Source organism: Lutjanus erythropterus, chromosome 21 (genome assembly GCF_056507025.1).
Source record: "Lutjanus erythropterus isolate fLutEry1 chromosome 21, fLutEry1.hap2, whole genome shotgun sequence".
In the NCBI taxonomy this organism is placed as follows: Eukaryota; Metazoa; Chordata; class Actinopteri; order Lutjaniformes; family Lutjanidae; genus Lutjanus; species Lutjanus erythropterus.
Genome location: NC_139337.1, coordinates 8,106,278 through 8,250,456, shown reverse-complemented (window position 1 = coordinate 8,250,456; position 144,179 = coordinate 8,106,278). Strand labels below are relative to the sequence as shown.

General features: G+C 41.0%; 1 protein-coding gene across 1 annotated transcript; it reads left to right on the top strand.

Annotated features, from left to right (window-relative positions):
• Positions 1-46,482: 46,482 nt before the first annotated feature.
• Positions 46,483-130,649, top strand: nrp1a (neuropilin 1a). The gene is made up of 18 exons (XM_084710343.1): positions 46,483-46,989; positions 48,618-49,032; positions 50,915-51,113; positions 75,070-75,251; positions 85,511-85,738; positions 89,873-90,028; positions 93,816-93,982; positions 108,828-108,983; positions 113,459-113,603; positions 118,921-119,252; positions 121,379-121,523; positions 124,161-124,271; positions 125,669-125,719; positions 127,666-127,809; positions 127,917-128,194; positions 128,310-128,406; positions 128,535-128,588; positions 129,438-130,649. Exons 2-18 carry the CDS (start codon positions 48,966-48,968, stop codon positions 129,722-129,724), a joined length of 2,799 nt encoding a protein of 932 aa, XP_084566469.1. The 5' UTR covers positions 46,483-46,989; positions 48,618-48,965; the 3' UTR covers positions 129,725-130,649.
• Positions 130,650-144,179: the final 13,530 nt, after the last annotated feature.

Sequence of the window (144,179 nt, the reverse complement as noted above, 5' to 3'; positions counted from 1 at the left end):
GTAATAAGGGTGATGCACTTTGGGCAGTAGGCTTAAAAGGTGGATGGCATCTCACTTCATCCCCCCTCAGAAGTCTTGCTGGATCTGGGGTTTAGGTACATGTGGATCCTGGTTTCAGGGGTACTATGGTGACAGTCTTTGCTGGAAATGTGACTTTATAGTACTTGGTTAAGGTTAGGGAGCAATAGTAGTCATGTTTAAAAGAAACCACTGTTGAGTGTCAGAAGAAATTGAGATACAAGATGCTTTTGCTAGACTCTGTACACCTTATCATTCACCCCTACTCTGTACCTCATCCTTAATGTGGAGCTGTAACAGGTACATTCTGAATGCACATCCAATCATGTTTAAGTACAGGTGAAAAAATCAGCATACAAACAAAAAAGGACACAGTCCAGACACTAAGTTGTCCAAGCTTCTATAAAGCTTGCAAAACATTCAGAAATGTGCAAAAAGTGCAGACTACTGCTTCTTTTTCGGAGGTCTTACGGTCTCCAAACCACAAGAGAGGAAACTGTAAACATGTCTCGTTCTATGCATTGTGACAATGTTGTTTATCTGGTGAGGACACTTGTCCTGTCACAATCATATTTTGAATATGAACATAAATAAAATCATGTTCACGCGTGGGTTCCTGCCAATGGATGATTGTGGGTGTTGCAGCAATCAGCTAAGAGTCCTCTAAGTGTTGTGTTCTTCAAAATCAGCTCGCCTGTTACTTAGAATCCCTTTTGTATGACAAACAACATCTGCAGAGAACACACTCGGCAATCAGCTTTTTATAGCTTGATCTCCTAAATAGCCAATTTGCTCTTTGTTTTGCCTCTGCTGTATATCAACTGAGACAGGAGTCAATTTGGTTTTTCCATTCTGATCATCAGCATCAGTCAAGAACACTTGATTGAGCACGGTGAATGAGCCGCTTTGAATCATGATATTATACTTTAAATTATATTCCATGAATAAACATCAGTAGTAAACACAAAGAGGGTGGTCTCTCTTCTCGCTGGGTTTTAATTCTCACCTATTAAAATGCATAATCTCCTTTACCTCTTCACAATTGCGGAGAACAATTGCAGCCTGAGAGCCGTCTATTGTATCAACAGTATGATAGCGAGTAACAAAGGCCTAATTACTACCTGCTGGATATGATGAGGAATAATTAGCTCGATCGTGGAGAGCCACTGACGACAAGCTCACAAGGAGCTCACTGGTGCCCATTAATGGAGTGAAATAAATGTATTATCTCCAATGTTTTCACATGGGTAGACAGTTGGATGTAATAACAGCAAATGTTATCAGTATAGTTTATTTATTTCTCAGGTGTTGCACTTGGAAAACAGCTTGATTCCTTCCTAAATTGTTAGTGAAACTAATTTTATTATGAAGTATGCCAAAACAGAAAAAAATGATTCAAGAACTAAAGAAAACACCTCAGATAATTGCCAGAGCTCCCTGCTAAGAGTTATGTTTAATCCTCACTGCCTCATGGCACTTTTCAGACTCAGAGGATACCCCCCACCCCCCAGTGCCCCCATGTTCAAAAAACACAGCAAAAGTGCTCTCTTGGATGCCCCTATGGTAGATAAAATGTGATGAAGTGGGCTCAAGGGTGCATTCCGGTAGACATAAGATAGTAAAGCGCACACTAAGCTGCCCTTTCATTGTACAAAACATAGTAAAGTGCCCTCCAGGTTGGTTCCAGTGGAGAAAACATGGAAAAGTACCCTCTACAGTGCCCTTCCAACTGGACAAAACACAATAAATTGCCCTCTGGGGTGCCAAAATGTGATGATGTGCCCTCTAATGTGACCTTCTAGTTGACAAAACATGATAATGTCCCCTCTATGATGCCTTTCAGTGTACAAAATGTGTGGAAATGCCCTCTAATGTGCCTTCCAATGGGCAAAACATGATAAAGTACCCTTTAAGGTGCCCTTTCAGTCAACAAAACATAGTAACCTTCCCATTAGTGTGCACAAAATATGAGTTTTATATAGGCTGCCCTACAAGCTAAAATTTGTTGCTCGTCTCTTCATGATTTTAATGACTAATAGTCCCATGGGATTGGAACTGTTTTACCATAAACGTGTTACAACTTTTAGTGTGCTGGTGCTCCACCCCATACAGCTGGTGCCCTTTTTTATTTTTCTCGCCCCTGCCCCTCAGACAGCCTGGGTCCGCCACTGCCTCATAGTAAACAACTGAGTCCAGCTGAGAGTTGACACTTGGCCCCGCCCCCTTCCCAGGCTTTACGCTGACTCATTAAACAACTATGCACTCCTCTTCAATCTGCAGCTGAGAGCTTAGAGCTCATAGAGCTTGACATCCTGGGTCAAAGATTAATCCAGTGCAGTGCTGTGTAAAAAGGTGTAGTTCCTCAGCCCCTGTGCCCCCCTCCAACCCCCCGGGCTTCTCTGCTGCTGGGGGTTAACTCCCCTTCTCCCCTCCCCTCCCCACCTCTGTTGGTCCGTGCAACATTCCTGCTCCTCAGGATGACCGAAGACTGCCGCGGACCATTAGCATTGAACAAAGGAAGGAGAGAAAAGAGGGCGACAGGGAGGGGGGGGCAGAGTGGAGGCAGGTGCATTTTAATGACTGTGTGTGTGTGCATGTTCCTGTGTACCCATGCATGTACACTCCTTGAAACACACTGTTAACGACTCGGAGACACTGGTGTAGGAGAAGCCTCCTCTCTGTCTCCCTGCACAGTTTCTCTTCCCAGATTCTGTCACACTTTCACAGGCGGCTTTGACAGATTTTATGTGGTTATATGTCAGTGTGTGGCCAACTATTTGTTTTTCCTCTGTGTGTGTGTGTGTGTGTGTGTGTGGCCACCTCTGTCTCTTCTTTGTTACCCAAAACATTACAGATAGCTCCATAATTCAGCAGGGGTTTTATCTTCTTTTTTTCCCTCCACAGTGTAATTATATTCTAAAATGCTTGCCTCTGTTCCTAATGGGAAACAGTGATTATTTCACTCGAATTACCAAAATAAGTTATTGTAACTTATAGCTTGCACATTACGGCAAGAAAAATAAGAAACGCAATTGAATTGTGAAAGGGAGAGTAGCGCGTGCAGATGAAATATGTTAATAAGCTGCCAAGGCATGAGCGCAACTTCTGGTTAATGGCACAACACTGCAATCTGGCCCTCCAGGGGAGAGAGAAATGAGCATCTTCATCACCACAAGTCCCCCGTCTGAGGGAGAGGAAAGAGTCAAGCAGGCAGACGGCATTAAAAAGCCAACGAGGAAGACGGAGGGAAGCTACCCTGCCTCACATGCACATTATCCCTTCAACCAGAGGAGAGGGAATCAGCAAAGAGAGGACAATTTCCTTGAAATATCTGCATAAAAGAGCACAAGAAAGGGGATAAAAATGGGAAATTAATTACATAAAAGTGGATAAGAAATGCAGAAGAGAAAGGATGCGAGGCAGTGAAGGGGGCTAGGGATGCGGGATGTTTCAGGGGAGCAGCAGGGGGTCGGTGTGTAAGTGAACCCAGCCGACAGATCCCATCCCTCTCAGCGTTGCGTCTTGCATTACACGCGCAAATGTGATGCCGTTTGAAACCCATCAGCCGACACCTCAAAGATTCATGGTTGCCTTTCCTCCACTCATGTCTCTGCAAGGGTCCAAACCAAAAAGATGTTTTCGTTCTTTCTCCCCTTCCCATCAAAGGAATCATTGATGCTGCAGCTATGTGAGTGGGCGTGACAGGCATCTGACATCAGCATCCCGATTCAGCACCGTCCCGGAATGATATCACACAAGTGGGTGGGCTTGATTGGGCTGCCGAAGGGTGAATCCCAGAGACGGGGCACGGCAAGGTCACGGTGACAGCTCTGAGCATGATGCAAAATAGAGGAGGCGAAGTTTCGTGGCGGAATTGCAATCAACCAGCCAGTGTTGATTAAAACGACACATTTGTTTTGCACGGGGGCTCCGGCGAATGAAATGGCCTCATTAAACTGTGGTCTGTGCCGAGCTATCAGGGGAGAGGGAGTGAGACAATTTGACTTCCGTGTTCTTTAATGAAACATCGCACAACAACACAGAAGTGGTTTGAGTGGCAGGCTGTTTGTCAATTCAAATATTCACACAATTCTACTGGGGAGAACGAATGAGCAGCAATTTCCCTTCAAATATACAGCTGCAATATTATATATTTTTCTTATTGTCAACACGTCCAATAAAAACCAGCGATGAATTGATCCAGCTATCAAGCATTCTGTGCGTATCGTCTTCCTCTGTGCCACAGAGCTCCATTGTTGTTCAGACACTAATAAAAACACATCATTGAGCCACACTGTTACACTGGATGACATGGTCCTTCATTACCATCTACACACACACACACACACACACACACTGTAGTGTAGTTTTTTTTAAATCAATCCTACATACACCTTCCAGCTGCCGGAAACACCCACTACTACACCAAATGTGGATTAATTTGCTGCTGAAAATAGTCACCAAAAATTGCAGCATTTACTTGATTGATTAAATCTACCACGCTCAGACATTTTCAGAAATTCGAGTCTTTTTAAAGAAGTGCTCCACCTGTTAAACATTTGCACCCTAAAACACTGGCTGGCCTACAGTGGACAATTAAGAACAACACAGGATCAAAATAGGATCAGAGAAGGCTGTTGTTTTTGGTTGATCAGAAACTAAAAATTGTTCTGCCAGTAATTTCTCCTTTTATCCTGTTTAGTGTGTCATAATGTAAGACCTGGCACCAGGAGTAAGTCTCATGTCTTTGCTCTCAAGACTGACAAGTTCCAGGCCAACTTACTGTTCTTTGTGCAACTTCAAATACCAAAAAACAAAGTTGAAAGTTGTTGTGTCTCCGTCTGTAAGTTTCAACTTGCATTTTTTTGCATACTGCAGTTCAGGTTTTGTTTATCATCACATGGTTTTTGTATGCGAACAAAATGAGCCACTAGTTCTTAATGGTCTTTTCCTGCAACTTGATTGCCTGCTGTTAAATTGGTTTAAACAAAGTGGATTTGGGGAATTAAATGTCCTAATGCTATTCCAGTGCATTGCATTAACATTAGTTAATTCAGGAAATGATGGGAAATTAATTGATTCGTTGATTCCACTTTTTAAAATAGCCTTTTAATCTTCGGGCTTAGGTGAAAGCATCAAGTATTTTCAAGTCCAAGTGAAGTCACAAGTCATTGGTGTTATAGTACAAAGTTGCATTGCAAGTTCAACTTGCAGGTAAAGCCATCAAATTTGTGACTGGAGTCCACACCTCTGTCTGTAACCAGATCACCTTTCTATGATATGCAAGTCTTAAAAGACAGCAAGCTACGATTGGTCAGGGTTCAACGTGTCTGCCATGTCTCATGGCCAAGTCAGAGCAAGAAGCAATGACTCTTTGATCATTTTCTGTCGCCTCCAGACTGTGAAATTACAGCAATCTTGGAAGTTTATTGCAAGCCACACTGTGCAACATGAATCTAAAAAACTTGGGTACAACATCATATTTGTTTGACGTATGTAGACTGTATGATGATCACACCTACTGATGGTAGGCTGCGACACAAGTCATTATACAAGAAAAGGCCATCAGCGTGTGTCATCTATCTCTGCAACTATAGCGGTAAACAATGAAGCTAAGCATGACCCAAGCAATAGTGGCGTTTATGTGCATGGCAAGGGATTAGGGGCCAATGCAGAATGGCAATTTCGCAAAGAGAGCTTAAGTACAGTATACAAGATCATATGTTTGTCGTTCCCATTGATGATTAGTAGACTTTTGTCCGAGTCTATCTTTGGTTGCGGGACCGTGACAGTGGCTTTCATTGAAGCTCACTCACAGTGCAACGTAGGACCAACATGTTGGAGCCAAAAATATCGCCATGTTCTTTCACAGTGGTCATCTCTTCACAGGGTCAGAGAAGGCCCCATATCCTACAATGTATACCTGGCTTTAGATGACAAAAATAATGTTTGGTCTGTAGTCTGGCATAAAGCATAGTTGGTTTTGGTCCTTTTATGGAATTTATTGACAGTATGTAAAATGAAAAATAACACCATGCCTAAAAGATGCTGTTAGCCAGGCAACGCTTAGCTCTCTGCACTTATCATCAACACTTAAAAACTTTTTTGTTGAAAGGGAACATTTTCTACATTTTTCAAACTAAATTATAGGTTAAACATAAAAAAAATACCTGTAGCTCTTTGAAACTCACTGACAGCCACACAGAGTAAGAGAAGTTGGTGCTTACATGATCTCACCCTTTAATTCTCCCTGTTTTCTTCCTCATTCTATTTACATCCTGTTCGCCCTCTTAGTCATTTGCGCACTTTGTTTATTTCACCCCACAGCAGCCCTCAGGTTGTGTGCGACTGTGTGCTTATGCGCATACATGATGGGACATCTCTGGCGTGACAAAAAAGGGTACTGTCTGTCTTTCTAATACATGTGGCTGATCATTTTGTCTTCCCTCTCCACAAGATAGAAGAGGCATACAGATGATGATACACAGCGAAGATTACAATCGCCCCGTGGATGCCTCTTCATTCCTCCCTGCTTGATTGATAAAGGGTGTCACCTGTGCGTGTGTGTGAGTGTGTGTGTGTGTGTGATAGAGAAACGGACTGTGAGCCAAGGCAGTAAAATTCTACACTCTGAGAAATAAAGGTGTCAAAAGAGTTCTTCCCAAAGGGCTGAAGTCCATGTCATTAAGAAACTTTTTCATCCAAGAAACCCTTTTTGGAAGAAAGTTCTTCAAGGATTGTTAGAAGTATGTGTGAAAAGATGTTTCACAGTTTAAACAAGGGTAATTGTAATACTGATTGTTAAAATTATTGATTATCACAGTATACAGTCTATGGAATTCTGTAAATACAATATAGGTCTTTGCAGAACCCTCAGAAGGCAAGAGGGTCATATGTGAAACCCTTATAATTTATTAGTTTTAGATCCCCCTGGATGGGTTCTTCCTGAAACACTTGGAAGACAATAAGGTTCTTGGTAGAGCCCCCCTGGTTTGTTGGTATCCTTAGAAAGTGAAAAGGTTCTGCATAGAACACCTAGAGACCATTCTAACCATTACACCATAGGTGTCAAGTCTCTCACAGAAAGTCCTTATAATGTATTATTTTTACAACACCCAGGTTTCTACACCCTTGGATTAAAAAAGTTCTTAGTAGAACCCCCTTGGTGGATTCTAAAGGAAATCCTTGGAATATAAAAAGGTTCTTGGTAGAAACCGCTTGGTGGATTCTACATAAAAACATTGGAATATAAAAGATTTATTGGCTGAAGCCCCCTTGATTGTTAGCACCCTTAGAAAGTGGAAAGGTTATAGATAGAACCCCCAGAGATGGTTCTTGGTGGAACCTTTACAGCACAGATTTCTCTGTCGAGTCTTTCACAGAAATGTATTTTTTAGAGATCACCCTAGATGGGTTCTGCATGAAACCCTTGGAATATAAAAGGGTTCTTGGTAGAACCCCTTGGTTAGGTTCTTATTAGCACTGTTAGAAAGTGGAAGAGTTCTGTATAGAACCCCCAGAGAGGCTTCTGGTGGAACCTCTACACCATAGAATCTCTCACCAAAACACTGTAATTTATTATTTTTAGATCCCCTGGATGGGTTCTACAGGAAACCTTTGGAATATAAAAGGGTTTTCTGTAGAACCTCCTGTGTGGGTTCTTTTAAGTACCTTTAGAAGGTGGAAACCTTTTAGGTAGAGCCTCCAGAGAAGATTCTGTGTAGTCCATTACACCATAGAATAAGTTATTCTTGGTGGAACCTTTCACAGATTGTTGAAGGTATAACTCTGTATGCTGGGTTCTCGGTAGACTCCTCTAAAAGGGTTCCAAGTGGACCCTTTATGAAAGGCTCTACCAGGAGCCAAAGAGGGTTCTCCTATGGGAACAAGCCGAAGAACTCTGTATGGTTCTTGTAAGCATATCTATTTCCAAGAGCGTAGGGCAAAAATGACATGGCTATTCAGCAGCTAGTTGTGCATAATTATGCTGCAAATGTGTTTTGCACACTTAAGAGTTGGCATCATAGACAATCACTTACACTTCTATTGAAGACAGACGCTAACTCACACACACACACACACACACACACACACACACACACACACACACACACTCTCTAATCATGATAATAGCATTTGTTAGCAGGCTCAGTTGAAAGCCCCACTGTTGACAAGAAAATCTTCCACGAGAGGTTTTAGAAACCAGCCTTTATTCACTTACCGTTATTAGGATTCTATGCACTGTCTACGTCCTGTTCCCTAATAACATTTCATGTACATGTTCTGCTACAAGGCACACAGTTGGGAGAGATGAAGCGACTTCTCCACCACAAACCCGCGCTGGCTAATCAAAAGCTTTAGCAGAGCCCTGGAGTTGGAGCCTCACCACTATGTTGCACTAGTTGGAATGGAGAAGTCTAATTATGTCCTGAGGGCAGCGAGGGGCTTCCCTCCTCTCCCACTCTCACATACTTTCCTCGGACCATTCCTGTTAACTATCACGCACCCACGGGCTAGAGGAGCTCCGACCCCGGCTTGTTTACCGAGCCCGGCTCCTCTGACAGCTCCGCTCTCGCCTCTTCACACGGGAGCCCGTTCCGTCCGTCGAGGCCAGGTGACAGATAAGCCGGTGGACACTCCACGTCCAGGGCTGTAACAACGCTGACCTTTGTAAACACAGATAATCGGTGACTCATTTGGCCCTGAATCCCAGGACCTCTGTTGTTTGGGAAGGTTATCTCCGCTTTAAAACAGAGTCTGGACCCTGCAGGCATGTGGACAGGATGGCGAGCTTGTGCGACCTTGTTAGCCTTTGTGTATGTAGGAACCTCAAAGCTGGCCCTGGTTAAAGGTTAACACTCGGCATAATAAAACGGCTTTTGTAGTTGTTGACCTCTGCGAACATGGATCTCATCACCCTTGTGTGTATACAAGTATGTAAAGCCGTACTTTCTGCCCCCCAGTAAATGACAGGGTGAAACAAAATGCCTGTTCTGTGCTACAGCCCAGATTGTAATCAAGTGAAAATGTGTCCAAGTCGTCCACTATCACAGAAGTTTGTGAAGTAGTCACAAAAGTTAATCTAGCCTATAGATTTGTGTACATGGAAACACATTGTCAAGCACTCATTCTGGGGCAAAACTGTATTTTGTGAGGGTTTTGATCATTATTTTTCAATTATGCTCAGTTCTGATAACGCTAATTAAAATACACATTTTTAAAGCATAATTCTTATTTAGCTTTGATTTAAAAGGGCTTCAGAGTTGACTTTTTATGGTTGAGATACATCTGATAGCAATATTATTAAATGTTTTTGTTGAAAAATAGAAACTTACTGGTGCTTGAGCAGTGTTCCTGTCTTTTTTAAGCCAGGAAGTGAGACAAGGCAGCTTAGGGTGTAGCTAAAACTTTTTATGCCTGAATAAATCATGTTTTTGTAAACATATGACTGAGTTGATGGAACACAATTTTAAAGAACCAACATTTCCATTAAATTTTTTTTTAAACAAAGATGATTGTAATAACATATTTTTATATCTATGGTATCAGTAGGTCTTGTTAGTTTTAGACTTTGAAGGCTTGGAACACATTTTTATATTGTCTAACCTTGTGATTTTTTCTCTTGAACAAAGTTGTGGTTCTGGTAAAAACAAAACACTTCATAAATTATGTATTTTTCATATATATAAATCCTCAAAGAATACATTTTTACCAAAAATATGGAATTGGAGCGTTGTTATTAATGACTTAAGGGTTTTTTTTGTAGGACATCATTTGTCCCAACTCTCCAGATACAGCGCAAGAAAGTCAGCAAAAGGAGGAGGTTGGGGTGGATGGGTGGGGAAAACAGGACTTTCAGACAGGAGAGGCCAAAGGCGGTATTTTGTTTTCCCAGGATGGTGTAAGGCATGGCCCTACTCTGCTTCTCACTGATTTAGACCAATATACTTAACCTAACCCTACCCAATCACACTCCTCATGCCTAAACCTACTCAGAACCTACCCCATCCCAAATGACCCAAACCAACTGAGGCAGTAAGAACTAGCCAATCAGAATCAGAGTAGGGATCAAATTTACAGACCAAGGACCAGTGTTGTTAGTTTTAAGGATGTACTGATTTGAACTCAAACCACAATCGTTTCCTAAACCTAACCAAGTAATTTGGTGCCTCAACCCACCAGGATCTTATTTATTAAATTGTAACTGAACTTTGCATGTCTGTTACCACATAATGAGAATGATGGTGGATAGTATCCATATTGTCATGAAAAAATTATTAGATTTATTTGTGTTGATTCAAGCTACATTCACTACCTTTGAATTATTTGTAGAAATGAGCGTACACAAGAGAAACACATTTTATTAAATTTGTGCAAAAGGTCATGAATTAGATTTCTTTGCTCCCCCTGAACTACTTTTGGACCCCAACTTAGTTAGTCTAGATACTGTGCATTGAGACAGCTATCATAATAATTCCTTCTGTCCATGCTGAAAGATGAAGTAATTACATTCGAGTGCAAACCCAAGGTATAAGATGGAGGACAAAATCTGCTCTTTTTGTTCAATGCAAAAAAAATATTTCAAGTTCAGCCCAATAATATGAGGCTTGAACAGTCTGAGTTAGACAAATCAAGTGGCCATCTTCCACTGTTTATAGTGCTGAATTGCCTCTTCATCCCAAATCCATGTAAATTCTAAGCAGGTTTTGAGTATATGGTGCCTTCACAGTGGAAAACTGACAAAATGAAGCACACTTAAACCAGATGGTGGTTGATTTTTGAGTGCACTGTCAATGGACACTACAAAGTATTGCACAGAAGAGCTGCTTACAACTGAAATTTAACTATAAAAAATATGAATGGTGGTGAGACAACTCCAAAAAGTATCTCAATATATTCTCAATATAAGTCACAGTTTCAGGGACGTCCAGTGTTGTTCATATTGTACTAACATATCCCATCAGTAAGATAAGATGAGACAAGGTGAAAATGATCAAACTTTATTGTTCTCCAGAGGGCCAGCACATAAACACTAATAAGTATAAATAGAAAAAGGTAAAATGTAAATAACGAGAGGCATATAAAACTAAAATAAGAAATAAAAATAGAAACTACAATTCTGGACAAAATTTTAAGGCAAAAGTGACAGTATAAAACTTGCATGTGGTACATACTGTATAGAGTTAGTATGTAGTATGGATTTGGGACATGCTGTTAAACTGTGGAAGATACTCCCTTTGATTTGACTAACTCAGACTGCTGAGGACTCATATTAGGCTAAGCTGATGTTTTTTTGCATAGACTGAGGTGTAAGGATTTAGTCGCCCATATCATACTGTGTAATTATGCTAGAAAATGTTTACTTAAAGGTACAATATGTAAAGATTTTACTTTAAAACATCCAAAAAATACCTTAAATTATCAACAGAATGTAAATAAATAACAGTTGTGACATCATGTCAAATGTGTTTATGTGTTGTATCTATTGAAGTTAGCATGCTCACCAGTTAGCCTGTCCAGTCTCATAATACCACTTTCACTTATGCTGTCACTCCAGGCAGTCAGTCAGCTAATAATACCACTACCTGCAAGGCTAACTGAGCTAACTAGCTAATAACAGCTAAAGTTATCAATAGCAGATTCTGGTGATATGCTTCCCCCTATATTTTCGGCAAGTGCCAAATTTTAGATATTAAAGTCCAGTATTAGAGACGGAATGATTACAGACCAACAACTCTCTCAATGTATAAACAGGAATGTGAGTGTCACAGTTTATTAAAAACCTGAACTGATCATTAAAGTGTATTAGTGATGCAGGACAGTTGTCTTTTTGTGAACGTCATATCTCAAGAACATATAGAAGGAATTTCTTCAAACTTCGCACAAATGACCACTTTAACTCAAGAGCTGATTTGATTTTGGTGTCCAGAGGTCAAAGGTCACTGTGACCTCACAAAACACATTTCTGGCCTTAACTCAAGAATTCATAAGCTCACACGGATATCTAATGGGACACTAGAATCATACAAAATCAATATGATGATAACTTTAACTATTTACTTTATCCAAAACATACACTTAAAGACTTTTTTCTTCTAAGTCCTTACTACATATAAAGTATGAGTCTGGACATAAATGGATTCAAACTGCTACTTGACTGGCTGGTGGAGACATACAACCACAAGACAGTAATTCTGGTTTTTGTTATTTCAAAATAATTTGACTGACTGCTGTCCAGACTTGTTTAGACTTCTATTCTAGAAGCTGCCTATTGTCATTTGAGCTTCAGTTTACCTCAGAAAGCCCACAGAAACCCTGGTCACTTGACTGCACGTAAACACACTGACCTGAAATTGACCCAGCTCAGTCAATGAGACCAAGTATGTGGCCTCAGACAGGTAGAAATCAGCTTTTGCACGTGTGTCTGTGACCTGCTGACTTTTCCGCATGTTGCTCAACTCCCCTGACTTACAGTTTAAGAGCAATATTTCAATATTTGCCCTGCCCCACAAAGCAGCCTAACTCTTTTTGGAGCTCTGAGTGAAATCGAGCACTCCAGATCCTATCTGTTTGATTTCTCACAGTCCTAATATAACCTCTTCCACATGAGGCTTTTTATTACCGCTCAGGGAGACAAGCTTTATTTGCAAGCTGTTTGCTGTAGCAAATCGTTATTGCTCCATGGCATTTCAATTGAATAAGATATCAAGTTATTGTGTCATTCACTGGGCCCCAGACGTGACTCCAATAGGAAAATAAGATATTGAAATAGAGATTTTAATAAAGGGGGCTGAAGATACGATTCTACCTGAAGAGGGGAGGAAATATCCAACAACAGTGTGAGAAAAATAGTATTCCCAGACTGATAGCTGTTAATCTTAAGCACTCAAAACATCCACATGCAGAGATAGAGATTTTGCTGAAAGCTCACAAGCAGTTTCATAACTTCACAGTTCTCACAGCAGTCTCACGCTGTGATGTGTGAATGTTTGGCAGTATTTCCACATACTGCTGTGCAACTTAAACTGAGGTATTTGTACATTATTTAAGGTTTCAGCTCATCCAGCTCAAACACACAATGATTTTCTCTCATGCTCCTTATGGCATTTAGCTTTGCAGTTAGTTTTGAGTACTGACACCACTCCAGTCCAATAAAGATGAAATTTCATTTGTGCTGCTCAAAGCAATGAAAAATGGTATTTGCAAAATTAAGTGGAAACAAGTCTTTCCAGAGGCATTAGGTCTCATGTAGCTCCTGTATCGCATGTATGAAAGGACTTGTTCTTAAAGGGCCAGTGTGTAAGATTTAGAGGGATTTAACAGCAGAATGTCAGAAATAGTGGTTCCTCCTTCATGGAGGCTGCCATGCTTTTTCCCAACTTTTTCCCAATGCTTGGAAGGGGAGGGTGAGACAAGCGTTTTTCAGCTGGTTGCAATGTACAGCCTCATCGCCAGATGCCACTCAATCCTACACACTGGTTTAAGAGAACTTGCATGTGCCAGTTTTTAGAATTGCACAAAGGAAATTCATGAATGATTGAGGTCTGTCAAGTCACGCACAGCTAGCCTGCCTTTTTTCCACAGACTTGATAAGAGGATGCATTATTTAATCATAATGCTTTAATCTGAATTAATTTAGAGTTTTAATATGTTACTGAAATCAGCTGAAATCTAAGAACTCCATTGATTTCCACCATCAAAGTCTGTTTACATTCATTCGGAAATAATTCTGCAGATGTGGAACAGGTTGTATAAAGCCTTTTCTGGTTTCAGAGGGAGATGTGTAAAATTTGATATATTGCCTTGAGTGATGTCACTTGAGTCAGTGTCAGTGAAAGTTTGACAATGAAAAAAATCTTTGGGTGTGGAGTTGAGGCTGCTTGAGGCCAGCTGCTAACCTTTGTGGGTAATATAGGCACCAAGTTTTGGCATCAAAGTGATTTAATCTCTGCAAAAGAAAAGCTAACGGCTGCTAGCTTGTTTCCATTTCACTGTTAGCAACCAGGTGCTAAACTCATCATTTTCAGTGTGTAGGCTGCTAGCTCAGAAGTTGTTGTTGTTTCCTGATTATAGTTCATTATCTACTCACCTTCATTCCGTTTGAAGGTTGTGTTTAGTTTTTCAGTCCAAAAAACACTGCTGAAGTTTCACAAGAAAAAGTTTAAATGGTTTTAAAAACAGACAAAAAGAAACACAAAATGCCTCCTTAATCCAAGTTTTGTAAAGCCCCAACATGCCAAGTTCACTTGAAAAGCATCATTTTCATCATGTTTTTAGCCCAAAGCTTCTCAGTGTTTTTGTTGTTGTTGTCTTTTCCGTTTAGGAGATTCTGCAATGCTGTTTTCCTGTGAAACTCCAGCAGTGTTTTGTGGACTGAAAAATTAAACCCAACCTTCCGTTGCCATGAGGGTGAGTAGATAATGACTGAATTTCCATTTTTGGGTGAACTATCCCTTTAACACCACCTACATCTCTGTGACATCACTGGATGCAGGAAGAACAGCAGATTTTGGAGCAGTAAAACTCAGCTTTCGCCATCAGTAAAGCAGCAGTGAGGAATTTATTGCTTCAATTGACTGCAGTTACCATCAGCACTGACTAGACGTCCACATGAAAAGTGCAGTTTTTCCTTTAAGGTTCTGCAGGTTGTAGTTCTCTGTTCACTCTAGGGCGTCATTTTTGTGAATCAGACTTCGCTGAGCAGAACAGCTAGCCCTGTAAAGCAATTTGGTGGAGCCAGTTATTCTAACGATTAAACCTGATGCACCTACTGATGTGGAATCATCAAGAGGAAATGAGCAATTTAGAAGCGGTTTGTGCAGTTAAGAGTGTTTGGTGAATTCAAACACTACACACAAACCCCACAGAACGAAGAGAATCAGGAACATGAACATGTTCTCGCATGAGGCCCACTGACCCATTTATTCTGGGGAGTCTACAGACCACACAATGAAGTTTTCATGGGGATTATTTTATTGTGAAATTTGCAGCAAATTTATTTTCGCCTCCTTTGCATTGGAGAGGTTGAGACTTAAAACTGAAACTGCTGTTCTGCATAGCAAGACACCAGCAGTATTGCCTGTGACCATATGTTTCTTGTGATTTGGCTGAAATGACCCTTTAAACTGACCTGGTTGACGTGATTTTGAAATTGTCAGTGAACCGCAGCGAAGTAAAGTCACACTGTAGAAAGCCTGAAGGCTCCGGAGCTTATCTTTGCAAGCCTGCCGCCTCTGCTGCCATGGAAATATTTCACCAAACCTGACCGAGATGTGTCCACACTGGTGTGTTTGCTGCTAAAATGTTTGGACACACACAGGCACTTTTCTTTATCTGCTCGCTGTCAAAATTGTTGTGGGACGCCCCAGCACGACAACGCGCACAAGCTCACATCAGGCAAGCAGAGACAAACAGACAGACTCTTATGCCATCCAACTGACAAACATGCACACACACACACACACACACACACACACACACACACACACCTGCACACACACACACACATACACCTTATCACAGCAGTGGGAGGTGGTTTTGAAGCTGTGACAAACTGTCCAGCCAGCTGAGGCTATCCATGGAGAGCTTTTCTGTTCCGTTGTTTGATGCTGTTTTAGTAATTAACTCAGACAAAAGCTCCAGCAGCTCCCCTCTGATGTGCACTCAACACACACACACACACACACACACTCAAAAACACACATTCCACATCTATCCTCGCTGATAAACAGAATCTGGGGACATGCAGAAAGTGTCAACAGCATGAACAGCTTCCCTCAGAAATAGTTTCAAAATGAGCAAGTGGGAATCTGTGGGAATCTCTGTTTGTGGATGTGATGAAGAACAGGAGGTTTTGATCGTACTTACGGTATCAAATACTAAACATTTGCCTCACATCCTTCTGCAGGCCCTGAAACATGAGACTCACACTGCAACAAGTGGAGTTCCCTGCAATATAAATATGTCAGCACATGATAATTCAGTGTAAACTGTTGGAAGCAGCACTGGTGAAGTGAAAAACTGCAAAGAATGAGATGCTGTACATGTGGAACTTTAACTTTTCCTGAAGACAAGAGTTATTCATTAGGATTCTTACTTTCTTAAGATAAATTCTCAATTTTTTGAGGGCACAAAGGCCAAAATGCCACAGAAGCAAGGTCATCAAATAAAGCAATGAAGTCCACGGAATTTACAGATTTACAGATTAACAATAGTTATATAAACTCCTGACTTCATACACACTTAAGGGCCATGACTGTAACTATAACAAATATAGTTCTAAAATAGTTTTAACTCAAGTAGATGGAGGAGTCCAGACCACAACTGTAAAGCTGCGACTCAGACTCCACCATCCACTTGAGTTAGACCAATCTTAGAATAGTTATAGTTCTTGGTGAGGATGGCCCTGTAGACCTGGACTAAACAGAGTTTGAAGACGGGGACTGGGAGTCAGTGAAGTTTCTTAACACTAATGTTACAAGCCTTAGGATATAATATGTATGTATGAGCAATGCATAACATTATATGTTGTGTGTAGTCGTAAACAGCCAGGTTTTCTAATGTTGTATAACAGGCTACAAATCAAAATCTGCATTTCACTTAATGTTGCCCAATAAGAATTCTCTATAAAAGACAGTAGTGTCTACAAACACCATGTAAATGTACTTTTGCAGTTACTGAAACGTACATGTTCAAATATCCATTTTTTTCTGAGCAACTCAGCTTTTAAAGTTGCAACTGTCCAGATTTTAGTCCTGGTTGATTTGGCGCCAAACACCAATGCTTACTGGTTGCATTAGCAAGTGTGGTTTAATACTTAAGGTCCCAGAATTCTGGGGGTAGTAAACATTCCTTGAACAACACAAAGGCAACTGGTGTATCTGTTTACAGTGCAGCCAAACAAACCCATATTGTTTTAATCAAGGACTTTGTTTAGTAATCAAGCTCCACATGGCCTGAGTAGTTTTCCGTTCAACACATTAAAATGAGTTGGTTAGCTTGCTGAGGAATCGGAGGTGCATGTGTAGCCTGTTGCCTGCTGCTCTTCATCTAACAGCTCACTGTGGCTACTGCTTCTTGTTCCTTTGAATATTCAAGGGTCCATTCATGCCAAAATCAAAAATACATATTTTCTTCTTACCTGTGGTGCCATTTATCAATCTAGATTATTCTAGTGTGGGTTGCCGAGTTTTGGAGATATTTTCCACCCTCTCTTGAATATAATGGAACTAGATGGCACTTGGCTTGTGGTGCAGTTTCATGTAGGAACTATTTTCTCTCCACCAAACTCGCCAACTAGGGCTAGGTATCTGTACTCAATACCTTTAAGGTATCAATTGAAAGAACCCAGTGCCATCAAAACTTCTCCAGACAAGCGATACCTGCATTTGGTCCTACCTAGGTCAAGAAAAAAAAGACTGATGTGTGGTTTTGCTCACAGCCAATCAACACAAGTGTTGATTTAAGGCAACGTGTGATTGGCCCACTACTGCAGCTACAGCAATACACGGTGTATTTGACATACCTGGCAGTTCAGCATGCCGAGATACCAACAAAACGAAAGAAAAGGTATCGAATGGAGAACTGTAATGATTTCACTTTAAGGGTCCTAGTATTTATACTGGTATTATTTAAATGATACCCAGCCCTACCACCAGCCATATCACCACACAGAAAGAACTGTGCATCCATTCATTAATGACACGTTACACCCTAGCCATTAAAGGAGAACACCGTTAAAGTTTACACCACAGGTATGAGCCTCTCATCCATGAGTAGATGCACACTTCCTTCTGCGGAGTGAATTGTTTAGCAGACGGTCAAAAGAAAATAGTTCCTACATGAAACTGCTCACAGCAGTCTCTGGATTATCTTTAGCCATTGGGTAATGATATCTGGAAAGAGACATTGCTGTTGAGTTTTTCAGATGTATTATTTTGGCACTTTGAGCACCATAAGTGCCACCCAGTTCCATTATATTTAAAAGAGAGCAGACATCTTCACAGCAGAACTCTCCAAAACTCGGCATCTGCTCCAAAATTGAATTTGTGGTGATGTTTTTTTTGCCAATTAGAAGTTCTTCTTCGAAGTTGCAAGCTTCTGCCATCCCTGCATCCCATAGTTATTGGTCTCTCCTCTCTGCAAACCAGCAGCGCCAATGACAGACTTTGTTGATCTCATAATGGACCGTAACTGTATTTACATTTGCCGGCATGGAGCTCAGCAGCAACACGCAAACTTGTACTTTTCAAACTTCAAACCAGAGCACAGCGCTGTATTTATTTAAGTCTGCTGCTCCCCTCTCGTCTCGAGTGTTTGGTGAAACAGGAGAGCTGTGTTTTCATGTTTGGAGAGAGGGTTTCCTTGGCAAATAACTAAACACACCTCTCATGCGGTGATACAAAGTTTGAGAAAGGTGAACCTCAATCCATGCTGTTTGGTTTAGTTTTTATAACATTTATTGTCCTCCTCTGGTTTGACATCTCACCCTCTATCTTTACAGGGGGTCTACAATGTTTATATTCAAAGGATTCTGAAAGTTTAACCTCACTCTTCCTCACAATAAACGTTACCTTTTGTGGGTAGATCGACCGTGAAATCGTGTAACCGGTCTGAATGTGGGTATCAGGAATGAACCCCTTTCAATCCAGGATTAAACAAGCAATAAAAGTGCAAGTTTCCACACACGTCTTATTGAATCAGCCAATTTCCGAGCTAAACCCTCAAAACCCACCTGGCACTCTCAGCTGAGCTTCGAGCTGACCCCTCCAAAGAAAAACCCTCACCCACATTTAAAAACCAAAATGAATTCCAAGCATTGCGTCGTGTAACCGAGCCAAGTAAAACATTCCACATGTATTGGTATCAGAGGAGCTTTGGGAGAGTTGCGGGCTCAGTGTTCGCAGACTGTCAGAGCCATTTCCAAAGCAGCATCATATCTAAGTGAGGTCATTTCGTTGAATCACCCCCCGAAGCGAATTGCCTACGAGGCCCCTAATAACTTTATTACCACATATATCAAGGCCAGGCTTTGGTCTTGCTTGGATTTGTGGGAGACTTGGAAGGCATCCGTGATCTGCTGTGCTGCTCCTCCGCTCTCTCCTCGATGGTTTGACCTACAGTCGCTGCCGGCTTCTGTTTCCCTTTTTTTCCCTCCTCTTTGTTTCCCTGCCTGTCTTCATTAAACTTGTCAAGTTCCTGCTGCAGCTATGCCAGCCCTGTATTATGCTCTGCTGTTCTCATCACCGTGCCCTTCAGTTGCCAGGAAACTGAGTATGACGAAGACATGTGAAGAGGCAGAGAACACCTTCTGACACAAAGTAAACATCAGACCTTGTTATATAAAGTATATGGAAAGTTTTAGAATGAAATTGAGGAGCAATTAGAGTGAAGTGTTGGGTACATTTTCTTCTCAGTATGCACTGGTGTGTCTGTGTCCTCTGCAGTTAAGTCTGCAGCTGATATATGACGCCAGAGGACAAAACACTGGGGACAGTTAAGGTCCTTGATGCCTGAGGCAACCAGGGATACTTGGATTGTGACTTTTTTTTAATGAAAATGAAGACGTCCAACACACATCGCATCAAACCAGTGCTGTAAACAATAATCTGCTCTACATGATAAAAGCAACAGGTCCTCTAAATTAATGACAAAATATGTCCTCTGTCCATGTCCTCTAGAACGACGCAGAAGATTTTCTGATCTGACGCCCCTATCAGCAGGCTGACATCATGTCTTTGTGCCTGTTACAAATCACTGTTAAAATAGGTTTTATGACATGACAGTGGTTAAGGTTTTGTTACAGGTTTTGGCACAATAATAACTTGGTTAGGTTTAGGGAAAGATCGTGATTTGCTTTGGGTTAAAATAAGTACTTATTAAGGCAGGAACAGGCAATTATTTTTTGTGATGGGCCACAAGAGAAATTGATCGGACTGCCGTGGGCCAGACACGAATGTGATACAAGGTCCTAATAATGGCCAAATCTCTAATAATGGAATAATCAGAAGTGTTCTAGGGCACCTGGATGTCTATGTCAGCTAATAGCTGGCTAACACAGTATTGCACTTCTACTGGGCCAATTATTTTTGTTGGCAGGGTCTAGAACTTGATGTTTTACAGTACAACATGTATCCTGCATACAGGTTGCAACAATGGTAGTAGCAACAGTAGAAAAAGGGCAAAGTAAACAACATGGACGTACAGCATCGAGTGCATAAAGTTACAGCTTACAGCACTGATCCCTTTCAGAATAAAGGCCCGATACTGGTTTAATGCCAAGGAAAATGGCATTGACTCTCTTTTCGGCTTTTAATTGCAATGTTTCCATGCGCTCATGATGGCCCTGCAGGCCACATAGAACTTTAACTTCATCTGACCCCCAGGTCATGTGTTACCAAGGTTTTGGCTTACCTTTGTTGTTAGCATGAACTTGCAACGTTGCCTCTAGAGTGAAAAATAAATAACTGCTAATGCTAACATTAGCCATTTAGTGATAGCTTATAAACATAGCTCATTGTTTAACATTACTGACAGCGATAATGTGCTTGTTTAGTTAGCTGTTTGCTGAAAAGAAGAAAGGCCTGTTGGAGTGACTGTGCATTTCTTTTTTTCTTAAATTATGGGTGGACACCCCAACTTAATGGTGCTGCTGCAGCTCCTTAAGTTGTGTGTTAAAGACCATGTGTGTTAAAGACATGGAAGGCTGCTTCTGGTTTTTGTTGACTTTATTTCATGATTCTGGCATTTTCAAGAAATCACAAAATGGTCACAGAGGCAGATAATTGTGGCTTGTGGAGCGAGGGGAGCATAAGTGTGGTAATAATAATAATGGTAATACAAATGTGTGTTTTATGAATTGTACTGGTATAAAAGACATGCTGGTGTTTTTATTGTGAGGGCCCAAACCAAAATCCAACAATAAACCATAAGCACATGTGTCTTCCAATGAGCTGAGGACTGATTATGTATTTATGCCTCACTTCAGACTGTATCAATCAAGAGCCATACATCACCGCATCCAGTTAAACAACACTGTGCAACTGTGCACACAGTCATGACCAGCAAATCACTTTCATTCATTCAGTCAGAATCTACACACAACATTTCCAAATATGCTACCAAACATAATGCAAACTGTTATGCTCACAACATAAACACAATTTGTCTTGTAGATAAATGGCCCCACATGAAGAAGCATGTTCATCCATCCTGTGTGCTGTATAACACTCCCTCTGACACCGAGCACCGGGCAGCTGAAGTAGCTGTAATGGCACAAAATGCCTAATTGACTTATTATTATCACTGGTCAAAAAGCAAAGCAATTTGGAAAACAGAATGATGGATGTGATGATGAATAATAAATGGACTCAACAAAAATACTTTATTTCAGCCGCTGATGACTAACAGTCGCTTAAAATCAATGTTTAAAGATGTGTTCTCACTAGTCACAGATGAAGGATCTGCTGGTGCTTTTGGTTCACAACAAAGCAGTCAGTCACTGTGTCAGAGTCCAGCCCAGTGGAACGACAAATTGATTTGTTTTGACAGACCGCATCTGCTGATCTTACTTAACACAGCCAAAGTTTAACCCTCCAACACAAGAGTTTTCAGCAACCAAATGTTAAAGTAACATTTTAGAGGAGTTTTTTCTACATCAAATGATAAAAATCATTTACATTTATTATAGAAATGACCTAGTTATATTCACCTTTTATTTTTAGATGTAGTTTTTCTTTAAAATTACTTTTTGTCAGTAAAATCTTCAAGACATGCTTAAGGGGAGCTTCAGAGGAAGCCTAATGCCCCATCTCCCCATGCAATATACAGAATAATCATTTCAGAATAACATAACTTATTATTTTTTCGTAAATTACTATTACTTCATTTCAAAAACAAGCTGCCAAAATAGTTTATTCCTCTCGAGGATCATTTACATTATTACATCTTGGATGTCATAATCAGATACTTTCTTCTGCTCTATAAACTGTAAACAGCCTACTTGAGATCTGAAATGTTCATTCTTGACGTTGCAGTCAGTAGCTGAAAAAACAATCTCATCACAAGGTCCATTAGTAATCGATTCAAAGCCTCCAAAGCTTTCTGTCATATCACTGGATCCTCCTCTGTACAGGGAGTTTAGTTGTCATAGACTTGGTAGTTTTAGCTTTTTACACCAACATGGATAAGAAGGCATTAAGTGTTCATAAAAATGTAAATCTGAAGATTTAAAATTCAATGCAAACTGAGAAACTTACGTATATGATGAATAGTTTATGCTGTGTTCCCACTCAAAGCAACTATGAGTCCCAGGAACTACTTTTCAAGTAGACTCACAAGTCAGCCTCAAAACACTCCCAGGTTTTGTTGCTAAAACTGGCGTGTCCTCGAAAACATGTAAGGGACATGGGTTTGTTAGCAGCCGTTCTCACTGTCGTTCAAGTAGCTATTTTGCATTTAGCAATCTCCAGATGATTGGTATGAAGCTCAGATAGTATCAATGGATTGCATCGCAAAAAAACTAAAATGTTCCTCAAGCCTGTTGTTGTTTCCATTTCCACTGTGGCCTAAAGACCCACAAAGGTCTGACAACTTTCTCCTTTTCCTGTAAAAAGGTTCACATCTTTAGAAAAAATGCTAGCTAACTAGCAAGCTAATAATTTAAGAATACTTCCTAGCTAGTTAGCTAGCATTTTGCAAACATTAGCTTACTTAAGATGTGAATATTTGTCACTCTTACAGGTCTGCTAGCAGTTTCTTATGACCATGTTCAGAATTTAGTTTTCTTTTCAGCACAGATGAAGTACAGGAAACAGAAAACGAGAAAGTTGGTCATTGGTGGACAGAGGAAAAGGGACAGGACTCAGGAAGGATCACTTTCTGCCCCTCTGTTGAGAAAGCACACATGGAAATTATTCAGTTACCAAACAGTTTAAAGTAAGAAGGGAAATGGCAACATATTTTGAGCACAGTTGGGAGACAACTAATGGACTTTGTGGTGAGACGGTTTTGTTTGCTTTAAACAGAGCAGTTGTAATTGCCACCATACAACATTCAGTCGAGCTTAAACAGTCAAGAACTGAGTCAGAGCAGAAGCAGGAGCAGTGGACAGACAGGATTTCCTGCCCTTCACATACTGAAGCAGCCCTCCATCAGTTCATCATCACAGACAGCGAGCCTGCTGTGTCGAATCTTCAAAGCAGCGGAGGAACACTGTATCAGATGCCATCAGTCCTAGCTGTTGCCCATTGTGCCTTGTCAATGTGTGACACACATTTCAATGCGACGTCCCGTCAGTTTTTTTTCAAAACCAAAACAAGGGCGGCTGATTCGTGCATCACTGCCACGCAGCGGCTGACATTAAATCGATACGGGGGGGCAAGTTTTTGTGGGTCGCTCCGTGGCCACAGAGCTAATGACAAAACAAGACAAATTAAGTGTCTGCTTAGGCGCACTTCCTCGGCTTGACAGGATGATGGGGGCGGCGTAATGGGAAAAGAGGGGACGAGCAGACAAGAAACCATATAGCTGAGAAGAACACTTCATTTTATGGACCTCGTTTGGAGAGCTGTTGGATATGCTGCTCGCAATGTGATGTGACACTGATTACCACCAGCATGTCGGGGCAAGATAACCTCTGTGCCCATGTGTCATGCTGGGCGTATATATGTGTTTGCGTGTGTGGTTTGCCTCAAGGGCCCATTGTGAGGCTGTGAAGGTGGAAGAGTTGGAAAGGCACAGACCAGGACTGATAAAACAGAAAGAGGCATATCACTACATCAGACGCTGGCAGTGAAACAAATGGGGTCAGAGAAGGTCAACAACATCACAATGTCAGTCTCAGTCTGCTGCTGGTATGACTGTTAGTCTTGCAGAAACAAGGGAGCTGATAGACCAGCAGCTGAGCTGACAGAGTATTGCAAAACAGACAGAAGAGTAGTTCATAGTCTGGCATTTGATTCATATAGGTGAAGCTGAGGCACTGGTGGACTCAGAGGGGGGCAGAGGGTTGCAAAGGGTTGTGATTGCCTCCTCTGGTGCCCCCATTTTGAAAAAAAAAAAACCTGTAAAATCGCTGTCTTGGAAGCCTTTATGGTCCAAACCCAAATTCCAAAAAGTTTGGGAAGCTGTTTTTTGTAATCATACAACCACTCTGAACATGATGCTTGCAAGATGTTCCAAAAAAGTTGGGAAAGGGTCATGATGCATCACGTTTTCTTTGTTTGTTGTTGAAGTTTTGAATGTTTTGAAATCCCATTCTAGGTTGATATTCAACTTCAAGCTCTCAACAGTTCAGGGTCTCCGTATTTTGCGCTTCATAATGCACCACACATTTTCACTGGGAAGCAGGGCTGGTAGCTGCGCTGTTGCAACACGTGCCGAATGTGTCTTGGCATTGTCTCGCTGAAATAAGCAGGGACGTCTCTGAAAAAGACATCTGGATGGCAGCATATATCAGCACATATGTCTTTCTCTTTGCATGGTAGAGTCTTAACTTGCTTTTGTAGATGCAGCAATAAACTGTGTTTACTGACTGTGGTTTTACAAAATGATGAGCCCATGTAGTATTCTTTACACAATTATGTTGGGTTTTACTTCAATTTTTAATGCAGTGCCACCTGAGGGGTCAAAGGTCACAGACACTCAATGTTTGTTTTCAGCCTTGCCCCTTACACACAGACATTTCTCTGGATTCTCAGATTCTTTTAATGATATTATGGGTTGTAGATGGCGACATCCCTACATTCCTTGCAGTTTTGTGTTGAGAAACGTTCTTAAACTGTTTGACGCAGTTTTCCACAAAGCATTGAACCTTTTGAGGACGCCCCTTTAAAACCCGATCATTATACTGTCATCTGTTACCAATTAACTTGTTTACCTATCAAATGTTCTTTGTACTGTATTCAATTGAATACAAGTCAGAAAGTATTTGTGAATCATTGTATTCTTTTTTTATTTACATTTTACACAGCATCCCAACTTTTTCGGCCTTGGAGTTTGTAGATAAAAATATGAAAGTTCCCACAAGACTTGGCTGCAGAGTCCAGTTGGCAAAATGTGGTAAAGTGCTGTCTGGGGTGCCCTTCAAGCAGAGAAACACACAGTAATGCAGTGTGATATAGGTCGCACTACATGCTTGAAAATTAGCTGGCCTCTAGGTGCCTCTTTGGTTAAATAGCTAATAGTTTCCTGTGTATTTTTATTACAGAGGTGTTGTACTTGTTGTATCAGAGATTTGAACTGTTTCACCATAAATGCATCACGATTTCCAGACAGCCTGAATCCACCGCTGAGCTGAAGTGTGTGTGTGTGTGTGTGTTAGGGGTGGGTGTGCATCAGAAAAATCAACAGAGCCTGAAATGATTGTGTCCAATTGCAAATTAAAGTAACAGTTAACAAGAATGCAAATGTGTTGGGAACAAGAGTGTGTTGTTTGTTGTCGTCGTCTTCTCGTGCCAGGCCCCGGTTTTTAAAAGCGTGTGCTGAAACCTTGTGGCGATTACACCCAGCCATATGTCTAGTGTGTGAACACTGTAGCTTCGCAGTCATCCAATCCATTTGGCCTTTTTAAAAACAGCCACTCTCATCAAACGCTTTATAATTAACCATAAAATATGACTGGAGGAACTGTGGTGAGCCGTCGCTTTTGTCCGCCGTCCAAAAACGGGCCTGGCTTCCTCTGGCGGGATGATTTCATGAGTCTTTATAGCAAATTAAAACAGAGTAGAGTGGCTGTGTGTATGGGAGTGTTTATTTTCTCTATATATCTTGTAATGAAGGGAATGTAAATAATTTAAACTTGTGAAAAGTATTAGAATTGGTACTTTGGTGTACCATCAAATCATACTTTAAACGTGGGCGTGTATTTGTGTTTTTAACCCAGACTGGCCAGCTCTCGCGCTATCTCGACAATCATATCAGAAAAAGTGAAAAGTCCATAGTGAAGCTACTTATGACTTGTTGGAGGCCTGTATCAATAAACATGAACTTCTCCAGACTTGGTGCTCAGGGAGCTCACGTTCACTGGGGAACAGGTTGGTTTTCTTTTTGATAACAGTCTTCTCTGCTAAAAAAGACACTAAATCTTTGGAAGTTTTCCTTCTATTCCCAAGTTTCTCGCTCTCTACTTTGTCGTCCTCTCTTTCTCCCTACTCCATCTCACTCCGTCTCTCTCTCTCTGTGCATACTGTACTAATACAGTCTATACATACATATAAAAGAATATATTTTGACAGAACAAATGCCAAAAGCAGCACAGAGAATGCTAAATGATGCCATGTTGTCTATGTAAATAGCAAAAAGGAAATGGAAATAACAGTAAAACGTATGCACACACTCATATTTAAGAATGAACTGAAGGAATAAATGATTATTTCTCCTTTCTGACATGCTCAAACTAACTTTTTCATTATTCATTACTGTCAGTTACACTATTTCAATACTTTACGACTTCCCCGCCCAACCCTCTCTCCTACAAATTAAGTTTATGTGCTAATTTGTTTTGCCTAATATGTTTTAAAAGAAAACATAATTGCAGCCTGTAAAAATGTTCACTGGCAGCGTTTTTTTCAGTCGAGGGAGCGCTACGTTCTTGTATGAGAGTCAAGGCAGAGGGAGATGGTCTGTGGACTGTGGACGTACACTAACACTGTGGTTAGGTTTAGCCAACAAAAGCAGGATTAGGGTTGAGGACAGATTGTTTACACAAGCCCTTTGTCACATTTTTTGTTTACATGTTTGCATTTTTTGGACAAATACCATGATCGTTCTCCAACTTTAACCAAGTGCTTTGAGTGGACGACATAGCCACAAAAACATAAATCATGCCTCAGTTGTTATGAGTGAACAGAGTTGGGAAAGTAAGCAAAATATGTTGTTAATCAAACCTTTGCAAATACAGTCTGAATGAACATTTTGTGACTTTGCGTTCATAAGTAGCTTTTAGCAATTGTTAGACAATTGTTAGTGTGGTGTAGGGCACTGAGTCCCGCCCCCACCCCTCTTGTATCTAAGGTATGCTGACCCCTCCAGCCCAAACACACCATCACATATGTATACAGGAAGTTAATTAATCATCAATCAATTATTTGCCAAAGAAGAATTTAAACATGTATTAATTAATAACAAATCAATAGTCTAGAAGTCTAACATTAATTGTGTTTCATTTGACATTGTTTTGTCAGGCAGAGCCATTCTTTGAGTAAGGAACCTTAAAATTTAAATAAGAAAAAAGAGGAAAAAAAAAACAAGTAAAAAAAGAAAATGAGTAAAAACAGAAAAAAAAAAAAAAAAACTCAGTTGTTAGCATTTTCAACTTGCACAGAATTTGCAACCCTAACTGGAAGCCAAGTCTACTTACAGACAAGTGACACATTTTTATTATGAAATTGTATTTTCTTTTAATCTGTCACCCGTTTGTAGAATTCTATCACAAAACATAATTTTGGTTGATAATAGTACAATAACATCTGATTTTACGTGCTGAAGAGGAGAAATAATCATTTTGTGTATAAATATGTCATTTACCACAGCTGTAAGTTATTGAAAAGCTTGAAAATGCTTAAAAAAGTGCTTGAATCATCTTTGGAAAAGTTGTACAAACGCTGAAATTGTGATTTTAGTTGACATATGCAAATCTGATTTCGAGGACCTCAGAGCAGAAGAAGTCTCGGGGACCCCCTGTAATTCGGGAACCAGTGGTGTAGCAGTTGTTGCTTTAGTGAGTGTTTACAGCAGTAAGATGCGTTTGTGACTAGTGTAACTAGTTATGTCTGCATCAATCATTAGCTTGCTAGTGAGCCAAAAATTTGCTAACATTAGCTAACTTAAGATGTGAATATACATCACTTTTACAAGTCCCCTGGCAACATCAACTGTCTCTAGAATTTGTTGTTCCTGTTAATGGAGACGAGCCTGGCACATTACAAATGTAATGGAAACATGAAAGGAGACGGTATGAGGCTTGGTAAAATGTTATTGGAGCACAGAGCAAAAAGGGGCGGGACGTAGGAAGGGTCAATTGAAAAAAAAATCCTGAAGACTTCTCTTCATTTTTCTTTGGTAGATGGACAAGACAGCTGGTTTTGTTTCTTCTTTGAATTTTATTGGGCTTTTTGCAAACAACCTCTACTTCTTCTACTATGTTTATTAATATAGCTCATAGCACCAACTTCTGACGAAACTATGCCTTGTGCAGCCTAGTTTATATGCAACTAATTTGCATTTGCTTTTATTTTGTTTTACTTTTTTGTAACATTTGCAAAAGTTTCCTTTTCACTTGACAGTTAGATGGAAACAGATGTGTCTTTAAAGAAATGGAAATCTGTGGCACAGCGGAATAAGATATAACAGGCCTTATGTACACACACAGTGCTTGTTAGAAGGATACATTCATTGTTGCTTTTTGTCTTTTTGTGGGATTTGTTGACAATAAGAAAAATACAGAAAATCGCCATCCTTCTCCTTTATATTTTCGGGTAAGGTTTACCTCAAATAGCGCTGAATATTCTGCAGGATAATTTGGTTGAATGGATATGTTTCTTTGATAGTTTACAAAGATGTTATTACAGTATCCTCCTCTGATACTTGACTCCCTGCTCTGGTTCTCTGTCTGCATCCAATTACATTTTTCTCTTTCCCTGTCAACTTCTATTTCTCTGTCCCTCTCTTTCTGTCTGCATTCAGCTCCAAATCTCTCTATTTCTCTCTCCCTCTCCCCCTCTTTCTATCTCTCTGTCTCTGCCGAGTGCAATTTCTCCCTCCATCCCTCCCTCTCTGCGTCCAGTTCCATTCCTCACCCTTGATGTACATACATTTCTCACTCACTGTCCCCTCGCTGTATCTGACTCCAAATATTTCCATCCCTTTCTCCTCCTCGCGCTGCCACTATTTGTCTACGCCCGTCTCTTCCTCCTCTCAACTCTCTCTGCGGCTGCATCTCTTTCACTCGCTGTCTGTCTCTATTTGTCTCAGTGGACAGGCTGGTTTCTCTGAGGGCTGCACTCTGACATGGTGAAATGGAGTTAGTTTGTTCCTGCAGTGATGGCGGCACTTTGCAGTCAGGATAACAACTCCAGATATTGACAGAGAGGAGGGAGAGGACTTCAGGGGTCACAGTGAGCAGGCAAGAAGGAGAGGTGAAGCTTCAAAGCCAGCACAAATCAGCTGTAGGTACACTGTATATACTGTACATGATCCTGAGGTGAAGCATTTTCCTTAAAGGATCATTATGGTTTATTATAAGTCGGGTCTTATTTTGTAGTTTATATTAGTTATGATCAGGGCTGGGAGGGTTTTTTTTTAAATATATTCGAATACAGTTACTAATTATCTGTTAAATAATGCAGTCATCAATATAATCCAAGTATCCCAACATTAAAATAAAGTAACCTGATTACTTCCCGTTACTTTTGGATTACCTCAGTAGCAAATATGGTGAATTTTTTTTTACGTAATATAGTGTTTTTAGGGCTGCAACTAACAATTATTTTCATCAGCTATTCATGGTTGGATTATTTTCTCAATTAATTGAGTAGTTGTTTGGTCCACACCATGTCAGAAAATAGTGAAAAATTATGATCAAAGCTCAGGAGGACGTCCTCAAATATCTTGTTTTGTCCGCAGCTCAAAAATATTCAGTTTACCTGTCAGAGAGGAGTGAACAAAACCAGAAAATATTCACATTTAAGAAGCTGAAATCAGAGAATATGGAGTTATAAATTTTAAAAAAAATAGCTCAAACCATTAGTTTATTAACAAAATAAATGCAGATCAAATCATTGCAGCTCTGAGTGTTTTATGGTCATTATTAGATTTTTTTTTTTAGCTCATCCAGCTGTTCAATCCTTTGTTGTGGTCATGATAATGAATTGGCAGTTATGTGTGCACTGTGCATGGTAGTATATCGTTCTTTATTTTAACATTGTAATCCTACTAATCATCTCCATTTTTACTAAATGTATCTGTAATCTGATAGCATCTTTTTAATCTGTAACTGTAATGGACTCTCACAAATAAAATCTATGTTAAAGCAAGTTAAATCACAAGTACAGGTGGTACAATGTAAAATACTGCCCTCAATTCCCATCGAGTTTTATAGTTTTGTTTTTCAAAATACGAACTTTTGCTATGAATCCACAATGTTGTAACACACGCAGTATGTGTCTTGTTGAAATAAGCATCTCTGAAAAAGTTGTCATCTGGATTGTTGTTCCAACATGGTAACGGTTCCTCGTTTGAACTATTAGTGAGGTGGCTTTTACATTTCATGTTGTATTTTGCATATTTTTGAGCGCTTGTCTCTAATATTGAACATTTTTAAGCGGCTAACATCACTGAGAGCTGCTTCCTGTCTCTCATTCTGAACTGTCCTCTTAAAACCACCAGAAATTATCTTGCGACCCCCAGGTTGAGAACCACTTTGCTAGAATATGGAACATGGCAACATTATGCAGTAATCAGAAGGGGAAAGAAACCGTTTATGCTTTCTCCCTAAAGGGGTAGTTCACCCAAAAATAAAAAATCAGACATTATCTGCTCACCTGACCGAAAAATGCCTCCATTTGCACATCTGGTGTAATCCAAGTCTCCTAGAGCCCCAACATGCAGTTCAGCTTGTATGCACACACCGTCACTTCACAGACACCCAGTTCAGACAGTGTGCATGGTGTTAAGGACATCTTTCAAGTCAGCTTGGCACATCAGGGTTTTGATTACACCAAATGAACAGGATGGAGGCGTTTTTATGTTTTTCTTCCAGCTGCTTTTTTACGTTTGAAAACTGGTCGCCTTTCACTTACACTGTTTGCGAGATTCTGCAATGCTGCTTTCCTGTAAAAATCCAGCAGTGTTTTGTGGACTAAAAAAAATTAAACCCAACCCTCAATCTGCATGAGGGTGAGCAGATAATAACTAAATTTTCATTATGGGGTGAACTATCCTTTTACAATTTCTGATGCCAGTAGAGATTGTTGAGAGTGGCGTCAACGTGAAGCAAGCTGAAAAATAGTTATCTTCTCCTTTTCAATAAAACACAATTAGCAAGGTCATCTTTATTGTAAACCTTCAAGTAACTCACTATCATGGCATTAGTCTCCTATTCACTAATAATACAAGGCCAAATGGAAGTTACAAGTAACCCTAGTTATGTAAGTACATGCATAGACCAACAGTCACAAACTGAATGAAAATCAATTACTGTGGGAAATACAATTAATACAGTATTGTCTGATAACATACAATACAGTGTTGTAGTGATATCGAGCTGAGCTATAATTCACACCTACACCATAGATATCTATAGCAGGACTGGTATGTCAAGTATAAATAGAGTGTTTACAGTGAGCGAAAGGTTGTCCAGTATCTCAAATATTAGTTGAGACATCTTCCAATAGCTGCACTGTCAGACAATTAAGAATTTGGATGTGACAGACATATGCATGTAAGAATATGGTGAAGAAATAAAGTGTTGTTCTTAGTGTAATGTTATGTAATTATTCTACCTTAAAGAAACAGCTTCAAAATCATTTTGATGCTATACTGACTTATAACAGGATGAATGATGCCTCAGTCATTTGTTACAAAGTAAAACCTAATTGCAGCTGCCATTAGCTAGTTAGCTTAGTTAGCCGTGCAGCTAGCTTTGACTTTACTGGAAGTTAGCAGCACCAAGGAGTGTTGGTGTGTACACCACTAACGCAGGAGCTTTATCCACTGGGAGGAGGAGTTTTTTCAAGCCCAGGCTGGTGGGGACCAAATGGGGAATGCTGGTCTGGACAGGCATTGGAACGGGCACTGGAGACAGACAAGCAGGCAGCAGCCTTTATGCATATCATGACAGAGACCAAAGTGATGGTTGACGGAGGAAGCAAAGGAAAAAAAAAGAGAGTGGCTGAGCAAGAGTCTGCCAGAAAAGAGTAAATGTCAGACTGGATTTTAGTCGCTGGCAAGAGCCTCCTGAAATAAAAGGCTGCGAGACAGATGCCGAGCTGGCCTTGTTGCTGTTGGACTGCTCAGTAATATTATCTGGCTTGCTATGCCTTGTGTTGTTCTCTTTGCTTGATGTTTGGCTGTGGTAGCAAAGTTGTCGACTTGCTAGTTTTTGATGATAACTAATGTAATCATAACAGTACAGCTGCCCCTATTTACAACAGCTGTGTATCAGTCAATTGCACACAAGAAGCTTGAGGCGTCAAATTGCAAAATATACCGAAACTTATTTCAGTACAACTTTTAGGCCCTGGGCCTTTACTTGAGTATTTACATTTGATGCTACTTTATATTTCAGAGGGAATTACTGTACTTTTCACTCCACTATATTCACTTGACAGCTGTAGTTAGTAGTTATTCTTCACATTAAGACTTTACATAAAGAAAAATAAGATAAACTGATAAAATACAGCAGGAGCACAAGAGCAACATTCTGTTCCAAAACTAAAAAAGAAAAGATTTGCATGTCACCATTTTGTTTCTTTATTTTCCCCTCATTTCATGAAGCTTTAGGTTGGGGACCACTGGACTAAACTAGTTAATTGTATATTAATATCATATAATACTGTCAAAGAACCAAAACCAGTGCTTTTACTTTGATACTTTAATTGCATTTTACTGCTAATACGTATCAGAGATGGGAAGTAACTAAGTACAAATACTTTGTTACTGTACTTAAGTTGATTTTTCTGATATCTGTACTTGAGTATTTATTTTTCTCACAACTTTTTGCTTTTACATAACATTTTGAACATTTTAACATTTTGAACACAAATATCTGTACTTTCTACTTCTGACATTTTCAAAACAGACTTGTGACTTTAGTTTAATGTAAGATGAAAACAATATGAAAAGAGGTAACAAGATAAAAATTACATAGAAAGGTGTAACAAGATGTAACAAGACGAAAACCAGACAAAAGATGTAAGATAAAAATGACTGAGCTGGTAGAAATGTCCTTTTTACTTTTATACTTGAACATGAGTACATTTCAGAGCTTTTACTTTTCCGCTTCTACTTGAGTAAAGACGTTGAATCAGTACTTCTGCTTTTACCAGAATCTTTTTTAACACAAGTATCTGTACATCTACTTGAGTACAGAATGTGTGTACTTTTGCCACCTCTGATTCTTATATATTTTTAATTGAAATAGGATTTTTCACGCACTTCTACTTGTAATGGAGTATTTTTACATGATGTATTCATACTTTTACTTAAGTAAATGATCAGAATACATCTTCCACCGCCACCTTCCACCACTCTGACAAGAGCTGATTTAGTATCACCTCTAAGTACTGGTGCAGCTCTGAAGCCAGTTTGGGGCCAGTGTTGGCACCAGGAATCAGACCGTTATACAGGGACTGATTCTGCTGCTTCATTCATCATTGGGTTTGGCAACCAGGCATGTTGGATTTCGGCTGCCACTGGCCTGAGTCATTCTGACTACTGAACTGGCACTGAAAATAAAAACTGCAGCTCTTAACCAGGAAAACCTACTGAAGCCAGAAAAGAATATGACAGTCATTTTAAAGACAAAGATACGACTCAGCCCACAGGTGAGTTCCTTTGTTGAATGTAATTACACTCAGATAGGAAGGAACGTTTTCATAACTGAACAATATATTCCTCTCTGTGACTACACCTTAAAATCCCATTTAGCTGTGCTTAGGAGAGTGGAGAGCCTATTAGCTTTTTAGGGTGAAAGCCAGATTCATTTGTAAAAAAATTAATTTCCAGAAGTGTTACCCATGCACAGCCTGAGGATGGTGATATATCCTGAGCAGCATGTGATGCAAAATGTTGGGCATCAGTTTGCTGCTGGAGGAATTTCAGTCTTATTGACTAGTGAGTCTTTTACTGGCGTATAAATATCAGGCCATTTTTAAAGTCAGTGTAATGGAAATTAAGTTATACATGTTATAAAATAATTGCTGAAAATGTGAAAAGACTGAGAACCATGTATTCCTGAACTGTGGTATTAGACAGTTAAAACATTTTTGTGTTCAGGATTTTTTGGACGGGCCTGAAATCATTGCTTGATGATGTACCGGTGCCACACGTATCCAAACACTAAATACACTAGAGAACTTTAGCATTTAGCATTAGCATTGCAAGTGATGAGAATACCAGTTCTTTTAAGTAACCTGGTTCTTTTCATACACTCATCATAAGTGAACCAACTTAGTCCAAATCAGCCAGCAATTACTGCTCACATGAGTTCCAACAACCAAACAGCAAGGTGATTCTCGGGTAGGTCACTTTCCTCTGTCCTCTTTCCTTTGACCTCAAACATGTCTGCACAAGTCCAACAAAGCCGCTAGACGCAGCATCCTTCCGGTCAGTTTCAGGTCATAGTGTTATTTGACACTTGAGACAGCGGACACACCTCCAGTGTTTCAGGGCAAATTATTCAAACTTGGCCGAGTGGTTAATAACACATTTATAAGGGCATTTTGTGTGTCATGTCTATGCGTTTTAAGCTTTTCATGTGTCATTTAACACTGTTGCAGATTCTGCATTTTATGAGTTTTGGACATGCAGGAAAACAAAATCAGATCTTTGTCAGGTGACCGTTAACAACGGTTGAATTGGTTGCAGACTTTGTCACTGCGTCACCTGACATTTTTTTTTTTTCCCTCTGTGACATTTACATGTAAAATGACACACAGTCTCTGCACAATATAACTAATTATAGACTGGCATGACACATTGCAGTGAGAACACGCAAGGTTACTTAAGACTTAATCGGCATGTTATTCATACACACATTTGGTGAGACCAGGCTGTTCAGTCTGAACATGTTTCTGTGCATTTAAATGGTGTACCTTTGTGTTTAATCTCGGGTTTTCCAACATTTTTCAGACCATGGACCACTTAGCTTACACAGAGACAAAGCAGGGACCCCTGCTACATATATTGCATTGAATATTACAAGGTCTTCTCTTGTTCGTGCTCACCTATAGCTGCTAAGTAAGCAGCACTTGTAGCATGGCTAATGTTAAGTGCATTAGCCTCACCCTCTGCACTTTAGCAGGTGGTTACTGAGGTGGAATGTAAGAGAAGCTATAAAACAGTCCATTATGGCTCACAAGAATGTCTGTCGGCTTTTGATAACAATACAGCTAATTTGCTAATATGCAGCTAACTAATTCAGTGTTATGCATAGGTGCTGCACAGTGAGCAGGTTTGCTAGCTCACATGATTGCATGAGGATTCATGGGCAGCCTTTTGTTGGTGTTGTGTAAATGAAACATTTTGAGTTTTCTTTATACAAAGAGGCTGGTTTATTCTTGCTAAAATGTGTTGGATTCATGTTAATGTATATTTTCAGATATACCCCCTGCAGTAACTCTGAGGACCCTCCTAGGGATCACGGGCCCTCTGTTGAAAACCCATGTGTTAGACTAAAAACAAATATGCAACTTTTTTTGTCACATGGTCTTCTTGTAGAAAAACACCGCACCACAAGTATTTTGATGTGAAAAGTTCCCTCAGTTGTTCTGCTTTCTGAGGAAAAAATCCTTTTTCCTGATTGTTACCATTGTGCAACCACTACTTCCTCTTCAAGTTAGGTCTGAATCAATCATCGGTTTCTTTCTGTGATCTCAGTGAATACCAGCGTGTTACAGTAAGTCACATCCTGTCTCCTGTCACATCCTGTCAGCCCTCTGTAAATAATCCAAGACTGGATCACCAGCCCCAGTCACATGATGCAGTGTTTTGTAAGCGGCCGCTTCATGACAGCAGTCAGGCCTTGTGACAAAGACACAAATACAGCGACACATGCCAAGATGTTAAAATAGCCACGTGAAAAATAAATATCTCATCATGACAGCACACAATCTGTGTGAGTGCTCCACGTTCACGCACACAGTCAGACTGATGAGACACCTCCCAACCCTGCAGCAACACACACTCGTGTACAAAGGCTGGCAGCTCATGTTCCTCAGTAGCCCATCTCACTGTTTCAGCTAATCTTTACCATCACAGGCCAGGCCGCCATTGTTGGGATTTCCTCTTCTTAATTACTAGGACACTGCGCTTTGTACCCACTGTGCTGCTGTTTCAGGCTCCATTTCTAACCCTGCTGTGTGTGTGTGTGCCTTTAATCCCCCTGTGAGGTTGGAGGCCAGAGGGCCCACAGGTTTACCACCTGTTGCGGCAATTACTGACTGAACAAAGCAGGAGGGAAGGGAGGGGCTTTAGTTCACCTATCATTGCTTTGTGTTTTGTGAAGGCAATAGTCATTATCATCAGAAGACAAACTACAACCACTGTCATCAATTCTGATTTAAGCTTTAAAGCTGCTGTAGAGTTTTATGTAAATGTCCATCTGAATGGAGAAAAAAACATTTCCATGCACAGAAATTGATGTTTGAACACACAGAGAAATAAAAGCTGCACAAACAGCACGGAGTGTGTTTTAACAAGGTGAACAATGACTCCATCCTCACCCAAGACTTTTGAGGTTAAGAAAAGGGCAGTTTAATGGCGTCCTGCTACATGATTTCTTAACAATGTGAGCAATGTGAACATTATTTTGTAAAAAAGAAAAAAATAGCTACACAGCTTGTTCATGAGACCACTGTGAAAAAACTTTCAACCTTGGTACAGTAGGTGTTCATCTGGGTTCAAAGCAGAAGAGAGCAAATAAATCAAAGAGAATAATTCATGAAGCCTTTTTTTCATGCATAATATTATAAGGGGTGACATTTGGGCTGCTAACTGCTGTTTACTATTGTTCATTGTTTCTGATGTGTTGTTTTCTGTGAGCCTGGAAACCAGACGAATCTGCCAAGCTGATGTTTTCATTTCCTCTGCCAGGTACGTCTGTGTCCCTTCCACTAAGACAGAACGCCGACAGCCGTGGATCCGGTCGGCCCGTTCACAACTGTTTATTCAGTGTGAGGTGGGTCCTAAATAATGATTGACAGAGTGGCATCCCTGGATTTGAAAAGTCAATGTCACACGTCTTGCTGCTCTGATTGGTTGTAGGTTTATCCAGTTTTGTTCTGTGAGCATGTCCGTCCAACTCGTTCAACACCCGAAGCTTCCGAAACTTTGTGGTGCTGATCAAATATGGACCAAGATTCTGTCACCACATTGCCTATTTCTGGCCTAAAATGCTTTCAGAAACAAACTTTAGTGTACTGTTTAGTTGTAATAAAAGTCATAACCAGGCAGCCGCCATTGTGTGCCTATTTGAAAATGAACCAAACACCACTATCTCAAGTTTAAATGCTCTTATTGGTTGTTGGCCTGCAACCTTTATTCTCAAACAAGCAAATTATGGTCAAAAAGTAAAAACTAAAATGTTTCTGGAGCCACAGCTATTAACCTGCACCCGTAAAATTTAAAGGAAAAGGCGCAGAGCTGTAGATATAGCCTATGACACACATTTTCCTTACATTTTTATGATTGGAGAATGTAAGAATCACTTCAGGTTTACAGTAAGGATAAATGAAAATTAAAATGTTAAAAAAAATATTGTTATTATTAATGTCTCCGTGTAATTTTTTGTCAAAGGCACAGGGAGCTCCAGAGCCGCATGTTGCAGACCTCTGGTGTATCCACTTCCGTCTAGAAACATTCTGGTCTGTGGGTGTCGATAACACCCTTTGGAATTCGAAAATGAACTGAGAGGTTCCAGTATTGGTCTGGCGATGCCTTCGCTTGAATGACACTTGTCATTGTCCACCTGCTGTCCCAATTATCCAATCATCTCCCTTGAATGAATGTATATAAAAAAGGAACAGATGCACTTTCATTTAATCAAATGTAACAACCAACACAGACTGCAAGACATGTGCAAGCAATGTGTGTGTTTTTTTTCCTGGTATGCTTAGTGAAGCGTTGTCTCCACAGACAGATGTTTAAATCACATAAATCTCCTACAGTATGTGGTGAACAGTATTAATCAAGGACTGTTCGTGTGGATTTTGATGTGGACTCCCAGGTAGACTTGAACTCACCTTTGTTCTTCCAAACAAGATTTGAATTGGACAAGACTCTTGATTCCACAAAATTCAAATGTAAAATGACCTCTTCCTGGCCCAGTCTCTGTAGGAGTCACATTTGTATTGGATGAGAATTCGCAGTAGCAAGAATTATTGTGTCTTTTATGCAGAGAATCGTCAGGGCTGCTTTTTGAGCATGCAGTGAGTCAGACGTTTATGTGGAAGATTTAAGTTTGTCTCATAACAGATGCGCTTTCTTTTATCCAGAACCACAATCTTTCCATAAGCGTGACCATACATGCCTTACACAGATATTGCAGAAAGAATCATTTTTAAAAAATGTTTGCATTAAGAGATAAAAGCATTGTCATGGAATATATTTTGGGGTTTTGGAGAACAATCCAATATCAGTGCTTTTGTCTGTCGTTTGGGTTGCTCTTACTATGATTTGCTATTAAATATACACACAGTAGTGCACCAGCCCAGTCTCTTCAATCTACACACAAATAACACAACTTTAGACTTTGAAATAGCAAGCAGTGCATACACCAGAGTCCAATTTTGAATGCAGGTGATACACCTATCCTTTCCAGTAAAAAAACAAAACAAAACAAAAAATATCAGGTAAGCTAGTTTAAAGTGTATGAAGGTTGTAGGGTGATTGGAAGGGTCAGTCACACACAGGACTTTCACCCACATGGTCAGGGATTGTGTCTCATGTAAAACTGAAAGCAAGGGTGTAGATTTCATCTCAACATTGGGGGGAACCATATTAAGAGCTGATCCTCCCCCAGGAAATTGATGTCACTTCATTCCCTGGATTGTAGTGATTTTTATGCACCAATTTAAGCCGTTTCTAGATCAATTTATAGTAAGAATGTCTTTATTTATACAAAGGAAACAAAAAAGGTGACAATTCATATAACACCACTTGATCTCAGGCAAGCAGAATAAAAGTCCTCTCCTCCTTCCATGCTATTATTGAGGGAAACAAAAGCATGTGTTCTAAACATGAAGGGAGACCCGTCACCTTTATTCTCTTGAAATATAAGTGTATGACCAAAAGTGAACAATATTTGGAAATACACTTTTTAAAGTTTAAAGTTGCATAATGTTACGTAATGTAATGTACTGAAACTTAATGTAGAATAACATAAGGTAACGTAACGTAATGTAACACTTAAATCCAACCAAACTGTGTCCATTTCCCAGTGTTAAACAAGTGTTGATTCTTGATACCATGACAGCAAAGGTCACCTGACTTTGGATCTGCTCTGCACAGAATTAATGGGAACCACATTAATTCCAGAGAAGTTAATGGGAAGGATTGGCAAAATTGGAAAATTGCACGCAAAATTGGACTTTGGCGTATGCACGGCACCCAATTTGACGGTGTAAAGTCATGTCATTAGTATGCATATTGAATAGACTGGGGTGAGTACACACAGTGTGCATCCCCAAAAGTGTGGAAAGTGAAGGATAGCTCCCTCCCTGCTACATGCCAGCTTATATCTGAAGGACACCCACCTTAATATAGAAACTGTATGACTAAGGTTTCTTTGAAGAACTTGGACAGACTTTAAGTGTATATATTAGCCAATATACTGTATAGATCTCTACGCATAGATCCCCCTGAGAGCAGAGGGTTTCCACTGCAGTCACCAAGGTGATTTTAGGGAGGGTAATCTCTCATAATTCAAGTCGGATGGATTCACCGGAAATCAAATCAGCTTCCCAGACTGTGAGCTGAGGAGGCAATATCCCAGTGCAATTCTTCATTGACCTACATAGCATTTCTCCCTGACAGTTCCCTCCCGCTCTGCTCCTCCCTCCCTCCCCTCCATTGCCCTGATCTCGGGGGCTTCTCCCTGTGCGTTTGATGATGAGCAGCACAATATTCATCATCTCAGCCTCCGAACTGAAGAAGAAAAAAAAAACGCAGAGAATAGAACATTAACCCACCCGAAAAAAGAAGGAAAGAAAATACATATCTTGCACCAAAAAATTGGAATTTGCCAGGCGGCTTGCTCCCTGGCTTTCCAGAAATGTAATTAAGCATCAGAGACAATCTGTGTGTCTCCAAAAAATGTTCGCTTGATTAGGTATCGAGGATTGGGTAATTTCCATCAGTGATGATGTGAAATTGGGGTGCTGCAAGAGTGAGTTAGATATGTGTGTTAACTGCACACCCATTTGCAGCTAAATGCTGTCACATGTGCAGACACTCACACAGACCCAGAGACAGACAGTAGGCTCCCTCATCATTAATTCAGGAGCCATCACTCTCACCCTCCTTCTGCCCCTGAGAAGCTCTCGATGCTTCCCGGCAACATTATGCATATTTATTCATACATCCCTGCTTCACTAAATGTCACTGTAAATGTTTCTACTTCTAATGAAGCCATTCCTTTATGTTTTTGTTCTACTCCTTCCTATTCCTCCTCCTTCCTCTGTGTTTCCTGTTTGAATGAGGATATCCCTGTTTCAGGTTGGTTGTACTTTCTCCATTACCATAATGTGTCTAAACTTCAGAAGCGCTTTATTCAGCCCTCTGCTAATTCCATTCACACTTAGTTTCACCTCGCTCCAAACGCCTCGGAGGAGAAATGCTGCCTTTGTAGCAATTACTCCAGACCTTGATCTGACTGAGCCCCATCCTCCAACCGCCGCCGCCACTCCGCCCCTCAAGAGTCAGCGGTGCGGGGATTTTTCAGGGTCTCCTCTCTGTTTCCCATGTCTTCACCCAGAGAGCCTTGGAAAGTGAGGAGCCAGCTCACTTTGGCTTCTGTTTGTCTCCCTCGTCTTTGTTTTCCAGTCCTTTCACCTCTCTGTTTCCACGCCTCCCGTCTCACACAAACACGCACATGTGCATTCCTGCGAACAAAAAAAGCCTTGATTTCGACACTTTCGACAGAGTTTGAAGGTGTGTCTTTTGTGGCAGCGAGCCTGTTCAAGAGTGCGTGAAACATTCCTCGGCTGGTAATTATCAACAGCTGCAGAAATTGTGAAACAGGTACCGCAGCTTCTTTACGGTGAGAGCTATACAGCCCACATTCATGTGCACCGTAACCTTTCAGCCTGTAGCTGTCTTTTACTGCGGTTGTCATGGTGGAGGAGCTGGAACACAGCATGATTAGTAGGTAACAAGGTCTTTTAAAAAGTTCATGGTCTGCACCTCTAATCCACTTTGTAATGCAGTGGAACGGGAACATGCAGTTAAATATTCCTGCTGGCGGAGGAAATACCATATCTGTCATCTCATACCAAACTTAAAAGTCCAGAGTAATGTCCCTGATGCACTCTGTGACAGACAGAGTACTTGTTGTTTTTACAGAGGGAATACTGCCAAGATGGATATGGTGCAGCTCATATCAAAGGTTGGGGTTTTTAGTGCATAAATCCAAGAGATTAAATGGTCCATATGACAGCAGCAAGCAAGCCCCACTGTCTGATGGAGATCTGTGCAACATACGTTGGATGATATGACATCAGGACTGGCATCCTGCACCCAGTCATTTTGGGGCAGCAGGGCTGAAAATATCAGGCCTCGCTGTGCAGCTGCAATCGGAAAAAGGACAAAATATCTGGTTGGGTGGCCCGGCATATTCTCCCGAGACTTCAAGCTGGTTTGATTCTCATCTTTGGGGCGTTTTCAAACCTATAGATTTTTGCCTGTGGTCCATGGATGCATTGGTAACTTGTTGGCTCTTCCCCTTGGTTTAGTGTCTTTTCACACAGAAAGAAATTCAAGCAAACCAAAATGCCATTTGAGAACGTACTAATTGGTGAGGTTAAGGTTGTTTCAATAGCGATACCATTTTTGGAAATCTCTCCAATGCTGGATCAGGTATCGGGCAGGCCAAACAATGCTGATAGCGGTAATATCAAACCCATACAGGGTTAGTAGTATACAGCTGTTAAACTGATAATAATAATGTATTTTTTAACACATCGGAATCAGATCAGAGCCTGTTACACAAAGGTCAAGTATCAGAATTCGTACAGTAAAGCAAAAAATGGTAATGAAAGAGTAGTCCAGAAGATTCTGAACAGTCTGATTGAGAAGGTTGGAATTGGATGTTAAAAGAAAAAAAAAAAAAAATGAAATAATGACCAAGTTTGAAGTTTGGATAAAGTATGATAGCTCGTGTTGGGTATAATTCTCACTGAAGCTTTGAAACCCCAGAAATGGAGTTTGGGAAAGACCTTCATTGAAAGTCATCCAGGGTTTAGCAGAACTGTCCAGTATTGACTGTCTTGTCTAGCGAGGTTGCTTTTTAAAGTGCTGGGCTATGACCTCCAGAATAGCCTCAGCGCTCCTTGACATCAATTTTACAAGCCTCCTGAACTGTTCTGTAGGGAAGGACACCATTCTTTGAAAAATATTCCCTCATTTAGTGTTTCAGTGTTGGTGGTGGACAGCACTGTCTAACATGATTTAACAAGGTGTTCAGTTGGGTTGAGCTCTGACTGCAGACCATAAGCAGACTGTCCTCACTAGAAAAATGGTGGCATAAATCGTCTTTGCAAGCAACTTATTTACCTGTCCATCTATCCATCCATTGTCCATAAACATTTATCCTGATGGGTTATGGGGGGGCTGGAGCTTATTCCAGCTGACACTGGGCAAGAGGCGGGATACACCCATGTTACGCATGTTTGTCTTTATTGCAAGATGGCAACCTCTTGTGGCCATGAATGGAGCTGTACAGCTTTAATGGACAGGTGATGTAGTCTAAAGAGCGAGCAAGTCCACATATGGAGAAGGTAGGATGGATTGATGGGTCAAACACATCCAGACTTTCAATTAGGAGACTGGGGTTTGTGTCAGTGTTGACTTACCTTAAAATTTAATTCTAATTACATTGCATCCATGAATTGCCAGACTTATGTAAGTCACGTGACATAACAGAACATACTTATTTTAACCCAAACCACATTTTTTTCCCTACCAAAACTGCAACCATTTCACACTGTTGATGTGAATTAAGCACATACTTAATGTCTGGCACTGCTGTTGCTGCCAGGACTTTCCATCAGGCATGTCGTTTTGGGAGTCATTGGCAATCAATCTATCCTGTCTTGTGAGCACAAAAGCATGTTTGAATAGCATATGATTCACTCATCAAACCATTCGGTGAGCCCTTGTGTTCTGCACGGACTCATATATCCAGGTTTTTCCTTTAAATGACACCTGTTTGTAATCTCTATCCCAAAATAGCACAGAGGTGTTAAATCATGTTCAAATTCTTGGCTGATGACTCCAGAGACAGACTTTTCAATCAGACCCTGAGGTGGAATGCTCACACTGACTTTGTGCCAAATGGTTTGAACCTGTACATTTCACTCTGACTCACTCACTGTCGTGAATAGAAAGGCCGGGCTAATGAAATCAAGTGCACTGCTCACAGGAGCCATAAAATGTCTGCCTTTGTACCGGGGCTAATTATTCATCAGGGCTGTACTAAAGATTAGTGTGGATATATATGAAGAAGCAAATCCTTTAAATGGCTCTTTTATTGTTCCTCTACAATCCCCCCCTCATTTTAGATATGGCACAAGCAGGCACCCTTGTGAAATGACTCTAAGCCATTGTTCCTGTGTTATCCGGAAGACACGAAAGGCTAGTTAGTGCTGCCTTTGATAGAGATGCCCGGCACCATTTTAACATTTGTGTTATCAGCGAGACAGAGAATTACTGAGGCTGGGATGGGAATAAAGCCACTCGATCCTCTGTCTCCCTCGCTCTCTCTAGGAATAAAATAATAATAACGTGCAGGGATTGTAGGCTTATCTTACTCCATTGTGTCACAAAACTTTTCAAACGGGGGACATCTCAATATGTTCAGAACGCATGTCAACCTCCTGAACTGACACAGTGCTGCTTGCATTCCTCACAGGGCAACACAATGATTTGTTATTTCTGAGAACAAGCAGATTATAATGCACAGTACATGAAAATCATAAGAATGAAGGTTGAGGCTGTTAATTCTCTTGCATGGGAGGTCTGCCTAAATGCATACTGAATATAGTGATTAAGTCTGCAAAAAACTTTAATCAGCACACTTGTTTATAAAGCCAGCTGTGCAATCTCAAATGCATTACAGTAAGGTGAGGCTGAGGAGCAATGGGTGGCTTTCTGTGAGCTGCTCACCAGCTCTGACGCCCCCTACAGGACAGAAAGCCTCCTAACCGCAGAGACCTGCAGCTGGAAGCCTCCAGTTATTGCAGTCACTTGAGCTAAAACAGCAGAGAACTCAAGCATCTTGAGCCAGGTTAACCCTTAAGGAACTTTGGACTTTCAGTTCTCTTTATTCTGGAGAGTTGCACAATGACAGAAAGTATGAATGGATGTTTTGACCGCAGGTTTTGCTCTCTCCACTCTGAGTTCCAAGAAGCTGTCCAGTTTTGTAATCAGCTGTATCTGACAGCAAATATTTATTGTGGCACTTCCTGAAAGCTAAGATTTTTTCAAATGAGGATTGGTGCATGCACTAATTTAGAGCAGTGATTCTCAAAATGGGGGCTTGAGTGGGGTTTGATCTGTGTTTCCCAAAGCCCAAAGTGATATCCAAAAGTTTCAGAGGAGTAAAGAAACCAGAAACTATTCACATTTAAGAAGCTGGAATCAGACAGTTGTGATTTTTTCCTTAAAACATTACTCAGACTAATTCATTGATTATCAAATGATAATAATGATAGTCGACAGCTAAGTGATTCTTTGATTAATCATTGCAGCTGTACAGTGGAATCAACAATGTGGTAAGTCAGACTGATAGTTATGAGGATGGACAGATTTTATTTTAAACTATCAGATGTGGAAGTGAATGAAAAATGAAAAACAAAACTAAGGAATCTCCACTATGGCTTTATTAAATTGGACAGGCAGCCAAAATGTCTCATATGCCTGCAGTGTCTTGCCAATGAGGCGCTGAGGCTGCCAAATTGTGTTTTATTTAGCTTATGTATGCACTCAGAGTGACACCTTCTCTTGATAATAATGTCTGAGAATCTTCTAAGAGACACTTTAAATGAACCCTCTTCTCTTGTTTTACCTTTGATGTTTTGTTTAGGTGCAGTTTTACTTGCAATTAACTGAACTGATTGTACTGACTTGTATTGGTTTATGGATATTCTATGTTGTAATGGTTGAAATATTTTTCATACATGTCTAATATCTTTCCATTATATTTCTCCTGTGTTGTTCATTCACTATAGAAACGTAAATATAGGTTAAATTATTTCAGGGGACTTCCGTGAGGGGGTTCCTGGTATATTATCTATCTTGTAAGGGGTCCTTGGATGAAAAAACAATGAGATCCTTGACTTTAAAGGGTCATTCCTGATTAAAACTTTGCCTCAAAAGATGATTATTTCCAAGATTAGCCTTGTTTTTTAGGTCCAGTTTGCTTCCCTGTCACTTCTGGTGCTCATTCAACAGTTAACACGTGTGAAGTCCAACAAACATTTTCTTTTGATTGCTATCAGCCCTGTTTGAATCATCAATAATGTCAATTACAGACCCCTTTATTTATATATTTGTTTATTTTCACATGGTTTAATGACGGGTTGGTGTCAGATCTCACACATATAATGTCACAGATGACGAGATTATGGTCAAAGTGACATATGCTGTGTGTATTTTTGGTTCGCGCTGATGTGTGTGACAGACAGGCAGACAGATTGTCCACACACCAACAGAGAACAGCTTCTTTGTTCACAGCAACAACACTGTGCACTCAGTGAGTCCCTCGGGCCCCTATAGGCTCCCAGAAAACAGAGCAACAGCCCATATAGTACCTCTATGATATCCTTATGATAGTTCTATCAGAAGCTGTAGTGTGTACGGTGCTAAATTGTGTTATTTTTCTAACCTCCTTTAAGTCGATAAGTTGTCAACTATTGTTTGCCAGCTATTTTGATAACCGATTGATTGTTTTGAGTCATTTTTTAAAGAAAAATGTCCAAATTCTCTGATTCTAGCTTCTAAAATGTGAATATTTTCTGGTTTCTTTACTCCTTTTTGACAGTAAAGTGAATACATTTGACATTTGTGACATTTTGACATTTTATGGAACAAACAACTGATCGATTAATGGAGAAAATTATCAAGAGATTAATTGATAATGAAAATATCACTCCAATGATCATGCAACATCCTTAGTGACAGATTTACTATGATGTTCCTTCTGCATCCTTATATAAGTGCTATAGTGTCTCATAAGGGCAGATAAAGCTCAGAAAGATATTCTGAGTGATCCAAAATAAAAAATTGATCCAATCCAAGATGGCTTACAGAGACGCGTTTTATGTCTAATGTGACTTTCTGATGAGTCCAATAAGGACAGAGAGGCAGCTGGGTGAAATCTGCATCTCGATTGCAGAGCAGAGACACCCCCTCCACACACACACATTCAAACACACACACAAACACACGCACGCAGAGAATCGCGCACGCCCGCGTACTCATCCCTCGTAAAGGGGCGTGTGGGGCTGGCAGGGACTCAAACCTCCTGCATTTGCATCAGTGAAGGAGCGGAGAGCGGTGGCGCACGGAGACACTGGCGGAGGAAAGAACTTGTATTAGATTATCCAGGACTTTACTGCTTCTATACATTATTCCGTCCATCCTTTTGATATATTTGGGACTGCCTATTTTTCTCCTCACACTGGTCGGATTTCTCTTGTGACAGCGCAGAAGGAGAAGGAGCGAAACAACCCGGACAGATCAGCGGGAAGGAGACGAGTCTGTACGCGGAGAGGAGAGCGAGTCTCCGGGCATCTGCTGTGCGTCTTTGCGCGGTGGGGACCAAGGACCCAACTGGACTGCGCTGTGGTTCTCCCCCGGCGTAAGAAAACGGGGGTTTGGGGGGGGGAAACATTTTTTGACTTGCTTCTGGAGAAAATCAGGTGCTATTTTGAGCAGAATCGGAGGAAGCCTATCGGATCGTACACTCTGCTCCACGCATGTTGGAAGTGGAGAGAGGAAGGCTGGATGCCTGCGGGTTCGCGAGTCCTCAAGACGCAGGTGAATGCAGCTGTTTTTATTCTTTTTTTTAATTATAACAGTAGCTATACATGGGGACCAGAAAAAAATGTTAAAGTGCACTGAAATGATCATTTCTCATATTTCTTTTCAGAATTTTTACATTACTGTTTTTCATGATTTCCAGCACATTTTTTTAAACAAATTTGGCTGATATGATCCCATTGTTGATTTGCAGCTCATTTACGTTTATGACTTTAAGATACATGTATTACAACATGCGTATTAAAACTAAATTTTCATAATCACATGTTGACGCTTATTGTATTTAAGCAGGATTTTGCTGTACAGGACTGCGCCGATACTGAATCCCAGCCTGTTCCTGCTCCGTTCGTTCCTTTTTGTGCAGTGTGACCCAGTAAGGGCAGCCTTGAGTAAATGTCTCCAGGCTGCTATAATTTACGCTTTAATTGATTTCCCCTAAATTTCAAGAGTGTCGGTTTTAATGGTGTCACTGTTGTGGGGCAGGTTTAAACAATCGGCGCATCTGGAGAGCTACTGGTGCATAAAAGAAATCCACAAGGTCTAAAGGAAAAGGAGAAAAAAAACACTTTCTATTATTTAGCTCCTGAGGGGGAAAAAAAGCTGGGCCTGTTACACTGAACGCTGCAGTACAGAAATACGCTTCAGTGTGAGCTGGAGTGTTTGGAGGGATGGATGCTAGTTGGCAGTTGTGGGTGTCACATGAAGTGATAAATCCCAGATAAAATCCTGAGGAAATACCCCTACAGTATTCCTTATAATCCAGACTTAAAGCTGCTACAAAGAACTTTCGTATTTTGTTCATTTTGGAGGCCCTTGTGGACTAAAGCGGTACGTTTCCACCATAATAACCACAACAAATTAAATTATCTATGTAAAAATCTCACCCTGCTTATTTACAACTCTTAAGCATAGGGAAAAATGTAAATACAGGCTTGTTTCATCTGATTTCAGGACTCCGACCCAGTGGCAGGCATTAAAAATAACTATACAGAAATGGCCAATCTTCTCGCGGATCGTCTCGCTTGCTTATGTAGGTCATATAGAGGCATCAACAATAAATTGAGACGGTTTCATAACCAGTTAAAACTCCTTGTAATAGCTTTAATGTTAAAATTCATTCTGTTCTATGGAAGCACTTTTTCATCAGATATATTTCCCAGATAATGTTTTTAAATGTTCCTGGAGGGAGTCCTGTTGTGTCACTACATCTCCCATTAATGTCCTGCTCCTTTTTTGTGAGAGATGAGAGAGGGAGGGAGGTGGGAGAGAGAAAGAGGAGTAAGTAAAAGAGGGAGGGAGAGAGGGAGTCATGTCACTTAACGGACTGCTGCTGCTGCTCTGTGACTCAGTGAGCAGCTCCGCTTACATATATAAAGACAGAGAGGGGGCTTTTCCCACATAGGGTGGCTATTTGTAATCAAGCCAATCATCAACCTCGCTCTGCTCCGAGCCTATAGACGCAAAAGTGGTCACAATTTGTGGGGAAGGGGTTGTGCCCGTGCCTTTATAGTCCTGTTTGTATCATTTGAAATTGAGGGAAATGTCTAGAGCGCACGACCGCAGCGCGCATTCCTCCTAACCTGCTCTGCTCACATCTCCGTCTATCTCTTCTTCTTACTCCACAGCCACACAGGATTACCTCCGCCTGCGTTATCATTTGACGGAGTAAAAAAAAAAAAATAAAGAAAGAAGGAGTGGGGGTCATTTCTTCATATATCCTGCGCTTTGGTTTCATTTTGGAGAGGATATGGCACGGTCGGCGCTGGAGAGAGGAGCGCAGCCGGCACAGGCGAGAGGAAACAGGAGCTGAATGACAGGATGCCAGCGACCTGAGCCCACACTTCGTTGAAAAAGAGACACTTCTGCTTTATTTGTCAAGAAGAGGAAAATAAGAATAAACCTGTCGGAGGAGTTTAATTTCGGAGCCTTTTTTTTTGTGTGCGTAATTTCATTTTTTTGGCGAGAAAACAAGGATGCATTGTGGATTAGCCTTTCTCCTGTTCATGGGAATCCTTTTGGTGGTCAATGCTTTCAAAAACGGTGAGTGTGACATCTGATATCTCTATAAATAAAGCTTTTCTGTCCTCTGCAAAGCTACTAATCCCGATATTTTTTTAAAAGATTAGCCAGCTCTGATCCGCGCTGATCTTTTGGCAAACTCGCGAGGCGCTCACCTGCCTGTCTTGCCAACACCTAAAGAAAATCCTTCTTATGAGATTTAGACATTATTACTCTATAGAGACTATCTTTAATTGCTTTTCCTCCTGTATTTAATATCTTTTATTTAAGATATTCCCCTTAAATCCACTGTATGATAACGGAAAATGATTTTTTGTTACCTTACTGCCGTTAAGTAAGTTTATATCCTAAATTTTATCACTAAAACATCTCTAAATATGTCTTTATTTGTATTTACGCGATTACAGTTTCTTGCGAGACCTGTAACTTAATATAAACTCTTTTTAGAACATTTGATAAAGTGTAGTTTTAATCCTTTTTTGTGGGACAATGAGCTGTTGTTGAGCTGTGATGAAGTTCAAAAAGTCACTTAGAGAACTTCCCCGTGTTCTGTTCTTACAGTTTCATTTCCACTTTTATTATGCTTTCATTGCTCACTCGTTTTGTTTCAATTAAACTGATTTTCAAGAGGTGTGCCTGTTTATGTATTAGAGCAGCAGATGGTGGAAGCTTTTAAAGTAAAGGGATGAATGAAGATAAATGTGAGACAGTAGCGGGCCTGAAAAACAAAGGATTATTCCTTTTAAATGATGAAACCCGTCTTGTAGAGGGAAGTTTAAAGGAACAGACTGTAGTTCCCCGTGACTTTTGAACTTCTTTTGAAGCTTCTCCATTCAGACTTTTTTATTCAGATCACTTGTACAGCTGGTCTTAAAGCTGCTCCTGTTCTTATTATTCAGTCATTAGGATTTGTCCGAGCTGCTTGTAAACACACCAGAAAGACAGTTGATTGTTGAATCTCATTCCCTAGAAGGTAAATGCCAACATTTAGGGTTGGTAAAACCTCCTGAACACAGCACAACATTGAAAAAATAAGAAAATATCGGGATCATGAGTGATTATTGAAAGGAATTATGTTTATAGGAGTCTCTAAATCATTTTGTTGTCTTTTAGGAAAATGTTGCATATTTTGCCTTTAAGCATAAGTAGGAAAATATTCCTTCATCTCAGTGTAATTTACAGTAAAATAATCCCATTGTGCCACCGCATAAATTAAACAACTGTCTGCAAGAGCTCAGCATAAACAACATTGTATTATATTAGATCCCGTATTAATAATAATTATTAATATGCTAAATATGATTAAACTCTTCAGCATTTGTTTGTCTTGAACAGTTAAACTCTGGGGAATGATAGGATAGATAGATAGATAGATAGATAGATAGATAGATAGATAGATAGAGTTTGTAAGTTTTAAGTTTGAAATTTAAGTTTGTGTTATAGTGGGGTTAGGGCAACAACTAATAATTATTTTAACTGTCAATTATTTTCTCGAGTGATCGTTTAGTTGCTTGGTCTATAAAATGTCAGAAAATGGTGAAAAATTGATGATCAGTGTTTTCCAAAGCCTAAGATGACGTCCTCAAATGTCTTGTTTTGTCCACAACCCAAAGTTATTGAGTTTACTGTCATAGAGAAGTAATGAACCAATAAAATGTTCACATTTACAAGGATGAAATTAGAGAAATTTGATTTTTTTTTTCTCCTAAAAACATACTCAAACTGATTAATCGATTATCAAAACAGTTGCCGATTGATTTAACAGTTGTAAACTAATCAACTTGTGGTGTTAAAGACTGTTAGTCTAACAGTCGATCTGGTGTAGTCTAGTTCTTCTACCTCTGTAATATCAGCTAAATGTCCAAATCTGAAACATGAGTTTCTTTTGTTTCTGTCCTTGAATAACTCTTCACTCTCCTTCTTGCAGATAAATGTGGAGGCAACATCAGAATCTCAACCGCCAACTACCTCACCTCTCCCGGATACCCCATTTCTTATCCTCCTTCTCAGAGATGCGTGTGGGTGATATCTGCGCCGGGTCCTCACCAGCGGATCCTCATCAACTTCAACCCGCACTTCGACCTGGAGGACCGGGAGTGCAAGTAAGTGCACCGCAGAGTTAGCGGTCTTCTTGTCTATGAGAAACAGATGGCCCTAAATAACTCATTCATTTAATCTGATTTTGTCCCCGGGGCCCGATCTGATCTAAAGTTAGTTGGGAACAGAGTGAAACCACTTTTATTCAGCAAAAATGGATGAATGACATAAAAGTATCAGTGAAATTTAAAATTTCCAGGCCTCCAGATGTCACTTTGGGAACCTCTACACTATGAAACCTATAGATTTATGCTCATTTACATTTAATAGCATGTATACAAGTGTGTTCCTGTGTGTGTGACACTCATCGCCCCTTCCCCTCATGTTATATTGCACATGAAACTGCGCCATCTAGTGGCTGCAGCCTCAATGAAACCGTGTCGGTGCTCTGGCTCTGCACAGCACAGGGCAGCAGGAATGCTTCCCCCCTCTTGCCATTTGGTTTTGGAATGTCCTCACTTCTCGTCTTTGTGGAGTGAAGTCACCGGGGTGTAATATTGATTTGAGTCGCTATGCTTTTGCTGAAGGCATTGAGGGAGGAAATACGAGTCCAAAAACCCAGCAGAGGCCATTAAATGTGGTTACTTTATGCACTGCAAGAAAAATGTCCTTCTTAATAAGCCATTTACTTTCATATTTGCTCTTAAAATCCCATTAACTCCTCAAAAGGAGTGAGAATTTCCAAGAATGGGTTACATAAAAAGACAAGCCTCATCTTATTTTAATCAGGCAGCCACTCTTTTCATGTCAGAGTTAGAATCAGGTGAAATTATCTGACTCATCTGGGTGTTTTCTCAACTCCAAACTAGGTGAAATTACCCTTTTAAGGTGGATCTCTCGGTGACAGTTAGTTACTGATCCTTATTTGACTTGTAAGCCGCGAGCTGTCGCATCCAACAAAAGGCTAAGCGGCTAACCTGTTGTCAGATAGATAGTTTAAGCCGATGAAACCGGAGACAGACAGTAATGTGATGAGCCTGTGTGTCAGTGTGGCTGCCCCGAGGTGAGCCTTGCCTGGGCAGACTGCCTCGCTCTGATTGCCTGCCTGTCTGTGTGCGTGTGTGTGTGTGATTGTGTGTGGTTTTAGTGCGTGTGTCGGTGCCTCTGCCTCTGCTCTGTCTCAGCTGTTTGTTTACGCTGCAGGGCTCGGGAGAGAACAGGGCTTTGCTGGATCCTGTTACTGTATCCCCGCTCCACCCGAAATCTGGACCCTTCGCTGCTTTTGTGCTCCCTCAAAGGCCCCCGTATATGTTTGCAGGGTTCAGTCTTTTAATCCCAGATTTCAATCCCACTTTAACCGTCTTTTTACTGCTGTCAGAGATTTATGGCGGGCTGAACGACGCTGCCTTTTTAAAGGCTGGATGCTCCTTGACACAGCTTTTGGGTTCCGATTTCAGCGCCAGAGGGACTATTAAACTGTCCGAGATTCTCAGTTAGAAAGAGAGAAAGCGTGAGGAAGAAGGGGACAGGAAGAGGAGGAGGAGGAGAAGTGGGGGGGTTAGCAGTAACAATGCTTGTGCTAATCAAATTAGTCAGGAATGAATTTCCTGTGTCTAAACACACGCTGTAAAAAAGAATTCAGTCCCCGCAGGCTCAAGGAAGGCAGCCTGTTTCCAGGTTGAAAAGAGGGCGGGCTTTGAGTTTAGCGATCCGTCAATGTATCATTTACAAATTAGCTCGGCTCTTTCATTTTAACAGCCACTGGATCTGCAGATTGTGGATTTGCCAGTTAATTGGCTGTTCATAAATTTGTCAGCAGATGAAGTTTGTGTAGAAGATGTGTTTGCATCTGTGAGATCCGTCTTCCCTGTTTGCTTGCTCAGTACATTTGGAGCAGACAAAACCTGTGTAAAACCAATAGTTTGATCAAAAGGTTATAAACCACTATAAACAGCTCAAGTTGTTTGGGATGATTTAGATTTAACACAAAGGGTTGAGTACTGTAGTTTATTTCGCTATTTATTTTATTTTTATTGATATTTTTTCAGTGTTCTTTTCTACACTTGGTTGGTAATGTATAAGGTAAATTATCTAACATGATAAATAAAGTATATAATATTCTGTAATTCTTTAATTCTTTACTCTGTGAGTTATTTGTTTAAGACAACAGCCTTCTGAAGACCTTTTCGTAGTCATATCAGTGCAAAATCAGCACACGATCCACATACAAAAGTCTGTTTTTTATTCAAGCTCATAAAATCAGTATATTGGCCACCATATTGATGATCAGTGAATTTTTTTCCCCTTTAAAATCATTGTTGGTCACAAAAATCCCATATCAGTCAGGCTCCAACTGAAACTCTAGTAGACTACTAATGTGAAACAGATACAGGAAGTGCTGAGTTTGTATTAACGGCATAATGCAGATCAAAACCAGGCTACATACTAAAATTTTGTAGTTGATGACCCACATTTCATGCCACAACTGAGTAGTCTGTTAAGTTAGCAGTTTAATGTTCCAAAATCCAAATCTTACTTTTTATTACATAACAAACTCGATCCGTCCACTGAAACACACAAGGGCTTTTAACTTGAAATACTTACTAGAAGTGTTGAGTTTGTTTTAACTGCATAATGTAGTCATTTTAACAGGGTGAATGGGAGCGGATCAAAACAATGTTTTTCCGTGTTAAAATATTTGTAGTGATGGCCCATGTTTCCCATCATACCTGGACAGAGTGCAATGCAAATTGTTGCTTTCCAGTGAAAACCACACATCTCCACGTTTCATGATTGAGAATTGTTCGACAAAACTGAAGGAGGCAGTGCTCCTTTATGAGCTCAGACAATTCTCCTATTTCTTAAGCCAAACAAACCATTTTCAAAGCCACTGGATCATTTGAAAAATGAACTGCCACAAAACATGCCTGTTTTTCTTTGCTCATGAAAAGTTGACATTTTGGAGATAAGTGGTTTTCACTGGACAGCAACAAAATGTCACTTTTATTTAGTGTTAGTGTTTGTGTCTAGTGATATGCTGCTATCCTAATTGTCATTTTTGTGGAAGTTTATTATAGTTTTAACCACCAATGAGGTGGTTGTTGACTCCAGCTGTATTTTGTTGCTGTGTTTCTAAGTCCTCGTCCCCTGTGTTGGATGTTATTAAAGGGTTGACGTCACTGAGAGCTGTTTTCTGTCTCTCATTCTGCACTGCCTGTCAGTATTTGAGGAAATGCTGGGTGCATTTTATTCTGCCAGTTGCCAACCCAAAAAAAACAGGTCTGTGACCCATTTTTTGGGCCCCGTCCCTATGTTTTGGAAACGTGGGCATAGAGGATATGCTAACAAATGACACAGACAGACGGCAGTGAAACTTAAGTAAGTCTCTGATTCATGTGGTCTAAAGACTGCACCGGAAAACGGGGTCGACCTGACCTACAGCTTTTTGCTATTTTTATCTCGGTGTACTGTTTCATTTTTAATGTTTTTAATGGAGTGGTTTTCATGGGACTTTAGTTCCACTTCACAATGTATTCCACCATGTGCGGCTACACAGGAAAGACAAGCCATGAAGTGAAATCCATTTTCCTTCTTAATCTCAAATTATGTCACTCCACAACATGAGTCATTGTGCTAATCGCTGACAAGGCATGTCATAGGTAACTCGATTATGGCAGAGGGAATAGTTACTTATGTATCTGCGGACAGTAGTTGGGTGTGATTTGTGTTGGGACTCGCTGTCCCAAACTCTACTCACCAAATCAGCCCTTACATAATGGAAACTGATGAGAGGCAGAATGGCTTCCTTATCTGATGGACTGGCAGAGTGGGTGGAGGCGGAGGGGGTGGGGGGGGTGGGGGCTACAATGCATGCTTCAGTGCACTGCCTTGCAATCTAATTAGTGGGTAAATGGAACACACATGCACCACATGTTCCCCAACACGGCTGTTATCAGCAAACCAAACAAGAAGCACTCAAAGTGGTGCTCGTAAAAAGAAAAACCAGCCTTTGCTGAGCGGAGCCCGGACGCCGCCACCGAGGTGGTGTTGTTGCACGTGTGTGCTACCCTTGACAGGTTTGTTTGGGGAAGTGCAGAGGCCTGTATCCTGAGAGCTGGAGGAGGAAAACACTTCATCACAGAGATAAGGAGACTAAGTGAGCCCTGCGATTCTGAATGCAGAACGTGTTTACCTTTCACGCACCGTTGTAGACTTTCACAGAGTGGAGTTTCAGGGGCCGCCCTCGCCGCTCTCACAGCTAATGAAGTTTGAGGCGAAGTCACAGCCCGCATCAAGGCAAATATTTGAAGTCAATTCAGCTCTGAAAATCGGTGAAATGAGCGAGCTAAGCTCAAGTGAAAAAGTGGAGTAAATAGATATGCCTTTGCCCCGCTCCCTCCCCGCGTATGCATTCTCTCTGTTTCTACTGATCTGATAAGACCTGTCAGGCGGCTCTGACTGTGGCAGCTCCGCCATCTGAAGGGAAAATGGAGGTTTCAGTGGATTTGAATCTAAACAAGTGACAGGCAGGTTTCACATAAGGCAGATTGAAGGGAAATTTATTTAAAGTGACAGCTCATCCTTAAATCAAAAACACATATTTACCTGTAGCGCTACTTTTATCTATCCACATAGATAGTTTTGGCGTAAGTTGCTGAGTTTTGGAGATATCAGCCTTCTCCCTGATGTAATTTAACTAGATGGCTCTTGACATGTAGTTTTGAAAAACTCAACTCCTAACTACTATATCACTGCACAAGCTAACTCTGTGGTGCTAACAGCTTTTTTAGGGGAGTTTTCCTTACTGGATTGCAGGGCCAAAGACATGGGGTGTCGCACACTTTGCAGACTGTTTTATACCAGTTTCCCTGACAACTGGCCCCAGCCCCCCATAAAATTGGTCTCCAACTGCCACTGGATATTGGGCTATATAAATAAAACTTGACTTTAATGTTTACATCCCTCGCTGTCACAAGCACTTGGCCTCTCTTCCATGAGTAGATGCACGTTTTCCTCTGCACAATGATATGGTTGGTGGATGTACTTTGGTAGAAAGAGTAATAAAAAAAACTCAAGAAAATCTTGAGTTACTGGGACATGATTTCTGGAAAGAAACGTTTTGAGCACCACAAGCCAAGTGCCATCTAGTTTCATTATATTCAAGAGAAGGCAGACAGCTTTATAGCCAGTATCTCCAAAACTCTGCAACTATGTTTGTATAAAATATATATTTCTGATTCTGGGGTGAGCTGTCCCGTGAATTTTTAAGACAAACAATAGTTCTTATTGTTCAAGTAAGATTTTCTGTTGAGAAATCTTACAAAGTTTAGGTTTCCAGTTTTAAGAGGAGAGTCTTTCATCCTGAGCTGCAGGCTGTTCTCACCATCCCCTCCTCTCCTGCCGACTCCAAGAAGAGAACCAACTTTCTATACTGTAGATATGATGTACTCCTGACAACATTATGAATCATTGATGGCATCGGATTTGCTGACCAGCCCAAAAACACAGTTACTTCTCCAGCACACTGAGATCCCTCGCAGCCAGCCAGTGAGTCAAGGCTGCACTGTTTGTTTTGGAGGAGCAGAAGAGAGGGGTTAAAAAACAGAGGGAGAAAAGAAAGGAGCTGTCTCGTCTTTCTCAGTCCTCCCTCGTGTCTTTGCTTTTCTCTCTGTCTGGATGGTATTTTTCTGGACCCCACAGAAATTCCAGTGTGACAGCCTGTGCGGTATATGGAGGGGGGTGGTTTAGATTAGATGTATGGCAGGGTGGTACTAGGCAGTGGAGATATTTGAGGAATGCCTCCTCAAGAAGCCCTTTGTGGGGGAGATTGAAGCCTCCCGCCTTGCCACGCTTCAAAAGTCAATGAGAGCCCCCCTGCCTTCAGGTGCCTGTAACTCAAAGCTTTGGAAAAGCACTCTTTTCCTCTTTTTAATTGTAGCCCTCTACTCTCTCTGTCCCTCTGCCCCTTCCACTCTGATCTCCCGCTGAGCTGCTCCTGTGGAGCTGCTGGGCTTGCTGGGAAGGCAAACATTCTCTGCTGTGCACCCTCTACAATAGACATCCTGCCCCTCCTGGCATTCCTGGACTCCAGAGATGACTAACAGGAGCTTGGGAAGGGGGAGCGGGGTGTTACCCTACCCTGGATCTATAGTTGGCTCTTCCTTTGTCATGTGGAATCCCACTAACTCCACTCATATGCTCATAGCGTCCAACAAAGAGTGCCACCTGTTTCCAGGAAGTGAGAGTGAAGGACAGAAGGGGCTTTAGGGAAAAGATCCACACTGGCCACTTTCCCTAATTCCCCCATTACTAGGGCTGGGTGCTCAATCCCTCTAAGGTATCAATCAAAATGACCCAGGACCAAGTAGTATTGAAACTTCTCTAGTCAGATGACACCTGCATTGAAACTTTTTTTGTACCCAGATCTAAAAAAAAGACTATTTGCATGGTTTTGTCTCATAGCCAACTGCAAGTATTTTAAAGGGACATTCATTGATTCATTATCTTGGAGGGGTCGTGGGGGGTCTGGAGCCTATCTCAGCTGCTATTGGGCAAGAGGCATCATACACTCTGGACAAGTTGCCAGTTCATCTCAGGGCTGACTGAGTTAAAGGGACAGATCAAAATACATATTTTCTCCTGGCGTGTAGTGCTATTTATCCAACCAGATTGTTTTGGTTTGACTTGCAGAGTTTTGGAGATATTGGCCGTAGAGATGTCTGCCACCCTTACGATATAACTGGCAAAATGGCACTTGGCTTGTGGTGCTCAAAGCACCAAGAAATACATTTGAAAACTGGTGTCTCTTTCCACAAATCATATAGAAACTGCTTTCTTTCTAAGTACAAAAGTAAGTAGATCCAATAGATTCTTCTGCAGAAAGAAAGTTGATTTTTGGTTGAACTGCAGCTTCAGCTGGCAGCTACAGATAGCAGCTCCATGCAGTTGTTGGTGGTGAACGAGGGCACAGTCTATGTGCCGAAATACCACCAAAATGTTTGAAAGAACGGAAGTCAAACAAAATATCGAATATATCATATCATATTGAAGTACTCTATTGGGATCTGTATCACTTTAAGGGTACTGGTATTGGTACTGGTAACCCTACCTGTTACCCTTCCACCTGAATAGCATTCAGTAGCTCCCCAATAAAGAGTAGTGGAGCTTCACAGCTAGGGGAATGAGGAGCAATAACCCTGCACCGGATCTGCCCCCTCACTCCTCTCTCACACTCCTCTGCAAGGCAACCATGGGCAAATAAGGAGAAGTGGGCTGCGTGACCGTTAATCAGCCGTTGTCATGGAGGAAAATAAATAAGGCAGGAGCGCAACAGGAACCTTTTCTTAACTGGCCTGTGGCGGTGGAGGCTTTTAAAGAAGGGAAGTGCTGTGACCTCTGCGGCTGAGGGGGATGGAGCTTTGGAGTGACAAGGATTGTTGGAGATACTTATGGCCTGTTAGCAGACATTTACTTCTGTTGTCGATGTGTGCTTCTTTTCAAAGTGCATGTCAGAGAAGCATCCACGCCAGTGGAGTTCAAAGCGGCGCTGCAAAATAGGCACAGCAAAATAAAGAGAGCGTAGGGCGACACCGTTTCTTTTAACTACCAGGTTTGACAAAAGCAGCTGAAATTATGCACCTGGTATTTTCCACAGCAATAGACTCCCGCAGCTCATGACAATGGAAATCAAATTACACCTAAAATTACATTGAAACGGTGTACCTTGGAAAAACTAGCTTGTCAGCAGCATATCAAAGAGCAATCCACTTTGAATGTATCTTGTTTGCACTTCACAGCAATTGCACCAAGCCTTATTTTGTCAGCATGGTAAAACTTCCAGAGACAAGCACTCTGCATCTTAAATTTCTATTTACAACACATCATCCCAATTGCTACCTGCAAAACGATAATGAGGCAGGTGAGCCGTTCAAAGCAAATTCAAGCCGCAGCGCCGGTGAATGCTAAGTGCTCACCTTGTTCATTAACCAGAGGGCAGAAAAGATAGGACTGCAGACAGAAAGCAGTTGACCTTCATTCTCGTTACTCTCCTTCCTCTTCTTCATCTCTTTTAAACAGAAAGGGTTACTCCCTAGCTAATGAGCAGGATTAAAGTAGGTCTGTGCACGTGTGTCTGCATGCATGCAATACATGTATGTGTGTGTGGGTGACCGTGGGGTGGGGTTGAGGGTCTTTTTTTTTCATCTGCCAGTGAAGTGTTTCACCTTGGCCGCGGCTTGGAAGGGCAGCCTGATTGAAAAGCTTTCTGGCCGTGGCATCTGCCGTCCTCCCCGCTGCTCTGTCACCACTTTGATTCATGCACAACCTGACCACAACCGGGAGGCGAGCCACTCTACCTCACAGCGGGAGGGAGGTCCACTTCACAGCGGAGGAGTAGGAAGAGGAGGAACGAGGGAGGGGAGAGAAAAGAGAGAAAGACGAGACAAGGCCCCGTGCTCATAAATAACCCGCCGGATTTCAAGCCTCGGTCACATATCCGAGAGAGCACAAAGCATCATACGGTCTCACGTGTCTGCCTGTTTTGTTTTTCATCTCGATGTGGGAGTTAGCGACTCGTGTTTGCCAGGGATTGAGTGTCACTAAGCTGTTTCTGGCACATGCCCGGTGAATTCCTTTATTCGTCTTCTTTCCAGCCCCAAACCAATGCAAGCTTCCCTATATGGAAGTTTCTTTTGGAATGGAGCTGCGGCCCACACGGCTTAGGGATGTCAGTTGTATGCTCTTTTACTCTTTTATCCAAAGCAGATTGCTAGAAAAGGAGATGTATGGAGAGACTCATGATTAGAGGACAGCATTTGGTAATCTCAGCTCTTGATCTGGACACGCATCTATTGACTGTAAGAAAATTCATGCTCATTTTCCTTCCAGCGCCGATGAAAAAGTATTAAACACTCAGGCTATGATTCAATTATTTGTTTCTGTTTCCAAAGGACAGTTGGCAATAAGTAGCGTCTCCCCCTCTCTCTGCCTCATATAATATAATTAGCAACAGGTTTTCGTCTCTCGCCTTTTTTTCCCTTTCCATCAAATGCTGATTTTTATGAGGCTTTATGGAAAACAACAAGAAGAGATGTGGAGAGTGAATGAATGAGGAATAATTTGAGCTCATGATACGTGGGTGGCGAAGCAGTAGTCAGGGGTGGATTACTTTGAGACAGTTCCTCCCAATGTCTTACTTATCTAGCCGTCCCAGAGGAGAAAGGAAAGAGAAGAGGCTGTTTAGTTGAATTGATGAGGGGAGTTCTGGACACTTTAATACAGCGTGTCCAAGCTTGTCAGACATGTTTCGTTCAGTGGTCTAACCTTGAATGGGGACTCATGATTTTGATTGATGTGGCCGTGGTCTTACGCGGCCTGTTTGTTGCTCTAACGCCCTGGTGCCTACAGATCCTCAAGGGGTGGCAGGTGGGAGGGGGGCTCAGCAACCGCAGGGTTCTTTAGTCAAACAATCAAGCAAGTCCCCAGAGGGCCTCTGGGTGAAGCAAAGTTTGTTTGCAGTGTGTAAGAGGGTAGGTAGGTAGGAAGTAAAGCCAAAAGACCCTCCTGTCTCGGTCCCAGATCCCCGGGGTCATTTTCGGTCACTGTGTTTCTGCACAGTGGGCTGTCGGCTCGCTGGTGTTTCTCCACCACTCAACTCGGCGTGATTCGGCCAGGGCGGCAAGCAGACAGTGATTGATGGGGCGGTACCCCACCGCTCTCTGATTGAGTTAGAGCCACTCACAATTCCCGGCTTTGTTTGCTCTTTGCTTGATCCCTCCTCGCTAAATTGGCAACATTAGTTGTGGTCTTTCTTTTTCATTGCAGCCACCGCTGCAATTTTTTTCTCACGGCTTTATTTCTTTTGTTAGATGGCAGTAATTGTAAAAAAGGACTGTAAATTCAGCCTCCACAGCAGCCTTTCATGGCATTATCACAGTAGGATAGTGCTGAAAGTGTTATTAGTAGCCTGCACCTCTGGCGCCTGTCCAGCCCTTCCAAGATGACCTCAACCTACACAGGGATAAGGCCCCTCTCTTCCATGCATACCCAAGGCAAATTCACACTACAGATTTTCAAGCCTGATTTTCCACTTGTTTTTAGAGATTGCAGACAACATCTCCCAGATCAGAGGCAAATCAGCGAACGCTCATGTGAGTGATGATCACTGTGTGAATAGTTCAAAGATCCAAGAGCTCTCTGAGAGCTCAGAGATACAACCAGATACCCCAAAAATATCAAGCAGCTTTAATATCTGGTCGTGTCAGGTTGTTGCTTCCACTTAAACACTTAGGTGTTGTCATGACTAGACGTAGTTTGGAGACCAGACAGACTCGGTGGGGATTCCTCAGGTAAAAGATCTTGCGATGTTTGACCCCCTGTCACTCATGTTGTGTAAAATTCTTCAAGATTCCCAATTAAAAGGCAGAAAGTTGTGTAGTGTGAACAGCACAATGATCTAACAACTTTGAAAGTCCTACAATGTGACCAAGGCTTTACACAATCTCCCAGAGGATTTCACCAAATACTTCTGGACAGACGGCCTCTAATTTGGCAGGAAGGTTTGATTGTAGGGCCAGTAAATGGAAGAGTCACCTTGCCCTCCGAATGCTGGCAAGGGCTGGCTGGCCATCAGCACTTAGATCAGCCCTGTAATGCCAAGCATTCAGCCTCTCTACCCAGCACCACGGAAGAGATGCACCGCTTGGCATGTGGCCCTCACAGCACGGCCTATTTGGCTTCCAAAGTGCTGCATCATTGGAAAATCTGAGTTCTTTGCACGCGGTGAGAACAATGCAACCGTCAGAATGAAATAAAGGATGTGGTTTTAAACATTCGAAATTCCGTCCAAGGGCCGATCCACATTCAAAGGAAATCTGGCAACAACTGATCAACTTGGCCAAGCTTGCAAATATCTGCCTATTCTAAAAGCACTCGCCTTATTTATTTTCATCACCATCCTTTTTCCTCTTCCTGTTAAGACCCAGGAATAGTTTGTCTTGTCTCAAGTTTATTGTGTGGTTTAAGGTCAGGTGTGGTTGCTGCTGGCTGTTTGTGCATATTGTATACACTCAAGAGGACAATCCCAGTCCTAAGAGGACAATCCCAGTCTTTCACAACACTCTCTCAGGGCCTGTTCGCAGCCTCCCCTGCCCCCAGCCAAGTTGCTGCATGTCCAGCCAGATGACCGGGTCACGGAGTGTCCAGCCCAGACTGCGCTCTGACCCCCCAACCCTTCAGCCGCCTCCACAGGCTGCAAGGAGGACAGAGAACAGACAGAGGAGGGAGAACACTGGGGGGACGGATGGGGCGTTTAATTGAATAATTCCCAGTGCAGTTATTACTACCATTGCCCTCGAGCTTCCTAGCCATTGCAGAGCCTTGTGAAAGAATCTTAGAGACAGAAAGAGCATGCTTCCTGGCAATGAACCTTTTGCTGGATTCATGATGGCACTTAAATTGCCAACTTCTTTGTTTGTTTCTGTCCTTGCACTGCCTTTATCAACCACTCAACTTACTGTAGATGCCATCACGCTCTTTCTCTATCTCCCTCATCAGTCTGTTTCCTTTTAACGCACCAAACATCACCGTCCCACCTAACACACTCCTTCTCTCTTCCTGTCCATTGTAGAGATGTGAGTTTTGAGCAGCACCCAAAAGCTTTACCTCTAGTTGACCTCAGCCTCAACTCCCCCTCCTCCCTCCCCTTTCCTCCTTTACTCTCCTCTTCTGCTCCTCTTGCCTTCTTTGAATGCGGCATGCTCCTCGCACACACAGCTCATTACCCGGCGGGGAGCACCGCTAGCTTCTCTCACAGCATCAGAAACAGACAGATAGATGATTGCCTTTGAATATGCCGCTCGATTTTTGGGGAGTGCATATTGTTGCTGTTTTTTTGTCATCAGCCCGTGAAATGTAAAGTTATGTAGCGTTCACTCGGCTAATTTTAGTTCCATGGAAAGTTCAGTAGGTCACTGGCTCAAGGTTGTTGACAATTATCTCCATGTTTCCTCATGTTTCTTCTTGTCACATGGTTCCAGCATGCTGGACCCCAATCATGCACATTCTACACATGGACTCATGAACAGGATATCCAGTAACAGTCTGTCCCCTAATGAGCACCCCTTTATGTGACATCCTTGAAGTAAATGGGATACTGTTCTTGTACCTTTTTGACTTTTGAGTGTCATGAGCCTGATTTCTTCTGAAAGCTAACTTTTTGGAGTCTCAAAAAGTCACAATTAGTCCAAGTGATAGCAGAGGCATGTTATTACCTCTGCCATGGAGGTTATGTTTTTGGTGCTGTTTGTTCGTTTGTTTGTCTGTGTGTCCGCAGGATTACTGACAAACTACTGACCTGATTTCCGTGAAACTTGAATGAAGGGTGTAGCATGGGCCAAGAAAGAACTGATTAAATTTGATAGTGGATCTGAATTATGTGCAAATACAGAAATAATTTTTCACCTTCATTAACATTGCGAGATGGGGGATCTGTGGTCTCTGAGTGCCCTTGGAATTATAATAAAAATAGTTGCCTGTTGCTATATCTGGTTGCAGACACAACAGAGGTACATAGCCACAAGACAACTAATTCTGTTACAAATGTGGTGATGAATGCACCAAAACTGAACATTGCTTTTTGTGGCTGATGGTCTATGGTTTACATTGAATTATGAGGCCTTGTGCTCTCAAGTGATGATTTGAGTAGGTGTCAGCCCAAATAATGTAACAACCCCCCAGTCACAGCCTATATATTTGGACCTCTGGACTGTTTAGTGTTAAGGTTAGTTCAGATTCAAAGTCACACAATAACACAAAGAAAGCAATCAAGGCAGGAGCATCAACTCTTGTGTTCTGCAAAGTAAAATGACTGATTTCACATATAGATTTGCTTTGGATAGAGCGATATTTGGCTCAAATAACAGTGGTCTCCACTTGGAAATAGTTGTCTGATGGCAAGGTGAAGCAGTTAAAATACTTTAAACGCAGCACACACTTAAACTGATATAGATTTTTTTTGGTGGACCATTTTTTAAAGTGGCTAAAATATGTTTTGCTGCTGACCCTGTCCACAGCAGTAGAGTGTTTAGCCTTCTACACTGCTACACCTGCTGCTTCTACAAACTGGGGGCGTGCCAACTGTGGTTATACACTGACTATGGATAAGTACTTTATACAACCCCACTTCAAAAGATCCAAGCTATTCCTTTAGGGGGTTGTAATGCATTGAAATACTCTACGAATTCCTACATTGTGAACTAATCTGACGTTATGGGTCTTTGAGTCTTCATTATACAGTAAGTAGGTTGAGATGAAGCAGCCTGTGCTCTCTACCACCCTGCAGGGCGTGTATGTATCCATGCCACTGACTCCCGTAGGTGCCCCAGGGGGTGAGCAGGCGACAAAAGCAGGGCGGGGACAGTGTATTTAAAAAAGACAGTATTCGCGCCGGCCCTGCTGTGCCACATCACCCCCTTTTCTCCTGGTGCCCTGTTATTTTTACCCTTGACTTCTCATTGTTGTAACGACGGCGTATCATCTGAGCCGTGCCACAGACCCCTGTGGAGGACTCTCTCTTCGCTCACCTCTGCCTGCCCCTCTCTCCTGTGTAATCAGAGATCCTCTCAAATGTCAAGGTGGGACAAATGGGAGCCATTCCCTCTCGTAATGGCCCCAGAAATGGGTTGGAGTGCTTCTCGGGCCCTCCCTCTCTTTCTCTCTTGCCTCTTTGAGAAAAGACATGGGCCTTTTCATCCTTTCTATCTTGTTGGCTTGCTTTCTTTCCTTGTATTTTTCAGACTTCTATGCCAATTTCTTGCTAGTCTTTTTTGACCCTTTGTAAGTTGTATCACAGAGTTTCTGCCTTTGTTGTGTTAACATGGTTACCCTTTTCACAACAGACTGTGTAAATGACATATTGTATAATAGCGTTCAGTCAATATGCCTATATAATAAGGCCTTTACTACACTGTGAAGTGTCTGAAGTGTTTCTTAGAATTCCACCTAAAGGGCTGGTTGCTTCATTTGCAAAGCATACATTTACATGTGAATATTCATATCTTCACACTAAGATGCCGTATGCTAAGCAATTTCATTTCTGAAGCTCACTTAGTGGGGAAAAGTGCTAAACGTGTATTTCCATTTGGCCAGGAGCATTTTCCTAATTAATTGTACTTACTCATTCCCGCTGTATTCATGATAACAACATGTGCGAGAGAAAGAGAAATGTGGCTAAATGGATATTTTCAAAGCTGCTCACAGCTGCAGCTATTATATACACCTTTTATATAGTCTTGAACTTTACACATCAGCGATGCACTGCAGATTGTTGTATTTTCACTGATTGAAAACTCCCTCATATTATAATTATTATTAAAATGGTAGCTTGCTGTTCTGTACTGCATTGATAGATGCTGTAGTGATGCACTTTGCATGTAAATATATGGTTAGGGTTATTATATTTCCCTTTTATATCAAAGAAGGGTTTATTTGGAATATAGTTAAAAGGAATTGATCACGTTTTTAACTTTAATCCCACCAACTGGGGTCATATCTCACAGGTGTCATGAATTTGTCAATCAATTTGTTCCCAAAGCCTTTAAAAATATGAATCTCAGCCTGGGGGAACCCAGTCAAAAGCACCCAATTCAACCAATGTCGTTTTAGTGGCTGGAACTATTTATTGAGCTCATGTTTGCCATGTGTTCTCATTTAAAGTGTCACACACACCCAGTGGAGAAGTGATCCAGTCTTAAATTAATAACAATGTGGGTTTTTTTTCATATGACATACAACTCATAATGTTTTGAGAAGAAATAAGTTAACATTTTGCCATCATGGTTGTTTCTTACAGTATTATTCTTGGGTAGTCTTTGTCTGTTGGTAGGAAGAGGGTTAGAAAAGTATTTTCAAAAGTACAGTTTCCAATGTGATAATGTTAAGAATATTTAATAACCGAAAAATCTGGGTGAAAATCATATTTTAGAAATACCCCATGCTTTGCAGTGCACCAAGCATTTATTGTTTTTTTTGTCAGTTTTAGGTAAAGTCAGCAGCTCGTTGACTTTTTTCTCTCCATTTTCTATTTGCAGAAGCATTTTCTGAGCTCAGCAAGAAAACGCAGTGAACATTATCCTCTTAGAGTCGCAATAACTTTTGAATTCATTCGAATTGCATAACTTTTAAAGCCCCTTTAAGAAATGTGGCTATTTTTGACTGATTATAATTTCTAACACTGAGCCCTTTGATTATTTTATCTTCAAGTCAGCAGTGTTAGGCCACAAGACTAATGAGTAAAAGCAACAAGGAGCAAGTTTACTGCGTCTTTTGTTTAAACTCCTGACGTATATTCACATTTCTATAATCATGTTATTGTGACCTATTTGTCATGCTTCTAATGAGGCAAAAAAGGTCAAAGTGTGCATAACAGGATGACTGAAAACACGCAGAGCTCTGCTTCAGGCCCTGTAGGCATGTCACAGCCTCCCATGGGAACAGAAAACGAGTCAGCTGAGCATACTTGAGCATCGGCGGGGTTCAAAGTGCATTAGGCCTTACATGTGAGGTGAGCACGGGGGATTTAGGCAGCCTGTTAACAGTGGCAGCTTTTGTGGTCAGTCCCCGTCTGGGTCACAGTAGTGTGAGCCTGTTCTGTGCGGAGCAGAAAGGATCCCCCCCCTTGGGGCAGAATTCTCCCTCTGTCAGTCTGTGCTCATATTTCCAAATAAAGGATTATTGTGCATGTTGCGGAGGGAGGGGGGATGCAATAATTGAGTCTAAATAGCCAAATTCATTAATTTGATTGTTGGCGACAGCAGATCTCTCGACAGTGTAATTAGGAAAGCTAATGGATGGAGGCACGCTAAATCCATCAATGCTAATGATAATTGCTGTTCAGGAAAGCGAACATGCTTTACGAACGTGTGGCCACAGCCCACCACAAAATCAGAACCAGCCAGGGTGTCTAAAAATATGACGGAGCTGAGTCGAACCGTGTGGGGGCGACACCCAAAGAGGCCAGTTGGACAGGAGCGGCTGAGCCATCTTTTCATCCATCTTTTTTTATATCTTCCATCCATCCATCCATCCATCCATCCATGCGGCAGCGTGGTGGTGAGGACAACAATCATGCCCTTCTCCCCTCGCCGTCAAGGAACCACTTCTGAACCCATCAGCTCTGATTGGTTGGTGGTTTAACCCGCTGGGTGGCTTGCCACGTTCTGAGGCCTTAAACTCCTGCAATAATTTTCTGCAGATTCAGAAGTGGAGGCACATCAGCGGAGAGGACAAAAGCTTTAAAAATCTCCAGATTTTTTCAAGCTCTATGTTCAAACTTCCGTTTTAAACAATATGTAAGACTCCAGTGTTCAAAAATGAGTACTGAAGTCCAAAATAGTGAGTTGGAGTCTTAAATCGAATAGATTACAGCCCTGTTTAATATACAATTTATGGTTGAAGTGAGTTGTTTGCTTCCATCCCCTCCTCCTTAGCCTGAAGCTCAGGCAGGTTGCCTGCAGGCTGCAGGGGTAGAAGCTGCACGAGTGCAAGAGGAATGAACATTATAATTGGACAATAACAGAGATGATGAGATGACAGCTGTTTCAGTTCTCTGTCGATGAAAAGTTAAGCCTGTTATCCTGAAAACAAAAGCACACTGCTCTGAAATTACACTCTTCAGAGTTCAGTGACTGCCTGCCTAGCTGTCAACCAAACTCCATTAACATTTTGCTCAATTTAACTGTTATGAACATATACTCCTTCTACAAGATAAAAAATAATTTCTTAACACTCATAAACAGACACTTACTCATTCGTCAAATATGCTGCATTAATTTTACACTGTTAAAAGTAAGGTTAGGAGTTTGAGTTGGGCTCAATGTTATTGTAGTGTAATAACAAGAAGTTGTTTGAGCCCAGAATGTAAGCTACAAAGAAGGACATGCTGGCTGTAGCATTATTGTCAGAGTAGCCGATATTTCAACTAGCATGTTTCCTTAATTTCTGACAACAATATAATTTAGTACAGTAAATTTATAACATATTTCTCCTTTAACGGTCAGATCTTGACCTTCAGTGAAAATCTTAATGTTTGCAAGTCAATTAGAGTTAATGTTTTCAGAAGTCGACCTGGTTTACTGTCCCGTTTCTTTTTTTTTTGTGCTACCTCGTCTGTTCAGGCGAGCTGACGTGGGGGTCGTTACAGCTGGACTGGGCCCAAGGAAAGAGGGAACCTGTTATTCTTGTACGGGTTAATGAATGTCACATGAACAGGGAGGCAGTATAGGAGGGAATGTCGAGAAAGAGAGACCATTTTATTTCAGCAAGGTACGTCCCCTCCAGGCTCGGAAAAAGTAAGTCGGGGAGATCAGCACCGTCCCGTGGCCCCCTTGAACAAACGTTAATGATGTTTTTCTGCAGCCTCAAGTGACAGTTTGTGAGCCGAGACTCGTTAACACATGAAGTTTGCGGGGCCGGAGTTTTCTGACAGCTGACGACAAAGTCCTTTTTCCTGTTAAGTCCCCTGGGCCTCACGTAGCTGTCCCGAACCCGTTGTTTAGGCCTCTCCACTTGTGTTACCCGGAGATGTTTTGACATGTTGTAGGTGACATGTTTTGGTGCGATAGGGAGTTATACTGTGACAGCCGCAAAAAAGAGAAACGCCAGAGAAAAGTGCTGGGCATTTGTGCTGAAGCAAAGGGAGTCATAGCAAAAGAAGGAGCTCTTGTTCTGGGGGCTTACATGGCATACTTGAGCTTATAAATGGTCTGATTAAGAAATCTAACCAATTGTACGAGGCTTATACAGTCTGTCATAGCGTTATTCCATTGCCTCAGATTGTATTGCTTCTGTAGAACCATATCAAGCAGACATTTATAGAGGGAGGACAGATTATTTCCATGGGAAAGCTTCAGGCAATATAACTGTTATATTGTTAGGCCGCTGGTTTGTCGCCTTCTCTTTGGCTTTGCAAGGAGGGCTAATGTTCTTGTTTGACACTAGCGGATTGCTTTCTCTCTGTGCCTGAAGAAAGAAGGCAGGCTAATACATTTGAGTCGGTGAAGCGAAGGTCGTTGAGAATTACATTCACCCCCTCCTCGCCCCCCTACCCCTCTCTTTTTTCCCTTTAATTTCCCCACTGGATTGGCAAACCGTTTTCACTATTAGCACTGTGGTAGGCAGCTCACTGTTGTGTGTGTGTGTGTGTGAGTGAAATAGTCTGTGTGTGTTGTGGTGTGCTGGCAGGCCCACCCAGACCCAAAGCGGACTAGACAGATAAATAGGTGCATGGCTCAACTGGATTGTATTGTCATGAGGAATAAGAACAACGACAACAGTGATACAACATAGAAAATCACCCCCGAGGAGAGGAATCTAAGTTTAACTTGGCAGGTTGGGAGGACAAAGATGAGAAACAAACCCCAAAACTGTGAGCTTAGAAAAGTAGGTCACACTGTAAAAAGCAAACAAACATTAAGTAAATGTAAATGTACAAGTTTTATTTATTCAAGTTAATTAAACTTAAAATTTGTGTTTATTTTCAGAACACTGTAGAACTTAAAAACATGACTTGTTCTTACTCAGAGTCTTTTACTTTGAAATGAGTTGAATGAAGGTACTACCCAGGCTTCAATTAACTCATTAAATTGAGTTCCTAAAAACAACATGATGAGCAGGGTTCCCAGCATGCATTGTCTTGACATCTTTGAAACCACAATGAAGATTACTATTGAATCAATTATGGTAATTAAGAATGAATAAATTAGAATTCAGATTTATTGTTTTAAATGTTGGTTAGATGACTGAAGAGTTGCTGGTTGTTGTTTAGGTCTACTGAACATGTTTTCTCATATAAACTATAAAAAAAAAAGTTGAGTAATTTCAGGGTAACTGGTAACTCTTATGTTTTGAAATAAACTTAAAAAGAAAAGTTTTGCAGACCTAAACTCTTTTGTTGTGATAATTTTTCTTCTTTTCTGCTTTTCTTCTTTAGATAAACTTAAATTGTTCACAGTGAGCTGTGGAACTGATTTGTCATTATTTGAGTGTTTGAAAATTAAATGATTGCAATAAAAAAAATACTAAAATTCACTTTAACTTTAATGAATTTATGATTTTATTATAATATAATATAATTTATAAAAGCCAAAGATCCAATTCTTCTTCAAGAAGAAAAGTAAATTCATCTCACAACATTTTAGGTTAGGAAACTTATTTTTAGTTTATATGAAAATTTTAAAGTTTGATTAAAAGATATTGTGCTTTTAGATGGTTGCATTGAAGTTTCTTCAACTTTTTACAGTGTACAACTGAATATATATCAAGTTTATTTGACAAGAAAAGTCGAACTTGCTGTTTCAAATTCAGTCAACTTCAATTTTTACATCAAGCCGGGAACTAACTTTTTAAGTTAAAAATATAGTTTTACAGTGCATGTTCATGTTCTTTTATGAACCTAGGCAGAAGTTGTTAACTGTCCCCTGTCTTCCCTAAAGACTCTCAGTCCTAGAAGTGAGTCCCCTGCAGGTGTTCAGACCAATTGATTAGAGCTACATTTAACACGGCTGGCGAGAGGAGAGCCTCTCGGAGGCGTCAAACTGCCCCGCCAAGCGTTTCCCATAATGTCTTCCAGATGATAAGGGCCTGGATGGATATGTGTTAGCAGAGCAGAGCAGAGCGTGTGGACCCACTGGCGCAGAACCGCCGGAGTTCTGGCTGACACACCAGTCATTTAGGCACAAATAGAGACATTTTCAAGAAGGAGGTCTCTTTCTTTCTTTCTTCCCTCGCACACAGAGCACAGCGAGGACCCCCAGGGCGTGTTCTCGCTTCCATCTGCATCGTCTCTCCCGCTGTGTTGCCTTTGCGAGGGCCATCCAAGCTGATGGTGTGCCAGGGTAAAAATGCAGTAAACAGCTTTTCTGGAGGTGTGAGGAGTCGAAATAGAAATAAAAATAAGAGTATTCTTCTTGTTTGGGTGGTGAATGAGGGGTTTGTGAGCACAGGTGAAATGAAAACAGCGGTTGACTGGCATCTGTTAACGTGCACATAAAACATGCTGTTCTGTACACAATTTGTGTGTACACATATATCGGTCATATACACACAAACAGCCAAACCACACACACTCAAACACTTGCTCAGCTCCTTCAGCTGTACTGCAGCGTGCTCTCCTCTCTCCTTCTTCATCTCAGTGATGCATCTCAGCATCAATTTTTTAGGCGTCTGGCAATGCTCAGCTTTTGGCAGTTAGATAGCTGCAGAGACAGAGGCTCTGAGGTGAATTATAAGTCTGCTGATAGAACAGAGCAGGAGCACAGAAAGATTGATGCTCTCTGTTGTGAGCTGGGAACCAAAAGGAGGAGAGGAGAGGAGAGGAGAGGAGAGGAGAGGAGAGGAGAGGAGAGGAGAGGAGAGGAGAGAAATTGATTGTACAAACAAAAACAATTGGTGCATCTTCCTGAAATATTCTTTCAATTTATGCTGATGAAGACTGTCACTACAAGCAGAAACATGACTTCATTTGAAATTAAACATTGAAACCTCTGACAGGTGACGTTGAAGTGAATAGCACTGATCATCTTGTTACGATGGCATCCATCAGGGGGTGGGTTATATTAGGCAGCAAGTGAACTGTCAGTTCTTGAAGTTGATGTGAAAATGTGCAGGCGCAAGGATCTGAGCTACTCTAAAAGGGCCAGATTGTGATGGCTAGATGACTGGGTCAGAGCTTCACCAAAACAACAGGTCTTGTGGGGTGTTCCTGGAATGCAGTGGTTAGTACCTGCTAAAAGTGGTTCAAAGAAGGACATAAAGTCAACCGGTGACAGGGTCATGGGTGCCTAGGGGGTCACTGATGAGTAGATCATCAGAGCGCCCATTTTGACACTTGTCCACCGCCAAAAGGGCCTACAGTGGGTTTGTGAGTGTCAGAACTTGACCCTGGAGCAATGGAACAAGGTGCCCCGGTGTTCACATGGTGCTGACTTGGCCTGACTTGGCTTCCCAGATCTCAGGCTTATTGAGTATTTGTGGTATGTGCTGGGACAACAAGTCTGATCCATGAAGGCCCTAACTCACAACGTGTAACCCTTTTCCACCAAATTAGCTCTAGGTCTTAATGTTAGCTCAGTTCACGATTCTTCAAACTTGGAGTCTGTTTCCACCTATTTTGAACCTAAACATTGTATCAAGGATGTGTCATCAACGGAAAGTATTGCATAATGTACAACAACTTGTCGAACGTAACAGATCCCCTCCAGTTTGCGCTTTAGGTCCAGGAAAACCTAGAAGGTATTTTTCATCTGTAACTGGAAACCAACTTTTCTGGTTCAGAATCCATTTATTTTAGGTGAAAATGCTCTGAACAGTTGAAAATTAGGTGGAGAACAGAGCAGAACAGCAGAACAGAGCCAGTTCCATGTTGTTGGAAAAGGGCTATCACATGACATAAAGGCTCTACTGCTCACGTCTTGGTGCCAGATACCATAGGATACATTCAGACAAGTCATAGCTCTACATTATATTACAATACTAGGCAGGTGGTCTTAATGTTCCTTTCAGTAACATAATAATATTGATAAGACAATAACTTTAACTTCCTTTTTTCACCATAAAACAAGATGATTTTTGTAGCTATGGTGAGACTCCTTTCATAAATATTTGCTCTGGTGACTAAAGTAGACGATGACATCATTACAACAGAAAAAAACAGATCCCTGCTTCAGGGGAGCCCTTTAAACTAAATAATGAGTGCCATTTAGCCACAAAGTATGTGTGCGGGGGTGGGATAACATTGTAAACACCATGTGAAACTAGTATTTTTTTACTGTGCTGCAGCTGATAAAGTAGCTGAGACAAAGTGGTACTTGTGTAAGTCAAGCTGGGCTGTTGCCACAGCTGGTGGAAGACCTGGTCTGAAATCACAACACAGGGGGATTTAACACACAAGGCCGCAGAGAAGAGAGGACCAAGGTTGTAACTACAATGCCTGTATGGAACCTGAAAAGTAGGGTTGTTCAAAGACGGACACTAGTATCAGAAAATGCCTCCAATACAGCTAAAATCAGGCGGTATTGGGAAGTATGCAAGTCTATGCACCAGCCTGATCTGTGATGTATCAGCCCCATCTCTGATCACACTGGGATCGGTGCTTGGTATCAGCCATTACACAAAATTCAGGTATCAAAATCGGTATGAGGAAGGAAAAAATTCTGTCAGATCATTTCTACTTTCAAGAGGAGTGTCCACTGGTTTTATAGACAAACTTCAGATTCCTGGCCGGGAACCAAATCTTTAACCCGAGACACTAAAAATTTAAAGGAGAGAAAAATAGAGGCACTTGATGCATGTTGACAGCTCCATATCACCTCAGATCACTCCATCCGAGCAGAAAGACAAGTCAAGTCATCCATCTACCGCACCTCCTCCAGGGACCCAATTTCAAGGAGTACCACTTCTGTCCGGCTCTACATTTAGTTCCTCTCTGTCCTTCCTTCTCGCCGCCTCCACTTGCTGTAATAATCCAAAACCCAGTAGACTCACCTCTGGTAACTCCATTTCTGTTTTACAAATACCTCTTTTAAATTTGAGGTGGGAGAAGGAAACTGTTTTTGTAGAAAACGGTGGCAAAGGGTGCGTGTGGATACAAGTCGGGCCCCACCTGAGGGATTTAGCCCACCCCGAGCCATCATTCAAAGTGTAAATCGCCTTTTTGTGAGAAATCCTGTGCATTAAGTGAATTCAGAATCTCCAAGGATACGTGATGTTTTGACAGTAATTTGGGAATCAAGCAAAACTATGAAAATAGGCCCCTTTGCCCAGAAGGCACATATTTTCTAAGAAGGAGGAGACTGAATGTACCCGCACACCTGCTGCACATTATACTTCCATACATCAGAATTCATTGCTTTATTTACCGTGTGTGAATATGCATTTTTTCATCTGGTCTCTGATGAAGATGGACGACCGTCACAGCAGGTCAGCAGGGTTTGGACAGGAATATGTTCGCTAAGTGGCTCGCCGAGCTGAAAACTTGGCGTGAACGGGTGTTATGGGCAATTAGGAACTGTGGAAACCTGAACCTGAAATGTGCTTTTGGAGCGATGCGCGCTCCGTCACTCACAGTCAAAACACGGCACGGAAAAGTCATCTGAACCCTCACGCAAACACACACACACACACGCACATACAGGCAGTAGAGTGAAAACCACAACTCAAACGTATTTAATGCACACCCTTAACAAGTGCCTGAAAACACACATGCGCGCAGATAACCAGAGGCTATTTAGACCACCCTCGTTGGCCAGTCACTCTAATTTCTCCTCTACCAGCTTAAGTTTCTTGTGCCAGATTCCGTGTGTGCGCCTGTGTGTGTATCATGGCTCCTGTTCCCAGTGCTATTTCAAAGTTGTTTTCCTCTTCTGCTCCTAAACTCTTCGCCGACTCAATTAGGCGGCTGCTCCCTTCAATAGCCGTGGGTCTGAAATTCCATTTGAATGTGATGCTTGACTGTGTGTGTGTTTAACAGCTTTAACACCTGCTCTTTCTATACACCAGCCTAAGCCAGAGGCCAAAGTATTAACACTTTCAATTCCCATTTTCTCTCGTACAACAGACGGACACCGTCAGTCTTGTCCTGTGCGATACACAAACTGTTCAGATGAAGTTCAGTAGTTAAAGCGGTTACGTCAACCTGACCTCAGTGCCACCGGGAGCACAAAACCTCCTGCAGTGTGTGTGTGCCAGGTCGATATAATGAAAGCATAGCCTGCCCACCTGTTCTCTGAGTTTTAACCTGAGACCTCATTAGTACACAGTGTTTCATTTCCACTACATTACCTGCACAATATGCTGTGTTGCTGTGTGTCTACGTGCTCCTCTGAGTATCAATGTATGTGTGTGTTTACGTGTGTGTGTCCAATTATTTACTTCTGCGCGAACAGAGGAAGAACAAGTAACAATGACTCAATAAAAAATAAACCTGAAAGGCAAAAAAAGGTGACTAACTTCTTCTCTTGTCTCGTCCAGGTACGACTACGTGGAGGTGAGGGACGGCGTGGACGAGAGCGGTCAGCTCGTGGGGAAGTACTGCGGGAAGATCGCCCCGTCTCCGGTCGTCTCCTCCGGAAACCAGCTCTTCATCAAGTTTGTGTCTGACTACGAGACGCACGGGGCAGGTTTCTCCATCCGATATGAGATCTTTAAGACAGGTGGGTGGCCCGACACAGCTGGAGCTTCACTTTGTCCCAGCTATTGGAAATACTACCTAACATGTCACACGTGATATTGAAAATATAATCACAGCTGTATTTCACATTATAGAATTTTTCATCATCAGTTTATTTTTATCCAATTAAATGTGCCACCTAATTATTATTCAAGAATGAAACACTTCAGGCACAGTCAGTAGTGTCAAGGTATTACTCATCCAGGTTTAGGAGCACATTTCTCATTAACCTGTTTCCTTCTTGTTTCAAATTGTTGAGGATATTGAGAATAAATGTGGCTAACAAAACTCAGTACAAGTTCTATTTAGTAGCTGCTGTTCTGGAGCTTTCGATGGTGTCACACAGTCACCTTCAGCAGGTGACGTTTGCCAAATTGTCATGGAATTGGCCCTCTGGCCCCTGTTTACTTCCTGGACTTAGATATGCTAGGCACAAAGCTTGCTGAACTGCTTGAGCACAAAGGAAGGAACAATTGTAGATGATCTGAGAACTTTAAAGCTTCTTAACAGCCACCAAATGGACCTTGAGGTGAGTGTCTTTTCCATCACCGCTCCCAAGATCAAGAATTTTCATCTTCAAATATTTAAGTTATTTTTCCATAGATCTTCCACTACCTCTGCCATGTGCTGATCCAGAAAGTGCTTTAGTAATTTGCACTAGGCACACCTGTCCTCCTGTTTTGTGCTGTAGAATAAAAAACAGTCCAGCAGATTTCCTGCAATGTGAAAGTGAAACACAACATAAAGACCCCCAAAGGCCTCTAGTTGTAATGGTAATGATAGTAATGATTTATTGATATTTCAGTGACTGACCTGACCTCTTAAAGTAGCTATTGACTTTTGAAAAAAACGTCATAAGCACCTCATCACATATCATTTCAATCTGATTTATCGTAACTACCACACATAAGCAGCATGATACAGTATGAAAGCTGGAGGAATAATTCTTATAATGGGGCCTCTCCATCTAATTTCATGGTTTGTTTGTGATTTAGTCAAGGCACCAGAGCATCAAATTATGCAATCACAATATGGTGAGCAATATGCTCAATTCAAAACCAATGAATCATGGTCCCATATGTTCCCTAATTGTAGCAGTTTTTATCTGGTGTGAATTATTGTACAATAAGCGAGGGTATAATTTGCTAAGCATTGATTCAATAAATTTCGTGTGTTTGGTTTACTGTCAGATGGTAATCCACAGCAAAGGTATGAACCTGCCATTCTAACCACTGATTAGCTGGTTGTGGAGAAAATTGGATTCTATCTGCTGAAGGTTGAGAAAGGGCTTTCACCTCCTTTTGTTTCCAAGCGCTGCCTTGGCAGTCAGTTTGCAGTTCCTTCCTCAATGTTAAACCTAAAAATATAACCGGTGGGTAATTTTAGTCAGGAATCAGGTATGGTAAACCACAAATATCCTCAGGGGATGCCTATCTTATCAGAACACAGCATAACAAGAGGAAGAATTTCCTGTCAGCTGCCTTCCCTTGTTTGGACTGGAAGACGGAGGAGGAGGAGGACAACACATATCTGGTGTGACTAGTAGGCAGACAGGTGCTACAGACTCCACTTTCATTAATTAACCTTAGCAGCAGTGTATAGGACGCCCCCCTCCGTGACCTCTGAGACATGATGAATGGCGCTGCAAGGTCCCTCCTTCCTTTTAATCTGTGCTGGCGTGTGTTTGCGCTCGTGTTTGTGTGTCTGGGCCTTTGCGTGTCACCATCACGACGGGGCAGCTGGTGGAGTGTGGGTCCATTTACGAGATCAAAGCGACACTCCACCCCCGACATGCGCAAACTCATCCGCACACGCCGCCTCATTCCCCTCGATAGGCTGGTTAAATCTACTACATTCTTCCCCTGATTAGCTTGGTATTTCCCAGTCTCATCTATTAGCCAGGACTGATTACAAATGAGGCGTGTTAGGGACCCAGTGGCGATAAGAGATGAAACTGCTGAGCAAACTTGTAGGGCGCTGAGATATGAGGATCCAGCAAGAAATACAGATGTTAGTATGGATAGAGGATGGAGAGTCAGGACTAGAGAGCTGGAACTCAATGAAAACCTAGAAAGAGTTTTTGCTTGTGACATACAGGCTGCAGGGATGTTGCTGTAGATTAAACCTGAGTATAGAAAGAGAGGTCAACATGCTAAAAAGCTCCCATTTAAGGCTCTTTTATGGTTAACATTAGATATGGACAGAGCTTTCTGTCTATATTTGATTATAACCCTAGTCATAGGGGTACATTGGGGTCATAATGACCACACAGACCACTGCCATCTACAACACAATCATTTTAACTGATCTTTCCCAAACCCTAACCAAGTGTTTTGTGTTCCTAAATCTATCCACACCTTAACCACAGTGTTATCACAACATAAAACATGTTTAGTTTGTATGAGGTGTGCTATGAAGAAACAGTGCGTATAAATCTCCCAAACCTTGGGTTGCCTTCTAGACACGATCTTACAACCTTATTACAATCTCCCCCAGCATCGCCTTTTTTGTTTTTGTTGTTGAAACTTTTGACTCTTGATGTATCTAGTTCTGTACATAAAGGGAATGCAAAATTAGTTTTTTATTTATTTGCTGTTTCAAGCTCCGGGTTCTTCCTCAAACTGCTTTTTGTAATCCACTACCCATTCCGTTGGGATGTGTGTCTTCTTCACTGTTCATTGCTGTAGATTACACCCTCACAGAACTTTCTCGTCTGTGTGTTTTTGGACCTCGAGCCGTCCCCCTGCAGACAAGAGCACCATGGGTGTGCCGTCGCTTCCTTAGTGGATCCAGACCCTCGTTATGCTTTGAATTTACTCCGTGTTTTGACTACTGCGCCGTTAGCTGACGCCAAGAACCGGGCTCTGAGATCAATTAACAGGCCTGTTTGTAAGAGAGGGCGGGAGCACCAAGCGGAGAGAGAGAGAGATTCAAAGCTAGCTGATTAGTACAGCTTATCAACAAGCAGGGTATTAGCTGGGAAAACATTGTGTTGGCTAACACATGTAACGTTAATGATGATACACAGATGCTCCGATAACGGATGGAGGAACGGGAGGTTGGCGCTGTTGCATGCCAATGAAGGGAAATGCAAAGAATGCAGGCTGTTTATCACAGTGATGATAGGCTTGGAGATCACTGCAAGTCAACCTCAGGGACTGGTACTGCCTCTCATCTGGGGTTAAAGACAAGCAAAGGTCACATGAAAGATAAATATACTTACAAAGCGCACATGTGTAAACACGTCCCCTCATCAGGGATCATATGCCAACGCATACAAGTGTGTTTACATGTGCAGGTTTAACCACTTAAGCTATAAACTATGTAAATACACTTTCACACACACTTCAACATTCTGGCGTTTGTAGCCCTGGCTTTCATCAGCGGAGGCCTGCGAAGTGTCTAATTGGAAGAGAACAGGTTGTTTTGCGGCTCACTCTCTTACCCCTCTCCACTCCTCAATCCCATCCAACCATCTTAATTAGCATGGGCTATTTATTTTATAGCCTGCAAATTGGCAGCCGCGCTCCACTGGCTGAAGTCTGGCAGAAGGGAAGAGCGAGTTGGTGGGGGAGAAAGAGATAGAGGAGAGGGATAAGTCGAGGAATATTTGAGCTGAAGGGAGCAAGATTAGCAAGATGGTTGTGTTTGTGTACGTCTCCACGGAGGAGGTGGTGGATTTACTTGAGAAACAACCACCAGTATGAACAAAAATCAGTTATGTCAGCCTCAAAAAGTTGAGTAAACTGAGACGAGGTGGGGTTACTGTACCCTCCACTAAAATCCTGCTGCTTTTGTAGAACGCTGAAGGCTGTGTTTATCCCGTCATCTGACGGTATCTTAAAATCCTCAAGTGTTTATGGAAAGATCCATCCTCTAAAGTATACGTAATGCGCGCAAGCACAACATATGTTTTCTCTTAACAGCTCTGCAGTTTGCTTAGAGCCACATCAATGCTGGCCGAGGGCCCATTGAAGTGGGCGAGGAGGCAGAGATAGTGCCACTGGTGGCCCCCCCTCCCTCCCTATTGCACACAAACATAAGCTCATCTCCGTCTGCTCACAATTATTCAGCAGAATGATTAAAGGGATATTTTTGGATTTTTTTGAAGTGGGATTATATTAGGTACTTATCTATAGTGAGTGTACTAGCCACAGTAGATGGTGGTCGGCATGCCACCAGGGTCAGCAAAAAAACATGTACTTTATCCACCTAAATAAGGGTCACCTAAAAATCCACATCAGTTTGGTGTACGCTATATTTAGAATATTTTCATCATTTTACCTTGCTGTCAGACAGCTCGTTCAGACAGGAAACCACTGTTATCTAAGCCAGATATTGCTGTCTCCAACCCAGCCAAACTCCAGAGGTAAAATCTGTAATTTTACCTTCAAGAACACAGGAGTTGCCGGTCTATCACTGCCTTGAGTTTGGTTGGTTTGGAGAATGTGATCCTTAGCTTATATAACAGAGGCTGCCTGTTGGAAAAAGGCTATCTGACAGCAAGGTAAAGCGGTGAAAATATGCTCTTAAACTGATATTGTTTTTTTAAAGGTGGACCTGTTTTTAGGTGACTAAAATACACATTTGCTTCTCGAAACTGGGGCCATGCAGACCAACATCTACTGTACATCTACACTGAGTGCCTCATACAGCCCACTTCAAAAAATCCATACAGTCCTTTCAGGGATGTTGGATTGAGGCCTATCATGTTCATCTTTACACCAAAAAGCCTCGCTGTTGTCGTGTCACTGTGATGCGGGTGCTTTCACTCTGAGTGCACACCTGTGAAAACACTTTTAAGGTGTGCGTGTGTGTGTGTGTTGGGTGTGGCCTAATTGGGGGCACGTTCCGTTATTATGGATGGAATGCCCTGACGGCATAGGTCACATCTGGCATGGAGACGTACTGTCATCGCACGCACAAACACACACATGGCCCTCATGGAAACCTAAGACAACAAATCTGTTTAACGGGAGCCAGACCCACCCTGCCCCCAACACCATCGCATCAGAACAGTGTCATCCCTCATTGGATACGGGGAGAAGCGATGTCACAGTGCGTTAAACAGCATGTAAGCAGGAGGTGCCTCGGGGTGTGTGCGTGTATATAAGGTTAAACGTAAACCCGCCTTTCCATCTGTTTCAATGATTAACACTCCACAGGCTTCAGGTTAATGTTTGATTCAGTGCTGAAAGAGTTAATTCCCCACCCTCAGTCAGTGTGGCAGGAGGACAGACTGAAGGGGACGGGAGGGGAGGTATGACAACGGGGGTTGTGAACTGGGCTAATGATCAGCCGGAGAGCAGCGTGGAACATAAACACTGGTGATTTACTTAGCGGTCCAAGAACAACACCTCCAGCCCCGATGACTCTGGCCACTAATAACCCCGACTGAGGAAAGAGAGGGATGAATAGACGGAAAAAAGAAAGAGAATGGATATGTGAAAACGGAGAGAGACATAGATTTAAAAATGAAAATAGCAAGAGGCTGACACATTTAACGCCTGCTCCTTGGCACAAAGTTGTTCTAATGATTAACGTTCAGTCTCTGGTCTGCTCTCAGCTTAATAGAGACATAGAGGACAAGTCATCAGGGAGAATAACAGTTGAAAGGCAGCCCGGTCCCCTAATGTTCAAACCATATTTATTTAATATTTATTATAGATCTCTAACACTTGCAAAGTTGAAATCAGATCGCCATTAAAAATCATTTTGCCGGCGACGACTTGTCCCGTTAAATAAACTCTAATCACTCAGCCAGGCAGCGAGTCAGAGTGACATTTGTTTACTCCCCAGTCCAGAGGAGAAGGTCTCGACATAAACGAGAGTTAAAGGAATCCATTACTGCCGGCAGTAAATGTTTGAGCGCCCGCTCAGAGGTTGCTGGTAAATGTTGTTGCGTTCAAGGTTAGTTCTTTTTCTCTCCCAACTTCCTGTCGTAAAATTCGGTTGTTTGTTTAAAAGGAGCGGTTGAGCGTCAGGGTGTTCTGTGGCCTAACTGTCTGTTTTATCTCACGCTCTTAGAAATAAAGGTTCTGAAAGGGTTCTTCCTGAAGGGCTGAGGTTCTACCCAGAACCATTTGCTTCTGCAGAACACTTGTATGAAGAAAGGGTTCTTTTCAATTAAGAACCCTTTTCATCCAAAGAACCCTTTTTGGAAGAAAGAGTTCTTCAAGGGTTGTTAAAATCCTTGAAGAACTCTGTCATCAGGGGTTTTTCGAGGGTTCTTTGCACCATAATGTGAAAAGTTTCTCGGTAGAACCCTCTGGATGGGTTCTAAAACCCTTGGAATATAAAAAGGTGCCTGGTAGAACCACCTGACTATGGTGTAGAAAAATAAAATAGTTCTTTATAGAACCACAGAGGTGGGTTCTAGTAAAAAAAAAAAAACCTGGAATATAAAAAAGTTTTCAGAAAAAACCTGAGGGTGTGTTTTATATAAAACCCATGGAGTATGAAAAAGTTCTTGGTAGGACTATAGTCGTCGGTCCTAGATAAATGCCTTAGTAGAACCCCACGGATGGGTTCTTGTTAGCACCCTTGGAAGGTGGAAAGGTTCAGGGTAGAACCCCTGTGGAGGGCTCCAGACAGAACCACTACACCATGAAAGTGCTCTCCAAAGAACCCCTAATAGGGGCTTCTGAACCTCTTATGTTGGGTTCCACAAGGAATCATTTTATTAAAAAAAGGTTCTCTGAGGAACCAAAAAGTTTCCATATGGAAACAAGCTAAAGAATCTTTTATGGTTCTAGTCAGCATCTTTATTTCTGATGAATTCAAACAGCCTCACCTGAGTCAAATCTTTCATATTTACTAAACCCTTTGTGTCTCATATTTTAACCCCTCTCCCATTGAGGAGATAAATTCGTCAGAAGACACGTCAACGACTGCGGCGACAGAACAAGGGCCAGACAGAGAGTGAGTAAGAGGCAGGGAGTTAGCGTTTGGCTGACAACGGGATATATTTGTCTCCCGAAGCTCCTTGTCAACACAGATGCATTCACACACACGCCGTACGGACGGACGCTGCCACAGAAGAGCGTGACTGCTATCACTGAATGCCTCTCACACTGACATCAGCACAAAGCATCCTGGGTGTAGCGAGGGGCATTTTTCGGGGGGGGGGGGGCAGAAGCCCTCCCGTGTGTAGGCACTAGATAAAAGAGATCTGTTGGATGATTATCTCGCCGGTGGGACCAACCCGAGTGCTCTGTCTTCCACTCTATTTTGTTGTAATGTCTTCGCTCTGTCCTTTTCTTGAGGGGCTCTAAGCGTAGCGAGGCACACAAAAGCTGACAATAGGGGAGTTTGTCCTTGGCTCGGCCTGAGTCATGATGATTCACAAAGAACACAGAAACAGGATGGAGATGGTGAGATATGGTAAAGTAAACTGGGAATACTGACTATTACATATTTTTGAACACCAGTGAGATCAGTAAGACTACAGAGACCTATTGTACAAATATGGCAAAAATAACGGCCTGACTGATGCTGGATTTTTGGGGCCAATATCAATATATTGGATGATTTTCCAATGATCCTTCAAATGTGTTAATCAAATGCTTGTGACAAAGATATGGTAATGAATGTGATTGTGGCAGGGTATTTTTCAGTTTTTACTTTAATGTTAAAAAGGTCACTAAAACAACTTTTTAAAATAATTATAATAGACTATAATTAAAAAATGAATTCAGAAAAATATGAAATATATATAAAATGGTGCCTACAAAATAAAAAAAATCAAAACAATAAAATAATCTGCATTTTGTTCTGTCAAAAAACATGGCACACATTAGACAACATATATGATGATACCGATATACAGCAATATAGCTGTGATAGGCCAAATTCTGGCTTTAGATATAACCTCAGGTATTTTTTTAGTTCACATTTATTTAAAAACATGTAATTTAGAGCTTCAACAATTGATTGATTGGTTAATTGTTCACAAAATAAGAACAATCTGCAACAATTTTGATACTCAACTTACCATTAAAGTAATTTTTCTTGCAACAGTGGAAGAAAATTTTTTCAGCCTCTCGAGTATAGATACTTCCTGTGTGTCTCTGTTAAACTGAATATCTTTGGGCTTTGGACTGACAAAACAAGACATTTTAAAGACATCGCCTTGGACTTTGAGAACCTGGATTGACATTTTTCTCTATTTTCTGCCATTTTGTAAACCAAACAATAAAAATATTTGTTAGTTGCAGTCCTAATGCCATTAAATTGTCACACTGAACTTGAAGGGCCAATATGTAAGATTTAGTGGCATCTAGTGGTGAGGCTGTAGACAACCAACTGAGTACCACTCGCATCACCCTCCCGTTCCAAGCGTTTTGGCAGCAAAACTTCTGGGAGAACTGTAGAAACATGGCAGCCTCCATCTACGCTTTCCGTGAATATAAATGACTCATTCTAAATAACAAAATACAGTGATTCCTTTTTCAGGTGATTAACAAAAACATACTTATGAATATTATATTCTGTTTCTGCCAATAAATCCCTGTAAACCTTACAACACAGACCTTTAATATTGATGAAATATTATGGGCTCTTTGCATCAGTCCAGGCACTACACCATTTTCAGTGCCAGTCTACTGCCTGGATTTTGACAGGTTTTCAGAGTGAACCATTTCCAATGACCAAATCTGCTGTGGTCAACTGCTGAGCTGAGATAAGGGTCATGGTGGAGGCTGATGAAATGGATGGAGAGTGCAGTTTTGAGCCAATATCCACAGGAAATTCAACACACTGACCTGAATTGCTCTACTGCAGCTGTCTAGAGCACTCAGGGACCATAGGCGCCTTTTTCAAAGAAGTGGCTTGCATCTATACTTTTCTACCCCCGAAACTGTCTGACATTTCTCCCAAATATGGCGAGGTAAAAGTGCAGAACTGCAGCATCCGGTGACCCTCTCATCCCCCCTCTCTCGACAAAATCCCTCCATTTTCTGGGAGTAAATATGAGGGGAAGCTGTGAAATTAATGGTGCCCACTGTTCTCGAAAGCCACACTTTTGCTGCCGCACTAAATGTCAGCTCTCTTTAGAGTCAAAACGCCGCTCGCAGTGGCTTTCAACTTGGAAAATCAACATGGCTCTCTCTCCCTTCACTCACTCCAGCGGTGGACAGGCTGAAGTGGGCCTGATGGTCTTGAATTAGGGGCCCAGCAAGATGCTTGAGTAACAGTGGAAAAAGCAGTTTGCCACATTCATTTAAGCTACAATGACTGCAGCACGGAGGCTCTATCTAGCGATAACTCCCTGCAATTTTGGTTTCGATCGGCCCCATCTGCGCCCATCACGCCGGCTGTCAGACTAGCATGAAAATGACATTATCCTGGGCACATTTCTGCCACTAATGGCTCCAAATAATTGCCCTGGATGACAGTAGTCTTCTTTTTTTCCTGATGTTGTGTGTGTTTGTGTGTAGCCAGGCTTAGTAAAAATCTGGCCTAGCGTTTGAGCAAGCATAGCGAACATATCTTAATGTCTTTTTCTGTCACTCTCTTAAAAAACTGTTCCTGCAGCTGTTAGCATCATTTTTTATCACGTCACTCACTCTTTAATCATAATCTCGCACTCATGATGCTCTGAGAAGAAGTGTCGAACATGGGAACTGTGTTAACGCTCCTCATCAGCTGAAAGGCAGCTCTCCAGGGAGCTGTGAATAAATATTTTGACTTTCCCTTCTGTAAAACTGTGTATTTAAACGTGCACGTGTGTTGATCTATGTGCAGTCGTTACCCTTGCCTTCCATCACTGACGCTGTAATTTCGCCTGAGCACCTCTCATATGTTTCACAGACGCAGCCTGATGAGGGTGTTTATTCATCGCTCCTCGATTCTGGTGATTGAGGCCTTTCACTTATGTTTACACTCACAGTCCAGATGTTCCAGGAGTTACAGATTTAACACACACACAGAGTGATTGAAGGATGTTTGTGACCAGAAAGGGAGCCAAAAAAAAGGCACAGAACCACATAGAAGAGAGTGAAGAGACCCAGATGTAGCCTCTAGTGAATAGAAGGACTATCAAGGTGGTCTTTCGTCTTTGGGCCATAAACTGTCCTCTCAATAGACCAGCTGGCAGAGGCAGACCTTCTCAATGCCCACCACACAAAGCCCCCTGCAACAGATCACTTAACCACACAGTCACTCAAAAGAATCATCCCCAGCCCTTCCTTTTGTCCCCGTTTCGTCTCATCTTTTCACTTCCTGTCTCGTTTCCTCCTGCAGGTCCCGAGTGCTCCAGGAACTTCACCTCCAACAGCGGTATCATAAAGTCACCCGGTTTCCCAGAAAAATACCCCAACAACCTGGACTGCACGTTCATGATCTTTGCTCCCAAGATGTCCGAGATCATTTTGGAGTTTGAGAGCTTCGAGCTGGAGCCTGACCCAACGCCTCCTGCTGGTGTTTTCTGCCGCTACGACAGGTTGGAGATCTGGGATGGCTTTCCCGGAGGTGAGCAAACAGTGCTGGTTACACACATGACCTGTATTTAGAAAAGAAGAGAGAAACAATCTTTTTCCTATTGATGAAGAGTCCCGCAGCCTTATTATGAGGGCTAATGTCAGCAAATTTTAGCAAACTGAAATTACTAAGTAAGTTGGCAGACTTTATAACTCTTTTCTACATGTGCCACTGTAACACTGTCTTTTAGTTCCTAGATGTTGGGGAGACCTGGGCTACAGATTCTGTTGAAAGTGACATTTCTGTATGAAAGTCAGTCATATGACTACACAGAGACACAAAACACTTACAAAGGGACTCAAACTTACTTTTAACTGACACAAAACAACTACAAAGAGGCGCACAACTTCAACAGAAACACAGAACAACTACAAAGGGATAAAAAAGCACCATAAGGAGACACAAAACTACTACAAAGGGACACAAAACTATAACAAAGAGACACAAAACAACTACAAAGGGATACTAAACTACCCCAAAGACACATAACACAACTACAAAGGAACATAAAGCTATCACAAAGATAAAAAAAAAAATGACGCTGTGTCTCCTGCAATCTGTCTGTGCTCATATACAAGGCAGGTGGGGGGCGTTTACATGTTTATACCCAGGGGCTTGTTGTTTCATAATCCGTCCATGCAGTCAGGTGTTAGCAAAATTGAAAAGTGAATGCACAGTCCAGTCCTTTAAAGCTACTCCTTGATAATCATAAAAAATCTCCTTTTATATTGAATCCCAGAAAATATCAAGGCTATAAAAAAGTAGTAGTTGAGTTGTAACAGTGTGTATTTGTCTACCCATTTGGAATCAGAAGAATGATTGTTTCAGTGCTAGTACTGGAAAGATGGGGAAATAAATGTTATCCCACTGCTTAGAGATCTGCTCTCCTGCAGTGGAAAAGGGATAAGGTGGGCTTCTGCTCCACTCCTCACTGTTTTTTTCCAGAGGAAGTGAACAGCCTTACACAATATGATGGCATTATCCGGGTCAGTGGGCTAACTGCCTTAACCAGGCTTGGCGGGGGTCCAGGAGTCGTCATGAGCGTAATGCTTCGTCATCTTTCAATGTCAAACACATCCTGATTACAAGCGCCTCCTGTCCTTCCTTCTTCTGTCACAGGCTGCACTGTGGATTTGTTAATGTCTGTATGTCTGGGAATTAGAGGCCCAGTTTGGTTATTATATTTAAGTTTCCGCTTCTCTGCCCTGATGTGTAGAAAATATATCACTCTTGCAGAAAATTACTCAAAAAGGTATTTCAGTAATATTTTCTATTAAGGTCATGTTTATGATGCATTATAAGCACATTCATAAAACATTATAATGCCTTTATAAGGCTTTATAAAACTCTATAAATGTTTATAATCACGCCTAATAACTTATAACAAGGTTTAGAATGTATTATAAGTTGTGACAAAATGCATTAAAAGAACATTCACAAGACATTATAATGCATTGATTTATGATCATGCATGACAACTTATAACAAGGTTTATAGTATGTATACTAAGTGGTGTACCAAAGGTGTTATACAGTAAGCATAGCATTCATAATGCTTTAAGCATTATAAAGACACATATAGAACTTGTGTAAAGTTTCGGAAAACAAATCTTGGAAATTTAGAATTTATGATCTGTTATGATACATTGGAGCAGCTCTCTATTTGTCTTTATAACTAGCGAAAGTTATGGTAGTGTCATGAAGATATAAAGCATTATGAATCCCAAACTTATACTACATTATGTCCACCCCTTGTAATACTTTATAAACCTTGCTATAAGATGTTTTGCATGGTTATAAACATTTATAAAGCATGTTACAAAGCCTTATAAATGTATTATATGTGTTATGAATGTGCGTATAATGCATTATAGACATGGTCTTCATAGAAAATGTTGCTGGAATCCTTTGGAAGTTTCTTTGTGTTTTCCACTTGAGAGAAATAAAGTGCTTATTGGATTGGAACTGAACCAGCTTGGTAGTGATAAGAGCCAACATCTGCTTGCAGGGTTGAGCAAAGGCTGTAGCACTCACGTAGATTCAGACACACAATAAAATATTGCTGTAAAATAGAATTCCCAGATCCATCTAAAAATCAGCAGGTGAGAGACAGAGCGAGAGAGGGTGAGCCGTGTTCAAAGCGACGCTTCCATGGCCCGAGATGAGTCTTTGAACTCAGCGAGCAAGCGAAATCACCTCTTGAAGTTTTCAGTTTTTCTCCTGGCTATTCCAACAAGGGGTGCAGACAAGATGAAAGCTTTTCTCACCCATCAGTGGCTGAAAATTGAAAGAATTTTATCTAGCGGCATTCAACCTGCTGCACATCAGCATTCTCTGCTCTGGCGTTCCAAGTGATAAGGTTGAAGTGTAAATCGCGGCACCTTTTCAAGTGAGTTTACTTAAAGTTCAATATTCTTTGAGCTCACATCTCTGTAGACTTGAACTGTGTGGAGTTAACCTTTGATTCCACAAAGTATTTCCATAACTCATTTGTATGTTCTCCCCTGGAGGTAGAACATATTTCATTTTCAAGATTTGTGTTAATTAAGACCTGCAAAGACTTGGAGAGCTGAAAATGTGTCGCATTATTATCACCTTTTAATACATTTTTCTACAAAAAGTAGCTCAGGGATCTGGAAAAGAGGTGTTTCCTGTGTGACTTCCGATTAAAATTCAGAGATTTCTCAGTTCTTTCAGTTGAAAGCAATGGGACAAAAGCAACAGAATAAGATACACCAGGATCTCTTTTGTCCAACGGTGAGCCTGTTCAGGGCAGAAACTGGGCAGCGCCACTTTGGACCGACATGCCATCACACTCTTCAAGTGTTGTTGTATGTGACAGACTGCCTTGTATAAAAATAAGCCATGGGAGGAAAATAGTGCATTGGCTTTTGCCAGGCGGTTCCCGTGGTGCCTGCTAGATCGATAGTGCATTAGCACAGAAGGCTGGAGGCATGCTAGCCGATGGGGTAGAGGTGGACGATGTCCAGGCAAACACAGGTCTCTGTGAATCACCGGGGGGATCACACCTCCCCGTCCTTTCCACTTCTCAAAGCACACCTCACTGGACAGGCACTGTGGAAGAAGAAACCTCCACTCCCTTGCCGCTCTTCCCTGAGGAATGCCGAGGCAGGCAGGACGCAGACTTCACAGCGAGGTTCTTTAAAATTTCATAACGCTGGGGAGTCATGCAGATAATCCGAGAGATGGCGTTTTTTTGTTCAGGCCCGAGCCTTAGCGGGTTTAAAAGCACACTGATTCTCACGCTCATACACCAGGCACCTGGGTTATGAAGATTAATTTGATCCATCACACCCACGCCCTGTAAGTCCCTGCGGTCAGGCCTCTGCCTTTCATATAGGAGCCGGGCTGGAAGGGGCATGTTTTGGATGACAGGAGGCCACGGGGAGGCAGGACTGTCACTCGTCGCTGATCACAGCATTACTAATCACAGATAAGCTGCAGGTCCCTACACACCAACATGAGCGCACACTCACAAACGTGCATGGATCATAGCACACATCAGAGACATGGGGCAAGGTCATTGTGCTCTCTTGCTCTCCCACTCCCTTGTTACCCCATCACTCTTTCCCCATGTTTCTCTGTCTCCCCCTAACGTTCCCACTCCCATTTTCTCTTGCCTTTCCATTCCCGTCTGCTCAGTGAAACATGTCCTTTGTGTGCTTTTATTGCTCTCTGTCTTTTAATACTCCCGTATTGTCTCTGCCCCATCTTTACTTGTTCGGTCTCCTTCACAAAACCCACTCGGGCATGGCTGTGTCCGCCTCAAAGTCTAAAAAAATGTAAAGACGGGAAGTCTGAGGAATTTACAGCCAGCAAATAGACAGAGACCGTGACCTGCCTACACCACTGGTCCTTCTTCCACTTTGCTCTTTTTGTGTCCGACAGGCCAGCAGGCATGGAATGTCTGGAGTCTTTTCTCAAGCGTTTTTATGGGGTCGACCATACCTCACTGACACACTAGTTTTCACACCTCCACAGGGGGGAGTTGGTAGTTAAACCCATGTGTGACATGGCTGTGGCAAACAAACAAATATTGAGTTAACCCAAGCCTAACCCAAGTAACAATGTTTGTGCTTTTCTCTCATGTGTCTTTTTCCTCCAGTTGGTCCATACATCGGGAGGTACTGTGGGCAGAACACACCGGGTCGGATCATCTCCTACACAGGCATCCTGGCACTGACAATCAACACTGACAGCGCCATCGCTAAAGAGGGCTTTTCTGCCAACTTCACTGTCATCGAGAGGACCGTTCCAGAGGGTGAGCTGGCATAAAAACACTGAAAATCAGACAGATGGGGATGCCAGGGAGGTAGAGGCAGAGGTAGCCAAAGAAGAATATGTATATCTAACCATACAGGAAGGAATCTCTCTGTCTGCATGTCCTTTGCATATCTCAAGAACCATACATCTGATATCCTCCAAACTTGATGGGTGTATTGCTGAGGATTCAAGGGAGCGCAGCATTGAATTTGATGATGCCTGATGGTGGGGCTCTAATAACAAAATTTACGTACAAATTCCTGGATTCTGTGTCCAGACAAGTCCATATAGGTCATGCCCATTTTCATTCGGATCAGTTTCCCACCATAATTTTTGAGCAATCATCCCCAAATTTGGTACAGAATATTTTGAACCAAGCCAGAAAAATTTTCAGATTTTCTCAGAAACAAATTCTGGATTTCGTGGCTCCAAACAAATCTATCCATATAAGCTACACCCATTTATGTCCAGTTAAATTTTACACCATTTTAAGTTTTGTCGGTCATATATTCCAAACAGCCTCACTCCCTGAACAGTAACTGCACTAGCTGAGGTAGAAATGAACTCACAATCCAGAGAGACGTGTTCAGTGGATTAAAATTTGGTTTGGATGAGCCTGAATTGAAACAAGGTAGTTGCAAGAATTAGAGGGCAATAAAGTAACCCCCTGAGGAATATTACTAAAAGTGAGAAGCAGATGTTGCCTGCAACTGAAGCCACACGTGGTCCTATTGTGACGAATTCCCACACGTTTAGCAGAGCTTAAGTGTTATTAAATAAACACCTCCTGCTTCTTCATTTGGTACAAGTTCACCTCCTGTGGTTTACAAGATTTTTACACACTACGGAGCCCAGACAGGCTACAACAGGCAGCTTCCCCCACCAGTAACCAACCATCTTGGACACACACTCACACAAACACCCCTAGAGCTTTTACATGCGGCATCGTCATCACGGGGCTTGACCCCCCGACCCCATTTTGCAAAACGCTCCGGCTAAACATTTCATTAAGGAAGACGAGCGCTGGTAGGAGTCATAAATCTGTCCAGAGGCGAGACCACCCCGAACACACACAGTCAGTCTTTGAACGGTAATAGAGATGGATGACATTCAACAAATCTAGTAATCATCTCCAAAAAGGATTTTCTCTTGCCCAAAGGGAAGGCAAACTCTCAACTCAACTGAAACGGCCCCTCCCTCGCAGTAATGAGCACATGATGACTGGTGATGTCATTTCGCCTTCCGAGTTACTTTAATCACACGTCTAAGATCAGATTACGCAACTTTTCACATTTGCCATTAAGAGGCATGGTGAAATATCTGATCAGTAAATACTTTCATTTACATTTTTGAGTTGCTTGGTCTTACATCACCGACCAAGACGAGTCAAAGATAGGAAAAGAATCTCCAAACTTTTTCTGTGCTCACCCAGACTTGTACCACTTAAATCATTCATAATCCCCTTATGTATAATACACGGTGGATTTTCTTGCTTATGCAAGGGGAAGGGTACACTCTAGCTGAAAGCTGCTGATGAGAGGTGATAAGGTGATGAAAGGAGGCCTTGTCTTTTGTTCTTACCCCGTTTCTCTCGCTCTCATTCTCTCCAATCACTCTCCTCCACCCATCCACCCTCGCTATCTTCTCGGCTATCAGCCCCGCTTTGGTCGGTAACCCACATGATCAGATACGGCCCTCAGCAGCAGACAAACGCCGCTTTGTTTTTTCGTTGATCATGATCCAGTGATCTAGATGATGTAGGTCCCGAGTACAAAAGTTTGACAAGAACGGGCAGTCTTCTCAAAGAGGGCCGCCAATGAGAGTGGAGAGGTGCGAGACGGTTTTCTCAGCCTCACACTGCGAGTCCGACACACCGGTGCGCGTGAGCACATGCGTATGCGACCGCGCATTGACACTGTAAAGCGCAAACACACACGCTGACCCAGTGACTGAGGTGTGTTCGCAGTGCAGCAGATGGGGAGACCATCTGTGTTAGCTCATAGGCAGCAGCCATATAGCAGTTCCACACTGCTCCTCATCCTGTGCCCTCTGAGTGTGTGTGTGTCCATGTATACACAAACACATGACTGCTTTTTTGGGCAAAGTACCATATGTTTAAGATAGCGTAGTCTTGCATTTTGAGAAGTAGTCTTGTGACCATAGGGTTAACAGTTTGAAACACTGTCAAGGTGCTTTATGACCAACTTCACCATTGGACAAAGAAGAAAAATAACAATAAGGCTGAGTCGCATTAACAAAGATTCATGTTTAAACCCAGTTAAATTGTGGCTTAACTTTAAATTATGTTTCACCTAACTTTAAACTTGCTTAAAATTAAAAATTTAATTCTGTTGCCCTAAAACCTTGAACTCCATTTTAAAATGTGAAACAGTATTAACTTTAAACTTTTTAAACTTTTTTTTTCCTTACTGTGGTGTCATCTGTGTTGTAAGGAATCTTCTATTATTTGGCCATATTGCTCCATTAATTAGGCCAACAAGTTTTTCTCAAAAGAGGAGAAATTATAACTTCTCTGCCAAGCCATCATGAGTAGGCTAACTAGGCAAGCAAATACAAAGTTTTGTTAACTTTTTTTAGCTAGCTAGAAAAAAGTGTAAGGTTTTGTTAACTTTAAAGTCAGCTAACAAATACTCTAACAGTTTATTTAGCTACCAGTCAATGTAATATTTTGTTAAGGAGTACAGATCTGCCCAAAGTTGTCCCCACTCTTTTATACTTAGGCCTATTAGGTCCCAACAGCACTCAAATTTACTTTTATTATTCATTATATAATTATAATTATTATATATATTTTATTATATTACTATTATTTACATTTGAATAAGCAAGCACCTTCTTATTGATTAAACCCCTGGTTTTACTAAACTGAGATTAGTTTTAAATTACACAACAGAGCTCATTTTAAATCTTAACCCTGATTAGAACTAATCTTGGATTAAATTAGTCTTTGTTGGTTTAACTGGGTCTAAGAGGAATAGTGGTCCACATGAATGTGTGAAAGTGTGCCTTCACATACCTCTGTGTTGTTGTGGTGACATTATACGACTCCTGACCAGATCAAAAGGTCATATCTTTCGTTCCAACCGTTGCTCCATGCGCAGCGGTGTCAGCATGTCTGACCTGCAGGGGTTAGAAAGGCCGACCCCAAGCTCACCCAGCTGAGTCTTTACTCACAGAGCCCAGGATGCCTCAAAACGGCTGCTCCATGTCAACACAAACAAGGGAAGTCGTCTCCTTCCATGGGTGGCTGCGCCTTTGAGTGTGATATATGGCCCCAAACTACAGATACTAAACACACCTAAACTCCCCCAAGAGACCAAGTTGGTAAAAAAAGAGTCAGTGTGTGCAAAAAAGATAAACTGCCCACAGGGAGGTGAGGGAAACAGATCCAGTCAGTGGAAGAAATAACTAGAGTGAAAGTCACTTTAACGCCTAATATTGGCGTAAACTTAGCCCACACTGAATGTTTTATGAAGACGTTTTTACGTCTTAATGCGGAACACTTCCATCCTGCGTCCATTAAAAGCTAAAGAGAGAGAAACAGAAAGGATTTACTGAAGTGTTGCTGATGTGCTGTTCTGTTCCGGGCAGCAGTGCTGAGTGCCTGTCATGTGGTGTCCTCCTCCCCAGAGACGAGCTCTGATTCTGGGGACACTGAAAGCGCATGCTGAGTAGTGCTTTCAGAATTCAGCTAAACATCTTTTTACTCTCCTTTTTTTCCATTCTTTTCTTCTACCTCCTATCTGTCGTCCTTCTCCCCTCAGACTTTGACTGTAGCGACCCTTTGGGAATGGAATCAGGAGAGATAACATCGGACCAAATCATGGCCTCGTCCCAGTACAACCCCAGCTGGTCCCCAGAGCGGTCCAGACTCAACTACTATGAGAATGCATGGACGCCGGCAGAGGACTCAAACAAAGAGTGGATACAGGTAAAAGAATGTTTCTCATTTGATAGACAGGAAATTGTTGAGTTTTAGGCAGGTTATGGATTCATATATCACAGATAATTGACCCTTCCTAAGTCCCACCCCTTTTGAAACCCTGGACAACTTTCTCCTTTCCTGCACTGAGACATGTGCTATGTGCTAGGCTTGTCTATGCTGAAAAGAAAACTAACTTTTGCAAATGGTCAAAATATGTTGCAGGGGATTAACAATAACCTGTTAATAAAGACATAAAAATATGCTATTATAATAATTTTTGTTTTAAAATTGACTTTTTATAAAAATGCTGTTCCTTTAAAGTTGTGTCCACCAGATTTTTACAAAAACAAGATTTAATCAGGCATAAAAAGGGTTAGCTGCACGCTAAGGACCCCTGTCTCACTCAGGTGTGTATTTTGATTAGGATTAAGAGAACTCTGAGCGACTTTAAAAAATACAATAAAATGGCTACTCACTATGACAATGCCAAGAGTTTGATATTTTTAAAAAATATTTCCCAGCATAATTGAAGAATAAAAATGAAAAACCCCTCAGAAATAATTTTTGATCCCAATTCTCAAGAATGATTAACATCTAAGTTGGGCAGTGTTAGCAAAATAACAAGCTTGCTAATCTACATCAATTGCTAGTTACATCCAATAACTTATGTTAGCAAAACACTTGCTAACTGGCTAGCTATTCTAATTACTTGTTAGCTAACTTATGATGTGACTATATGGTGCTATATGTTGTAGTAAATTTTTAACATAGATGAACCAAGCATAGCATATGTAACTACTGGAAACAGGACAGGGGAAATCTGACTGAGGTTCCACTGGGCACCATGCAAAGGACCAAAAAAGGGCGGGAATAATGAAGTGTCGATTGCTGTAAAGGTAGTTTCAGTTACGTAAGAAAGGAGGAGAATGTCTGAAAAGAAAAGCATGATTCGCCTGCAGTGTGTTTGTGGAGGTGAGTCACAGTCTGAGGGTGTCTGCGGTATCAGAAGTGACTCCTGCCTGCTTGAACACAGTAGGAGTGTTCTGTGTTTGTCCTTCACTCTCTGGAGGTGCAGTTTCTCCATAACACTTTGACGAGACCCAACAATTTCGATGATGAATGTCAGCCGTCCTGACGGACCTCCGGGTGGTTGAGTCCACGCCTCACAAAAATTGCCTGTGTCCACTCTCTCTGTCACTGTCTACCTATCTGTCTGTGTCTTTTCTCTCCTTCTGTCTTCCTGTCCTACCTGATAACTTTCCTTTTCCTTGATAACAGTGGCTGCCTCCGGGGGATGCTGGGATTTAGTCCAGGCATCCTGCCCAGCCTCACACACACACACACACACACACGCGCGCTCTGAAACACACAAACAGGCACCGTCATATTTTTCTGTCTGTCAGCTTATCTGCACAAAGCGATCATCATCCACCGGGGGAACTTTATGTGGAAAGATTAAGGATTTAGTTCTTCCATCCCCAGATGGGGATAAGTCACATATCCCAAGTCCACTCACAGCACAAACCCCCCAGTGACACCAGCACAGCGGCACTACCTAGATGCATGTTTGATTTATTAACTGAAAGCCTCCAGGCCTTGTAAATGCCCAGACTGTTTTTCTTTTTCTACTGTTTTTCTACAGTCCTTGCTTCATTGCTGAAAAGTTTGGCCCCTGCGTATTCCTCAGGGGATGAATAATAGAGCTGACCCAAAGCCAAATATTTGCTTGGGGAGGGCCATAAGCAAGCTTTTTCTTTATTATTGCAATGAAAATATTGTCCTGAGGGCCTCCGTTTCTCCTTCAGACTAATTTAATCAGTGTTTGAGCATGGATGTGTGCGGGTCTACATGCATTCTCCCATGCGGTAGTGTGTCCACGTGTGTGCTCTTGACTTTGCGGGTGAGTAGGAGAGTCTGGCGGGCTTCATATTGTCCCACAGAAGAGCCCAGCATGCATCTGAGTGGATTAGGAAGAATCATGGCTTCCCTAACCACTTCCTGAAGCAGCTGGACATGTTGATGAAAGCATTTGTCTCTCTGAGAGGAAAGTCCATTGTTCATAGTCAGATATGTGTGAAAAGGACAAGTGTGTAAGATTTTGGGGCATCTAATGGCGAGCTTACAGATTGCAAACACAGCACCTTACTCTCCCCTTCCAAATCTGTAGAAGAACTTTATGACAACCATGCATTATTATTGTAATATGCAACTATACAAAAAATAATAATAATTTACTATACCAGTACTTCATACACACTCCGTTCCCAGAGGCAAATACTATAAAAAAATATATAGCTATCTATAAAAAAAAACACCCATCAAAGCAAACCCCAGTTTCTGTCGTCGTGCAATTGCTGGATTGTTGGAATTATTAGAGTATGACACGTCAAAGGCCCTGATTGTTTGACACCTTATTTTTTTCACCACCCACACATTGAAATCATTGTCTCTGATTGGCTAGTACTCGTCGCCTCCAATGGTCAGGTTGGTTTTCGAGGCCAGGGTTTGTTCAGGTGCTGGAAATCCTTGAAAACAACTGCTTGGATTTTGGATTAAGTGCTTCAAACTTCTTGAAATTGTATTCACATTTCTTTCATAATAAATTGCTACCTGACTGAATAGTTTCCTTTTCAGTTGAAGGAATGAAATAAGTTTGATACTGGCTGAGCCAGGTTGTATAGGATGCCAAGTTTACTTACACACAGGTAACACATTGCGGAACATGAAACTTTGTTGTGTTTTCCTTTAATTTGTCACTCTTTTTTAGAATCACAAAACATAATTTTGGCTGTTTATGGCACAATAAAATTGGATTTATTGTGATGAAAAAATTAAAAAATTATGTTGAGTATACTTAAATAAACATGCAGTTTAGCACATATTCAAGGGGCCTGAAAAAGCTTGAAATGCACCTTCAAAATTCTTGAAAAGTGCTTGAATTTGACTTTGGGAAAGGTGTAAAAACCCTGAGAGACTGTTTTGTATGGCTTGGAATACAGGTGAAATTATGGTTTGCCAGTTGGTGTCTCTTTGGTACACAGTGTTTGAAAACCACTGGATAATACACCAATAAAAACATCCTTATGAATATTATTTCCAATTTCTGCCATATCCTGTCAATAAATCCTCGTAAATCTTACACACTGGACCTTTAGGGATAATAGTGTAGAACTGAGGGACACTCTACTCCAGTTTGCCCTTTTGTCAGCGGAAATTACAAGTGATCACAATGATTTGTTGCCACTCAAGACTCTCCCTGCTACCGTATTGATCATATTGAGGATTTGATTTGGCAGTAAAATCTGGATGTGCCTCTAACGGGCATGCTGATTTCCCAATACTAATCAGATCAAAACACTGAATGGGGCTCCTCTAATTTCTCATTTCAAACGCAGAGAAAGAGCCAAGCCTGTGGTTGCCACATAATTTATGTTTTCTAAGAAGTGCGATGCACTTGTGCTGAGCACTCTGAGCAGAAGCCCAATTATCACAAGTGGTATTAAAAGAGTAGAATTCTTCATTCCTCTTTCATTAAGCCTGTCCGTGGTGCTGCTGCAACAAGCTCAGGCCCCCTCGCGGCACGTTCAAATCATCTCAGTGCGCCGTCAGATGCATAGTAATCAATTCATTATTTATTTCATTATCATTCCCTGACTGCAGTTTGAGGCAGACGGTTTTATTATTCATGACAGGCGGCCTTTTGATTCCTGGGCATTTTCCTTCGCTCTGCTTTCCCTCTTCTTCTTCTTCTTTTTTTTTTTTTTTGCTGAACATAATCCAGATTTGTCGTCCATTTTAATGCCGTCTCATTCTGATGCATGGAGAGAAGGATGCTGGAGTCTGTGTGCTCTTTTCTGGGTAATTAGATTGGTGTGGTGTGGTTCAGCATTGAGTGCTGGGTTAGCCAGGCCATTAATCAGCCCTTTGGTGTACACAGAGATGGACAGATGTCCTTTGGGGGGGGGTTGTGGCTTGAGGAAGGAGTAAAGAAAGAGGCAATAATCCCTCAAAACAGGCCTTCATTTTTTTCCTCTCAGATCTGCTCTTTTTCACACTTTTCCCCCTCATTCCTGTTGAAAATTCAGCTCCACAGATCTACATCAAGGTAAAGGCAGATTTCTGTATATTATCTGCCTGTGAGAGCTACGGCTTTCTTTGAAGCTTAAGAGGATGAACAGCAGGGGTCTCTGCAGCAAAAAAAATAAATGAGGGTACACCCACAGAGCACCCAGCTCATAGCCTGATCCTATGCTTTATGAATCCAGGCCGGTGCCACGAGGAAAATCTGAATGACACATAACGTTGGCGAGGAAATTCTCTGCGCGACACATTCGTCTCTGATGTTTTCAGATTTGTGCGTCACGGCCTGGCGGTTCCTCAGGGACCATGACAGGGGAAATTGCCAAGACGCTGACATAGTGTGCGACGGTTTTGTCAAATATGCCGGAGAAAGGATCTGATGGCCAGCGAGAGTCACCACATCATCTGAATGATGCAGTAAAAAGAGACTGGATCTCTGTCAGACAGCTGCCATTGATCGCACATACACACAACATGAATAATTTACACTGTCTTGGAGAGAACCCAACTGTCAATACCTGAAAGCCTCTTTATTGAACATCTCATAATGGCAATATACTGTATAGTACGTATACATCCTTTATGCTAGGTTTTGAGTTGATTTTGCTCTTCATATCTATAATTTAGCTGCTGTGGCTCCTGCCATTATCTTCAATCTTCTTGCCAGGATGCATTATCCCCGATTACTCCATGTGTATTTACGTATTTATCAGCCTCTATATGTCTCTGATAGCCTAAATTGTTTAATCATGAGAGGAGATAGTGAGTCCATTTACTGTTGTCATATGAGAAATGCTTTAATCTTGCTTGTCTGATGGATGAAAGCACTGAACATGAGAAGCATATCAGCGTCTGTTTACACAATATGCTCCTTTATCTGCAGCATGTGATGCTATCTCAAGGTAAAGTCAACCATTTACAGACGAGCTTGTCACAGGTTTACATGGGAGCTTCAAACGTTGTATTTCCTCATGCGAAGCAAAGCAAACAGCACCGTGTGACTTAGGCCGCTTAGCAAAGATGGTAACACAGAATAGGAGCGCGGTGTCAAAGTATAAAACCATAAGTAACACACTGTCATGCTAATTAATATTACATGTGGGGATATTTTGTTAAAAATGGTAATGCTTTATTGAATGTTTTTTGCACAAGACTGTCATAACCATCATATGATGCCTGTTAAAAACTTTATAGATGTTTATGAGGTTGTCATTAAGTGTCATTCACTCAATGATGTCATCTTTAATGCAAAGTTGACATTGTTTGAGATATCTTTGTTATGACAACTGGACATTAACCAAGACAACAATGTTTTTGTTATGACAACTTGACATGAACCAAGGCAACAGTATCTTAGATATGACAACTTTACAATAGCCAAGACAACAAAGTTTTTGTTATGACAGCTTAACACTACCCAAGACAACAATGTCTTTGTTATCACAAGTTGACATTAACCAAGACAACAATGTCTGTGTCATTACAACTTGACAATTTGTCATAAACATGCTATAGAGGGTGTAATTATGAAGAAGCCTGTGTTGTATTGATTAATGTCAAGACATCTCAAACAATATCAGTTTTGCATGAAAAAAAAACATAATTCATCAAATGGAACTTAATGATAAGAAAGTCATAAACTTTCATAACACTCCTTCATGTTTATGACAGGTGTCATGACATGGTTAAAAGCTGTCATGACAGTCTTTTGTACACCCCTTCAAATACAGTGTTAGAACAATGATAACAGATTGAGCTCCAGTGACGCCACTAATTGCACACCGTAACATTCATCTTTTTGGCAGCCCAGGGTGCAGAGGCTAACGTCACACGCTCAACCATTGTGCCGTAGCACATCCTGCTTTCCCTCTCGTCCAGATGTGCGTTCAATTGCCCCAGGTCAACGAGTTGCAGAAATGTCCCCTTCGTCACCATTGTCTCTCTCCTCACTTCTGTCCCCGTTCCAGGGCTTACCGCCGTGCCGAGTGATGAGTAATTAGAATATGGACCGGTAATTAACAGCAGCTTCTCAGTTGATGAAGTCTAGCGAGAAGCAGAGGAGGAGCGGAGGCTGGCATGTGGCTTGGCGGTGAGATCATCATCGTGTCGTACAAATGGAAACAATGGATGCTGTCTGTGCCTCGCCGCTCCCAGGCCCCGCTCTCAATTGGAAAATCAATGAGAGGATAGAGACCCGTACTCGAGTGGAGTAGCCCAAAAGTGGGACTAGAAATCGAAACGTGAAGGATGGCATGATGTAATGAAATGAAACAGTGCTGCATAAGTACCCAGAGACAAAAAAACCCAGCTCAGCCGTAATCAGTGTCACTTTCAGACAGGGAAAATGCCTGAGAGCGCTGGAGTCGGTCGTCATCACTAAATGGTCATCCACAGCTGTATATCCTGCGATAGTATCATCGAGCAGCTTCCAGACATGACATACCTTCAGGTCGCCCTCTCTTCCTTCCTGATCACTGTGTCTTAGTTTCATAACCATTACTCAGAGCGTTAGTCATGTGTGTTGCAAGGATGGGAACGACCCTGGATTTAAGGATGATTCAGAGGGAAGGAAACCTTAAAACCTGACTGTTAAAAAGCTTCCCCTAACAGCTGCGACTGAAACCTTTAATCATGCAACAGTTACACATCCGAGCCCGAGCGTACTTCACACACAACAAACCAGACAGCCTCTCATTTCATTATAGCTGTCGTTCGACCTGTACATCCCTCTTTGTCAGGAAAACAGATGATGGGCGCATGGGAAGACATGCATAATTTAATGCCACCAAAGAGGTGTCGGGGGCTAAAAATAAACTGTAATTCTGTCAGGTGAATATTGTGATAAATGGAAGGTCGTGAGTGGAGCTCATAGGTCCTACAGCATTTGAGTAATACAATTTTCATGAAAGGAGAATTAATTACACTTTCAGGTAATGGAGCTATTCCAAAAAGCTTCCTGCTATACCTAGGTGAAATTAGCGAACAGATTGCTGAAAGCTGCTTTAGAAATCCTGCATCTGGGGCTAGAAACACATCTCTTTAGCTGCATAGCAAAGTAGCTGTGTGCATGTCAGCTCCCAAAAATGTCAGCTTTCTCTCATTACCATACAAAGAGCATTATAATCAGATTCTGTATGCAAAAACCACACTCTCAGAAATAAAGATGCTAACTAGAACCGTAAAGGGTTCCTTGGCTTGTCAATGTAGGAGGACCCATTTTGGTTTCTGGTAGGATCTTTAATAAAGGTTCCACCTGTTCCACCTAGAGCCCAACATAAAAGGGTTTTTACCTAGAACCAACTGTGACCGGTTCCACCCAGAGCCCCCTATGAGAGGCTCTACCTAGAACCTCTTATGGTGTAATGGTTCAACACAGAACCCTGTCTGGGGGTTTTATCCAAAACCTTTCCACCCTCTAAGACTGCTAACAAGAACCCATTTGGGGGGTTTACTAAGAACCTTTTTTATTCCAATGGTTCTGTTTGGAATACACTCAGGGGGTTCTACAGAGAACCCTTTATAACCCTTTTTATATTCAAAGAGTCTTATCTAGAACCCACCAAGGGTGTCTTACAAAAGAACCCGTTCTTTTAAAAAAAATGGTTCTTCAGAAGCAAATGGTTATAAATAGAACCTCCTTCAGTAAGAACCCTTTTGGAACCTTTATTTCTAATAGTGCAGGTAACTAGAGGCTCTTCATGTCTGTAATGATTCCAGGCTATCTTTCATCTGAATATACCATCCTTTGAGATCCATAAAGCGTTTCCAGAGGTTGTTTCCTGGACGGGGGGTTCTCTGTCTGTGTCTACCAGCTGCTCTTTGACTTTGGGAACACAGAGGGAGCGCTCCCGCCTTCCTCACCTTCGGCATTTCTCTTGTTGTTGTTTTTTGGTGAGGGAAAACGAATAAACTCATTCCCCAGAGGCCGCGGTTATTCACTCAGCAGCCCACACACACACACAGATGGGAAGCTATTTTTCCCCCCTCTGTTGGGGAAGCAGAGAAATGGATTTAAAAAGAAAGTATTCGGTAAACTTCTCCCACAGTACGGATTGCTGCATGCAACTTCTTGGCAACTCAATTATAAGCCAATCAAGCAGCAAGAGATAAAGCTTTTGAGCCTTTGCTGTTTCTTGAACGCCACCCTCCTCCTCCTCCTCCTCCTCCTCCTCCTCCTCCCCAGCCTTATAAACCGCATGTCTCCTCGCTGCTCCCACACAACAATGACTCGGCTTTAGCCTCAAATACATATCATGTGGCCTTGCTGCACATCTGAGTCACACAGCACAATAGAGACAATGCACTGAGTATCGGATAAACCTAATGATCACGCCCACAACTGCCACTGCCGTTGAGGGATAATTGGAAAATTATCTCTTCAAACTTGTACAAACACACATAAATATATAAATACACTGTCTGCCTGTCATTCCCTGCCATTTATTGCCACATATATATGCCTCAATGTGGATTTCAGCATGTTGATCTAATTGCATGCACACCAGGCTTTAACTGGCTGATGCTACAAGCCCGAGCACGACTAATTCTTTTTCTGCCTTTCTGGTTTCATTAGTCTGTGAATCGACTGGAGCCGTGCACTTGTGAGGCAAGAGGCTTTGAGTCATCTTTTTTTGCTTCACAACAGGAAGGTAGAACACACCCAAAACACATAATCAGAGTCAAACATATTCTGGACTGTATGCAGGAGCAGGAAAAACTCCTGGGAGACAAGGACACGATGAAGTCCTGCCCACATATCAGCCTTTATGGAAAGATTCTGAGAAGTCTGGGTGATTTCTCACCCTGCCTGGCATGTTTATGGCTCAGAGTGCATGTCTCTCCAGATATGAGTTACTGTGCACCAGCATGCCCAGAATGTATAGTGTCATTTGTCTATAGGTGGGCTTCAGTCCAAACACACACTCTCGTAGTAGAAATAACAGTATGGCAGAGGTGGCAAAAGTACACACATTCTTTACTCAAGAAGAAGTACAGGTACTTGTATAAAAAAAGACTAAAAGTAGAGGTAGGGTCGAAGCGATGGACGATGGCATCCACTGAGCCCGCTACCATCATTACATTGTGATTTAAAAGCCTGCATGAGGTAGTGTGTCCTCTCAGAGTTGCTATACAGTTGTTGCATAAGAGAGAAAATAAAAAGATGCTGTTGCTTCTTTTCATTGCACTACGTCCACATGTCTCATTTATTATTTTCTGTCAAAACACAACCAAGTTACGGCCATGTGGAGCAGAGACAAAGACCCTGTTTGACATAGCAACTATCTCATCGTCCATCATGATGTTTCACTGTGGAGATCAATTTGGTAGACATCCTAAGTAGAAGTCCTGAATCAACCTTTTACTTAAGTGAAAGATTTCAGGCTCTGAAATGTGCTTTTTTCGTCTCATGACATGTCTTGTGTGATATGCACTGATGTATACAAGGAATCGCCTTTTTTATGTATTGTTGTCCCATTCATTTAGGTTGGAATCAGTTGAGAACAGTAAAATTATTTCCCCCCAAATGCATTAAAACTAAAGTAAAGTTTATAAATGTTTTAAAATGTAAGGAGTAGAAAGGACAGGTGTTTGTGTTAAATGTAAAAGTAAAAAGTTGTAGCCAAGTAAAGTACACTTTTAGAAATAGGTGTTCCAAAAGGGTTCTTTCTGAAGGGCTGAAGTTTTACCCAGAACCATTTGCTTCTGAAGAACCCCTTTTTTTTTGAAGAAAGGGTTCTTCAGAGGTACTTTGTAAGACTAAGGGTTCAATCAAGAACCTTTTTCATCCAAAGAACCTTTTTAGGGAGAGTTCAAGAACCACATCTTATTTGATGGAAAACATTTTAAAGTTCTAATTAGCACTTTCATCTCTAAGAGTGCACAGGCACCTGAAAAATCTACTTAAACACAGTAACAAAGTATTTGTACTTGGTTACTTCCCACCACTGCAGTATGGTGAATGTGGGACAGACTCAAGCTTCATTCTGTTAGATCAGCACAGTCTGAAAATGCAGCACATCCCTACAGATGCTAGATTAGGAGTCATAATTCACACCTCTCCGTGCAGTGATTACATCACCCATTAAGCATGATTCAGCCTTTCAGGGCTCTGTGACAAATAGTTCATCATCTGAGAGTGATTTATTTACCCAAGATCCACTACTGCGCACTGCTTGTGGTTTCTAAATGTTGGCTGTTGGTTTATGTATATAGGTCAGCTGGTGCTGTCCGTGGCTCGGGGCTAAAAGGAGTCCCACTAGTAATCATTATCTGGGCCTGTTTGTTTTCACTGCGGTCTCTGTGGTGTGGGATGGACTGCGCTTTACATCCAAGTCTGTCCTGGCAGCCCGTCTTCTCTCCCTGACCCCCGTAACCCCGCTCTGTTAGCGCAGCCTCTGCCTCGTTCCTCTGCCTCCAACAAGCAGCCATTAATAAATCATGCCTTGCTCATTACCCAGGCCCTGTTATCAGCCCGTGTCTGTGAAATTGATCTAGTCTGTGCACTTCTTCACTGGAGACCCCGTGCTTCTGTCCTTCACATCTTCCAAGGCATCACTGTCAGCGGCTGGTTTCCCCTCCCCGACCTTCTCCTCTTCACTCTTCTCTTCATCTTTTCCTCTTCGCTCTTTCATCATTTTCACATCCTGTCAGAGCTTGCCCCGATGCCACTTTTGGATTCAAGTCACTAGTAATGTGCAATGAATTCTCAGCCCTTACAGACAAAATACAGTCTTCATAAGTTATAAATCAACAAACCTACCTGAGCTGTTGGTTTCCCATAACCACTACAACTCTTTTTAAAGTTATGAAATGTAGCATTTCTGCATTAAAAAAGGCATATTTTGTTGAGTTATGTACTTAAAGTATCCTAAATGGTTCCAACAATGTTCATGTTAAAGGTGCATTCCCTGCTAGCCACTGCTAGCTAGTCACTAGGTGCTATAACCTTGGGGAAAACAAGATATGTCCCATACGTCAGTGAAGAAGGAAGTCAGCAACATGAATAAAACTTTAAATTACCTCATCCGTGATCACGATTTCTCTCATGATCTGCGAAGACAGCAACTCCCATGATCCCTAGCTGCTTTACAACGTCATCAAACTACGTCTTTTTTTTAAATGTTTTATTGAGAGAGTGGCAGCATTTTCATATTGTGCATTTCAGTAAGAAATACTCATGCTATCCATGCTAAAAAGTGCTAGCAGCCAGTTGGCAAAGGGCAAGGTTCAAATTCCAAAAATTCTTTACAGTAATAATATGTAACATTTCAGCATTAACATGTCTAGACATAGGTATAGATATAGTTATTATAGTTATAGTTATTTATTTGTTATTTGTTAAGTTATATACTTACATTGTCCAAATGTTCCCAACAATGTTGAAACGCAGAGAAATCCGTAATTTATTAAAGATAACAATGTGTTTTCTGGTAGTCATTGCTAGCTAGTGGCTAATTGCTATGGCTTCTCAGAAAACACAAGATATATTGGCTACATCAGAGAGTGGGGAAGAAAATTGACGTAACATGAATAAAACCTTTATATTACTTCGTCCATGAACATGATTTCTGTCTAAATCGTGTTAGATAATGTTCGTCAGCTATGTTGGTTGTTTAAAAGTGAAGATAACAATTCCCATGATCCCACAAAACTTCACGACGTTGTCAGACTACTTTCTTTGTTACTGTTTTAATGCGAGAGAGAACCCTAGCGGCAGAATTTGCCGACAGTGTGAGAACCGACTACGCATTCGCAAATCTATAATAATGATAGCTTTAGGGCAGACAGAGGCACAGATAGTGAGCTCTGTGTAGCTCTGGCAAAAGGAGTACTGGACTATCCTCAGACAAGCTATGAATAATGAAAACTTAAAATAAAATAAATAAGTAGAATTTTAAGACTATAAATTATATGAAGAAATGATCAATAAATACAACTATCATGTAATCACATCACTTCTTTTTAGCTTCGGTGAGGCACTGCCTGCCATGACCGCACGTCACTGCAAGTCTCATATATTCAGTGTCATTAAATTTGAGCGTTTGTGCCAAGAACTTTAAAAAATTACAATAATTCTGTTTGCCCCAGCATCTCTGTGGTTCGTGTGACCCTAAAGCTATTGAACCACAAGTGATGAAAGCATGTTAGAGCTGGAGCGCCACACCCAATGGCACAGAACCCCTCAAGAAATTGCTACCCTTTAAATAAAAACATTAATTTACAGAGAAAAACTTTCCAGTTGGCCCGGAATATTGATTAAAGTCATACCCTCTTCAAAGTTGCCATATATCAGCGCGCTCAGGTTCTGAGATTGTTTGAGTCTGAGCACCCATGAGTGTTCCCAATTAGCCCCGCCACTCATTTCACTCCCAGAGGCTCTTCTTCTCCATTACACCTAATGAGATCCGTTCAGAGAAAACATCCCAAGGCCAAGTCTTCCTATTAGACCTTTTTTTATGTGAGCCTGCTCAGTAAGCCGCTCTGCCATTGGTCCAGATTGGAAACAAATCAGGCCGGCCAGTTGAACGCAGATGTTAAAGACCTGCCTGGGCTAATGTACACCCGGCGCAGGCCTCACCGCCATGCTTTTCCTCATCCAGCGCTGGCACATATGGACGTTTACCCTGCAGAGAGGAATTCAGCTCCCGCGTTATTAAATGGGAACCGTCTGAAGCTTGAAGGGATTTGATTTTGTCTCTATTTGTGGACCCAGAAGAAATCTGGGACTTACTGTATAAGCCCCTTGAGCCTGTAGACAGGAACAAAAGCATTCTGTCTCTGTATGTGACTGTCTTTTTTGTTAGTCTCCATCCATCCAAATCCTTTGAGTAGCCAAGAGAGAGTGAGAGAATAGCATGGTGGAACCTCATTTATTGCTCCCATCTGTTTATGTCTTCTTACTTCTGGAAGTGAGTTTGAGGGGCAGAAATGACCCGCGTTCTGTGGCATGCAGATGTTCCTTTACTGCTCTTTTCTCCGAGTCATTAAGTGTGGCACAGAGCTGCATATAAGGTTGGCAGATGAAGTTAGCTGGCTCCGCGTCTATGGTTTTAACATGCTGGAGCTCGACAGTATAGAGATTTTTGGAGGCAGATCACCCTGGCTTTAATTTTCTAAAATATGTGCACGCTTCTGTCTCTGTCTCCTCACTCTCACATAAAGGATTTCACTGTTGTCGCTCTTTCTTACACACCCTCGCACATGCACATACCGTTGATCTCCTCCGCGTCGATTCAGTAATCCACTCAAGGCTCTGGTCGCCATCCATCTGAGGCCGAGAACCCATCTCACGTCAACATCAAAGGCCCCCGTCTCTCGTTGTGATCTGGAAACCTGTTCCGCCAACGCCCCGGCTTCCTGCATCGCTACCCGTGTTTTAGTGGTGTCTGCACGCAACACCATTACTCCTCATTAATGTCAGCTCAGCCTGTCAGAGACGGTGTTATCGCTTGTTAAAATTAAGCATGCTGCTTCATACGCTGAGGAGTTAGCATTCCATTTAAAAAAACCTTTGAGTTTCACACTACACCCACTCCTTTCCTCTGGTGTGGATGAAGGGATGGTATCATGGGATTAAGTAGCCACCACAGAGGTCAAAGGGAGTCGATTTGTTATCACTGGAAGCTGAAAAATTCAGTGTGTCTCAGAACTAGCAAAAGCTGGTCTCACCTCCAGGGTCCCAGTCAGGTCTTTACACTCCCAGTGAAGTTAGGCAACAGACAGCAGCATTAACATTAGAAGAGTGCACTCAGTAGAATGCAATTTGCTAGATGCAACCTCCACTGTGAAGTTTGGCAATTGGTATAACAGAGAAGGTTTCTCAACAATTGTGAATCCCTGCAACTCTGAGAGGTCCTTAACCCAACCCAAAAAATCTGTAGAAAAGATATGAGGCTGATGGGTCCAGTCATATTTGAAATTTTGCCACAGACACACACGCATGACCTACTGCGCAATCCTTGCTGAGATAATAATCAAAAGGCACTTTGAAGGCTATTATTACCACAGAAACAGAAACCAGGGTGACACAAAGAAGACTGTGTGTGTTTTCCCTCTTCTGGCAGTGACGGTCATGGTAGTGAACAGGCGTGATGGCTGGCAGACGGAGACGGGGCTCTTTAACCAGGTCTGATGAAAACCAGTGACTCCTCTCTCTGCCCAGCATCAGCAAACGCACACCCAGACACTCACTCACGTGCCTCAGTGACCCCACCACATCTGCTTGTCTCCTTGTGAAAATGTAATAGCCCCCTCAGTAATGTACCGCAGTTCATGATTACTTTATAAAAAGCCCTGCATATTTTAAACGCGCAATATTTGATATTCAATCTGTATCTTCTCTTTCCTCCTGGCCAGTTTTGATAATGTGATTGCGGACCCCGTTCTATTCAACATTCACTTTTATCCAATAAGCTCTTGTCTCCCATCTCAGGAAATTAAGTTGTCATCCTGTGTCTCTTTCATTAATGTGAATATCATTTCATTGCTGTTTATTAAATTCCAGGTAGCAGCTGATGAGACTCTAGCCAGAGGTGATTCTAATAGCGGGGTTATATTTTTAACTCTCCAGCTTGTCAGTGCATTATTAATACAGACCATGCATTGAAAGCTTTTTAGACAAAAATTATTCATGCTTTTGAACAGGCAAAGAGCACTATTCCAGCTGTACAGGCTCCAGTTAATCTGCATTCTACTAAAAAATGAAAGGGAAAATCTTGTCATTTTTAAGCAGCTTTTTCCCAGTTGTCTCCTCTCTCTTCACCCTCCACAGGTGGACCTGGGGTTCTTGCGGTTTGTCTCAGCCATAGGCACCCAAGGCGCCATTTCCCAGGAGACCCGGAGGATTTACTTTGTCAAGTCCTACAAAGTGGATGTCAGCTCTAATGGAGAGGACTGGATCACTCTGAAGGAAGGCTCCAAACAAAAGGTGGGAGACTTTGTTCCTCAACTTTTATGTTTCATTAGCCAGGAGTGGTCTAACAGCTCTAGGCTCTAAAGTCGCATGTCCACCGCAGGCACCTTCCCCAGGAACCATTGGAGGAATGCGGTGCGTTTCCACCACAGGGACCAGGGTCTGAATTTAGTTCCAGGAACAATATTTTATCCCTCAAAAAGTCCCTGCTTGGGGGGTAGCACTCGCCAAAAGTACAGAAACTTCAGAGGTGTAGCATGCAGTGCTCAATATTTCTGATTGGTCGCGTAGTTGCAGCATTTTATTTCAGCCACCACTTTCATTATCCCTTCCTAAGTCCTGCCCCTTTTCACTCTGTGCTCCAATAACAGTCGAGCAAGCTTGGTACCAAGAAAACTAACTTTTTAAGATGGTGCTGGGGGTCCTATAAAAATGACATTAATTCGCATCTTAACTTAGCTAATGTCAGGAAAACTTTAGCTAATGAGCCAGTTAGCATTTTGCTAACATCATTTAACTTCAAATGTTACTACACTTTTACAGGAGAATAGAGTTGACAGTGGTACCAAACCACTCAACTGTTATTGGAGCACAGAGCGTAAAGGGGCGGGACTTAGGAAAGGTCGATTGGAAAGTGTCATTATTGTTGTATAGTTGCATGCAAAAATGACTTAAACAGTCGTTGCTTTTTCATACATCAGTGGGCTAATTTGCAGAATTTCAGCGGGGAAATGCAGGGAACAACAGGCTGAAGGAGCCTTTAAGTTCCTTGAAAAGTAGCTCCTGGGACGAAAAGTTCTGGGTACTTTGGGTTAAATCATGAATCTAACTTACCTTACAGTGCAAATGAAATTTTACTTTTGTAACTCTATTATAGACTATCAGAGCAGACTAGATAATAGTAATAATTTATTTTTGCCTCTGCCTGACCAGTGACTGCGTCATAAAAGCCACCCCTGCACATGCACTGCACTTGGAATATCCCATCTTGGTGAAGCAACCAGCTGAGTTGAATTGTGGTCTCTTCCAAGTTGCCTTTGAGCTCAACAAAAGGGGGAATACCCAGCTATATGTACTTGAGTCTCTGTCTCCCAACGTGCAATTATACACTTCCCTCGGTATGGTAATATACCCACCGTCTCTGTGAGCGGATGGTATTTAAAGCACAGGCTGCAGTGCTAATACAGCAGTGCACTAGTAAAGGGAGGATTATGTAAGGAATGTTGCTGCTGTTTTATGTCAAGAACCCATCAACTTGTCATGAAAGAAAGAGGGATGACAAAAGACTTGACAAACAAGAGTTAAGGGGGATAGGGATGGAAAGAAACACGAGAGGCTGTCATGTTTGAGCAGCTGGTGAAGGTGGGTGAAGAGAGAGGGAAATGAAGAGAAAGGAGAGGAGGGGTGGCATGCTTGACCGGAGCGTGACAGGCTGTAGGCATTGATTGCTGATCAGCCTGTCAAACAGAGCAGGTTTTGTCCATCTGGAGGCAAACACACCCTCTACGTTGGGTGTCCGGAGACATGTGTGTGTCTGACAGTTCTCTGTGTGTGACTTGTAAATACCACAAGGCGAGGCCGCAAGTGGAACAAAAAAAAAAAAAAAAAAGTTCTCAACAACAGCAGGGCATCCAAACAAGCGTGTTTGTGCTGCAGTGTACACATGCCCCCGGGCCTGACTATTTTATGGTCTCTCCGAAGTACACAGTCCCCGCTGTAAAGGGGCTTAACGGAGCCGTGGTAAGCCCGGCCTGTGTTTTTCCGGGCTCTAAAGTGCTTTTGTGCGGAGGGGCACCATTTGCTACATGCTGAGCCTGCAGTTTGGCATCTTAGCGCAGCTCTGGAAAAAGCCACTTTACAGTTAGCGAGTGGAGAGGAGTGACTCGGCGTGACATTTAAGAGAGTGGATGACTTTGTTGCAGGGTCCCTTAGTGGCGTGGTTGACAGGTATTGCTCAGGGACTGGGTTGCAGAGGGGTAGGCAGGGAGTACGGACTAATGGGCCAGCCCTGGGGGTGTTTTAGTAGAACTGTTATCAATTCAAGTCCTTTCAATTTAAAGTGTCTTTATTGGCATAGGAAACAGACGTTTACATCGCCAAAGCAGCTGCAGGCATGTTAAATGATTACTCATTAATCATTAATGGATTAATCGCTGTTAAGAATTTAACTGACTAGAAATTTACAATGCGTCATCTATGTTTTGTGTACCATTTCACCAGCACTCACAGGATTTCTCACAGTTTGGCCTGTCCTGTCAGTCATTGCACCTCATTTGATTTTTTTTTTGTTGTTTGACTGAATAAGGACAGACAAGAGGGAGAGCATTATTGTTTAATTATTCTGTTTGTCTAAATTGTTTGTGCTTTATGAATTCCTTTTTTCACATAACTAATGTGCTGCTGGAATTGTTCAAAGATAACTTAGACTGGGAAGAAAACATGCAATATGTATTTTATTAATTATAAATTATTAATGATTAATCAATTATGAATGGGCTCAACTACTGGTTAAGGAAATAGCACAAAATGTGCAACCCTAATACAGATAAGTACAAATAACTTAAAGCAAAATAGAAAAAAATATCGATATATTGCCTAATAAACAGTGGAACTGTGATTTTAGAACAAAAAATACACTTAAATGTTTAAATGTGAGTTTTTCCTCATCCCTGTTGCCAAGTGCTTGCTCATGGTGGCAGTTGTGGAAAAGGATTGTTGTAAATAATATTGAGAGTATAAGTATAGACCTGCTCTATATAAAGGGTGCCCTAAGATAACTTGAAATGACTTGAATTAGCGTATCTTTGTATCTGTCTGTCTATCTATCTGTCCATCCTGCTCCTCTCAGCTGGACTCCCCTCTGCCCCATAGCTACTCTGTCAGCAAGGTCAGGAGGTCACATGGTCAGTGGTGTGATTCAGTTACGCAGAATGAACCGTGATGGACTGCGGGGAGTTGTTTTGCTGGGTGGCCTGCCCCTTCGTATGGTGCTAGTAAACTGTCAACCGACCCCAGGGGAGAACAGTGACATCTGTGACCTTTACACAAGACGCTGCAGTAAAACCTCCACCAAATCTGGAACTGGAGGACAGAAAAAGGGCATCTTGAGCCAGTCTGATCTTGTCAGTGTTACACATATTGCCTCAGGTTTCACAGTCACGGCGTGTTTGTGCTACATGTGGCCCAAGAGGAAGTGTGAGGTAATTTCAGGGCTGACAGGGAGATCAGTTTAATCAGTTGTTCATGTATGTGACATTTGTCTTGTGTGTAAAAGTTACACAGTGTAAAGGTTATCCTTCAAATATTTAGATTCCCAACGCTGTCTACATTTACATGAACAAAATATTCTGTATTTTGTACTCATTCTGAAATAGAACATGCAAACATAACCTCCCTCTTTCAGTTGTTCAACCACCTTATTGAAAAGGTCGGCGTTGTGATATTTGCACATATCCAAAAACCTGTTGATATCCAAGTCTTTCACAATGTGTTTCTCCTTCCAACCAGAAATTTAGGCTTTTCTTTTGTGCATGCATCTTGACCCCAGCCTTGCAAACTGTTGACTGGCTGTTTTGTGTCACAAACTGCAATAGAAACCTCAATTTAGACACATATTCAGAATGAACTGTATACATGTCCTCAGAATGCTCCAAATAGCATGGGGGTTAGCACTTTATATAAAGGTGCCTGTAATAAATGTTAGTTAACAGGTAACAGGACCCTTATAAGCTGCTTATATATTATATGTGTTAATAAGACTATACAAGTGTTAAAAGTAACATGATACACACATTTATTGCAAGATTACAAGACATTTATAAGCACTTATACGAAAATTGTCAACAGCTTATAGACTGTTTATATTGTTAATAAATGTCTTTTGAGTTTCTGTTTATAACAGCATTACAAACACATTTTATGAGTTTAACTGACTTATTTATTATGTCATGGTAAAACCTTTACTAAGTTTTGGTTGTTGCTTTACTTAGATTTCTATTTAATTACTCTTGCTTTATTATGTATTTATTAACAGTTAATTATGCGTTTATTAACAGTTAACTATGCCTTTTATATGGCTACTGTAGTTAAGTGTGAACAATGCTTATTAAGTTTAATGAATCATTTTTAAGCACTTATGCAATGAACTGTTGACAAGTTTTTAAATGTCTTATAATCTAACAATAAACATGTTTATAATGCTATTATTATATTATGAACAATGTGCATGTACATATATTCAGTGTGAGAGTGCCATGACTTGATGCTCAGTAAAACCAATCAGTCCCTACAGCTCCTGCCATTTTATTATTATTTGTTTTTTCCATTTTCAGATTTGACAACACTTACAGCATCTTAATCTCAGTAAATGTGAATCTTTCCTCGGCTCTCTGTTTGTTGATTCAGTGCGGCCAAGGTCTCAGGGAGAAATTTTCCACTCTGCATCTCAACTCAACTGTCAATAATTTACTTTCCTTCTGCCTCTATCACAGGTTTTTCAAGGCAACACCAACCCAATAGACGTTGCCAAGACGATGCTGCCCAAACCCACGCTGACGCGCTTCTTACGGATCCGGCCCGTTACCTGGGAAACTGGCATCGCACTGCGCTTCGAGGTGTATGGATGTAAGATATCAGGTTGGTACTGCTGGGATCCCTGCTGATCCACATGCATACATCCACACACACACACACACACACACACACGCACACACACACACATCTCAGCTCTATCTTTCCTCCCAGCTGCCACAGAAACCCCATTACTCTTTATTATACTGGTTATATTCTAATTAACTTTCAAATGTAATAATCAAGTGATGCTACTGACTCCATTTATGATTTCTGCACACATCCAATTGTTGGTTTAGCTCTCTTCTTGTTACAACATACTTCCCATCCTGGCCCCAGTTGCACAAACACCTCACTTCTGCCAGGTGTGAGATGATGCTCTATTTCTGTGAGAGTCCTGCTCTAGGGCTCAAGCAAGCTGCTGCATAATAGAGGAGTGGCACATGAAGGAGGATTACCTATTTATGTTACCCCATGTCTAGATGTACCTCATTCAATATAAATGGAGCCAACAGCTGGCAGGCAGAGAGAGCCGGAGCTGGGTGGGATCTATACGGTCCCATCCCTCCTGCTGATCTGGTCTCAGCCTCCTCTTTAGCCACAGCCTGTCTTTTGCTCACAGAGCTTTGATTCTGGCAAAGCTCTCATCTTTGCTTTTTTGTCGATGTTATTTTAATGAGTGGCATGTGTGTATGTGTGTGGCTCACTTTCATATGGTTTTATCACATCTGTCTGCATCTCTATGGGTTTATGAGCATGTGTATTGAATGTTAATTAGTGCTGTGTGTTTTGTTGCTCTGTACTCGAATAGGGGTATGTCTTACAAGGACAGTCAGTGTTGTTAGTGCAGGATTAAGCCTTTGGATTAAAGTTTGGGTCAGGATTAGTTGTAGCCAGCCAAACGTGCTCATATGCAAAGTATTCTGTGCACTGTAAAAATAAATGATTTGTTATAACTTAAAAAAGTTCATGTCCGGACTGCCATAAAATTTTAAGTGATGGAATTTTAAAAGACAAGTTGAGATAATGTACTTTTTTTCTAATCAACTTTATGTTAATTCATGTGTACTTGAGAAAATATGTTAAATAATCTTAAGATATTAAGTTGAGCCAATATTGAAAAAAAGGTGAAAAAAAGGAACCATGACTTATCTTAACATGTATTAGAGACACAGTGAGTTTTCATGTTTTCATCAAACTATAAAAAAGGGTCTCAGGATAGTTTTAACTCTAAAACAATGCATGCTGGGAAGCTTGCTAACATTATGATCGTGTTTCTGTAGAAACTTTATTTATTGAGTTGATTGATCTCTGTACAGTACACTCATTCAACTCATCATTTCAAGCCAAAAGACCTGAAAATGAATACAGAAATTTTAAGTTTAATTAACTTGAACAAATCAAACTAGATTCCTGTATGATTCAGCGCTGGATTAAAGTTAGGGTCACAACAGTTGCAGTCAGCCAAATGTACTTATATGCAAAGTGTTTGAGTTCTTTGCACTATAAAAATAAACAATTTGTTTTAACTTAAAAAGGTAATGCCCAGGCTGGCATAAATTTTTAAGTTGAGTTTTTAAGTTGAAAAGACCAGATGAGGTAATTTTGTAATACTTCAAAACAAATGACAAAATTTTTCTAATCACCTTTTTATTAATGTTAAATAAGCTTAAGATATTGAGTTAAACCAACAACTGTTGAATAAAGTGGAAAAAAGCAATCATGACTTATCTTACAGTATTTTAGAGATATGCAGAAAGTCTTTCATCATATATGTTTTTCGTGCAACAATGCATGCTGGGAAGTCTGCTAATATAATGATAATGTTTCTTTAGAAACTTAATTTAATGAGTTGATTGAACTCTGTACAGTACAGTTCATTCAACTCATTCAAGTCAAAAGACTTAAAGTTAGAAGAAAGCCTATGTTTTTAAGTTCTGAAGTGTTCAGAAAATAAATACTAGGAGTCTAATTAACTTGAATGAATAAAATTTGTGTTTACTTTAAGTTAATAAGACAGGATTCTGCTAAATTCTTATATGATTTTTTACAGTGTATGTTTGGAGTTATGCCGTACTGCATTACATATGTGTGGCCACTCATGTAATAGCAGGGACAAGGCACTGTGGGTACAGCAGGGTTACAGCTGGGGCGTGTGTTTCGGGCACAGAACCAGACCGCTGCACAGAGCGTAAACACATCACAGGATAGAAGTCACCACAGGGCCTCCGTAAGGACGTCAGCACCCCTGGGTGCTCTGAAGACGCTGCCAGCTCCGCTGCAGGCTGCTCGCAGTGCAGTCAGAGAGACAGAGAAATTGTGAGGCTCTTGAGGGCTGCAAAACTCGGTGACTCACTCCGTTCTACCTTGAGTTATGAATTCCTGATAGCAGAACTTTACTGAAAAACTTTTGCTGGAAGAAATATGGAGCTTTATAGTGCAGCTCCACTCTTCCTAAAAAGTGCTGCCATAGTGCACCAAAATGTGACAAAAACTAAGATTTCAGAGCTATGTAAAACTTTTCTAAGGTGCTTTTTTTCTTCTGCTTTAGTTGCCAAGACTATAATTCAGGCATTAGATTAGAGGAGGAGGCTAGATGTTTTTCCCTAAATCATCATGGTCGTGTGCCCATGCTGATGCAAACAGCTATTCATTAATAAAAAGATCCACCGCCCTGTTGTTTGTAAATATGCCATGGTATATAAATATCTCTGATGAACCACTGATGCTCCACCCAAAGCCTGAATGTGGCCCACATAGCCATGTATCACCAGCTACACGCTTACGCTCCACAAACACCACACGTTTGTTCCTCTGGGTGTGTCATTGCGTGCGTGCCATCTCCAAAGCTTCTGTGATCGCAGCTGAAGTCGATTAAGAGCTCCAGATGACCCGGGGAGTTCACCCAAGTGTCTAAACTCAGATCAGACACACATACACTTCCAATCACATGCATCTACCTTTCTCTCATATCCTCCCACTTCAAAGGCGGTCAGTGTTCACAGTGCCTTAGCTTTGCTCTAGCTCCTATGATCGCTCTCGAACAGATCTTGGCCAAAGACGAAAGGAAGAAGGTAGAAAAAAAGCATGAAAACACTCGAGGAGGCTTCCGCACCGCCAGCGTTTGTTCCTTGAGCTCCGATTTTCTAGAACCCAGGACTAGAGATTTGTCTCACGGGTCCGCATAGGAGCTGCTTCAGATAACCAGAGAGAGAGAAAGACGAGTCTGAATGCAGCCTTGTTCTCCAAGTCTTCGCTCAATTTTCCCAGATGCAGCAATGCTATTGAGTCCTGCAGCGGTACAGTGGACACTTTGTCTTATAAAGACACAGAAGATAGTAATGCCTGGATTTAGCCCTCCGTGGGAGCTAGATAGTAAATATTTTATTGCTCACCACAAGTCCCTGACTGACTCAGTGTGTTGGGATTAAGTGTTAGAGGATGGTTAGGAAGAAACAGACCCTAATACAAGCTGCTAACTGTCACTTCTAGTGGTAATTAAAGCATTGAGAAACTTTTGTGAGTTCCAATGTATTATACCTGGCTTCACAAACTTGCAGACGTGTGTAGGCAGAAGGATATGGCACCAGTGTCAGCATATTTTCCACCTGGAGGTGTTTCAGAAGTGTGTAATATTTATTGACATGCTGCATGCATTGATATGCTGTTGGAGTTTAGGATAAAAAAGTTAACCTTATAACCTTAAATCAACCGTGACAACATGTAGTGCTCATTGCAGATGTGAAAGCTGCAAAGAGCATAGTTATAATAGGGTATAATAAAAGTTTTTTAAAACCTTTATAAAGCATTGTTATTGGTTTAGATCTAATGTCTGCAAAAAGCATACTTAACTGTTAAGAAGTGTATAATAAAGGATTTATTAACCTAAATAAGGCACTGTTCTTGCTTTGGATCCAGTAGCTGCAAAAAGCATAATTAACTGCATAATGAAGAATTTATTAACCTTTCCAAGGCTTTGTTCTCACTTTAGATCCAGTATCTGGAAAAAGCATAGTGAAATCTTAATAAGTGCATGTGTTAATCTTAATAAAGAAACAAAAAAAAATTGTAAAGTTTGTAAGTTAGTTAAACTAAATAAATAACAAGAACAACAAGATTTTTTATTTTTATTAATGTTCTTAAGTACTCAAACCTTTCTTATAAGGCATATGAATGTCTTATAATCTGACAATAAATGTTAATGATGCTGTAATTAACACCTTTATAGACACATTAATACATAATAACATTAAAAGCATCTTGTAAGGATTCATAAGGGCCCCATATGAACTAACTAGCTTATTAGGACCGGAGGACACTAACAGAGAGTTTTACCAATCCAGGTGCAATTCAGCATAGGGAAGACAACTGAAACATTCAAAATTCCCTACCTTAAAAGCAGTCTGGCCATATAACAATGTAATAACATTAAAAAATAGTCCATTTGCTTTTGGTTTATGTGTATAACCCACAAAAATGGGGGTTGGTTAAACACAAAAACTGGCACAGGTGCTTAAAATCTGGTACTTTGCTAATTAGAAATGTTTATCAGGCTGTAGGGCTGGATCTGGAAAGTTAAAAAATCACATTTAAACATGCAAATGCTTCTGAGCTGTGGCAACAGGTTGTTATCCTGTTCAGCTCTTGATATGGAGGGAGGGCATCAAGAAAAATGAGATGAGAAAAACCAAGAAAACAGCTGTGTCCTTTTGGAAAACAATGGAGAAAAATATCCAAAGATGCTTAAAACCTACAAAGAGTTAGACGATGATAAGATCAGAGAAGTAGAATAAAAGGGGGAGAAGAAAGTTTGAAAATGTGGACAGGAAACAACAAGGTGTTAAAAGACACAGTCCCACAGATGTTGACAGCTGTGGAGCAGAAGGTAGATGAGTGCAGCAGCAGATAAAACACAAAGAGAATGTGTTTTTGTGTGTGAGTATATGTGAGTCTATAGAGGGAGGAGGGGTGGATAAGGGAGATGAAAAGAAAAAGCGCTCCCAGAATGCAGGACGTGGAGGCACCAACCGAGAGGAGGGTTTTAATTGGCTGCCTGGAGACAACCGCTTCAGGCAGAGGAATTAGTATGCATGAGATCTACAGACAGAGAGAGAAAGAGAAAGAGAATAGAGGGATGGATCACAGAAACATCAGAAAGAGTTTGGGGAATTGTCCTCCTCACTTTGACTTTCACTATCCCCGTTGCCCCTATATGAACCTGAAACTCACCAAACTAGAGTTGTGGCATGGTAAACGATGTTGAACATCAAGCCTTTGGGTATAGATCAAGTCTTTAGTCGTCTATGTACCCATCATCTCTGCAGGTTTTCATTAGTTTGTATCAAAAAGCTGAGCACCTATTGCTTTCCCTTTTGTGTTTCAGAGTACCCGTGCTCGGGCATGCTGGGCATGGTATCAGGTTTGATCACGGACAACCAGATCACTGCATCATCCCATACAGACCGAAGCTGGGTACCAGAGAATGCCCGCCTGTTGACCAGCAGAACGGGGTGGACCTTGCTTCCCCAGCCCCAGCCCTTTACCAACGAATGGCTGCAGGTGGATCTGGGTGAGGAGAAGCTGATGAAGGGGTTGATCATCCAAGGAGGGAAGCACCGTGAGAACAAAGTCTTCATGAAGAAGTTCCGCCTCGGCTACAGCAACAATGGCACCGACTGGAGGATGGTGTTGGACACCAGCGGGAACAAGCCAAAGGTGAAAGTTTTTCTTTTGTTGATCATAGGCTACAATATCCTTGAACAATGATTAAAGGTGGAGAGAAAATGATCGTGGAGAAAGACAGCTGATTGCCAAATACACATACTTTGGGTTGGACTAGTTGTTGAGTCTCATTCCCAAGTCATCAGGTACTGATGCTTTGCATTGGGGGTCAGACCTGGGAATGAGACTCAACAGACAGTCCAACCCAAAGTATCCATATTTGATGACCTGGGAATAAGACTCAATAATGAACCCAACCCAAAGAGTCTGTATTTGATGACCTGGGAATGGGACTCAACAATAGACCCAACCCAAAGCAGATATTTCAGGACCTGGGAACTAGACTCAAGAAGAAAACCCAACCCAAAGCATCAGTATTTGATGACCTGGGAATAAGACTTAATGATCGACCCAACCCAACCAGTCAGTATCTGATGACCTGGGAATGAGATTCAGCAATCAACAATCAAATGTGTCCAGAATCGATTACTCACTCTTTAAGGATGTCCAAAATGATTAGGGTATCAGGTGAATTCTGCAGAACCAGAAGCATAACCCTAACTCTTTGGGATAGGTTGATTGTTGAGTCTCATTCCCAGGTTGTCAAAGCAACACTTTGTGTTGGTGGCTCACACCAACTATGGACAACCTGGGTATGAGACTACTATGAGACGATCAATCCAACCTAATTAGCCACTATCTGACAACCGAGGAATAAGACTCAATGATCAGCCCAACCCAAAGAGTCTGCATTTGACGACAAGAGGTTGAGACTCCAACAATCAATCCAACCTAAAAAGTTGTTATTTGACAAAAGTTGGTATGAGACTCAACAATTAACTATCGTCTGTAGAATAGCTTACTCCACCTGTAAGGATGTCCAAAATCACTGGGGGATTGTTCAATTCTGCCAACTAATCAGAAGCATAACCCTAACCAAAGGCAAAGTTCTTTCAAGGAAATGGATTGGAATGATTGAGGAAAATGATTTGAGTACATACCTCTAAAAATGTCTCTCAGATACGTCAGAACATTGATTCTGATTATGATGCATTCAGTCAATTTTCAACGGAGCGTTGTGCCTGGCAGTTGTGAGTCATTAAGCAGTCATTGCGAGTCAATTTCAGCAGTGTTTTGAATCACATTAGGATAAGCATCTCAAGTCTCTCAGAGTCTTTTCCCAGTTCTGTCTTCCTGCTTTGTATTCTGCACCACACACACCGTTCAGCCCTTTCAATGGATAGTGAAACCTCTCCAGAGAGGAAGGAGGGGTGAAGGGAACAGGGGGAAAGACGGGGGAGGAAAGACGAGGACAAGAGAGAGAGAAGAACATGCAACATAGAGAAGTGACCCAAGATTTATCAGCCGGTGTCACCACACGCACGGACACCAACACTTCGCTCAGGGCATGCACACGCTTACACAAAGAATCTATGTATATATACGAACACATACACAATCCACACACACCTCCAAGAAGAGCTGCAACAGCCCGTCCCCAATTACAAGCGTCCCTGACAGGGCATAAATCTGATCCAGATGGGCTGATGGTTGATTTATGAAGGGAGTAAGGAGGATCCATATCCCCCTTGTCCTAGTTAGCTGCCTCTCTCCCCTCGCCTGAGAGGTTCCCAGCATCTAACTTGCACCAGGCTCCTTCACGTGATCACACCCATTAATCCACTTCCATCAATCCTCTATCTCCTCCTTTGCTTGCATCTCTTGCACCCACACTCTCCCTCATTTATCCCTTTGCTTCTGGAGGATCTGACTCCGAGTTGAAGGAGCTGAAAGTTGCCTTTGACAGAGGTGTGTGTCATGCTGTCTGTGCCACCGGCTCCCTGCGTCACATGCTTAAGCTTTGCTTTAGAAGTCAGCAAGATGAGAGGGATCTGGTCATTTTTCTGTTCTTTCCCGTCATCTTTCCACCAGCACAGCACATGCCATCCCTCCGCTGCACATCTGGTTTTTAGAAGGCAGATGTGCCTCAGGGTATCTGCATTTGCAGAGTGGCATCAGTCAAACGCCCAGCAGTGACATTATCAGCAATATTGCACTCTGTCTTGTCTTTCTTTTCTTCACTCACTCTTTCTTCCACATTGTCTCTTTTTCCCTGCCAGATATTTGAAGGAAATAGCAACTATGACACTCCTGAGCTGAGGACGGTGGAGCCCCTGCTGACCCGTTTCATCAGAATTTACCCAGAGAGGGCCACTCCTGCTGGCATGGGCCTTCGACTTGAGCTCCTCGGCTGTGAGATTGAAGGTTAGAACTTCTATTAAAATCTGTTGCAGTGTTTGTGTTCTATCTAAATTGTCACTATTCAATTGAAAGTTTTGGGGCAAAATATGCAAAGTTGAGTACCAATGGCATTACTACCTATGGTGGTGACATTTCTACCTGTGGTGCTGATTTCTCTACCAGCAGTAATGGCATTTCTACCAGTTTTTGCAAAGTTACTACCCAGAGTGAAACCTTTTTTTCCCACGCTGATGACATTTCCAGCTGTGGTAATGCTTTTAAACATGGTAATGAAATGTTCACTCCTGGTGTTGATGTCCCTCGGTCAGTACGTCTTTACATTTTTAGTCAGAACATAAATTTTCTACCCATGATGAAAACCTTACTGGGAACACCTTGACTCACAAACTGTGTTTACATCTGACATGTCTCGTCACACGCAAAGGTGAGCCATCTATCATCCCAGCTAATGACATGGCTGGAAGTGCTTGCGCTTCATGTCTTCACCACAGTCAGGGATATTTAAGGATGTGCGTGAGGGCTCCTGTGTTGAGCCCACAGCTGTCCAGCTCCTGCTCTTTATCCCTACAAGGGACAGTTGTCTTGTCTCCCTGTTACATCAAAGCTGCCCCCATAGATAGCCACTTCTAGAGGGGATCAAATGAAAGCCCACCTGGCCCGGTCGGATTATTGCAGCGTGGCCCCCATTGCTCTCTTCCCAACCCCTGCATGTCTTTCTTCTTTCAAAGAGCCGCACACACTTTGCTATCTTTAAAATTACCCCTATTTTTTTCTTCGAGCTCTTTATCTGTCTCTCTCAAAGCTGATGTAGCGCAGAACCAGCTCAGCGATATAAGAGTGTGTAGCGCTAGCCCTAAGTGGATTTACATATTGGATTTCAGAGAGGCCCATTCTGTTGTAAGCCTCATGGACTCCCACCGGGAGCTTTAGTCAGATGATAATGCTTGTTTTCAGTGTTAATGCCAAACACACACAGACATATACACAGAGCAACCGCAATCACCCTGCCAAGCTTGTGGTTACAGGCATGTATACACAATCACGCACATACACAGGTGCTTGTACTAGTGTGTGCAAGCATGAGAGTGTGCGTGTGCAAGCCATAGCAGGAGGGCTAAATCCTCATTTCTGTGAGAGGCCCCCCTGACGCAGCGTTGACCCCATCCCTGACCTCCCCCACCCTGAATCTGACAAGGGCTGATCTGCCTCATATTTCATCCAGCAGAGGGAGAGAGCGTGCACGCACTCACCGTCGCGCACACAGATACTGTACACACACATTTTTCAGGCACTTTGTCCCTATCTGTCTATGTCGGTCTCTCCTCTTCCCTTTTCCTCCCTCTACACTGGGGAAGCCCGTTCATTACTCAGTCAGCGTAAACACACACAAATGCGCGCACACCACAGGACGGCCGTGCGGCAGCGGAGCGTGCAGTGGATCTAGGGCCATGCCCACATCCAAGTGTAGTGGGGCCATAATGATAGAGCACTATGGCAGCCAAGAGGCCCTGCCTATAGCCAATCCCAAGCCCTGTTTCTGCATCTTTGAGTTTCAGCCGCCCAAGACCTACACACCATGCTTTAGCTTCAGTTCTATTTATACACCCACACCTCCACAGTATGATAAAAGGAGGGATGCTAATAGCTCAGGCCTAGATTGAAGCTCAGTGTGTAACTGTGGGTAGAGCATGCTGAGCTTATGTACACATATTTCAGTGTTTTTTTCTATTTTAACTATCAAGCATGCTGAAAAACTCTGACTACACCTACACTCCATGCTGGGACTCCTCACGTCTCATTTCTTTAAAAAGTATTTTTACTCTAAATGAATGTAATGTGACTTCTGATCCTGCGGCATTGTCCCTCTTAACATCAGGCTACATCCATACAAATTTTTCATTTTAAAACAAAAAGAAATAATCTCAGTTTTTCCTCATCACCGTCGACAAGTGCTTGCTCGTGATAGGAATTGTTGGGTCTCAGTTAATAATATTATGAAGAGTACAGTCTAGACCTGCTCCGTGTGAAGAGACAGCTTCTGTCAGGAGTTGGTGCTGTATAAACAAAACTGACTTGACTTGACCAGGAAGCAGATTGTCTACTCTGCAGTCAGGTGTAGACAATAAGATCAGAAAAGTCTGTAATTCATTATCTATGCTGAATTAAGTGCTGGTAGTTAAAGCTGATATCTTTTTTTTTTTTTTTTTTTTGGAAAGGTCCATGTGATAGGGGTGTGATGAGTCAGGGAAGGACACGTGACTGAAAAGACCGCAAAGTCTTAACTTTAGGAGTAGTTTGGACTCTAGGCAAAAACTATGCATCTTAAAACGATAACATATTAGTATGGATGTACCTTCAGCGTGTCATTTGAAGTGAGAACATGATCAGATCGGACCAAACGACAGGGATGTAATGCTAAGATAATGTTCATAGCAAATGGTTCACATTGGCTTATCTTCTCTGAACAATACAGTAAAACATAAAAATGATGGTTTGCATAAAAGTTTAATGTTAGCAAAATCACAAATCCATTAAACTCAAGCTCCACCCCCTCCAGCCCTTAAATCAGTGCAGCTTCCACATTTCACTTGAAGTCTAATCTGTGTTGTCTGCTGTCTCTCCTCTTCTTCACCTTTACAGCTCCCACACTCCCGCCTACCACTGTACTCCCGAGCACCACTCCGTCGGACGAATGCGACGATGACCAGGCGAGCTGCCACAGCGGCACAGGTGATGACTACGATGTGACAGGTGCTAACATCGCCCTCATGAGACTGCAAGCAAACCCCCCCGCCCCCCTCTTGCCCTTCCTTCTGCTATGGCTCACACTCGATCTGCTCCACTCTCCCGGCTTCACCTCTCTCCTGCCACAGTTAGATTTGTTACCGTAGCTAATCTGCAATCTACCGTGCACACCTGCGCACACGCATGCATGCACCCACGTTCATGCTGGCATGTGCAAAGCTCTAATTAGCTGCACCTGTAGCCCCACCCTCCCCCCGCAGTCCATCCTCCTTACCTCCACCTCTGCAACCTCAAAGAGAGGATTGTTGCGCTTGCACCAGAGATCGCCAAATGTGCACATCCACACACACCTGCTTCTAAACCTACTGACAGCCAGCTCTGCCTCTCTCTATCCTTTCATCTCTCACTGCCTTACCTTCCTGCACCTATGTTTCCACTCACTCCTGCTAGTCTTATTTCCTACTAACGCAATTACCCTACAAGCCTGCACTGTTGCCTGCACTCCTATTAACCAGCAGTCTCCAATGATGAGCATGGCACCGTCTCAGTCACATGTTCTGAAAGTATTACATGTTCTTCGTGGTAGATATAGCAAGACAAGGCACCAATAAGAATGATACAGACACAATCACAATACAGACTTGAGTCACAGTTGCAACTCAACTTGGACTACTACACCAGTGACTCGTGACTTCACTTGGACTTGAGCCTTTTGACTCAAAAATACCCGATACCTTACCCTAAACCCAAATATTAAAGTGTGCCGCGAATCAGTTCATTTCCTGGATTAACTAATGTTAACACTACTCATTCCCAGCAACTCAACATTTCATTTTTCTAGATCCACTTTTTTTTTAAACCAATCAGACAGCATCCAGTCAGGTCACAGAAGAACCATGAAGAGCTAATGTTACGTTACTGAGCTACAGTTGGAAAAAAAATTATACCAAAGATCATTTTGTTCACGTGAAAAACCTACAAGGTCGTTGACAAGAAAGAATTGCGATATGCGTAATGTGCAGCTCGAAAATTACAGATGGAGACACAACAACTTACATTTTCGTTCAACAGTACACTGAGGCTAATATAAGCATAGTTATTGAGCTTATGCTTAGCTGATGTTAGCTTAACTGCTAAGTAACTGCAAATCAGTGAGTCTGGAAGAGGTTTAGGACTTGGGACTTACTTGTACTTAGACTTGATTTGGGGCTTGAGTGCAAAAACTTATTTGTGACTTACAAAACAATGACTTGATCCCACCTCAAGAATGCTGGGAAAGACAAGGCATGTGTTGATGAGCTAAATTTAGCTAGCATGGATATAATTAGTGCATGGGTACAGTTATTTGGAAAGAATCTTTTGCAAGGCTAGGCTAACCATGCTAATGTGTTGTGTTGTGACAGGTGGTACCACGATGCCAGAGACCACTACTACTGAGGTGGATACCATCCCAGGTGAGCAGAAAATTAATGTTTTGATCCAAGTCCAGAATGCAATGTCTTTCACGTTTATGTCCCAGAATTTTGAAATATAGAATAAATATTTAACTGCTGAAGGTTTTTTTTATTCATCACCATAGATTTATCAAGAAGCTATGCTAGCTAATGATCGCCAGCTCAAGGCGGCCTCTCTCCTCTGATGTGTGTCTGTTATTAAAGCTGATGATATGGCCCTGAGAGGCTCCCGCTGACAGGGTGAGGGAGGTTGCGTGATGCAGGGCTAGCTGATGATTAGCACTGGTGCTCTGTTGCTGCCTTCTCAGCATAATCACTAATCACTGGGCCGACAATGACGCACACTAAACACACACACATGCACGCACGACAACACAAAAACAGGGAGGCAAAATGCAAATGACCACAGGAAATGAGGTGTGCCTTGGGGTCACATGAGCAGACACACACGTAGCGCTGTCTCCTATAGCAGGTTGATGAGGCAGCCGCCAGCTGAGAGGCTGTGCCCCAGTCTGACCTTGGCTAATGGGCCATAGGCTCCACCCAGCCCCCTTCACTCCATCAGCTGACTCTGTGGTCTGTCTGCAGTCTGCTGGGGCACCAGCTATGATAATAGATGAGAGCTCAGGCGCAGGTGTGCGAGTATGTAGGCATATTTGTGTGTGTATGAACAAAACGAAATGTCTGTGGGTAAACACTTATCTGTCTGACTTTTCATTTCTAGAGTCTTGAACCGTGCATGCTAATCAGTTCAGTGTATTTGTGTGTGTCCCGTGTCTGTTTGGGTGTGTGCGTGCCCTGCACTCTAATCTCAGAGGATGTAGTTTCTGTTGGCGTTCGGCAAGAAAAAACTCCCTTTTTCTTTTCATCAAATGGCCAAGTGAGTCATGTGGCTGCTCATCTTATCCAGTGCATGTTGGTAGCCTCAGTCAAAGCCTCCGAAGAATGGAAAAAAAAAGCCAAAGCCATTTTAATTGGGAATGGGACGTCTCGACAAAAAGTGGCTTGGCGTCTGAAATGCGGTTCCACATGGGAATTCCATCCTTTGTGTTTAATGGGTAAATAGAGTGGTTGCCTGCAGAAGCTAGTTAAAATCTTCCTATTATTAAAGGGAATATTGGCTCATATATTCAGTCATTTGGAGAGCCGCCTTGTTGTATCTCTAAAGCATCTCATACTGGAGTTTAAGGCCGTGGCTCACTTCCCAAACGTCCTGCTCTCTCCCTTGTGTTCCTTGGAAGTCTTTCTTTATCCAATTTGAAAAACACTGAAGCCTGAGCTCCCACACATTTTCTTGCCTCTGCTGAGGCTTCTTCAGAGCTGCGTGTGTCCACGGGGGAATGCATTGTTGGAATGAGGCCCCGGCACTGTTACCATAGCTGTCTTCAAACCCTCAAGTCTCTGCTCTCATTAAAATCCTGAGCTCTCTGCGGGTTGCTATGAATGTTGCTTTCTCAACTGGACACCATGTCCAGACCCCATCTTCCTTTTCTCCTGTCCCTGTCTTTGTGCTGTGCCCGCTCCTAGTGTCCCTCTATACCTCTCTTTATATGCCCTCTTACGTTCATTAAAAGAGATCATTAACGGCAGCCAAGAAATAGGGTCTACATGTGGTCTATTCTCTCTTTTTCTTGTGTTAGAGCCATAACTTGCATTCTATCCCAGTCTGTTTCTCCCTCCTGAGTTAGCTGTTTTTATCTCACCCAGCTGTGGGACTCCAAGCTCATGTCCGACAGTTCTTTGCTGCCCTCTAGTGCTTGAAACTGATCAGGACGAGTGGATGAAGCCCCAAAGTGTAGCCTGCAGTCATATCATGACAGGCCCCCAGGTCATTGTTCAGGCAAAGCCCAGAGCTCTCGGCAATTTCTCCTTTTGTAATAAGGAGGGTGATGAAATGTGGTTTTCCTCTCACACATGATCATGACCTTTCTTTCACATATTTGCAGCTTTCCTGTGGTTTGCCTGCGACTTCGGCTGGGCCAACGACCCTTCCTTCTGCAGTTGGACATCAGAGGACACTGGCTCTAGATGGCAGATCCAATCCAGCGGTACCCCGACGCTCAACACTGGACCTAACATGGACCATACAGGTGAGGACCTGCTAATTAGGCCGTACAAAAGTAGTACATGTAAGCCATGTTTCCTTTCAGCCTCAGCGTTTTCATCTGTCAGTGATACAAGTTATTTTATCCAACAGGTGGATCAGGGAATTTCATCTACACCTTAGCAACGGGTCCCCAAGAGGCCGAAGTGGCTCGGCTGGTCAGCCCCATGGTCAGCTCCCCGGACTCAGATCTGTGTGTGTCCTTTTGGTACCACATGTTTGGGTCGCACATCGGCACACTGCATATCAAACAGCGCAAACAAACTGTCGATGGACCAGCTGATATCCTGCTTTGGACCGTCAGTGGTCACCAAGGCAACCGCTGGAGGGAAGGACGCGTCCTTGTGCCACGCACCAACAAACCCTATCAGGTAAATCAAAATCTTTCAGTCTGTTTGTTTGAGTATTTGCCACTATACCCGTGCTCTTTCCATTGTGGGATTCAAGAAAAGGTTGCCAATAAGTCATTGTGTGCTTTTTTTCAAGGTGGTGATTGAAGGTCTGGTGGACGGAAAGAGCTGGGGAGACATTGCTGTGGATGACATTAAGGTTCTCAATGGACTCAGCATGACGGACTGTAAAGGTGAGGCTTTTAGTGGTCATAGTTACAATACCTGCATTCAGTTCTTGATCTGAAATATACCTACATATATTTGACTGCAACTTGTTTCCTTTTGGCATCAGATATAATTAGAACTTGTGTTTGCACAGATCCTGACGTTCCCACTGAGCCAATGCTACCGGAGGATCGCCTCAATGAAATCCGTAAGTCTTTTCCCATAAACAGTTTATTTAACAATATCCCTTTTGGTGCTGGTGGACTCATGGGTGGACAGGGGAGGTGATCGACTCCACTGGTGACCCCATATACAAAGAAAAACCAAAAAAGTTCCCTCTGGAATGCATCTATGGTAGATAAAACACGATAAAGTGGCCCAATGTCCAAGCCAGTGTGATAAAGTGCCCTCAAATGTTCCCTTCCAGTGGACAAAACATGAAAAAGTGTCATTTCAGATGCCCTTCCAGTGCATAAAAAGTGATCAAATTACTTGTAGCTTGCCTTACAATGGACAAAAAACAAAACAGTGCCATCTATGGTTCCTTTCTACTGGATAAAACAGGATTAACTGCCCTGTAGGGTGACCCAACATCCAAGACAATGTGATGAAATGCCCTGTAGGGTACCCCTCCAGTGGGTAAAACATGAAAATGTGCTATCAAGGGTGCCAATCAAGTGGGTAAAACAAGAGAAAGAACTCTTGAAGGCACCCTTTTAGTGAATAAAACGTTAAAAAGTGCTCTTCCAGTAGAGAAAAAGCTATATGCCCTACATGCTAGATAATTAGTTGTCCTCATTGTGCTTCTAAATGGCTAAAGAGTTAATAGTCTTCTGTGTGTTTTCATTACAGAGGTGTAGTTGGTGATGGTTAAGGCACATAATAAAAGCATTTAATCTGAACCAGAGACTGGAACAGTTTCATCATAAATGCACCATGATTTTGGCCCGCGAGTCCACCACTGTCTTTTGGGGAATAATTTGCATTCCCCGAAACTCTTCATGGTTTAATATGTTACATCTCATGCTCTTCTTCTGTTTCTGTCTCTCCCCTGCAGTTGAGGAGATCACTGAATACCCAGACTTCGTGGAGACCAACCAGATCAGTGGAGCAGGCAACATGCTGAAGACACTCGACCCCATCCTCATCACCATCATCGCCATGTCCGCCCTGGGGGTCTTCCTGGGCGCCATCTGCGGCGTGGTCTTATACTGCGCCTGCTCGCATGGAGGCATGTCGGACAGGAACTTATCAGCCCTGGAGAACTATAATTTTGAACTAGTCGATGGTGTCAAACTAAAGAAGGACAAACTCAATGTACAGAGTTCATACTCGGAGGCGTGAGCTGGGACTGAGTGCATTCGTGGGACTTTGTGACGTGCAGAGCTCGCAGAGCGTGCACAAGACTGGCTATAGGCATATCCTCTCGTATATCTGCGAGTAGGCAGGCTAAAAGGACTGCCAACACCCTCAACTCGCCGGATGAGGGACAGGTTCAGGAACCAATGGGAGGTTTGGACTGATCCACGCTTTTCTCAGGAGCTGCAGTAAAAAGAACCTACCAGTAGGGGACACTGTGTACAAATAAACTACAGAAAAAAAATATGTACAGATGATTTAGATGATATTTTAATTTTCTATTTTGATTTTCATTCATTTTTACAATCGGATGCTGGTGTTGAGACCAATTTATTAATAATGTTTAAAGTATTTATCGTTTTCTGGGAAAGAAATGTCTTTTTTTTATTATCAGTTCATGAAGGCTGTTGTTTATTTTCAAGTTTTGAAAGAGACGTATCAAAATCGTAAAATGAACCATATCCGGCAAAACTGTAGATTTGCCCCATGGTGTGGCATACAGGGTGTGCCCATAACCCATGACCCTGAAACATGTACCCCTCCCCCCTTTGACCTCTATCACTCTAAAGTGAGGGTCCCATTCATGGCAATGTATGGTTCTGACAGTGCCTTTAGTACATTTTGGTTGGCCTCCTCTGTTGATCTGGGTGTTTTTTACTGTACATGGCTTAAGTTATGACGACAGGACACAGGGGCACATGATCTTATAAATACCTGCAAAAGAGGAAAACAATCTATCACAGCGCTTTGTTTTTTTTGTTGTTTTCTGTCCAAAAAAACCACACACTGTAAATAAGTTTTAATATATTTTATTGCCCTTTTTAAAGAAAGTAAAAAGGAAAAAAGCTGCAGTATCCCTTTTTTCATGGGTTTGTGTGTGTAAATACAATCTTCTGACTGTTTTGTGGAAGGTGCAGTGTTATTGTTTTTAATTTTAGATTATTTGCTCAGACGAGTAAAATTTGTGTGACGCTGTTTGGTATCACAGCGATTTTCAATGTGCATTCAAGCCATCTGTCATCAAAAACTTCGCTTCACGAAAACCACCGAAGGACGAATGAATCAAAAGGTAACAAAAAAAAAGAAAAAAAAACATGAACTTTATCCCAATTATCTTTCATTTCTCTGTCATATCTCTGCTGTGAGTTCGACTGCTCACCAGAATGTCTTCACGTAGCTTCAGACACGCTCATGTCGATGGCAGAGGAGGTGGTCAAACATACAAAAATGTCTGCCAGCATACCAAAAAACCAACAATCATCATCGCTTTTGCTTTAGCCTAGCTTGTCACCTCCAAACGTCACTGTGGATTGTTCACTGAAGAAGTGCTATCTGGACAATGCAGCTTGAATGCACTTTGTTACTGATCCCCTCCGGATAGGAGCCTATTAAACGAGGGGTTAACACATTATAACTGAAGAATGGTGCTATCATTACTTTAGCCAGACACATTTATCTCTTGATAATAAAAAAAAACCCAGTTTGTATTGTTCACATGCTGTATTGTAGCTTAAAGGCCTCTCGGCAGGGCCGCAAAGAGTTTTTACGTGTTTCACGTGTAGCAGCCATAACGTTGTGATGTCAGAGCTGATGTCATTAGGACGGGACACTTGGTACAGCGAGGGATCGAGTGGCGTCACCTGAATCAGGTCACCTGGCCTCCCCTCCGTGGCTTTACCAAAGGACGGTCGCCCCCCCCCTTTTCTCGTTCGCTGGTGGTGGGGGGGGGGGGGGGTTCTCACCACAGTTCACTAACGATCATCGCTCACATAAAGAACTTGCTTTGCCCTGTCAGAGCCCCCGGAGAGGAAATCAAAAGGGGGTATGACAGGACGCTTGCAGAGTGTTTTTCTATCTCTTTTTAAAGCTTAAAAGAAGTGCAAATGTCACCTCAAAGTGAACTCTTCAAATCTCTGATGAGACTCTTGTTTTGCAGATGGATGGATCGCGCCGCCACACACTACAAGGGGAAGGGACTGTGTGTGAACTCTGTGTCAAATTGACAGTATCAGGACACGAGGAGGTCCACGGGAGCGGAAATCAGCGGGGTTTTTTTCTTGTTTTTTTTTTTTTTCCCGCACCGCAATCAAACAATCAAAAAACTCGATCCTGACGAGGGTGACGTCTTTTTACATCCGTGTGCTTTGTCTGTCGTGCCGTGGTGAACACATTCTCAGCTTGTTCTTTTTCAGATTTGACCTCCCACTCCTCTCTCAGCAACCTCTACACCGTACGTACCGTCTGCGCCCGCAGCTACAGAGGGACTGTAGCTCCGGCGGCATCTGCTAAAACTAGAGAAAAAGGATACTGTAGCGTGGACTCAAAACAAACAATGTTGCACTGATAAATATATTTAAGAGGTTTATGTGTTTATAGCGTTCATTTGCAAAAAAAAACAGAAGAAAGTCAAAAACACAAAAAACACGTGTTCATTTCTTTCATCTTTTTTATATATATATATATAGTTTCAGATTATGTGATATAATTCTGAAATGTAAAAATATTGAGATGTTTTCATTATTGAAAAAGGCAAAATAGATTTTCCAACAGTAATGTCCCTCCCCCCTCACCATTTACATGGCATATTAACGCTTCGTTTTGTACTGTCATTCAAATTTTGTGCAGACTTTGTTTTGTTTTTTTACAAGAACAAGAAAATAAGACTTTTATTTTCAATACTGCTTCTGTAATTTGCTGTTGTAGGAAAAAAAATGAATAAAACAGCAAGGCCTTAAAAAGAAAAAGGGAATATTTGTGTTGTGATCAAGAATCAGAAACTCCAGCTCCTTCAGATCTACATCACGGCCGTGCTGTAAAGGGTAAACCAGCAGCCTCACAAAAGCAGCTCTTTGAAGCAACATCTGTTTTTTGCATCAAAGTCATGTGAAAGCACTATTACAGCAAGACAGTGATGTAAGCAGGAACGTTTTGTCTAGTTTTTGTCTCACAGCCATCGCTTTCCAAAGATACAAATAAAAGGCATCTTCATATGAAGGATGTTGATTTGCTTATTTATCAATTACAGTGCAATGGACCCTGCCTAAGTCCCGCCCCTTTTCAGTCTACGCTCCAGTGACAGTTGAGAAAACTTTTTTGTTTGATTGTTCTGCATAACTTTTTTGAAGTGTACAAAAATTACATTACATACAAAAGACACTTCTTATCCAGACAATATACAAGCATGTGTCACTCTAGGGTTCTCTGCAAGCTAAAGTTCTTCTGACTTTCAATGCATTACTGTTCTCCATTGGATTCAGTGAAAAGTTACGACACAGTTCCTTGTGAGATAAGTGGCAGATTGGTTGTGTTTTTACGATTCAATTCTTATGAAAGAAGAATTTTCCAGGAATTCTAATTATCTTTATTTAAAGTCATGTGTGCCATCTCTCTTAAATAGACCAAAAACTGCATTTTCTTTCGTTAATGCAGAGAAATCATCAAACCTAGGAAATTCAGATCTTTCCAAAAAGCACCAGAAAATTTACAATCATAGAATAAATGTTCTGTTGTTTCACTGTGTTCATCGCAAAAGGCACAATTGTTACGATCAAGACCAAATCAATATCTTAAAAATATTGGAAACATTTAAAAAACTTAATTTCTCCACTTTCTCCTTGGAGAAATATTGTAAAATTCAGTGTAACAGAGATGGAGTTCCTTGACATACTGAGAAGTCTGGTACACTCAGTCACCTTTCTCCTTTCCTGTTTCCTGGACTTAAATATGCTAAATGCTCGGCTCATCTCTGCTAAAAAAGAAAACCAAAGTTTTCAAGATGGTTAAAAGACACTGTTGGCCAACACTATAAAAGCAACATACTCACATCTTAAGTTAGCTAATGTTAGCAAAATGTTAGCTAACTAGCTAGCTAATGTATATCAATCAATAGCTAGAGAGTTTGTTGAGTTTTATGCTAACATTACCTAGCTAGTCTACAAATCTATTTTACAGGAAAAGGAGAAAGTTAACCAAGATATCGTATTTGATCAAATGTTAATGGAGCACAGAGAAAAAGGGGTGGGACTTAGGAAGGGTCAGTTAAGTTGTTATGGTGCATTTAAAGGGACAGTTCACCCCAAAATCAAAAATACATGTTCTTTTTCTTGGTGTGAGTTGCAGAGTTTTGGAGATATTGGCCGTCAAGTTGCTTACCTTTTCTCTGGGTAAGGTTGGGTAGTAGAAAATAGATACAGCCGATATCTCCAAAACTCAGCAACTTACACCAAAACAATCTAGATAAATAAATAGCTCTACAGGTGAAGGAAGGAATATGTATTTTTGATTTGAGGCTGAACTGTTCCTTTGACAGAGAGAGAGAGAAAATGCATCTGATTATTCTGACACAAATAATAAGTGGTGAATATTTATGGCCAGATCTCAGAACAGCTGGAAACAACTCCAGCCTCTAATGTGAGGACTCTCCACCTATCGGAGTGGTAAACAGTGGTGAAAATGGTGGCACAGAGCGAAGGGCGGGTACTGACCACTAATGGGAAGCTGATGTGAGCCACGCTCAGTCGCTCAGCTGGTTTTCTTGTTGGTCTATCATTAACTGAAATTAGACTTTTCACTGATTTGTTTTTCATCTAAGACCACATCCTAAGGGACTGTTGGTGTGTTATTTTGGCAGGACATTGACAGGAAATGAGTTTGAATACGGGAGAATATGAATGTGCATTAATTTAGTTTAAAGGACTGGTACTCAGGATTTAGTGGCTCGCGCTGAGGTTTTTGGTTGCAACCAACTGAATGCCGCTCACCTCACCCTCCCCTTCCAAACATGTAGGAGAAACTACAGTGGCCGCAAATTTGCAAAAAACATGAAAAGCCATCTGTAGAGTCGGTGCTTGGTTTGTCCATTCTGGGCAACTGTAGAAAGAGCACATGGGAGAAGTTAGTCTTTAAGGCTTTCTAGCAGAAAGCCTTTATGACACAAGGTTAAAGATCTATTTTAACCCAAACAACAGTCTTTGCTGAAACCTAACCAAGTAGTTTTGGTGCCAAATCCCAATCAAAGTGTGATAGAAACAAACAAAAAAAAAACAAACAAATAAAAGAAGATTATAAGTAGATACTGGATTTTTGGGACAGATGTCTATACCAGTGTTGTAAAATAATTATGCTATACTGATATTCTTTATACAGAATAGAGAATATGCATATAAACATACTTTTTTGTTTTTTGCAATGATTCATTAAGAGTTGTTGTGGTTATCAAACACTTGACAAAGATATGGAGGCAGGATATTTTACAGCTTAACAATAAGCATTATTGTCTAAAACTATATGAGGGCACTAAAACAGTAAACTAGTATTTTCAATAATTATTTAAAAAAAAATTATAAATAAAAAAAATACAAATCGAGCAAAATATATGTATGTATTAAACCTGAATTAAGAAAAGAGATCTTAGATACATAAAATGCTGCTTCTAAAACAAATAAAAACAATCTGCTTTGTCTTCTGTTAGACTGTCAGGTGCATATAGCTGATATAGGTGTGACAGGCCAATATCAGACCGATAATATCGGTCAACTAATATATTGGTCAGGCTCTTATTTTGAAATGTACAATTTTGTCCCCTCCAGTGCTGAAACCCTCCAGAAGAGCAGAAGGAACTGAACATGTCAAACTCACCACAAGAGGGGGTGATCGCCTCAAGAAACTCCTCCAGAGAGAGACTTTTTGGAATTTTGGACAGACCTCTCCACCACTCGTTGGGTCAACAGGCTCATCTTTTTCAGTTTTGTTCCACCAAGACCACCTTGTCCTACCACAAGTTCAAACAACACACACTGTACCTGCCAGTTTTGTCTTCTTTTTCTTTTTTTTTCCTTCTAGTTGATTATAACGTGTGAACAATGCTCATAAAGATATATTAATCCTTTATTATGTACCTAACAGTTAAACATGATTTTTTTTTTTTTTTTTTTTTTTTTTTTTTTTAATTGTTGGGCGAAGAGAGAAAGGAGAATTTGGTTTGAATTTGGATTTGAATCTAAGACAGAAATAATGTCTCAGTAAATGAGACCCCACCATATGTGTTCAAGCCCAAATAACTCAAATCAACTTTATTTTTAAATCTCTCATAATCTTCTTATAAGTGCTTATAAATGTCTAATCATCTGACAATAAATTACCGAAACATATTAATGTTAATAAGCATCTTATAAGGGTCTTATTACCTATTAACTAATGTTTATCACATAAACACGTTATTATCAATAAAAAGTGTTACCCTGCCAATAGATCCATCTAAATCTTACTCACTGGACCATTACTTAATATTCCAGTTCAGAGTGTGACTCGAAAGTAAGAACATTAGTAATTATTTGTGATGATTAATGTCTTTAAACATTAGCACATCTTAGATAAATAGCTGCAATGCTTAGTCCCCATTATCATAAACAAGCAAATTAGACTCATAACATCATTTGGCTGCATATCCTTCACACGCAATTAACTGCAAGAGATTTGTAACCCGGCAACCCCGCTAGATCTTTTTTATCTCTTCTAAAACTACTTGAACCAATAATTTTTGCATAGCACTACTTAGCATGAATTAATTAATCAACGGAGCGAGCCGGAGACAGAGCTTCATCAATCATTCATCTGTGCTGCACACTTCATGGAGAACGCGAGCTTAAAGTGATCCACAGAACAGTCAGAGATTTTAAACACACAAAATGATACATTCAGACAAAGAAACACAGTTTTAACCAGTTATTTTCCGTAGTGTATGACTGTATACTCAAATATTTTCGTTCAGCAGTACCACTTTCTAATAAGATACCCCTTAGAAAGGCTTATCATTGGAAATTCTTTCAGGTTAATAATTCAGGAGACACTACAGGTCAAACTTTCACTGTGAGACTTTCCAAACTTGTTTACTTAAATTAAGAATTTTTTTTTTTTTTTGTATTGCAACTTTTCTGAAATTGTATTTTTATATATTTAAATGTTCCTTTATCTATCTATTATTTAAAGTGTGCTAATTTGCATTAATTTCCAGAGCAGGTCACTGCATACAGCCAGGTTCAAAGTTCTTGTTTCATTTTGTTGACGTATTAGAGTCTGTTGTTTTTATAGAAGGAATTTGGATATCTGTTTTTATCACTCCAAAAATAAGACAGTGCTGGCAGAAGCCATAAAATATGATTTTTTTTTTTTTTTTAAATAAAATATTAAATCAATCAGGCTATGCATGATATATGAATAAAACTCTCTGTGAAACCTTCAGGATACAGATAATAATAAAACTAGAAAGTTTGGTTTTACAAAAGTGCTACTGAAGTGGAGATTTCTGGCTTCAAGTAAGACAAAAAACTTTTCAGATATTTAGCATAAAATTCTAGCAAGACACTACAAGACACTACAGGAAAAATACATAAATAAATAAAAAAATAAAAAAACTTTTTAAGTTGATTACTTATATTAAGACATTTTTTATTACACATTTTCTGAAATTCTGTGTTTAAGTATGCCAACTCAGAATTGACCAGTGTATGAAAACAAAAAAAAACCCAACTCTGTAGTTTATCGCCTATACTAATGTAATAGACTAGCTATAAGCCTTTAATAAGAACAACTTTGGAGTTGGTAGATTCTTGTAAGGAATCCCAGTGTTTATTTGTTCTATTCAGTAATAATGCGGTCATAAATGTCTAATAAGACACAAAAGTTATAAATGTTGATAACTCGATATTTGCACAAATGGATTGTGGTCCAGATGCCATGCAGCTGTTTTCCAGAAGCTCAGAGGTCAGGGTGTCAAGAGGGTCAGCTAAAATGGATTTTTCACAACCTGGCAAACCAAACATTGTTTTTATTAGTGGCTTAAGACTGATCTGTTGAGCTCTAATAAATAATTAATTAACCATTAATAAAGTCATTATTTATACCTTATATTTACTGTATATTTACTCAAGATCTGTACTTGGCAAAATTTTGAGGCATACTCATACTTGAGTATTTATATTTGACCTTACTTCATATTATACTTTTTTGCTCCATTATGTTTGTCCAACAGGAACAGCTAGTATTTACTCTTCAGAGTGACACTTTACATTAAAAAAAAACAAAACATGTGAAATGGTTATAAAACACCACATTGTTTTAGAATAAACCAGCGGTTTGTAGCCACTTTGACTTGTGACCTTGTACAAAGAAACCAGTGTTTGGACTCTTTGTCATTTCAGATGTCTGTCAGTTGTTATCAGTTCCACCAGAGAGACATTTCTCCTCTAAACTTCTCACGTTTCATTTAAAGAACTGTTGGTAACCCAAAAAAGGGCAAATTATTCAACATTTTACAAAAAATAGAACTGTACTATTTACTTTAAGTCAACAAACCCATTTTTGCCCTGTCACATCTCCACAATGCATCCCTTTAAATGATGCGATACTTTAAAAAAGAGGTAAAACCATAGGGAACCATTAACAATGCTTTAAGTTGTCACATGACCTCCAGGAAGCAATTTTGAAACCCGTCTTGGCGGGCTTTTTCTAAGGAGACAGCTCTGCTATCTTGCTGCAAAAAAAAGACTCTCAAAAAGTTATTTTTTGTCCCTTTTCCACCTGAAAAAAATGTCTTCACACTAATAGGTGAGTAAACTTTAAGTTTTGATAGTTTCATGCAACTTATTTACTAATTTAATAGTGGATACTTGTTAAAATGCAGCTGTTGCCCTGAAGCAACAACGTGCCATCATGGAAAGTTGCAATGTTGCCTGCAACAGTGAACCATTATGGAATCACTATAGCAAACACAACACTGACCACTGGCCTATTTGGGTGGAGAAAAAGGGCAGATGAAAGGGATGTAAGGGTATAGTGAAATCACAGTGCACAAAATGTGTCACCTGCCTGTGCTTCACTCCTGAAAAAAACTGCTTCATGGAGTTCCATAAGCACTGAGCAGCAACACCACAAGTGATGGCAACACATGTCAGGAAAGACACAGGGGACTGACACAAAACATGCACTGAAATGAAGCAGTGATGATCAAACACTGGAATTTGTTGTTTTTGTTTTTCAAATGGTTATGGTAATGGTTATCTTTGTTGATTTAAGTAGTTTAAAGTTTTATACTTTACACATTTATTTCAATGGGTTGTTCCTAAATGGTACAATGTTGCCTACAGGCAACATTTAGCCAAGAAACTTTTTAAATTCTTTTTAAAATTCTTTTTAATTTAAAATTTAAAATGAATTGTGACTTCTTGATGTTATTGAATATTTTTGCATATGTTTATGAAATAAGCAATGTTCAAATTGGAAAAGGAACGTTCTTTTTCACTTATGCACCATTATGGTACAATGTTGCCTACAGGCAACGAACCCCAAAAACTTCCAAAAATAAAAATAAAAATAAAATTTCTTCAGATTATGTTTATTTAGTCTATTTTGAGACATAAAAACACATTTCCGTCACTGGCATCATAATGTGTACCATAGAGGGATATGACCATACATACATACATACATACATACATACATACATACATACATACATACATACATATGACCGTACATACATACATACACATACATACATATGAGCATACATACATACATACATACATACATATGACCATACATGCATACATACATACATACATACATATGAGCATACATACATACATACATATGAGCATACATACATACATACATACATATGAGCATACAGTCATACATATGGCCAAACATATGATCATGCATACAAACATACATACATATGACCATACATACATACATATGACCATACATACATATGACCATGCATACATACATACATATGGCCAAACATATGACCATGCATACAAACATACATACATATGACCATACATACATACATACATACATACATACATACATATGACCATACATACATATGACCATGCATACATACATACATATGACCATACATACATACATACATATGACCATGCATACATTCATATGACCATACATACATACACACATACATACATAGGTATGGTCATACATATGACCATGCATACATACATACATACATACATACATACATACATACATACTTACATACATATGAGCATACATGCATACATACATACATACATATAACCATGCATACATACATACATGTGACCATACATACATACATACATACATACATACATACATACATATGAGAATACATACATACATATGACCATGCATACATACATATGAGCATACATACATACATACATATGACCATGCATACATACATATGAGCATACATACATACATATGACCATACATACATACATACATACATATGACCATGCATACATACATATGACCATACATACATATGAGCATACATGCATACATACATACATACATACATACATACATACATACATACATACATATATATGAGCATACATACATACATACATACATACATACATACATACATACATATATATATATATATACATACATACATGTATACTTGTGACCATACATACATATACACATACATACATACACATATATGACCATGCATACATACATACATGTGACCATACATACATACATACATACATACATATGAGCATACATTTGAGCATACATACATACATACATACATACATACATACATACATACATATGAGAATACATACATACATATGACCATGCATACATGCATATGAGCATACATACATACATATGAGAATACATACATACATATGACCATGCATACATACATATGAGCATACATACATACATACATACATATGACCATGCATACATACATATGAGCATACATACATACATATGACCATACATACATACATACATACATATGACCATGCATACATACATATGACCATACATACATACATACATATGAGCATACATACATACATACATACATACATACATACATATATATATATATATATATATATATATATATATATATATATATATACATACATACATGTATACTTGTGACCATACATACATACATACATACATATGACCATACATACATATGACCATGCATACATTCATATGACCATACATACATATGCACATACATACATACATATGGTCATACATATGACCATGCATACATACATACATACATACATACATATATATATATATATATATATATATATATATATATATATATATACATACATACATGTATACTTGTGACCATACATACATACATACATACATATGACCATACATACATATGACCATGCATACATTCATATGACCATACATACATATGCACATACATACATACATATGGTCATACATATGACCATGCATACATACATACATACATACATACATACATACATACATACATACATACATATATATGACCATGCATGAATACATACATGTGACCATACATACATACATACATACATACATACATATGAGCATACATACATATGAGCATACATACATACATACATACATACATACATACATACATACATATGAGAATACATACATACATATGACCATGCATACATGCATATGAGCATACATACATACATATGACCATGCATACATACATATGACCATACATACATACATATGACCATACATACATACATACATACATACATATGACCATGCATACATACATATGACCATACATACATACATACATACATACATACATACATATATATGAGCATACATACATACATATATACATATATATATATATATATATATATATATATATATATATATATATATATGTATATATATATATATATATATATATATATATATATATATATATATATATGTATATATATATATATAAATTCTTTTTATAATTATTTTTAATTTAAAATTTAAAATGAATTGTGACTTCTTGATGTTATTGAATATTTTTGCATATGTTTATGAAATAAACAATGTTCAAATTGGAAAAGGAACATTCTTTTTCACTTATGCACCATTATGGTACAATGTTGCCTACAGGGAACGAACCCCAAAAACTTCCAAAAATAAAAATAAAAATACAATTTTTTCAGATTATGTTTATTTAGTCTATTTTGAGACATAAAAACACATTTCCCTCACTGGCATCATAATGTGTACCATAGAGGGATATGACCATACATACATACATACAGACATACATACATACATACATATGACCGTAAATACATACATACACATACATACATATGAGCATACATACATACATACATACATATGACCATACATGCATACATACATACATACATACATATGAGCATACATACATACATACATATGAGCATACATACATACATACATATGAGCATACAGTCATACATATGGCCAAACATATGATCATGCATACAAACATACATACATATGACCATACATACATACATATGACCATACATACATATGACCATGCATACATACATACATATGGCCAAACATATGACCATGCATACAAACATACATACATATGACCATACATACATACATACATACATACATATGACCATACATACATATGACCATGCATACATACATACATATGACCATACATACATACATACATATGACCATGCATACATTCATACGACCATGCATACATACATACATATGACCATACATACATACATACATATGACCATGCATACATACATACATACATACATACATACATACATACATACTTACATACATATGAGCATACATGCATACATACATACATACATATAACCATGCATACATACATACATGTGACCATACATACATACATACATATGAGAATACATACATACATATGACCATGCATACATACATATGAGCATACATACATACATACATATGACCATGCATACATACATATGAGCATACATACATACATATGACCATACATACATACATACATACATATATATGAGCATACATACATACATACATACATACATACATATATATATATAACCATGCATACATATATATATATATATATATATATATATATATATATATATATATATATATATATATACATACATACATGTATACTTGTGACCATACATACATACATACATACATATGACCATACATACATATGACCATGCATACATTCATATGACCATACATACATATACACATACATACATACATATGGTCATACATATGACCATGCATACATACATACATACATACATACATACATACATACATACATACATATATATGACCATGCATACATACATACATGTGACCATACATGCATACATACATACATACATACATATGAGCATACATACATACATACATATGAGCATACAGTCATACATATGGCCAAACATATGATCATGCATACAAACATACATACATATGACCATACATACATACATATGACCATACATACATATGACCATGCATACATACATACATATGGCCAAACATATGACCATGCATACAAACATACATACATATGACCATACATACATATATACATACATACATATGACCATACATACATATGACCATGCATACATACATACATATGACCATACATACATACATACATATGACCATGCATACATTCATACGACCATGCATACATACATACATATGACCATACATACATACATACATACATACATACATACATACTTACATACATATGAGCATACATGCATACATACATACATACATATAACCATGCATACATACATACATGTGACCATACATACATACATACATACATATGAGAATACATACATACATATGACCATGCATACATACATATGAGCATACATACATACATACATATGACCATGCATACATACATATGAGCATACATACATACATATGACCATACATACATACATACATACATACATATGACCATGCATACATACATATGACCATACATACATACATACATATGAGCATACATACATACATACATACATATATATGAGCATACATACATACATACATACATACATACATACATATATATATATATATATATATATATATATATATATATATATATATATATATATATACATACATGTATACTTGTGACCATACATACATACATACATACATATGACCATACATACATATGACCATGCATACATTCATATGACCATACATACATATACACATACATACATACATATGGTCATACATATGACCATGCATACATACATACATACATACATACATACATACATACATACATATATATGACCATGCATACATACATACATGTGACCATACATACATACATACATATGAGCATACATTTGAGCATACATACATACATACATACATACATACATACATACATATGAGAATACATACATACATATGACCATGCATACATGCATATGAGCATACATACATACATATGAGAATACATACATACATATGACCATGCATACATACATATGACCAT

Bases quoted from the DNA above. Each gene is read 5' to 3' on its own strand.
- nrp1a (XM_084710343.1), top strand. From the start codon at position 48,966: ATGCATTGTGGATTAGCCTTTCTCCTGTTCATGGGAATCCTTTTGGTG. The intron at 90,029-93,815 runs GTGAGCTGGCAT...TTCTCCCCTCAG, and splicing joins CGAGAGGACCGTTCCAGAGG to ACTTTGACTGTAGCGACCCT. The intron at 128,195-128,309 runs GTAAATCAAAAT...CTTTTTTTCAAG, and splicing joins GCACCAACAAACCCTATCAG to GTGGTGATTGAAGGTCTGGT.